The sequence below is a fragment of the Canis aureus genome, chromosome 6 (genome assembly GCF_053574225.1).
Source record: "Canis aureus isolate CA01 chromosome 6, VMU_Caureus_v.1.0, whole genome shotgun sequence".
Lineage (NCBI taxonomy): Eukaryota > Metazoa > Chordata > Mammalia > Carnivora > Canidae > Canis > Canis aureus.
In genome coordinates, this window is record NC_135616.1 from 22,809,610 (window position 1) to 22,946,020 (window position 136,411).

At 35.4% G+C, this 136,411-nt stretch overlaps 1 protein-coding gene, 1 long non-coding RNA gene and 1 other non-coding gene across 3 annotated transcripts; 2 read left to right on the forward strand and 1 right to left on the reverse strand.

Moving 5' to 3' along the window:
* Positions 1-17,426: 17,426 nt before the first annotated feature.
* TRNAK-UUU (transfer RNA lysine (anticodon UUU)) lies at positions 17,427-17,499 on the reverse strand. The gene has a single exon. It is a non-coding gene; the product is annotated as a tRNA-Lys (tRNA).
* Positions 17,500-33,924: 16,425 nt separating this feature from the next.
* Positions 33,925-57,491, forward strand: LOC144315599 (uncharacterized). Its single transcript, XR_013381325.1, has 2 exons — positions 33,925-34,331; positions 57,350-57,491. It is a non-coding gene; the product is annotated as an uncharacterized LOC144315599 (long non-coding RNA).
* Positions 57,492-78,366: 20,875 nt separating this feature from the next.
* Positions 78,367-113,761, forward strand: DSG1 (desmoglein 1). The gene is made up of 16 exons (XM_077900349.1): positions 78,367-78,636; positions 79,167-79,360; positions 87,929-87,964; positions 88,231-88,362; positions 89,556-89,711; positions 91,529-91,673; positions 94,001-94,167; positions 95,915-96,049; positions 96,356-96,541; positions 98,648-98,907; positions 99,965-100,104; positions 101,756-102,091; positions 103,516-103,649; positions 103,981-104,053; positions 106,288-106,496; positions 109,017-113,761. Exons 2-16 carry the CDS (start codon positions 79,313-79,315, stop codon positions 110,049-110,051), a joined length of 3,192 nt encoding a protein of 1,063 aa, XP_077756475.1. The 5' UTR covers positions 78,367-78,636; positions 79,167-79,312; the 3' UTR covers positions 110,052-113,761.
* Positions 113,762-136,411: the final 22,650 nt, after the last annotated feature.

Consider the following 136,411-nt stretch of genomic DNA (forward strand, 5'->3'; position numbering starts at 1 on the left):
CACTTTTGTAGTTTTCTAGTTGTTTTGGGAAGACAGGATTTGTCAAATCCCTTCAATCCTGTATAGCTGGAAGCCCTGCCTCATTTCCCTTTATCATGTGATCAATTCAACTTTCTACAACACTAAGATGCAAATATATATAACCAAAGTCTTCAGGATACACAGCAGAATACAAGGTTCTTTATGTAATAGGATCAAACCTTCATAAAAGGCATTTGGGGAATTATAATGAATACTATTTTTTTTATTTTCTTTTCTTTTTTTTTTTTTTTTTTTTTTTGATTTTCTAACAATACCCTAGAAGTATTTCTGGCATGCACCTAGCTATGTGAGTCATATTTTTTCTTTTTTCTTCTTACAAATAATAAAAGAGCAACAGGCATACAGCCACCCAGATAAACAATAGCACTTAATAAGTCTCTCCTATCATTCCAAAAATTCTTTCTTTACTTAACTTCTAGAATACTTCCTCTTTGTTACTTCACTAGTTTTTCTCTCCCTACTCCTGGCCTCTGAATTTTGTGTGCCCCTGTATCAAGTTTTCAACTTTCTTCTGTCAACACACTGACGTACTTGGTGATCTCATTCAATCTTGCAGGCAGATGTACAGATACTTATTCAGATATTGAGTAGATAGTTAAAATCGAACATACCTAAAGCAAAACTTGGTTTCTGACTACATCCCAAACCTACTTCTCCACAATTTTTTCAACCGTCTAATTTTTCTGGCCCTAAAATTGGGACTCTCTCTCTCTCTCTAAAATAATAAATAAATAAATATTTTTAAAAAGCCAAAAAATATATATACTGCTATACAGAGTTTTTTGTCAATGTGGTATCATACTGTGCACATACTATATCATGTTTTTTGTCATATAATACATCTTGAACAAGCATTTAATATAAATATATTAAATCAGTATGTTAAATAGCTGGATTACATTCCATAATATATATATATAATCTTTTCTTTTTTCATACTAGCAAAATGTTTTTATTAGTTTTTAATGATAAAAGAAGGAAAATAAGATTTCTTTTTGTTGTATACCAGAGTTAAGGGATAGAAGAATAAGGAGATTAATAGGATTTTTATATACTTTGATGACAATAAAAAGTTAACAATATCAACTGTTTGCCATAAAATTTATCATACTTCCATCAAAACATACATATAAAAGATTATATATAAAAGTAAAAAATATGCAATCAGAAACTCTAACGTTTATTTCCTCTTTAATATAAAATTATTATTATTATTTATTATTATTTTTTTTAATCTACGATGGTCATACAGAGAGAGAGAGGCAGAGACACAGGCAGAGGGAGAAGCAGGCTCCACGCACCGGGAGCCCGACGTGGGATTCGATTCCGGGTCTCCAGGATCGTGCCCCGGGCCAAAGGCAGGCGCCAAACTGCTGCGCCACCCAGGGATCCCTAATATAAAATTATAAACATTTATTTAGACAAAGCAAATGTGTATAGCAAGGTCCAAGCACTCTCTTCTTTAGGGTCATAGCTCTCAGAAGAGGGGTTTTGCACTGAAGTGGAGACCTCCCCTCCCCTGACTACCCAAAAACTAGATTAATAAATAAAGCTCCCTGCGAGGACCCCAAACATCACATTTTAGTGCTCCAACACTACAGCGAGTGAGACACCTGCTGTTTGGTGGTTGCTCTAGGACTAAGGCAGGAGCAGCCTCCCCAGTAGGAGACAGGTAAGCAGCCAGAGGGAGACCAGGAGAGGAACAAGGACCCATCACTAACCTTTACCCTGATATTTTTGGTGGAAAACCTGCTGAAGAGACCTTCTTCCTTTTCAGATTGGGAAACTCACCTAGAGGATGGAGTCTTCACTGGCTTTATAAAATCATTTATTTTTCAACGCATATTCAGATTGTTACTGTTTTTTTTGTGATTAAAAACAACATTGTGATACTTCATTGTACTTACATCCTTATATATTGGCACCTTTTCTTTCTATAGAATAGGTTTCTACAGTATTATCATAAATGTTCTCTTCTTCTAGGCACATAGTAGCATTGACCATTCTGAATCTTTTATGGGTAGGGATAGCCATGTGGAATGCTTTGGCTGATGAAATGTGAGTGGAAGTCATGGGGTCACTTCTTAGAGCTTTTTAAAGGTCTGACGCAGGACTTGCCACATCCTGTTCCCCCTTTATCGTGATTGTAGGAGCTACTGTGGATATAAGTCCTCTTTCAGCCTGACTCCTTAAATGATTACAATGAGCTGTCTCCCCAGTGAGCCTGTGTTGTTATGTTCCACAAATATTGCCGTAAGCTATTGAAATTTCAGATTGCTTGTATACGCAATGTAACTTACTCTTTCCTAACAAATACACCTTTGAGAAGTTAGACTCCTGTGTCAAATGATGATGCGTTTCAGAAATTTTCATAGGTATTGCCAAGATACTTTCCAAGAGAAGGCAGCATTCCATAAATCTACCAGTTTTCTAAAAAGCTGCCAAGACACGAAATTACTATTCTTTAAAATTTTTGCCCATCTGAAAGATTGTTGCTTTAATATTTTTTTCTCCTTGCTTTTAAAAAAATTTTTTAACTTAAATTTTTAATTTTTAGTTTCCTTAACTACTATGAATGTTGAGATATTGCCCACATATTTATTGGTAATTTGTATTTCTTCTTTGATGACTTGTTTATTCATATCATTTAATTTAAATTAATTGTGGATGAGCTTTCTTTATTCTATTAATAATTCATATCTTATATACATTGCAAATATCTCACTAGGTTTACTATTGTCCTTTTTGTTGTATCTTTGCTAACTTTGTTTTTTTTTTTTTTTTTTTTTTTTTTTTTTTAGTTTATGATAGTCACAGAGAGAGAGAGAGAGAGAGAGGCAGAGACACAGGCAAAGGGAGAAGCAGGCTCCATGCACCGGGAGCCCGATGTGGGATTCGATCCCGGGTCTCCAGGATCGCGCCCTGGGCCAAAGGCAGGCGCCAAACCGCTGCGCCACCCAGGGATCCCTCTTTGCTAACTTTGTAAATTCTGTTTTGATTTTGTTTTTGATTCAGGGGGATTTTTAAAGAGAATGTCTTAAGAGATGTAATTAAGTGTTATGAGTTTTTAAATCTCAGTTACATTATTTTCAGTTATTGGATTGTGATTATATAATTTGGGAGAGAACTTTTAAAAGATTTTATTCATAGCCAAGTAAGTGACTGGTTTTTCTAAATGTTCCAGGGACATGAGAATTGAATGCACATTCTCTGTTTGTAAGTTACTGGACTGTTGGACTATTGACCTATTTGACTATTAAAACATGTTTGTTGTTCAACTGCAGACCGTCTTCCACTTATGATGGGGTTACATCTTAATAAACCCATCATAAATTGAAAATAACATTAATTCAAAAATGAATTTAATACACTAGCCTACTCAACACATATCTTAGTCTAGCCTACCTTAAATGTGCTCAGAACTGAAGGTTAGCCTACAGTTGGGCAAAATCATCTAACACAAGACTTATTTTATGATAAAGTTTTGCATTATCTTGTATAATTTAGTAAGTACTGTCCTTTAAGTGAAAAATAGAATGGCTGTCTGGGTACAGAATAGTTGTGAGTGTATGGATTATTTATTCTCTTGATCATGTGACTGCCTAGGGTCTGTAGCTTGGTGTCACTGCCCACAATCCTACTACTTACCTTGGGAAGAATCAAAAGATTGAAGTAGAGTTTCTACTAAATGTGTATTGCTTTCACACCATTATATAGCTGAAAAATCATAAGTTGAACCATTGTTAAGTCAGGACTATCTGTAGTCATAGCTTCTATTTTTCCTTATTTTTTGTTTATTAATTCTGACAATTTTGAAGAATATGGAAATTTTATTTAGTATGCTAAACCCCTTCCCTAATTCTGGTTTTATCATAATCTCCTAATGTCCATAAATTTTAGCTTATTATGCTATATATGTTGCTGTATTTTTTCATGAGTTGTCTTTTTCCATTACATTTACTACCTTGAATCTTGAATTCTCCTTCGTCTAGTATTAATACTGCCATTCGTCCTCTTCAATTGTATTTGCCTGTATTGTTGGCTATCCTTCATGTTTCCGCCCTTCTTTGTCCCCTTTTTAATACATGCTATTTTTGAGCAAGAAATAATTAGATTTTGTTGGTTTTTGTTACTGTTTTAGATTTTCTTGTTTAATTAATATCTGGCTACTGCTTTTTTCCAGTTGAATCCAATACTTTCACATTTAGTGAAATAATTAATATCTTTGATTCTGTCCAAGAAATGTGATGTTATTACTTATTATGTTTTTTGTTATTACTGCTTCCTTCTTGTCCTTTAATTTACCTTTGCTACTTTGCCTTGAATATCCACTTATATTAGTTAGAGTAAAGGTTAAGCTGCCATCACAAAGAGACCTGAAAAATACAGTAGCTTAGAGATGGAAGTTTCTCTCTGTATTACCTAATAGTACTGGGAAGAGAGGTCCAGACTCATGTGGGTATCTCTGCTCTTTGTGGTCTTTGAGATAGCCAAATTTCTTCTTCGACCCTCTAGTGCAATGTTTTCTCCTACACAGTTGAAACTGGGTCATGAGCACATCTGTTTTCCAGCTCATGGGAGTGGAGAAAAAAGACAGGAAATCAGTGTAATCACTTATCTTTAGGCAGTGAGAAATTGTCCTTACTAATTTTACTCACATGGCATTGGAAAGAATACAGTCGCATCACATTATTATCTGTGAAGACTCTGAAAAGCGGAATCTTGGCCAAAGAAACCATATGCTCAATTTTTAGTGCATTACTATAGGAAGGGAGAGTGGAATTTGGTGGACAATTAATAGCCACTGACATAATACATATCTCTAGCCACTTATTTAGATACAAATTTCTTTCCACAAATACTGGTCCCCTTTCCAAGGGAGATAACCCAAAATTCAATTTAATCTTTTCATCCAGCTCAAAGTTCAGGATCTCTGGTTGAAGCATAGTCTTCTTCATCAAATCAATATGCTATCTCCTTCCCACATTACCTTTTCTAAATAAATAACAGTGGGAGCTATGTAATATTGTGATTTATATCATACAACGACAATAGTTTATGTATTTGGTATTTGCCCATGGTTCCTGGCTCATAGCTCCCAAAGCCCTTGGAATTTCCTGAGCAATAAGAGCAATGGGAACATCCTTTGTCATAGCATTAAATCTCTTGTACTCAGTTCCTGGAATCATTTCAGAGCCATAAAGGTGAGATGAATATGTTGTTAATCATAACCAGCCCCTTTCCTGAGGAAGGTGGGTGGGGGATGGGCTAAGTGGGTGAGGGGTATTAAGGTGGGCACTTGTGATGAGCACTGAGTGTTGTATGTAAGTGATGAATCACTGAATTCTACTCCAGAAACAAATATTGCACTGTATGTTAACTAATAAAATTCAAGTAAAACAAACAACAGCCCCTTCCACAACTGGGTTTATGTTAATAAGGTTAGTTTTGGAAAGCATCTAAGGACCTGGCTTATTGTCAGGGGAACCTGACAATTCCACCAATTCCAATTCAGTTCCACCCCTGAACTTTGAGGAGCAAGGAGGGGCTGGAGGTTAAATTCATTGTCAGTGGTTAATGATTTAATCAATCTGCCTCTGGAAGATTGCCTAAGGAAGCCTCCGTAAAAACTCAAAAGGACAAGATCCAGAAAGCTTCTGGGTTAGTGAACACATGGAGATTTGGGGAGAGTGGCATGCTTGAATAGAATATGGTAGCTCAGTGTCTCTTTCCACATTGCTTGCCCTATGCATTTCTTCCATCTGGCTCTTCCTGACTTACATCCTTTTATAATAAATGGACGATTTAATAAGTAAAATATTTCTCTGAGTCCTGGGAGCCACCCTAGCAAATTAATCAAACCCAAGGAATTGGATCATTGGAAAATCTGATCTCCAGCTGCTTGGTCAGAAGCATGCTTGGCATGAGACTGGCATCTGAAGGGAGAGGAAGCATTCCTATAGGACTAAGACCTTAACCTGTGGAATCTGATGGTATCAGAGGATTCCATGAGGATGTAGTCTCAGAATTGGGTTGAATTGTAGGACATCCAGCTAGTGTCCTGAACATTGCTTGGTGGTGTGGAGAAAATCCCCATGCCCATGCACTGAAATTGGTCCCAGATCCTTTTAAGTAGGACCATTGTAACTGCAATAGAAACTCCAATTTAGGAAAGGAAAGCATGAGAAACATATTGAAGAGAATGATCTAGAGCAATTTCATTCTGCTAGGCAGGAGTTCTTATCAGTTTGTGCTAGTAGTAGAGTAGGTGCTTGGTTGGTCCATTTGGCTGTCTCTGGTTCAGTTCTTTGAGAGGAACTCCATTGTCCATGATCCTTGTTGCCTTCCAGGAACTCTTTCTTGTTTTTTATACTCCATGACAACTCTTAAGTTTATATTAGTATGCATTCCTTGAGGACTGCTTTAGGTCACACAATTTTGCTATTGTAGACTATGCTGATGGCTAATTTGGTAACATGATCCCTTAAAAACATTAATCTACAGGTTTATTTGCTTACAGTCTGTTGACTATTTCAATAACTACACCCAAATATATATGCATACATATATATATTAGTGTTGAGCATATCTCTCTTAAGACTTCTAACCATTCTTCTCACTTTATCTGTCTGAAAATTCCCAACTACCTCAGCTAAAGGCACAAGCTCAGTGGGAAAATTGTGTCTTGCAAATCATCACAACTAGTATTTTTACCAAATGTTTCCAACACATGAACAAGGGTAACCTTCTTTTGGTCTACTATATCTTCATCTTCACTGTATATTACTTGATCTTCAAGCCAACATCACATCTTTTCTGGTTTTGTGATGGCTGCATCCCACTTCCCGTACTAATTTATCTAATGTTATGGCAAAATGTAAGCTATTCGTAACAGAGATCCAAAAATACAGCAGTTTAATTAAAATATACATTTATTTCATGCATACATAGTGGCCCCAAAATGAGCAATTCACGTTTCCAAGGTAACTCTGCTCCACATAACTCCCCAGGACTCAGGTTCCTTCCATTTTGTTTTGCCAAAGCTGATTTTATTCACTTTATAGCCAAAGCTGGTAGGTTGAACATGTTTCTATTCAGCTTATAGGAATAGGAAAATCAAGGCAGGCATTTTTTCTTTAAATTATGGCAGAAATTTTGCACATTACTTCTATTCACAGTCTATTAGTCACATGACCACAACCAGGCAGTTTCTAACTTTATGTGTGCTGCCCATCTTAGGTTTCAGAAAAAGCTAAGAATGTTTATTCCTTTTTCCCCCTGATTTTAAATTGCAAAGTCTATGATATTTTTCTAATATCCTCTCTGGTTATCTTTCTATTTTTAAAAGGCATACATAATAGGTCTCTATTATCACTTTAAATTAAATAATTCTTATACCTGCCTTAAAAATTAGTACATTTATCAATTACACCAAAAAGCAAACCTTTAAAATGTTTTTATTTCCCCCACTTTCTTTCCTAACCCACTCTGCACACAACTCCTAAATTAGCTCATAAAAAATTAGTTTGAAATTATTATTTTTTCCCTTGCATCATGTTTCTTCTGATTAAAAAACTTAATCTGAGGACAAGAATTGTGTTGGTCCTAGAACATTTCTTGGCATCCTTTATACATTCAATATATTTTTGTAGGTTAAGTGAAAAATTCCTTATTTTCCCCCTGATTTATTATGTCATATAAATTATGTATATATGTGTATATATATATGTGTGTACATATGTATTTAATTCTAATATATTACTAGGAGTGAGGCACAACACAGTGAAATCATATGGTATTTTATTGATATCAAAAAAATTAAAAATAATATATGTTATATCAAGTAATTACTAATACTTTACTAGTATATGGCCAGGTGTTTCTTTCTTGCATTAATTCCGAGTAACACTTTGTATGCTATTGAAAAAAGTTCCATAAATTGACTTCTTCTATGGTCTTTGATTATTGCTTTATTGTGATGATTTATTTTATTTTTTATTGTTGACCACAATACATTTGAAGCTTAAACAATGAGAAGGTTAGGGGCACCAATGCAGTTGAAAAATCAGCATAATGGGATGCCTGGGTGCTCAGCAGTTGAGCATCTGTCTTTGGCTCAGGTCATGATCCCAAAGTTCTGGGATGGAGTCCTACATTGGACTCCCTGCATGGAGCTTGGTTCTCCATCTGCCTATGTCTCTGCCTTTCTCTCTGTGTCTCTCATGAATAAATACATACAATATTTAAAAAAAAAAAAAAGAAAAATCTGCATATGGCTTTTAAGTCCCCAAAACTTGACTATAACAGCCAATTGTTGACTAAAAGCCTAACCAATACTATAAAGGTCATTAACACACAGTTCAGATGTTATATGTATCATATGCTGTGTTCTCACAATAAAGTAAGCTAGAGAAAAGAAATTATTATTAATAAAATTATAAGGAAAAGAAAATATGTTTACAGCACTGTACTGTATTTATCAAAACAAAATCCACATAAAAATGGGCCTGTGGAATTTAAACCCATGTGATCTGTTCAACTGCAATACCGCAAGGCAGATCATGTTGCAGTTATAGAAATAAATATATCTTATACATCAAATAACTAGACAAGTCAGTGGTAACTCTGCTATGACTTATCAGTTTCTTTGTTTTGTTTACAATAGAGTCTACCTATTGGTTTGTTTGGCCAGTCCCCACATGTGAGGAATTTATGGTCCTCTTTCTAAGAATTTCCTGGAACAAGACAAACAAATATTACAGTATCTGCATCTGTTCAAAGAGAAAAGTAAAACATGGAGATGTATTAAAGCATAATGATAACAAAGATATTCTAAATTAAAATACCTTGGGCAGCCCGGGTGGCTCAGCAGTTTAGTGCCGCCTCTGGCCCAGGGTGTGATCCTGGAGACCCAGGATTGAGTCCCATATCGGGCTCCCTGCATGGAGCCTGCTTCTCCTTCTGTTCGTGTCTCTGCCTCTCTTTCTCTCTATGTCTCTCATGAATACATAAATAAAAATCTTAAAAAATAAATAAATAAATAAAAATAAATTCAAATACCTCAATGAAAATCTACAGTTTGATTATGAAACAAAACTACCTCCAAGACTCACTTAACTCACTTGCTGAACATTACAAAACACTGTACTGTTCATTTCATAAGCTTATGAGAATTAAAATACCCTTGCAGTACATCCCATAATGAATAATAATGGATTGCTTAAAATATTATATATTTTAACATTATAAATTATTTCCCACTTCTATTTATTTATTTATACATTATTGATTGTATAAGCATGAAAGCATAGCAAAAACAAACAAAAAAAGCAAAACAAAATAAAAAATAAGGATAAGAGTCATCCAGGTAGTCTCCTGTTTCAACCAAATATGATTAACAGTGCTCTGTTTAAACAAGTTTTCTTTTCTTTCTTTTTTTTTTTTTTTTTTAGTAGTGAATGATGGCCTTTTCTGTTTGTGAGTTAAATCCAACCAAAGACATGCCAGAACAACATGCAGGAATAATACAGGCTTTGTCTTCTCTGAGAAAGGAAAAGACAACCTATATTTATTAGTTAAATGGGTTTTGGATTAAGTGAGACATTTAATTGCCAAATGATGGAAAGTTCTTCAAAATACATTTAGTAGGTTATTTTCTAACTACATAAATGGTCTCATTCTGGTGAGGCCAATTTAATACAATGTCAAATTTACAGTGATTCACAGATTTATAGTTCTTATCTAATGTCAGTCTATAAGTAAAATAGTTTTGAAAATCAGGGAAAAACTTTTTTTAAAGAATTGGGCACTATCTTTCAAAGAGATTCACTTCATTATATTACCATTTAATATTTTTTTTCGTATCAGAATCCTTACTTAACAAGAATTGGTGAGAAGAAATAAGGAGGGTATTGAATGGATATCATAAAATCAATGAACTTACTGTTCATGCATTATATGCAGTGAAGATTCCCTTGAATCCTGTCAGAAATTGTTTATTTTTACTTTACACACTTATAAGTAAGCTTTATTAATTTGATTTTCAAATCTAGTGATGATTAGAAACAGCCAAGTAGAAGAGTCAAGTATATATAAATAGAACAATGGTTGTTCATAATATTGATTTTGAATCACTAACAAAAGGAGAAATAATGTTATGAAGAGAGGGAGAGTGCAATGTACCTTACCCAAGATTTTCATATAAATTCATTTAAGTTTGAATCTCTGATTTCTATAGGGAAATTGAATCTGACTAAAACATGTTTTTTTTTTCATATATATCCTTGTTAAATAATTCTCGCTTGCAAATAATCAAATTGTCAAAATTATACAAAGAAAATATAAAATGCTTTCCCACTATATTCACACAATGAATTAAAAAGCTGAAACCTAAAATGTCAGCTGTGGATCTAAAGTTCTACAATTAAGCTGTCACCATAGAGAATAGAAATAGATGTACAAGTAAAGTATTTAACAATGAATGTTAGGAGTATATAACTGAAACCAATCAGGTCATTCAATTTTCATTGCTGTTTTCACAAGATGTTGTTAGCTGATTTATCCTCATTCTTCTGTTTTTTTTTTTTTTTAATATATTTATTTATTTTAGAGAGAGAGTGCACAAGTTGGGGGGAGTGAGCAGTAGGAAGAAAGAATCCCAAGCAGGCTCCATGCTCAGCTTGGAGCCTGAGATCATGACTTGAACTAAAATCAAGAGTTGGACACTCAACCAATTGTGCCATCCAGGAGCCCTTAACTTATCCCCATCCTAGCTAGAAAAAGAAAATCACTGGAGGTTAAAAGATAGAACAACTGTCCTATACAAACTCCCTGCTTCCCAAGTCCCCTAATCCCTTAGGTTGAATTATAAAAGTAAAGGAAGTAGAGGAGACTCTTAATTACAGGAAACAGACTGAGGGTTCTTAGAGAGGAAGGGGTAGGGGGGTAACTGGGTGATGAACATTAAAGAAGGTACATGATGTAGTAAGTACTGGGTATTATATAAAACTGATGATCACTGACCCCTACCACTGAAACTAATAATATATTATATCTTAATTAATTGAATTTAAATGAAAAAATATGTAAAAAAAAGAAGAAAATAAAAGCACTAGGATTTGTTTTAAAAAGAGAGTAACTGTCCATAATGATATGAAATTAGAAGTCAAGATTGAGTCAGGGAGAAATAAATCTAAACAGATCAACAATGAGTAAGGAAATTGAATCAGTAATTAAAAACTTTTTTAAAAAAGATTTTATTTATTTATTCATGAGAAACACACACACACACACACACACAGAGGGAGAGACATAAGCAGAGGGAGAAGCAGGCTCTTCATGGGGAGGTCAAGGTGAGACTCCATCCCAGGACCATGGGATTACGACCTGAGGTGAAGACAGACACTCAACCGCTGAGCCACCCAGGCATCCCTCAAACTTTTTAACACAGAAAACCCCAGGACCAGATGACTTCACTGGCAAATCTTATTAAACATTTAAAGAAGAATTAACAGCAAACCTTCTCAAACTCTTTCAAAAAATTGAAGAGGGAATTCTAAATTCATTTTATGAGGCCAGGATTACCTTGAACCCAATGCCAGATATATATACTATGAGAAAAGAAAACCACCATAAGCTAAATCTCCTAGGCCCGTTTTCCTACCAGCCTGCTATCCCCTCTGCCCTTTCTGTAGAGACCTTTTGTCATTGTCCTTGTGAAAATGGATTGGCCCAGGGTTCCGACAAGAAGCACTGTTTCCATGGAAATCAGTGTGCACAGACTGTGCTAGAAAACACACAAACCACCCCATGTACCCTAAGACACTTCAAAGTTCTTCTCTCCATGCACACATCACCAAGGGAGAAGAGTGAGCATAAGCAGAGAGGTTTCATCTTTAATATTATGGAGTTTTAGTCCTGATTTAATTGAAAAATTGTGGAATTTGAATACTTTTATCTTAAAATGTCTAGATCAATTTTTTTTTCCTACTCTCAGGTGGTACTGGCTTCAGACCACAATTATTAGAACATACAGTTACATTTTTATAGATCTGTCTCTGTCTATTATATTTACTGTTTAGTCTGGATATGGTAGAAAAATAACCTGATGAACAGACTGTCTTGGCACAAGGCTGACAATATTTCCCAGAGGGGACTGAATTGGAGAGAAACTGGGGTAATAAGTAATGTGTGATACAGCAGGGAAGCATGTTGAATTGTGGTGGTGGGAATAAAGAGGAAGAGCTTGACATTAAGAAAACACTTGATAAGGCTTGGAAATGAAGAAAAGATAAAAAGGGATAAAAAAATTCTGTAGTTTCATGCAATCAAAGGTTAGAAGAGCAGTGAGGTACTCTCTTTAACAGAGGCTAGCATGGTGTCTCAGGCCATCCCACCTGAATGTAATGCTGCTGTCTGTCAGCCACCAAAGGAGTGGGAGTACAAATGTGGCTTTTTCTTCTGAGTATGGTTGACCTTGGACTGGAACAAAGTGTGTTGGGGTGACAATGTCCCATTCAGTAGAAAGATGGAAACAAGAATAGCAGCAAGATAAGAGGATTGCAAAGGATGTCTTTGTGAACCTTTGGCATAGAAGTGACAGTTGACACCACAAGTTTGAACGATTGTTCCAGGAGAAGTGAAGGGAGAGGTGAGCGCAAGGTCAGGGAAGGAGCCCAAGCAGTTGCCTATCAACATGACACATCTCATTTGGCTTTATTTTTCATTTGCTCTCTATTTCCATATGGGTTTTTAAAAAGAAGGATAAACTGTTGATCAGAGGTGAATTAGTACAATTTGTAAATACAGGCTTATTGATGGAAAGAAAACTTGGTCTAGAACTGGCATTTTGTTTTTCAAATTTTTCGTTTTATGCATTCACAAATATTATTCAATGTCATTAAACTTTTAAAAAATGATTTTATTTATTTATTCATGAGAGACACACAGAGAGAGGCAGAGACATAGACCGGGGGAGAAGCAGGCTCCCTGCGGGGAGACCCATGAAAGACTTGATCTTGGCACTTGATCCCAGGACTCAATCTGGGAACCTTGGGATCACACCCTGAGCTGAAGGCAGATGCACAACCACTGAGCCACCCAGATATCCCATCATTAAACTTTCTAAAAATAAATCTTTGGACAAATGTTCAGGCATTAAATTCCTTAAGTAATACAGTCTAAGGGCTCTTTTCTGAAAATAACAACTATTTCTCCAGGTTTTATTTAATTAAATTAAATGTAGTTTTGATCATTGAAATTTATAACATTTATATGTAATGTCATGGTTGACTCCAACTATCCCATGAATACAATACCCTTTATTGGTAAATATTTGTATTTATTTCATCTATCACTAAAACAAACAGGAAAATATTCTTCTCCAGTTAACAAACCAGATATTTAGGAAAAAGAAGAAAAGGTCTTTTCTAAACTCTAGGAGTATGGTTACTGAAAAATGACATACTTTTGTAAATAAGGATGTGTGAAGATCTTATCTTAATTTGGGGAAAATGTTGAATTCATATTTTGAAAATAATTAAATAGTTTAAATTACACACATGTAATATAATACTTTAAATAATGAGCCTCATCTGGTTTACAGAAATATTCACAAAACGATTTTGGTCATCTGTCTTGACTGAGTATCTGTTGATTTAAAATATCCAAAATAAAAATTTCTGTCTAAGTGTATTTCCAAGCAAGTATTATTAAAATAGGAATGATTACTAGGAGACGAGAAATGTTCTCAATAGCAATATAGGAAAAATATGAACTGTGCTAAAATCTCTGCTTGATTTCAATACTGTTTCTAGATGAAGTAAATCATGGTCAATAATAAAATAAAAATGAAATATACAACACTTGTAATTCTAGTTTACTGTTAATTTTTTCATTGCTTCCGAAAACTGAGCTGTCTTTACTTGTGTAATTGGTAGCTCATTGATTTACATATTCATTCAACAAATATTATTAAAGGGTGAAACATATGCCAGGCACTTATCAGGCAGTGCTTCTGGGAGCCTCCCTGGTTAGGGAGTACTTATGAGCAGACTTGTTAAGTAAACTCAGATTTATTTTTAAGTGTAGATTGATCAAATTATGTAAATGTCTATATTACTGAATAAAGTGAAGTATTTATTGTTGTTGTTTTCTTAAATCTTTCCCCACACTAATAAAGTACTCTAGAATTTAAATTAGATACTTCTCTATATCCTTCATTAATGACAGCATCACAGGCTATGTGGATGGTGGATGTGTTAGAGCACTGTCCTGAAGTTCTTACATCTACTAAAATTCTGAAATTATTGTGAATATGCACTGCATCTCATTGTTACCAAAATAAGGTAAATCATCGCTTCCCAAAGAAGCTTGATGACCTTCAAATGTTTATGGTTATACTTTCATCATAAGATCTTATCATGATTATGTCTTTTTAGTAACTACAAAGTCCATTATTCATTGGGTTCCTTTTTTTATCATTTTGAATGGTCAGTCTTTTCTTTTTTATCATTTTGAATGGTCAGTCTTTCCTTCCTTTCAAACTATTTTACCTCAAACCACTTTGTACTTACAATGCCTTAACTACTTTTGGCAATAAGAATGCTGAGGAAAGGAGGTTGATTAAAAACGTAAAAATATATAAATAATTTTTTTTATTTTATCATTTTTTTTCAAAACTTTAGTTTTTAGTAATTATTTTATATCAAATTGACTTCTATTTTCATTTTACTTTTTAAAAAATAATACTTTGAGTTTGGTATTTTTTACATTTTTTGTTTTCTTTTTTTAAGATTTATTTATTTATTTTAGAGAGAGAGAGAGAGCTGGGGGAGGCAGAGGGAGAGAGCATCTCAAACAGACTCCCCACTGAGCATGAAGCCCGACACAGGGCTTGATCCCAGGATCCTGAGATCATGACCTGAGCCAAAATCAAGAGATAGACATTTAATTGACTGAACCAACCAGGTGCACCTCTTTTTGCTTTTTAATAATTTGAGTTTATATATTTTTATTTCATTATTTCCCAAGGCTTGTGCAGTGAGCCAATTACTTTTCATTCCCAAATAGTAATTTAATTTCCATTTTTGAAAAAAATTGTTATGAAAACCTGGAAAGAAAAAGTAAAACTTGATAGATTTTAATTTTTCTAGAGTTTTTCGTATCAATTTCTAATTTTACAAGACTTTCTCTATTTTCCTAAGAAGAGTACTCAATGGCTATTGAATACTAAAAATTACCTGGAATCTACTTTCTTAGTTTGTGAGAAAAAATAGGAAGTGGTGATATTTGATAATGGTATAACTCAGAATAGTCACATTATATTTAATGTGCATAAAATACTTACCATGGTGTCATTTTTCAACAAAATAGCACCATAAGGATTATTCTCAGTATTCAGACACACCGCCCCCAACCCCACCCCCCCACACAGACTCATATATACCTTTTACTCCTCTGCCAAACTCTTTATCTCTCTTTTTCTATTATTTTACCAAAGCCTGGTAGAAGACTATATAATAATTTAATATTGGCAGAAATAAGCTTTATTTAGAAAATAAAATCTACCATAATATTGTGATCCAATTTTATTTAGTAAAGACCTTGGGATTTGCCATCTTCTTACTTATTTCCAATAGTGCACATAGTGATGTGCTGGCGTAAATGGCAGGAAGATCACCATGGCTTGGGGGTGTAAGCAAAGAAGCATGCATGAATAATATACATGACGATTAAAGAGAGGCAGCAAAAATAAATAAAACATTAAATTCCAATCTACCAACGGCACTTGAAATAATATACTTGGCATCATATGACAAAATTATTCTATTAGAAAAATAATAGTTGGCTAACACCTGTAAATACTCCACTTAAATGGCACAAGCAGTGGAGCATCAGGCCCATTTAGAGTTTGCCAGGACCATGAATGACACCTACGGATTTGACTGGAGATTATAAAATCTTCAGCTGAGCACATAGATGTGTCTATGGTTCCCCTCCTTTTGGGGGGAGGCCTTCTCATGCAAGGGGCACATGTACAGAAGGCTCCAGCCAACGAACTTCCTGACATATTTTAGAAGAGTAACTATGGGAGGGAGATTTTCATGTTTCCTGTGTATTCAAAAATTCATACACATTTTATTTAAGTCAACTATACTGTGATCAACTGCAATATCTCTGGAGAATATTTTCCCCTCTTTATTAGAATTTTCCAATCTTCAATCATTTGGGATGAAATAAATTTAAGCCTAACTCCATAAACAAAATTTGTCCTATTCTCTCTCTGTTCCTAAAGATCTATAGAGCAAGCAAGCACATTTCCAGAAGCATATAAGATTGGAAAGTAATTTCAATTTGCTAGACTTATTTATTTCCAAACTTAACTTTTCATGTTTTGTTGTCAGATTGTCCTAGTTTATATCGGTTTTGGGTTAAACTCTGGATTATAGAAACAAATAGAAATACAAAGGACCTCTTACCTAGGAGAATTAACTCAAGTATAAGCTGAAGAGCAGTTGGAAGCTCAAAATTCATTTCCAGGGCAGAGCGGGATATTAATATTTACTGAGAGCTTACTACATATTAAGCACGGCACTGAGTGCATGTACACAGACCATCCTCTTTAATCTTCACCACAATCTCATGAGTTTGGTAAAATCATTACCCCATATTATAGGTGAGGTACTAGAAGCTTGGATGTACGGAGTAACCAACTCAAAGTCAAACAACCAGGAAATGTTAGAGCCTTATTTGAAGGTGAGCTCTTCTTCCAGGGTTTCTCAACCACTGATATTCTTAAACATTGATGCTTATAACTATTGATGGGCTGTTTTCAAATAGTTCAATCTTTGGGGACATTGACACTTCAGCTTCTCAAGTAAAGGTTATAGGAAAAGAGCCTAATTTCTAATTCTTCTCTAATTTCCTGGTTGACCCTTTCATCTTTTAGCAGGATAGTCCTTAACCCTCCACGTGTTTGAAATCCTTCCTCTTGTGATTTAGTTCTAATTTCAAAGCATTATGGTCTGAAAATATGCAGGGGACGATCCCAATCTTTTGGTAAGAGCCTAATTTCTTATCATTTGGTATATACCTTTAGTTATTTTATTATGATTTGTTCTACAGAAGCAGAACAGAGCTTACTGAGTAAAGAGAGACACATGAACAGATGTGCACAAAAGAGATCTAGGCATTAAACCCCCGGGAGCCTATGGAACGAGTGAATGAAATTGCCTTTCCTGAGTCCAAAACTCAGGTTCTAGGCTGAAGAGAGAGGGCTATAGTTTCCCCTTGGTCTCAGGCAGAGAAAATTCGAATTCTCTGTTGCAACTCTAATCCTCTGTTCTTTTTTAAGTTTATTTCTTTATTTGTTTAAGTAATCTATATACCCAACATGGGGCTCAAACTCATAACCCTGAGATCAAAAGTCACATGCTCTTCCAACTGAGCCAGCTAGGCATCCCACCACTTATAATATTCTTAATCATTATTTATTTAGGTAAGCCATACCTAAAGAAAAGACAGATGAAGTGAATTTTAAAGAAGAAACACTTCTCTAACCTATCAAAATTAGAATTTCCTAAATAAGGATGAATACAACCATCACTTCACCATTTAAAGATATGCTGCTTCTTTCCTATCATTAAAACTAAATATGTTGGGACGCCTGGGTGGCTCAGTGGTTTGGCGCCTGCCTTCGGCCCAGGGTGTGACCCTGGAGACCCAGGATCGAGTCCCACATCGGGCTCCCTGCATAGACCCTGCTTCTCTCTCTCTCTGCCTCTCTCTGCCTATGTCTCTGCCTCTCTCTCTGTATCTCTCATTAATAAATAAATAAAATCTTAAAAAAACCCTAAATGTGTCAAAATTCAAAGAGAAAGCTTTGCCATCCTTTGTTTCCCTTAATGTTTCCTTTATTTCCCACAAGATGCCCTCCTCAACCTCCTCTCTCCTCAACAGAGTATACATCTTTGAACCTCATGCTCTGTTTATACAGCCTCACAGAACTACCCCAGATTCCTACTCTAATTTCCTTCTTTAAAATAGTCGATGCCTCTTCCTTTTCCTTAAACACCACCCCTTTCTTGGGAATACTATATGTTATATTCAGCAGAAAATAAATCAGAATAAATATAATTCATACTAAGATATGAATAACTGCAAATCCTAATAGGTACGTATAAAGGGCACTGTGGGACAGATCTAAGCTTGAACCTGGTCTTTTCTCCCATTTACTCACTAGGGAGTTTCTCTGAATCTCAGTTTCTTCTCTCTATAAAATGGGCAGAATAACACCTGATAGGCTTGTCGTGATGATTAAATGTGATAATATTTATGCAAAGTGATGACCGGATACCCTGGATTACTAGTAAATATTATTTACCCTCTTATTTGAGTCTATGACAATATTTAAACAGGTTAAAGAAGAAATTTTTTACATTCCTAAATCACAGGTTGGCAGTGTTTTAAAATGAAGTATGGAAGTCCTTATTAGATCAGTCAAATCATTCTACTTCTAGCAATAGTCAGTGGAATGGGTTTTCATAAAACACATGTTATAAATAGAAACATATAGAGATAGTCATGCACTAAATCCCACTCAAGACGTACTTCATTAAAATAGAGAATAGCTTTAGATGTAGTTAGCAATATATTCAACAAACCATTTACTAGATGCATGGTTTAGGCAAGAGGCTGCATTGTGTTCATACAGATAAAGAAGACAGGAGCTGTGGAAACATACAGAGAAAATACCCAATCCTGTTGAACAGGGGCTAAGCTCAAAGTCTTTAACTCATATCAAATTATTAACTTAGCTGCACTTTTTAAAAAATACATTATCTCTTCCCTTAAGATTTGAGGAAGACTTGGGAGCACAGAATTTCTGCCAAAAGTTTCCAGAAAGCCATATGAAAATAGTGGTTGTGAAAGAAAGAAAGAAAGAAAGAAAGAAAGAAAGAAAGAAAGAAAGAAAGAAAGAAAATAGTGGTTGTAAAAAGATTTATTTCTTCTTTTTTACTTAAGGAAATTTCATTCAAAAGTTAATAATAATTAAGAAACCAAGGATGCATATTCTTTGTTTTTTACAGTATAAGAAAGATTGTCTTTGGTGTGTGCACGTTGTGGAGAGTCTCTAAACCGATCTTATTGAGAAATATTTTATCATGATTTTCCCATAGAAAGATATGGCATATTTCCAACTCATCTCCATTCATTTGTAGCCTACAAATGCTTCCTATAAATAAACTTTAAATCTGCCGTCTGAGTAGGATGTTTTATGAACAGCTGTCATGCTCTTCAGTTTTCTTTTAAATATGATGATTTTAAGGACAGAAGTTAAGAAAAGTCCCATTTACTTTGTCATCAGTACTTGGTTTTTCACTGTTCTATGTGGGATCTTTATGTAAAACAGAATTCTCTATTGAAATGTGGCAATGTCTCTTTAAAAGTCTCCACCAAACAGCCAACAAACCAGTTTAGCAACTTTCTTGGGTGGATTCTCATATGAATAATTAGCCCTGAGCAATGAAACTGTCCAGCAACATGTCCTCTTGAAATCTGTGATCTGCCTGAGACCGCAGGGATCACAACAGACAAGTTTGTTTCATGGTGCTTCTGAATATCATCCAGGAAAAAAAAATTCTTCCTTTGCATTAGAGCACCAGATGTAGGCATCCTGGTGGTGGTGGACTCAGCACCTGCACTGTGTTTGTAGCCACTAGGCTGCTGCCACCTGACAGGCCCTGTCAGTCGGGAAAGCCTCTTTTCTGGTTTCTCAAACCCCACCTTCAAAAGCTGAAATTACATGACTCATTTATTTTGATACCATCAGAGTTTTGCTGACAACATGGGATTTTTGCCTGCCTTATGTTAACAAGTAAACTCCTCAGGTCATTAGGCAGATAAATCCAAGCCTTGCTTAAAGCCTAAAAATGAAAACTTAACTCATTCCAAGTCCCCCTCTTACCCTTTCCTTACACCATTAAAGGATCAGTAAACTGTGTGACAAAAGATGCTATGTTGTCGAGACCCAGAAAAAGTCACATCCAATGATTCCATCCAAAGATCCAGACTCACTAACCATATATCCATAGTGACTGAAACAATATCCTAAATCACAGAAACACAGGTAGATGAATTTGGCAAAGGATATTTATATGCTGTCCAATATACATGACTTCTTACCAAAAGGGGTTGTGCCAAATTGCTGTGTCATTGATGAATAAGCCAAAGATTCAATGGTTTTATTCACATCCGAGGAGTAATCATTTGGGGAAGTAGTTTCAATGGATGTGTTTTATTGTTCTTTCTAGATAATGAATTCCTTTTGTCAAGAACAGTATTATTATACTTTCTGTATTCATCACAACACCTGTTGAGGTGCCTGACACATTGGCAATTGATAAATATGATTTGGATGAATGTACTTGAGCAGGTGACCACTTGGAAGTAACCAACACACAGAGAAGAAGAGGTGCTAGGAGATCTGGATTCTTTCCTCATTTGTTCATTGCTGGTTTTGAAAATTTTTAAAGCACTTAAATATACTGAGTTTTAATGTTTTAATGTACAATGAGTAGAGTAGATAAAGGTACTCTCAGGAGTTGTTTGTATTCATTCAACAATCTTTATTTAGTTCACAGTAAAACGGAACGTTTTTGCTCTCATGGAGTCTATAGGATGGATAAATGGGTAGGAATAAACAAGTAACTAATCAGTAATAGCTGCTATGCAGACAGTACCACAGGGAAAGAAGAGTTTTCCTTTTTGCTTTTAATTTCTCCTTTTTCCTCCAAATAAAATCAACAGGTCTTCTCAAAAGGACACCTTGATTATCAGAATCAAGTGCAAAGTGTTTTACAAGTGCAGGTTATAAATGTTTCACAGGAGATTGTGGCAGATGCCAGGAATATGCAATAAGAGCTGGGGGCAGCAGACAATAATTTAAACACATACTTTATATTTTAGTTGTCTCTAAGTGTTGAAAACTACTCAAATTTTTCCTGATAGTCTTAGCATCCTTAGCCAGTAAGCCAATGAACTGACTTGACTTCTAAAATATCTGGTTACCCTAACTTGAATTGTTGATAAGCCCAAATTATTAAAACTCATTGATTCAGATAATAAATTTCCAAGAGAATCCAGCAAATTGGGAGCTGGACCTGGTCTGTGATCTCAGAGAGGTATGAATACTATACACTGGGCATTGTGGTTACCCAGATAAATCTTCCTTATTTAAACTTGGCACAGAAAGCATGGTCATGAATAGCCCATGGGATCATTTGTTATCTTTAAGACTGTACACCCGTCCAAGTAAGGCAGGGACAGGGGAAATCCCACAAAACACAGGCAGCTTTCAGGGCTAGGAACAGTTCTGAAATCACCTAACCACAGGGAAGAAATAGTTGAGATCATACTGTTCCCTGAATGGTGAACTATAGCATGTTTCTTGAGCATACCCTCTCCCCACATCAGAGGTTGGCCATGAAAAGCAGGCATTTTCAGGTGCTGGAAAGCCTTCCAAGAACACTTCCAAAAGGTATGATGAATGTATTTTTAGTTCAAATGTATTTTTACACTATTACTGCTCTAAACTTGCCATTTATCAGAAAACCCCTTTTTTCTCTCTTCCTTCCATTTTTTCTTGACCTTTGAGGAATGCAGCAAGGTAAGTTTACCCCAGAAAATAGAAAAAAAGCAAAGCCCATTTGTACTGGGACAAAATCTGAAAATAGAAATTGAGACTGCCATTTATCAGTCCTGAATCTGGCTAAGTCTCTGGGACGTGGGGATGCTATCCAACTCAGAAGTTTTTGTGAGAGTTAAACAAGACATCTTTTGGATATGAAAATGCTCCATAAGGGTCAAAGAGCTGTACAATTTGAAGTCTTGAACACTTACTGGCATTTTCTAGCATATTGCACTTAGGACACTTATCAGAGTCTGAACATAGGACTGGCCTAAAAATAGCTTGTTGGAAGTCAGCACTCTGGCTTCCACGATACCAGCTCTAGAAAAGAACTGGAAACAGAAGTAATCAAGCTAACCTTCCCAAGAAAGCTATTGCAGTAAACAAAGGCAGGGATATCCTGAGCTTCATGAGCCTCATGCTCTCACTAACTTTTGGCCAGTCTTGTGACTGAAGAAATATGACAGAACTGAGAGCAGAAGTGAAGAGCAAGCAGACCCAGGAGCCACACAAGAGCACAGGCAATGTGGTGGGTACAAGCAGCAGTATAATCTGTAAAGGCCTGGGATGCAGTAATATCTGACGAGAAACAAACACAGAAAAACACTGCATCTTGAGTAATGGTCTATCTCATAATAGACTTTTCAACAAATGACAAAAAGAGAGCTACTTTGTCATGTCTCTAACGTACATTTAATTTCTTACACAAATCTCTCTTTGCTCTTCTAGTCATGCTTTGACTTGTCTTTTACAATGCAGCTTTTTAAACTGGAAAGAAAACTGCTGAGTCTCTTATGGCCCAGGAGCTTGCAAACAATGACAGTCTTTACTGCCAACATCTCCAACACTCCCTTCCTTAATCGATTCTGCTTAATGAAGCATAGCATTTTCTGCAGACCTCTGTGTTGTTAAAAGGAATGTTGAAACCGTAAACACAAAAAAGAAATGTTAATGGGGTGTCTGGCAGGCTCAGTTGGTGGAGCTGAGACTCTTGATCTCCGGGTTGTGGGTTTGAGCCCCATGTTGGATGTAAAGATTACTTAAAAACAAAAGGAAGGAGGGAAGGAAGGAAGGAAGGAAGGAAGGAAGGAAGGAAGGAAGGAAGGAAGGAAGGAAGGAAGAAGGAAAAATTTTGGAGTGAAATGAGTTCAGAGCTAATTGGTAAGGGATTGGATGAAAACCAAAAACAGGAACTCACCTAAATCAACTTTTTAAAAAGAAATCTATGTTGAGAGTAAAAACAAAAACCAAAGCAAACAAAACATGGCTTTAGTCTTTATCTTTACTGATAAAAGTTCCTAATGTTGCCAGAAAGCACTTTAAAAAACAAACACTATTTTATTTTACACTCAAGAGAAACTGTATACGCTGTGATAGAAATTTTGAAAAAAAAATTTTTTTTAAAATACAGAGAAACAAAAACCAAAATCAAATAATTCATAGTTGACTAATATTCAGTTATAAAGCAAGTTTACATTTTGTCCTCTTGGTCTAGAAAAGATTTTAATGGCTATAAATCAACTGTACTTTGCTCAGCAGTCTGAAAAATGCGTATTTGCATAAAGTAAGAAGGATTTTTTTTAATTATTAAAAGTAAATATTGGTTAGCCTAGAATATAAGAATTAGGGCTTAAAAAAAAAGAATTAGGGCTTAACATTTTAAAATCCAATACAGCAATTTTCCTCAGCAAACTAATGTCTCTGTTTTTCTAGGACTCAATCTGAAACAGCAATGCATTATTTTTTAAATTAAAAAAAAATTTTTAGTTAAAAAACATTTTTTAAACTTCTTAAAATAGTACCAGAAGACAGGGAAAATCAGATTTGGGGACCTCACTCCTCCCTGAAGAGCCAGTGGGAAGCTCCTTCTCTGAATTCACACATGCCCACACAGCCTGTGTGACGATATTTTCATTTTCTTCTTGTACACTTTGGCTGTGACACAACAGTATATCCTACTAATCAAAAAAAGAGGGTGCATGCTTCCTTTGGCCTTAGGGAACCATTAGCTTATGATTATTTTATTTATAAGTCTACTTAGTGTTTGTCCAATGCACCAAATACTAGTCAAGTTTACCAGGAAGTGGTAAAGCTAGGACCAAGACTCAGAACTGATAACTACCACTTAAGCATTAAAACCACCTCCTTCTGTGAAGGGTTAATGGACTCAGTCCAGCTCCTTGCAGACATCTGTCTACATCACACATAAAATAAATTTAAATTGGCAGTGTCAGCAGAGAAAATGAGATTTCATGGGTGTGAAGACAAACCAACCCTTCAGGTGAGAAACGACTTCACATACTAGAGATAGTGTCTTCATAATGAGCTCTGGGAAGCCAAACATTTTAAACACCTTGCTCACTGTTTCTTGCCCCATAAAGAGCAGGTGCAACAAATGATGCCATCAGACCTCCTTTAATGACAAACACATCGAATTCTATGAGCATTTGTATATATAGCCGGTGGTCATATACATTTCTAAGCTTACTTCCACTTCTGTTTTATTCAGTTAAACATTCATCTACTCTCATAACGGCATGTGATAAGGCGGAGTATAAATGTGTCAGCTATTATTGTTTTCCCACTTTTAAGACAGATATATTTGATACTCATTCTTGCTGAAGAAAACATGCAAAATCAAAATGTTAACCTGGTTAGCACTTCAATAACTCTAAACATTCTGTAGCAATATGGATAATGCATTAAAAAAGAGCACCAGCTCTTTCAAAATGTTAACTGATGCAGGTTGCAAAATTAATATACAGAAACCTGTTATGTTTCTAAACACTAATAGCAAAGTAGCAGAAAGAGAAAGTAAGAAAACAATTCCATTTACAATTCCAAAAAGAGTAAAGTACCTAGGAGTAAACTTAACCAAGAAGGTGAAAGACCTATACTTTTAAAACTCAAAATACTGATGAAAGAAATTGAAGACAGAATAAACATATAGAAAGATATTCTATAAGCATGGACTGTAAGAATTAATATTGTTAAAATGTTCAAACTACACAAAGCAATGTGCAAATTTAATGAAACTCCATCAAAATACCAGCAGTATTTTTCACAGAACTAGAACAAAGAATCCTAAAATTTGTATGGAACTACAAAAGACCCTGAATAGCCAATGCAATCTTGATGAAGAACAAACCTGGAGGTTTCACAATCCCAGATTTCCAGGTATACTACAAAGCTGTAGTAATCAAAACAGTATGGAACTGACACAAAAATAGACACAGAGATCAATGGAACAGAATACAGAACCCAGAAATATCCCATACTTGTATTACCAATTAATCCATGACAAGGGAGGAAAGAATATGCAATGGAGAAAAACAATCTCTTTCACAAATGGTACTGGGAAAACCAGAAAGCAAAATGCAAAAGAATGAAACTGGACCACTTTCTTGCATGATAAATAAAAATAAATTCAAATGAATTTAAGACCTAATGTGAGACCTGAATCCATAAAATCCTAGGAGAAAATACAAGCCATAATCTCTTTGACACTGGACTTAGCAATATTTTTCTAGATACATCCTCTCAGGCAAGGGAAATAAAAGCAAAAATAAACTATTGCAACTACATCAAAACAAAAACCTTTTTCACAGCAGAGGAAGCCATCAACAAAATGAAACGGCAACCTACAGAATGGGCGAAAACATTTGCAAATGATACATCTGCTAAAATGTTAATATCCAAAATATATAAAGAACTTATATAATTCAACACCAGAAAGACAATAATCCAGTTTAAAAATGAGCAGAAGACCTGAATAGACATTTTTTCGAAGAAGACATCCAGATGGCCAACAGTCACATGAAAAGATGTTCAATATCACTAATCATAAGGGAAATGGAAATCAAAACAACAATGAGATATCACCATACACCTGTCAGAACGGCTAGTATCAAAAAGAAAGGAAAGAACAAGTGTTGGCAAGGAAATGGAGAAGAAACCCTGAGCACTGTTGGTAGGAAAGTAAATTGGTATAGTCACTGTGGGAAACAATGTAAATTTTCCTCAAAAAATTATAAATAAAAATATCATATGATCCAGTAATTCCACTACTGGATATTAGCCCAGGGAAAAGGAAAATACTAATTCAAAAATATATATGCACCGCTATGTTTATTGCAGCATTACTTACAATAGATAAGAGATGTGACAACAATGTATAATAATTGATTCATCTGGTTTTCCAACATGAACACATTGAAGAAGCATCACCAGTTTTCCAGGTATAATAGTGTGTAAAACAAATAAATGGTATGAGCGATATCAAGGAAGGGAAGAATATTGAGTAGTGAGAATTTTTCTCCTGAATATTTCCTCTAGGAATGTCACACTGTTAACATGAATCTTACAATAAATCTTTTTATTTTAGAGATCACTTCACTTTTTCATTTGAAATATATACGTATGACAATCTGGAAGTTAGATCAATAGAAATGTGACAGTATCTCATTCTCTGCAACAACAGTACTGCAGTTAAAGAGTTACAGAGTGATTAAGATGGCCATATAAGTACACGCTTTGAACACTGCCATCCATCACTGTCATGTTCCTATCGCATATGTATAAAGTTTATTTTTTAAAACAAGATAAAAACACATGAATGCGCCAGAAAAATTGATAAATAGAACTGTGGCCAGAAATGGGGACATTATTTAATGGATAGCTAGAGAGTATGTCAGACAGGGAAAGACAAATATGATATAATTTCACTTATAGGTGGAATCTAAAAAAAACAAAACAAACAAAAAAAGCTAACTACTAATCTAAAAAAACCTAACAACAACAACAAAAAAGGCAGAAGCAGTTCCATAAATACAGAGAACAAACTGATGGTTGTCAGAGAAGAAGGCTAGGAAGAGAGGCAAAAATGGGTGAAGGGGAATGAGCTTCCAGTTATGGAATGAATAAATCACAGGGATGAACAGTACAGCAAAAGGAATATAGTCAGTGGTATTATAACAGCATTGTATGGTGACAAATGGTAGCTACACTTGTGGTAAGCATTAGAGTTGTCGAATTACTATGCGGTACACCTGACACTAATGCAACATGGTGTGTCTATTACACTTCAGTTAAAATGAAACTGTTTTAAGGGGAAAAAGTGTTTAATAATCTAATTGTTTTCATATATTCCTTCAACAAATATTTCTGAAACACGATGTGGCAGGCATTCTTCTGGACACTGGAGTTTACAATCTAACTGGAGAGACAATTAATTGGTATATTTGTTTTCTCTTGCTGTGTAAAAACTTACCATTAACTTAGCAACTCAAATTAGCAGACATTTATTATCTCATAGCTTCTGTGAATCTAGAAATCCAAACAATGGGTCCTCTGATTAGGGTCTCCCAAGGCTACCATCAAAATATAAACCAAACCTGAGTTCTCGTCTTAGGCTCAGGGTTTTTCCAAGCTCAGTTGGCAGCATTTAGCTCTTGTAGATATAGAACTATGAGCCTCAAAGTTTTGTTCCGCCTCTAAAAGCTGCCTGCAATTCCTTGTCATAACACCTTCTCCTTGAGGGTCCCTCAAAACCTAACAGCTTGCATCTCCAAAGCCAGCAAAGGGAAAAGTCTCTAGAGCAAGTCTGCTAATGAAATGGAGTCTTTTGTAATGTTCCCTGTCACAGAGGTAACATCCCGTCACCTCTACAAAAAAATGTAACCTAATTCTAGGAATGGCATCATATCACTTTTGCCATATTCCCTTGGCAAGTCAGAGGTCCTGCCCAAACCCAAGGCAAGGAGATTATACAAAGGTACAAATACCAGGAAATGGGGATGATGTGTGCTACCTTGAAGTCTGTCTGTCACACCTGTAAATAAATATACAGGGCTAATACCAGACAGAAATGAGTATTCTACAGAGAATCAGTAAGATTGAGTGTGACTCGGTGTCTCCTAAATGAATGGCCAGAGAAGGCCTGTTTGAGGAGGTGGCTTCTGAATTGAGATCTATCTCAGTGACGAGAGGAAGGCAGATAGTCTGACTGTCAACAGTGAGAGGAGCTGGAGAGCAGTGGATGACAGGGAGAGTGATACGAATGAAGTCAGACGGGTAAGCAGAGGCGGGATCACATAAGGATTTACAAATGTACATAATTCTTCTCCATGCTATTATTAGAAGTTTTTAAATAGTATGGGGGTGTGATCTGACTATATATTTTATTTTGAGAGGCCACTCCAATTGCTGCAATGAAAATAAATCATTGAATTTTCACAGTAGAAGCAAGATGACCAACAGAAGGGTCCCATGGTAGTTCAGGGGTTAAGCAATGGGAGCTTGGCCTGGGGTGATAGTGGTAGAGATGGAGAGCGGTAGACAGGCCTGGGAAATGGTTAACACTAATCAGACTTAATGACATATTAGGTGTGTGATGAGGAATAGAGAAATCCAAGGACACTTCCTTGTTCTTTGTTCTCGCTGCCCTGTTAAAGACAATTTTCTGCAACCCAACTTTTCTTCAAGAATATATTTTACCATCTTCTTGTGTTAATGGTTGCAGCCCATAGTTCTTTTGTCTGTTTCTTGGGGCATTGCTTTATCAAGAAACACCCTCAGATTCCACTGGCCCACATCAAGCCCAACTGTGTTAGATAGCTCTTACCCTCTGTCATGTCTAGGGACATTTTCTTATACACATTGCTTACAAATTTAGACACTGTGTAAAATACAAATTTCAAACAATTTTATCCAGTGTGGGAGACTGAATAACTTTTCTTAATGATGATTTCTTATTACACTAATTATTTTAGTTTACTGTAGTAAGGTGAGCCAAAGGACCATGTAAGGGAAAATAAATTAACGGTACAAAGAGTTTTATTTGTTTTGTGGTATAATCAAAATATACCTTTAATTTTTGGTCTCTCACTATCCTTTCAAAATGTATTTATTGGCTATAATCTTGCCCTGGCTCTAGATGAAACTGGGGTAGTTCTCATGAACATTTTACTTATTCTTAGATGAGTGGAACCTTAATTCGCAGTCACAAAATGCACAGTTCCAATTTAGAAATCAAAATATCAAGAAGAAAGGATATATACAGCAAATAGTAGAATCAACTCCTCAATATCCATTCAGAGGTCAGTTTTCTCCCCTTTCCCAGGTAAGGCCTTTATAGTTGGCCTCTGTGTACAGGGGATGCTGTTGGCTTTGCTCTGATATCCTGCATCCATCTCATTTTCTAAGTGATATTTTCACTTCCTTCAGGGATGAAGCAGAGGAAAAGAAGAGAGATGAGAATTTGGACTTGGTTGGGTAACTTCACTTTTTTGTCCTAGGAAGTGCTTCTCTTATATGTGATTCCAAGGGCTGTCCTAGGGGGTCCCTGCATGCCCCTTTCACTATGATACCCAGGACACTGGAAAAAGGCTGGCTTCATGAGGTGCCCACCCCCAACCCAAGCACACATTGCTGGTGTCCTCCTCTCACTTAAGGGCTTCAGCCCAGCTTTCACAACATGTGGACCACATGTTGTCCACAGGAAGCATGCAGCCAATCTCTGACAGGACACACCTGAGCTGCTGCAGCTCCGCTGACCTGGCAGTTCAACCAAGCAGTTTGTTATTCTCTGCCCTCCAGTGTCCTGGGCTAAAGTCAGACCCCAAGAATGGCATTGAATAGCAAAACAAAGACATCACTTAAGAAGTATAAGTTGCCCTTAATTATCAATTTGTCCAAAAACTTTCTCCCTGCTGTTAGTAATCCAGAATGATAAATGTCTCAATATAAATAAGGATATATGCACCTAAATTAATTTAGAATTCTCTCCCTTTCTCTCTCACGGACGTCTCCACTTTATCAGAATCAGAGTTAGACTACATAGTTAAGGCTCACAGAAACAACAGGTAGGAACTTGTCTTTAGCCTAAGAGCAACCACATTCCTTGTTTTGTCAGCACTGCTCATTGAAAGTGGAACCCCCAAATGAAAGTCAGAACACACTCTCAGCTCTTAAAAACATCAAAATGAGCAATGAAGTGCTCTTTAAATCATTTCTTTCTTAAATTTAAATGAGTTTGGGTTTTTTCTCTTCATGATTTCTAAAGAAAAAATATACATAAATATTTTTTATCAAGAAGGACAATGGAAATATGTAGCCAATAGAAATATAAAGCTAGGGATCCCTGGGTGGCGCAGCGGTTTGGCGCCTGCCTTTGGCCCAGGGCGCGATCCTGGAGACCCGGGATCGAATCCCACGTCGGGCTCCCGGTTCATGGAGCCTGCTTCTCCCTCTGCCTGTGTCTCTGCCTCTCTCTCTCTCTCTCTCTCTCTATGTGACTATCATAAATAAATAAAATTTAAAAAAAAAAAAAAAAAAAAAAGAAATATAAAGCTAACTTACCGTGGGCCATTTATAGGCAGAGAAGTGAGAATGCCACCACCCACCCGCCACCCCCATCCCTTGCTCAGTATTTCACAACTATCTACTCTCCAGAACTTATCTATATTGTTGATTACATTCTCAGGGGATGGTCCATTTCTTACAATATTCACTTTTTGTCATATTTCTTTAAGAAGTCAACAAAATTCTAGTTATAGTATTCACAGATAATGTACAAAACTATTTCCCTTCTTTACCCAGAGTTGTATAAATCATGAATATCTCCAAATACAGAGAGGAGGGGCACACAAGGCAGATTACCTGCCATGGATAGAAATCCTAAGAGACTGTGAACTGACATTGACCCTAGAGTATACTTTTCACCTTTTAATGGAGTTAGTAATCATGCTTATTTGGATTTGCTCACTCAGGTGTGAGGGAACATCTTCAGAGCTTGCAGTTCAGATTCTGAGATTCCTCCAGGAGAAGAAAATAATTTATTTCATTAGTCATCCTGAGTTCTACTACACAAAAGACCATTCTTTTAAAAAATATTTTATTTGTTCATTTGAGATAGAGAACAAGAGAGAGCAAGTATGAGCTGAGGGTGAAGAGCAGAGGAAAAGGGAGAGGCAGACTCCCTGTTGAGCAGAGAGCCCAATGTGGGCCTTGATCTCAGGACCCTGGGATCAAGACCTCAGCTGAAGGCAGCTGCTTAACCAACTGAGCCACCCAAGTGCCCCCAAATGACTATTCTTTATTTGTGTGAAGCCCCCAAAGGTTTCAAAACAATTATTTTTATCAAAGATTTTAAGAGAAATCTCATCATTGATTTCATTTATTCATTCACTTATTCACCCACAAGTTTCTGGAATATATTTACCAATAGACATTTGGTGAGAAGTTGAAGATACAATGGTCGACAAGATATTCTCTGCTTCCATGAAGCTTACCAGGCATGGACTTACTCATTCCACAGTTTTGGTTTTTGTTGTTGTTTTTGAGCACCTCCCACATGCCAGACAATGTTCTAACTTCTGGGAAACAGCAGAGAACCAGATAGAAAATAAACAATTTTTAAAATAGCATAAAATAAAATTAAAAGCATAATTTCAGGAATTGGTATTTCTGATGAAGAAAATAAACCAGAGGAAGTTAATTCACAGTGATGGTAGGTGCTATTTTTTGTAGACTAGTCAGAGACTGATGTTTCAGCAAAGACCTGCATGATTAGAACAATCAGCCAATCAAACATCTTAAGGATGACCAACTCAAGCAGAAAAAACTCAGAACATAAGGCCCAAGTAAAGGAAAACCATGGACTGTTTCCTTTAAAGCTTGACTACACTTTTATGCACATCTGAACAATTTCCAACTATCCTATGTTCAAATTTAAACCAACTTACCATTAGGTACATTATACACAATGAACACTAATACATGTTTTGTACTCTAAGTTTGAAGTTTCTGCCACTTGACACCTCATGTTTTGCTCTGCTTCTTATTTGCCTGCCTAGATTTCTATGCACATATCATGCCCGAAGTCTCTAGGAAAAATGCAAATCATTCAAATATATCAGCAGTCTATGATTCTTAGAGAAGAGTCTCCTAGAGTCTTTGTCCTCCTTCTGATCTGTATGGTTGCTCTCCAGGCTGGACTCAGTTATCATACTGGGTCTTCCTTTCCCTAGCATCCTGAGCATTTTCTTCTTTACTGTGTTGGATTTCCTGATTTCTGATCCATGTCATCCTCTTTCTTAGATTAGTTTTCATTTTCACAAATAATACCCTCTACTAGCTTACTATGAAAGGACATATTAGAGAAAAAGCTGGAGGTCGGATATGTGAATATTTCCATATTCTACACTTATACTTAATAGACAATTTGGCTAGGAATAGGACTCCAAGTTTATATTTATTTTCCCTAAGAATTGAAAGGCTATTCTCTTCTGTTTTCTAGCTTTCGGGCTGGCTAAGTTTGATGCCATTCATATTTAAGAGCAAGGCAATGAAAATCTGAATAGAAGGTTGGTGTACATGGATAGATAGTACTTATCAATTTACAGACATTGTTACAGAGTAATCTATTTAGGAAATGAAGTTTGAATTCTGACTCTCAATGTCTGTAAGTCTTTAGAAAGGGGATAAGGCTGGTAAATTTTTTTTTCCAGAAGGAATCTTCTTCCATTTTCCTACCTTGAAGAAATAATCCTGCCAGTCAACATCTCTGAGCTAAAGGAGGAAGGGGATTAGGGTTTTACCATTCAGAATGTAGAAGTTATTTAAACCCCATTTAGGCATGGGTGTGGCTGTAAGTCCAGAGTCTCTCTACTTGACCTCTCCAGAGAGTAATCTTCTGGTCTTCTCAAGTAAAGGAGCGACATCCATCAGCTGTGCAGGATTTGGAAGAAGGCGTGTCAATTACTTCAAATATTGACTCATAATCTTGTTTTCCTCTCCATCTGCATCTATCTCCAAACCTTGAGGCTTTTGGCATTGAAGCATCAATCCATCTAATTCTAGTTTCAACTCTCAAAGAACTACTGATTCAAATTCCACGTATCCATCTGCTGTCTGTTTTAAAAGCATAGTTGCAATTATCTACTTACTCTCTATCCTTATCCCCCCTATACATTAATAGTTATTTTAATTCCACTAGATTGATAAAACAGTTGTTTTAATCATTTGGGTTTGATTTTTGGTGTATTTAACCTATAGTATCTAACTAGAAACTCTCCTGAATCATTTTTCCCCACAATCCAATTACTTTTCACAAAGGATGTGTTAAAAATAGAATTTTCTTCATCTCATATCATTGTGCAAAGGTAAGTGAAAGTTATGAAAGGAAAAATGCTAATACTAGAGATAAGAAGGCTAGGTTGCATAAACTTAATACATTAAAGATGGAAATCACTAGGCCTACTAGAAGCTGTATCTCTTTAAGTTCAATCTGATACTTATTGGCTTAGAGCCAGTTGAACACATGACTAGGTATAAAGTATAAAGATAAATTTAAAAGATATGTCTTAAATGCCAAAAAGGTGTTTCTGAAAATGGTGTTTCATGGATAAAATGTAATTCAGGAATTTACAATGGAAATCTTTCTATAGTAATAAGTCTATCCCTAGGCTTTAGGGAATTTGAATTCCAGAAAAATCCAGTAACATAGGCACAAACCTATAGAAGTCTCCAAGCAATTTTTGGGCCACCCTTTGAAATTTAAGAGCCATAAAGAAATAGCTATTTGATTAGAAAGGCTATAAAGTCTTTAGTAACCTCAGAGTTCTCTGATATTTTCTGGAACTCTTTTGGCCTATTCACTTTCTTTTTCAACTGTACTATGACTCCTTTTTATCAAAGCTTGTTTTTACTTAAAAAAAATTATTATTCATGTCATACGACACTGAAAGCATGAATCAATGCTCTATCTCCTGCCCTTTCTGAAAAACAATCAGGTGTGCTTGAACAGAGAAAATATTTGAGGAAACAAGAAATCAATGTGGCATAAGAGAAAGAGTTAAATATCAGAGGTTGAAAATAATAATTCTCCTTGCCAAAATCCCACTAAATAACAAAACACAAATCACAGTGATCTTGGAAGCCAGAAGATGATGGAGCAATATATTTAAAATTCTAAGGGAAATAAATTTCTAACTTAGAATTCTATACCTAGTCTTATAATCAATTAAGTGTGAGAGTTAAATAGAGGTATTTTCACATATATCAAGTCTCAGAATAGTTACTTCCAATGCACCCTTTCTCAGAAGTTGCTCTCTGAAAGCAAGGGAATAAATCAGGAAAGCAGAAATCATGGAACATGAAAAAAAAAAATCCAAAAACAGAGAAAAGGAGCAGAAATTTCTAAGAATGAGAGGAGAGGGAAGTCCTAAAACTAATCTAACAAGGAGACAGGCAGATCAAATCAGAGCTAAGAGAGAGAACACTCCAGGAGGGAAGCTAAAAGACAAAGTCAAACAAACTAACAAATGAGCACGTTAAAAATCTGAGTGAATGATTATCGAAGTTTTCAAAGTTCAGTGAAAGTGTTTGGAATGACTACATGAAAGGTGCATAGAAACCTAAGCAACAAAATAATTGTCGACTATCTCCAAGGGAAATGGAAAATTACGTTTTCATGTAATTTGAAGTATACATGAACTTTGAAAATATCATTTCAAATGTAATTTGAAAAAGAAAAAATGAAATATGATCAGAGAGTACTATGCAGTTCAGCTGTGAATGATACATCCATCGTCAGGACAAGGTAAGTGCTGAATTTTCATCCTATCAAAAATTGTGCGAGAGCTGAATTGGGAGGAGGAGTTGAGAGAGAAATGTGTGAAAATGTGCGAGACAGGGTTTTTCCATTTGATGTTTTAAAGAGAAGTAAAAGATAGTCTCATCTTCCACAAAAGAAACTTAATAGATTACTCTTCAATGTTTAAACTGAAGAGTACTTTATAAAATTTGGAAGACATCTCAGAAGAAACAGAATTGAAAGTGAGTTGCCCTGGTAGATAGGAACCAGGGACGAGGTAGCATTGGGCATGAGATTGCTAACTTGTCTCATATATGCTTTGTCATTTTATTTTACATTTTAAAGCACATTGCTGATATTTTTTCGATGAATAGGGACCAGGAGTTGAGACACCTAGATGTAAATCTTTGCCCTGGTCTGGTTATTCAGTAGCACAGGTTCCCTGGATCTCCTGAACTACACTCCTAAAATTCCAGGGCAGTTTTTAGAACAAAATAATCTCCAAGTATTCCCTCCAATATACACTTTGTCACTGTGGCAGGTCTTGAGCATATTTTCTGAACCCAGAAAACCCCCAAATTCTTGACAAGTCACAGCATGACTGCATCTTCTCCACATTCCAAGGACTCTAAAGATTTGTGCTCAGCTGGACTCCCACCCCGTAGGCCTTTAAATGGATTCTGCAGAGGCTGAGTAGTGCCTAAAGTATCCTATAACCTTTAGGAGATTTCCCAGATAAGAAGGGGGAATTTCCAAGGGAGCTATAGATTTCCTAGGATTTTAGAGACTCAAGTCTCAAGTTTCAGTATAAATGTCCTTGTGACAATTCTGAGTGACCAAGAGAAGAGATGGCTGTACATGCCCAAACCCAGGAGGATGAGAGGTCACACTCCCTCCTGGCATGGTGTATCTATCGTAATAAGGACAGAAGAGCGTGATTTTCTTCTTAACTGGGGTTTATATCTATGTATCTAACGATTGTTTTTACAAAAAAATTAAAACCTTTTTACACACTTTAAAAGACTGAATATATTTGTCTAATTATTTTTAAAGCTAGCACTTTTGGAAATTTATATATAAATTAAATAGAAACAGAAGATTGTTTAAAGCAAATGGTGTCTGGCATTGTGTTTTAGCACATCTCTGTTTTTCTGTGTCTCATCACAGTTGCTATTTACAAAGCAAACTGCACCTCCTTAACATTTCTCACTCTGAAAGCCAGATCCACATTCTTTTCTTATCAGAGGCTAGTCCCCTGCACTCAACTTAATGTTCAACTAAAGTAACTCACTCATTTTACTTATTTAAAATGCTTTCCTTCTCTGAGAAAAGACTTTGTACATTGAGCTGTGCTGAAAACACATTTTATTTAGCTGTGTATAGATGTTTTATGTTTATAAACACACATAATTACAATCGCCAGCCTATTTGAGCTACTTACAAATGGATACAGCAACTACCTGCAAACTACCTTCCAGTTTGAAAGTAAGTAATCTCCTGTTAACTCAAATTACCAAAAAAAGATGTGATCATATATATGTCAATTTATATCCATATATAATGAATCCTAGAATTTAAAAATATTAGTTGAATCTTTGGGCGAGATTTCAAATTAAGAGTTCATTCCTAGTTATTCCAATGGAGGTGATCATTTTCCCTCTTCAGCTATTTACTGGGTTTTTAATTATTTAGAATCTTAGTATAACCTTTTAAAAAAAAAAAAAAAAAAAAAAACCTTTAACCATAGCAGCCTACACGGAGTTTCGTGGTTTAGATTTTGGGCTGGTATTCCTGGTCCATCAAGGATAGAATCCTAAGCCAAAATGGAACTATGTGGAGGCTTCTGATGTCATCTTTAGACATTAACTCCATTATTTCCCCACACCAAAATAAAATAAGATAAAATAAAATAAAAATAAGTAAAATAAAATAAAAATAAGTAATATAAAATAAAAATAAATATTTTTGTTTTGAGGCAGAATTTACATTGAAAACAATGTACAAATCTTAGTTGTATAGTCCAACGAATTTTGACATATGTATATACCCCTGTAACCAGTATCTGTGTCAAGGTATAGAACATATCTATCCCACTAGAAAATTTCTCCATGCCCTTTTCCAATCAATAGCCCTCTTTTACCCCAGAGTCAACTTTCCTGATTTCTATCACCATATATTAGTTTTGCATACTCTGTACATGAACTCCATACAAATAAAATTATAAAGTCCATACTCTTTGATGTCTGGCTTGTTTTGATCAATATAACATTTCTGAGAGAAACATAAGAAAGACCTGACACTTGGCAAAAGCGAAATAAAAATGGCCTTTCTTTAAAGATGGTATAATTCTGTGTGTAAAAATCTTGAGGCATCAGGTAAAAATGCCTATAACTACTATGAGGCTTAGCAAGTTCAAGGGATTCCAGGCCACTTTGTAAAAATCATTGTATCTTAAAAAAACAAACAAACAAACAAACAAAAAACCCCAGCATTTCATTTTATTTTATTTTTAAAAGTAATCTCTCTTCCCCATATGGGGTTAGAACTCATGACTCTAAGATCCAGTGTCACATGCTTACTGAGCCAGCCAGGCGCCCCCTAAAAATCATTGTATCTTAAATGCCTTTTGAATAACTTTATAGTTGATTAATTAAGAAATCATTTCTAGAATAGAAGTATCCTTGAGCAAATATAGGTCCAGAGATACCTCACTCCAAAATGGACATAATTAATGAGGTGAAGAAAAAGACCTAAAATATCCCTAAAACCTATCAACCAATCAAAACGTTTTTAAAAAAGAAACTACTAGGTAATACATAGGAGAAAACTGTTAACTCTGATATTTATCATTTGTCCTCCTCTTGAGAAATTTCTCACTTATATAAATCCTTATTTCTCTGTGAATATAATTTTTTGGGAAGATTTTATTTATTTAGTAAGTTAGACTGCAAGTGGGGGGAGGGGCAGAGAGAGGAGAGAAAATCCCTAGCAGACTTCACTCTCAGAACAGAGGCCTACACAGGGCTTGATCTCATGACCTGAGTTGAAATCAAGAGTCAATCGGAGAAGGACAAACATATGGTTTCATTCATTCGGGGAATATAAAAAATAGTGAAAGGGATTAAAGGGGAAAGGAGAGAAAATGAGTTGGAAAAATCAGAGAGGGAGACAGAACATGAGAGACTCCTAACTCTGGAAAACAACCAAGAGGTAGTGGAAGGGGAGGTGGGCGGGGGGGATGGGGTGACTGGGTGACAGGCACTGAGAGGGGCACTTGACCACTTGACGGGATGAGCACTGGGTGTTATACTATATGTTGGCAAACCGATCTTCAATAAAAAAATACACATAAAAAAAAGAGTCAGACATTTAAATGACTGAGCTACCTGGGTGCCCCTGTAAATATAAACTTAAAAATTTTGTTGCAAAGTATTTTATAAAGTATGAGCAATTGTAAATGGGACTTTGTGTTTCTATTCTGTGGTTATATATATAAGGAAAGATTATTTATGAGTAAAGAATTAAATAAAAACATTTAAGGGCACCTGACTAGCTCTGTCAGAAAAGCATGACTTTTGATCTTTGGGTCATGAGTTGAAGCCCCAAGTTGGTTGTAGAAATTGCATAAATAAATAAAAAGCTTTAAAGAAAATTTAAAAAAAATAAATGAAAACATTTAAATTATCTTAAAAACTGAACTACCTCTGCATACTCAGCATGCGTGTGTGCATGCATATATGCAAATGTTCCACATCTTTAGAAAGCAGTAATACAGAGAATAACTGGCCAAATAAAACAAAGACAAGCTTTAAACAGATGTAATCAATTAAGTAAAGTTGAAAGGCTGATTGTGAACTATGCACTAAACAAGATTACCAGACAATTTGCTCATCTACACCTAATTGAATGAATGTAGAAGATGATTGTAGATATGTTTGAGATTTCCATATTCTAGACACTATGCTAAAGACTTCACATTCCTTATCTCATTAAACTCCACAAAAACTGAAGTAGGTAATATTGTCCCCTTTTTATAGATGAGAAATCAAGGCTTACAGAGTTTAGGTAACATCCCCAAAGTTACACAATAAGTAAAAAAAAAAAAAAAACAAGATTTAAGCCAAGAGCTCAGGCTCATGCCCTGACACACCGACACCCCCGTGCTTCTTCCTACATATAAGCCAATATTTTCTACTTCCTTTTTGATCATCCCTTAAGTGCAGAGAAAAATTGTTATATATAAGAAAATTCCTTAAGTGTCTTAATAGCAATGAAATAAGTACTCAAACTATGTAAGAGCAATGTGATGTACAGATTAAATTCTCTCAAACAATGTATATGTGCATGTGTACATAGCGTGTGTGTGCATGAATGCACATGTGTGTAGCTGTGTATATTCTGTTTCTATAGGTACCATTGTCCAGAAAAATACTTTAAAGAGAGGTGCTTAGCGGTAGAGTGGAAAACAATGATTAACTCTATGTAACTATTGCATAATTTCAGTGAGTGCTGTAAACATTTGTTCTTCTTGTTTAAAAAAATCTAATACGTTAATACCTCTTAACATAGGCATATATGTTTTGGAAGAATGTTATTTCTGTAGAAATACATAAATATTTAATTCTTTCTACACACAGAAAGATGTTTAAAGAAACGCCTTTTAATTATTATTCATCTGTGATTTTAGTCTTCAGGACATGATGGCAATTGAGGAAATTTGAGGAGTTTAATTGCAGAGTTCTATAAATCCTTAGCTTTAGGTAGATTCACATTTGTCATGAAATATGACCTGAGGTGAACTTCAAAATAATTAGTAATATTTCAACCCAATATTGAGTAAAAGATGATTTTTTAAATAAAAGCATAATTTTCTTCAGCATATCTTATAGAATCAATGAAGCATAATTACATTAAAAGTCACACAATTAAAAGGCCTAAGAAACTGTAAGTAAATTGCTTTATCACTTAATCCCTTTTAAGTAGGAATGATATTTAGTTATTTATCCAATCATAGTGATGTATGTATTTTGTTAAGTCAGGGATAATATTTTAAAGTACATAAAATTCACATATCTTTATTAATAAAAATAATTTTTTTTTCTGAATGGAACAACATAGCCCATTTTAAATGCTTTCCAAAACAGAACTTTAAAAATATCAACAGTACCAACTGTTATCAGGCAAGAGAAAATAATAATTTGAGTACAGGGAATTTTAATGCCCCCCTAAACAGAAATGAATTCTCCAATACAACAGATACAAATTATCATAAGTTAAAATTTCCTGAAGGTGGCAGCATGCTAAGCAAATCTCTCCTCAACATTTGCAGCTAGTTGTACTTATTCGTGAATGATTACATTTGCTAGTTAAAATGGCTAGTAAAACTATAAACCATTATTAATTATGAAAACAACATAGTTATCATCGTCATCATCATAATGACTTGATCTCTGAAGGATTCCTACTTAAAGTATAGCCTTTGCTTTCAAATATATTTTATCTCAATATAAAAATCTTCATGAAGACTTTTTATATCTATGAAGATTTCTGTTTCCTGATTCATTATATTAAGTTTATTACTAATACATATCAGCAAAGTGATGAAGTGACAGAGATACATTTCAAAATTCTGATTTCCAACTTTGAGTCATTTTCTTATCAGAAAGTTTTTAATTATTTCTAATGCCAATTCTTTCTTCACATTTCTTGAAATTGGAGCAAAATAATCATGATGAATATTAAGACTGATTCTTGAAACAAACATTGGACCCATAAATCAAGAGGGAAATTCTAATAAACATTGAATTTTAAAGTACTTGTTCTATTCAATTCATTTTAAAATAAGAACCCATAAAGGTTTTTTACCTGCCAAAAAATACTATTCGTTGACATACTTTTGAAGCTATAATGCTCTCTCTATACAGATGGTTATGGCTGTTATCATTATTTTTAAAAGGCAAGTTTCCTGACCTATACTTTGTGAGTAGGGACTCTTATAGGAAGAAAGAGTTCATTATCATGCCAATCATGCCATCGCTGATTAAATACTCCATCAAAGATCAAAGTCCCCTCAAGGGAAATGTTAGTCTGTAGGAATAACTGAAACATAGAGTTCATTAATAAGAATCACATAATCTCCAGATCTTTCCATTTATCCCCAGTCAGGTGTACCTAAATTCTTCCACACTCCTACAATTCCTGAGGAGGGAACAAACATATTCTCAGTAATAACAGTCATTAATCTTATACCATCTCATTCATCAACAGAGCCCCTCTAGGTGTAGGTATTTTTCTTTTAAAATGAGATGTGTTTCTCCATCCTTCAACATTTATTGGTTGATTTCCAGTCACTTGTTCGTTATTCCATATCTAAACACGTGGATAAATTCTTTTTTTGTAAGATTTTATTTATTCATGAGACAGACAGAGAGAGAGAGAGAATGGCAGAGACAGGCAGAGGGAGAAGCAGGCCCTACGCAGGGAGCCCTACACGGGGCTGGATACCAGGACTCTAGGATCACGCCTCAGGCGAACGCAGGCGCTAAAACCGCTGAGCCTCCCAGGGAACCCCTAAATGTCTAAATTCTAAAGTGTTTGTCAGTAATCTCCTATCTAAAATTCAATATCAGCTTATTATGTTTACTAAATTAGATTGCCATGTAATCAAATGTTATTTTAGAAAACCAATGACGCCTTTTGTGTCAAAGGCACAAAGTCCTGGTGTTTCTTTGCAGATGGTAATGTGCAAGCCAACTAATCCATATACAACCATGTGATTTAGCAAAGCGGAAGCCCCTGGAAGTCCCATCCAATGTCTGCAACTTTCTTTCTTTAGACTTTCCCCAACCAGAGTCTCCCCATTCCCCATCTCTATTGCATTTTTATGTCTTCCTTCATTCTGTTTCTTTCCTTTACTCTTCTGCATATCATTTTTCTTTCTTCCACTTATTTATTTTTTCTTTCTTCAGCTTTGTTCCTTCCCTTTTCAGTCTCTGAGTATTTGAGCCTACTGTATATTAGGGATTTTCCTGGGGTGTTTTCCAAAGGCTGAGGAAAAGTACCAGGACTCGACTTGAAGTCACAGAAGCAACAACAGCAAGACCCTGGGTGGTGATGGGCAATGGCTGGAGTGATGATTTATCTAGATGTTATTGAGTATGGGCAAAATAGAACACAGGGACAAGGAAAGGTCTATGTAATCTACTGATAAATTGAAAACCAAAAATTTCCAACATATTCATCCCATACACCTGGGGTTTTTTTGTATATTTGGGACCAGCAAGTTAAAAATTCCTGGAAGATTTGGTCTAAATTCTTCAGCTAGTATTGCAGACTAGCTATTACACCCAGCAAGCACATTACAGATATAGATGAAGAAGTATGTCTGTATACTGTATATCTGGGCTCCTTTATTTTACACTTTGCTAAATAGGGCTTGAAAAGAGAAAATTTATGAAAAAGAATGGGAAAGCTATTTTAACTGAAACTGGATCACTTAAGGATGAGTGATATAATAGAAAGAAGTATAAAAAAGAAAAAAAGTGTGATTGTAGCATGGGGAACTTGAAAGAAATAAGATAGAAACAGAAGTTGAAATATAAGAAACAATGGAAATGTTCACATAAGCAATTAACAACTGCCTTGGAAAAGAGAGGGCATAGGCAAGAAAAAATAATAATTGGGATTACAATGTTTGGGAATGACAAGAAGAAGGAGAAATGTGTAGAGGCCAAAAAAAAAAAATCTTGGTGATCAAAGTCTTAAGGGGAAAATAAATTTGGAAAGTAACATGGAGGAAGAAGCAGTAAGATTTTGCCACCAATTGAAAAAAAAAAAGGTCTGGTCACATCATCTGCCAAATGAATCCACATTTGGACATTTGAGGAGAAAAGAAATTCAGTAACTGTCGAGCAAGGAGTCAGTTTTGCCATAAACCAAGTAGAGTGAAAAACACTGATTCTAATCAACAAGCTGATTTCACACCAAGCATAAAAGGGCAACAGATACACAATTTAATGATCACTAAAAGCAGAGATGACACTAATTGTATTTTAAACTCTCCCTAATCTCATGGAATGTGACAGTAAGTGAATTGTGGACAGCATCAAGCTCATTTCTGGTGCTCAACTGAAGTCACACAATATAAAAACAAAGTTAGCAGGAAAGAATGTGTGTTATTATTCCATACTAGCTACCTAGAAATTTTAGGTGCTCTGCATTTGAGACATATTTGCTTCCTGATCCCTCCTGCAAAATAAAGTTATATATGCAATTCTTTGCCAAAGTGAACAGGGAAAGAGAGACAGGGCATAGTCACCCTCAGTGCGCCTCCCTCCTCCTTTGCCCCTGGCACAACATGGCTAGTCACACCAAAGACGCAGTGCCCAGAGTCTCCACCCACTATCAAATTTCCTATTAGAAACTGACTCTCCTCTATGGACTTCCAGTACAAGGAAATGAGGACACAAGAATGTAATGTAAACTCTTAGTTTCTGCAATTGGTGAATAATAGTTGATGTTAATTATTACTTGTGCAGCCCATGATGCTTGACCTCTTCAGGTATAGCTGTGGCGTCAAAGGAATTCCATTCACATAAAGGCCTCCAGGTTTTTAGATAGGGTGGGTAAACACTGGAGCTTATTGCCAGGTTTTCCTGTGGCTGAGTCAGAAGACCAGAGATAGGGCTGGTTTTGTTTTTTTGTTTTGTTTTTCTTTTCCTTCAAATCTTATGAAAAGAGCCTTAAAATGATCTTTCTAGACAGAGAAGAGTAAGTATAGATGCCTTTGGACAACACAAAAACAGAAACTTGAGTGTAGGAGAAGGACTTCACAGTGTATTTTGCTCACCTGCTTCCTTTAGGCAGTTCTAAGGGGATTTAAATAGTTCTTTATAAAAGCAAAACTGTAAGAATCTCTGTTCAGACTCATAGGGAAAGTTTAATTACTTTTTAAATGAACATATAATATAAATATGGTGTAGCTATGATGCCTATGAAAAGTACACCTATCACAGGCATATGGCTTAATGAATTTTTATCAGGTAACTACATCTTGTGTAACTAGCTCTCTGATCATGATCTAGAACATCAGGGCCCTCCATCACTGACTTCAACTGTGACTACTAGGGACACCTGGAGAGCTCAGTGGTTGAGCACCTGCCTTTGGCTCAGGGCATGATCCGCCATCCAGAATCGAGTCCCGCATCAGGCTCCTTGCAGGGAGCTTCTCCTCCTGCCTATGTCTCCTCCTCTCTCTCTGTGCCCCTCATGAATAAATAAAAATCTTTAAAAAAAACACCTGACTACTAGCTTGAATTCTAACAGCATAGTTTTGTCTCCTTTTTGTTTTTAAGCTTTTGTCTATTTACTTTAAATAAATGAAATAATGCTGTATGTTCTTTCTGTATCTGGCTCCTTCCACCCAATATTATGTTTCTATGATTCATTCATGTGTTTGGGGGTATTATTGATTAATTATTCTCTTTGCTGTATAGTATTTCACTATATGAATACACTGTAATATATTATCCATTCTGTTATTGATGGACATTTGAGCCATTTCTAATTTGGGGATATTATGCATAGTAGTTCCTCCACAAACATTCCCATATTTCTTTCAGTGCATATATTCATTCATTTATGACAGATATATATCAAAGAGGTGGAATTCATAAACTATAGGGTAGGTACATGTTCATTTGTTTTAGTAGATAGCACCCAACAATTTTCCAAAGTGTTTCTACCAATTTACTTTCCAACTGTAATGTGTGAGAGTTCCAATTGCTCTACATTTTTGACAACTCTCAATATTTCCTGTCTTTTTATTTTATCCTTTCTGATGGATGACCATGGGGTTTAGAGCTGTACTCTAATGCTTGTTGAGGAGTCTTGGACACAGTTCTCACTAATTGTAGCTATAAATGATGTATTTGGGTCCCATATCCCACCTTGGTATATAGCATCTTTTTTGGTAATTAAAAATAAATAGATTTTTAAAGGAATCTACCCAACAAACCAACTTTATCAATCAACGAAGTCTCTGAGAAATAATTGAGGGGTCGATTCTTCAATCACACTGAATAAATCTGCACTTTCAAGGACATATTTTTTTCAAGTGATTTCATTTTTCTACCTAATCATTTTACTTTTAATCAGTCTAATTCTCTGTTCTTTTAGAGATTTATCCAGGATGCTTTGATGATTTCCAAAGCTGAAAAAGGACTCGTTAAGAAACTTGTTCTAATTAAAATACTATTCATTATTACTACCTGATATTTACTGTGATAATTATCAATGGCGCAAAATTAATAAAATAGAGTCCTTTTTTCAGCAATTCACTAGTTAAAGAGAAAGATAGTGAAGATAGTAATAGCTAACATTCTTTGAGTGTATGCATTTCCCACATATTGTCATTTAATCCTTACAGCAAACATTGGAGTAGATTCTCTTACTGTTGTAGATGAGGAACATGTAGCCAGCAATGTGGAGAAATTTTCTGAGTAGCAGTGACATAGAAATGGAGTCAAACCCAGGAAATCTGCTTCAAGAGTACGCTTTTAATCATTATACCATCTTGTAACTGTAACAAAAGACAGAATAGGATATGTGCTTAAAAATAGGGCTAACAAAAGTTACAGGAGAGGTACAAGTGGGAGAGATCAATTCTGACTATGGAAGTAGGGAGTTTCATGAAAATGGCATCAAATGAGCTGGGTTTTTAAGATTAGGTAGTACTTTTAAGGGAAAAAAAATGTGAAAAAATAGGACTTTATGCAGTGAGAACAACACAGACTCTAAATTCCTTGGGGGAAGGCAATGTGTTTTGTTACTGTAAACCTAAGAGACTAGATAAAGGTCTGTAAGTTAGCTGATATTGAATGAGTGCTGAAATTTAGGGCATTCTGGGTCCTGGATACATCCCATAGACCCATTTAAGTGGTCAGTGGTCAGTGAATGAATAAATAAAGGGGTGAAGAGCATATTCAGGAAAGCAGTATTTGGGGTCAGTGTAACCAAAGTAGAGCAACTCAGCCTAAGATTTAAAATTTATCATTCCAGGGGCATCTAGGTAGCTTAGTAGATTAAGCATTGAACTCTTGGTTTTGGTTCAGGTCTTGATCTCAGCTGGTGGGATAGAGCCCCACATCAATGCTCATCCTCAGTGTGGAGTCTGCTATAGATTCTCTCTCGCTCTCTTTACCCCTCTCCCCACTCACACTTGCTGTCTTTCTCTCTCTCTCTCAATAAATAAATAAAATCTTTAAAAAATATGTATCATTCCTTATAATTTATTTTCTACTATAAGGTCAGATCTTTAATTGAAGCAACTTGTTTCAAAATTCTGGGAGTAGCTTTGTTAAAGGATCATTAAACCAGATCAAATTTTAAATTCCTTTCAGTAGTGTAATTGTCACTATTTAGGAAAAGTTATTTTCCTAAAACTGATTAAGAAATCACTGACCTAAAATATTACTTTAGGTTTAAGGAAAGAAACAAATGTAACATATGCTTCAAAAATAAATATTGAATGGGTGTTAAATAAGATGAATAATTAAGCAAATAGTGGCTAAGTAAAGATATTTTAAAATTAGTATTCCATAACTATTTGAAAAATATTTATCTTTGCTCATAAAGAATCATAACTTGTAACAAGCTTGAGATGACATGTTACATCCATAGGAATGCCAAAAATATTTTCAGTTATGGTGACAGCTATGTCATGGTGAAATGGGCTCAAGAAAACAGTTAGTAGCTTTTTATAAATCATGCAATGCTTTGGGGAACAATATATTTTAAGAATCATAAAGAAATTCGTATCACAGTTACTCCATTTCTGGAAAGTTATTCATTTATTCATTCAGCAGATTTTTATTGGATATCCATGCTAGGAGCCTAAAACATGGATATTATCAATATATATTCCCTTCCTTCAAAAAGCTAATATATCAACTAAGGGCAGACTTGTTAAAAACAATAAAGTATTACCTTTTAGTTTAATAATGGCTTCTATAAGGTGTATTACAGGGGGAAAGAGAAAACTAAGAACAGATTATCCTAAGGAAGCCATTTGAAACAGCAAAGAGAAATTCAAGGAGCTGTTAATGAGATACTTGTAATAACAAAAAATTAAAGGGGGAAAAAACGTCAAAAACCCGAAATATATTTGGTTTAATGAGATAGTTTAAAGAATTCTGATAAGGATAAACTATGACAATACCTTTAAAAATAAAATAAATAAATATCATATTTACTAAAAATATCACGTAAAAGATTTATACAATATGATTACGATATGTAAAAATACATAGATAGGGATCCCTGGGTGGCGCAGCGGGTTGGCGCCTGCCTTTGGCCCAGGGCACGATCCTGGAGACCTGGGATCGAATCCCACGTCGGGCTCCCGGTGCATGGAGCCTGCTTCTCCCTCTGCCTATGTCTCTGTCTCTCTCTCTCTCTGTGTGACGATCATAAATAATAAATAAAAATTTATAAAAAAAAAATACATAGATAAAGATAATGGATGAAAATTGAGAAGTTCAACTAAGGAGCATTTTAATTAAGAAATAGCATTTGATATCACTGCTTTTCTCTCCAATAAAAGGAATACTACTTATTCGATAGTTTCTGGAAAATTGAAAAGAAAACCTAATCAGATTATAGAATTAAAGAGTCTGTCTAAATATTAAGGTAAAACTGATGTGTTAAATTGCAGAATGTCAAGGCAACTTAAAGTTGTCTTTGTACCGTATCTTCCAAGTTCAAAATTCTTCTCAGTTATTACCATTATAAACAAAGTACTCCTGTTAAATAAGTGAGTGTTGATCCGTAGCTATCTCCAAATTTTTCAGGTGAGAAAAATGAAACCAATTACTTCAGTGATATATCATTTGCAGAATACAGGAGCAAAGGCCTCTTTATCTCAAGTCAATAATGATTTCCAGTGGGCTCACTCATCTCAATCAAAACTGTTAAATGTAACTTTTTATTTATCTGCTCAACTTTAAATATGAAGCACTGTGTTTTTTCTGCCAGTGGTTATAGCACTGTAAGTCACTCTGGAAGCCTAACTATGATTCTGCTTTGTATAAAGTGGAGAGACACAAAATTCCGAAAATAAATTTGAGCTAGTAAAACTTCTCAAGAAGATAATATTCCATGAGGTTTTATTTTCAATCTATAGTCACACAACCCATTTTCACGATCAAAGCAAGGTAACTCTCAGAATTACAGTATAATCAGATCAACTTTTCACCAATGACCTCTGCTGTTATTAGCTGGAATAATACTGTAAGACTTCACAAAATTATAGCTGAAAATGCTTGTAACTAATTGCACTTGTGAATTAAATAATGTTTGGGTGGTGCCTTTTTTCCTCCAAAGGTATTTGTAGCTGTACCAATAAACCCAATGGGTAGAATTTGACCTCTTACTCATAACTTTGAAAACAAATGTCCCATGTACTTGTTAGGCAACTATAACAATTATTTTGGCCTCTGCTTTTAAGCAAATATTGTATAAAAGAAAGTTGTTACATATTTTAATGTTTCCATTAAAAAAAAAACTCTTTAACTCTGTAAAAGTTAGAAAAGAAAGTTATATTTTCAAATAAAATTGATTTTTAATTTCTCAAAGAAAACTACCTTACATGGTTAATAATTTGACTTTGCATAGTCTAATCAGGAAACTGAAACAAACTTCTTTATTTAGAAAGAATTACTAATTCTAAGTTTTGAGACTATCCAATTTTCAAGTATTATGTGTATCTATGCTATTATAAAGCCAAACTTGTGAGACAGAAATCATAACATTAATACTTTTCTTATTCTTTAAAAATAATGACTACTAAGAAAAGTAATAATGATACTAATGTTATATTTCATATTAATGTTCATCCTTATGATCTCAGAATGTTTATATATTCAGTATCTCATGATTGTCTTTTTCTCTGTTAACTTGTGTACCCACTCCCAAGTCTATATTTTAATTAGTTTTAATTAGGGCAGATTAATAAATCCCATCTTGTTCATGGGAACCAACTGATTCAGAATGAATCTTTCCTAATTGTTTTGTGTTCACATGGGTGTTCACCTTGGCTCCTCTCCAAGCTTCCAGCCAAGGGAAAAAATTACCTTTCCACGCCCAACTAAAAACAGAGTCAAAGAATAATTCCTTTGGTGAGCAGCGTCACTGAATAAGCAGTTTTAGCGTGGTGTGTGTGTATTTTTTTAAATGAAGATCTGTGTGTAGATTAATTCGACAAAGTAATTTTCACCTAGAATACCAGATCCTGCTGTTGCTTTTTTTTTCTCACATTCTGAAATATATAATGTTTATTACCAAGTTCTTTAATATCCCAAAGGACATGTTTTTTTTCCTGGATGAAACAGTTTTCTTAAAAAGCAAACTGGAATCTTTTCCCAGCCTGTGTTCTGTGTCTTTCACCTCTAACCCTCCAAAATAACATCTTTTGATACCATCATCTTTGTTGCTGTTCTAAATGAGAGTGGTTTTGCGTCCTTTTTTTTTTTTTCCAGAAGATAAATATTAGTGCTCCACTTAAAAAAAAAAAAAAAAAAAAATCTTGGGAAGCGTGGGTGGCTCAGCGGTTGAGCATCTGCCTTTGGCTCAGGGCGTGATCCAGGTCCCGGGATTGAGTCTCACATAGGACTTTCCTGCTGGGAGCCTGCTTCTCCCTCTGCCTCTGTCTCTGCTTCTCTCTCTCTGTTTCTTATGAGTAAATAATATATTTTTAAAAAAATCTTGACTGCATTATGACACAGAACTTACATAATTTCTTGCCTTTCTGATAATAAAAGTCCAGAATCTGTACTTGTTTGGTTTGACCTGGAGAAGTATCCAAGCCCTCCAGAGGGGATGGGTCCAAGCTTCCTATGCCCAAGATTGCTTTGCTTTAGGAAAGCAACATATATTGAGTGGCCATAGAAAAGAGAAAAATCTCTATGAGCTGAGTTGGTATGTTAGAGGGTGATGAAGCAGATTTCATAGAATAATGAGGACTCATTGGTGAGGTATTAGAGCCTCCTGTTTTTCTCGAAACCCACCTCCAGAAGTAACAACCCCTCCTTCTCTCCAATGTGATGAATCAGACAATACTCTCGTCTCAGGAGTAGTTTCCAGAGTAGTGGCTGCCAAAGCACTCCACTTGAGGGCTGATAAACACTTCTTGAAAATGGTGATGATGACAGACTGGGTGGGTTTTTGTGATACAGCTTTTGAGAGAAGGATTCTAGATGCAGGATTTGTGAGAAGAGCTGAAGAAAATAATATGCGTGGATACAGGAACACAAACAGAAATTTTAAAAGAGTTCTGTCTTCCACAAAGCCGTAAAATTTAGTTTTGACCCGGAAAATAAATTATTTCCTCTCATGTTAAGGTATTCTGACTTAAGAGAAACATATAAATAGCAAGTAACTATGCCATTTGTATTCTTTCAGAGTTTGGTGGAGCTGCATAATCTTGCAACAAAAATGTGGTGGTTTTTATCAACTAGTCTCCAGTTTCTGAGAATTTCCCCATTTTATAATGTCAGCCAGCTAAGAAAACTAGGTCTCTTTAACTTTCTTTAGGCTACACCAAGATCTCAATCAAACTGGGTAGGCTTCTGTTTTATTTTTCACAGATACAGTAAGTGCAAGCTTGCATATGTAAGGTCACAAAATTCACACCCTATTATGAATGAATCTCAGGGAACATTTTAAACAGCAGAGTACATCTATCCATTTTCCTTAACCACATTTTTCTTCCCTTATTTAATGTCTTTTTACAGTAAATTCTTTATTAAAAAGAGAGACACATAAATCTTCTAATACCCCACTTTAAGGGTATATAAATGATGCTTTCTAACTGCATCTCTTAATATAAAGTAAACTTTGTACCCAAACACCTCTTTCTTCCTTCCTTCCTTCTTTTCTTCCTTCCATGCTTTCTTTCTTTTACACACTGTTTTCCTTTATTTAGGAAAACAATCCACAAGTATTAATTAAGCACTTTCCATGCATTATTCTCTGATAATAATTTCTTCCTTCTTTGAAAACATATTAAGTTACAACATGAAAAACTCTGTGAAAGACAAGTAAGCCCAATCTTTTTCTTCTAGGAGCTTTACATTTGAGTATGTGTATCTGTGTGCACACTGAACACGCATGTTTAAGAGCTTGTGTAAGAGAGAGGTGAATACTTAGGGGGAAACATGTAAACAATCAACTGCAATTCAAGTCAGCATGAAAATAGCCATTGAGGTATCTCAGATGTGTTCCTTCTGATTGTAAGACATACCCAAAAGATCAATGAAGGGAGGCAGTCTCTGGGCCTGAAGATGGAAGCCAGATGCTAAAGTGATGGGCAGACAATGAGGTGGAGGCAGCAGCTCTAGGGAATGCTGGGGGATGGTGATGACCCTGGGGGAGGATGCGGAGTTGCCTCACAGTAATTTAGCACATTTCCATTTGCTTTTATCTATGGGAATTGAATGTCTCCAAGAGATGACCTTGATGACCACACATCATATCAAGTTAATCCAAGTGCGCATTAGGCTTGAATGAGTTGGATTTCATTTCTCTCAGAAAGTAGCCTCTCATCTATGACTGGCTCCTTCTGTAGCTTAGAGTTTTGCATTTAGTTTAGACTTTGGGAAGATAATATTTTGGACGTGGTTTGAGCATTTAATTTTATGTACTTTTAAATCTTCATTAAGGGAAGCCTAGGTGGCTTAGTTGGTTAAGCGCTTGCTTTTGGCTCAGGTCATGATCTCAGGGTCCTGGGATCAAGCCCTACATTGGGCTCCTTGCTCAGTGGGGAGTCTGCTTCTCCCTCTCCCTTAGCTTCTACTCTCTCTCTCAAATAAATAAAATCTTAAAAAAAAAATCAAAGCTAAAAATATTTAATCCAGAAATGTTTTTAAAGATGTTTATTTATTTTAGAAGGAGAGAGAATGTGCATGAGCTGGGGGAGGGCAGAAGGAGAAGGAGAGTCAGAGGGAGAAGCAGACTCATGGCTCAATGAGGAGCCAGACTTGGGACTGGATGCTAAGATCATCACTGGAGCTTAAAGCAAGAGTCAGAGGTTCAACCAACTAAACTACCCAGATGCTCCTCCAGAAATCTTCAAGTGGATTTCCCAGGATTGTTTTTTTGGGGCAGAATGTAAAAGAGATTTCCTTGAACTCTGTGGATTCTCAACATCACTTTCTCCATATCATCTTCCTTATTTTTTGATAACATTTTTTCTGAAAGGACTAAAAATCATTTATTTCACTGATTTACTCACTTATACAGTACATATGATTGCATACTGTATTCTGAACACTGTGTGAGAACTCAAGGAGTTTAAAGAGTTTTGGTGTTTTGGTTTTTTACTGTTGTTTTGTCTTGTCTTGCTTTTTAGGGAAAATTAATGCCTAAAACCTAAAAGGGACAAATGCTCTGTCAGAAGTCCAGAGCATTTCAGGGGCCTATAGAAAGAGTATTTACTGTCTGTCTAGAGAATCTGAAAGGATTCCAGAGTTCAGTCCAAGATGACTCTTTGAAGATACGAAGTAGTCAAGCAGAGGGAGGAAAATGTAAAAAGCATATGAACTTAAAAGATAATATTAAAATCTGTGAGAAACTGAGTATGACAGAAAAATGTAACCATTTTAAGATAATGTTTGCTGACTGAATAGATATGAAAATAACTATTCTTCCCAAGTTTCAACTTTCTAGATTGAATAAAGATTCATAGATTTCATTATATTAAGCCTTCTTTCCCATATAAATAATTTTTATGATTCTATTCTCTTTTTTCTCAACATTCTTAGAATATTTGTACATGTTATGTATTCAACAGAACTCAACACTGCAATAAAGCCCATACATAGTTTAAGAGTAGAATATTCACAATGAAATTCTCCAAATATTCTTCCATATTTATCATGGAGTTACTAATTGATTTCTGATGTTATTCTAAAAATTAGAAACAAATTTATCCTAGAAGAAACAATAAACCTGAGGTTCATTCATGACTAATAAGCCTAATCTCTGATAACCATATGATTTGAATGGCAGATTATTTGCTCACTAGTATAACATCGTCCTGACCTGTCTATAGACTCTTTCCGCTATACTATGAAACCCTATGGTTTTATGTACTATAAAACCTGAAGTAATTATCTACTGGCTTCATGTACCATTCCATATTAGTCGAATCTGTGGTTCAAAGAGGACAAGTGACTCTTTCCTTTGATCTTTTCTTGTAGCCAGCAATGGCTGGACTACTCGGGAAGATTCACAAGAATCTTATTTGTTATTTAAAGTAACTATAATCCAATGGTGTTAAGGAACTGAATGTGACCAAAGTTTAAGTTAATATGAACTAACAAAATAGAGTCTTGAATCTAGCATGACTTTTACCTTGATGTCATATTAATACCATTATCTATCAAAGTTTTTTAAAATATGTTTTTTTTTATTTGGTGGACAGATGGGTGGAGTTGATGACAAGGTTTGTTTCTTATTTTGTTTTGGTGTTTATATATTATAGATCTTGGTGACTTGGCAACAGAAATTTGATGATAAATTCCTGTTTACCTGGTTTAAGGTACATAGTAGTCTTCCCTGTCAAGATTTTACAAAAGATCTTTTCAGAGACAGCAGCTACAATACAACTTCTTTTACTCCATAGTCAGTTAGTTCTGTTCACACCCAAGCCTAGGACTCAATAGGTCATCCTGGAATCTACACGGGCTTTATAGTCATTTGGAATTTTATTTGAATACCATCTGTCTCATTTCATTCATTCAGCAAATATCTTGAGTATCCATTTTATGCCAATTCTCACTTGGATTCTGGGTATAAATGGTTCAAAAAGAATACAAGTTTGTTGTTCTTATAGAGCTTAAGCCCTGCAATTTTAACCTCTTTGATTAAACTTCCTATAACTGTTATTAGGAGTTTAAGATATGTTATGTAAAGTACTGAAACAACTTATGTCAAGTGTTCAGAAAGTACTTCAGTTTCTAGGGAGAATGGTATCCTCCTACCAAACATGGTGATGCCTAACCATGGTTACACAAAGCATTTCCAATCTGGTGTTCCACTCCTTGAGTCTCATCAAAGGCTAAGTTGATAAAATAAAGTATTGATCTTTATGACATCAGCCTCAAAGATTAGGGGCTTACACACTGAGCTGGTTTGCCTATAAGATCCCTCGTTATTAATTTGTCATTAATGAATTCATTTATTTATTTTTTTTAACAAGCTAGATGTCTAGCCACACATCAGAGGTAATTTCCTTTTGAAGTGTTCTATTGTATAATGGATCACTCAAAAAAAGTAAGTCTGGCACTATCTCAAATTTGGGGGGAGAAAATGGGCTATTTTTGTCAATTGTCTGGGTCTGCTTCACAGAGAGGATGAGAGAGTAAGACTCTGATCTAATGACATTGAAGTTCCCTTATACTTTTTTGGTTCTATTTCCTTTAACTGCCTAACACATACTCTTTAAGTTGCAAAGAATACCCCTCATTTGGAATGCTGTGTTCATTCACATATTTGATAATTTTATAATATATTTTTTAAATTGACTGCTTCTAAATAAATGAACAAAAATGTAGAAGGTTCTTTACTTTGGTTTCCCCTTGTCATAATTTCTCCCTTTTATCTGTGCACATACACGTCAGTGTGTGTATAAATGTGTGGCAGTAAGTAACGGGCCAGTTGAAACATTTTAAAGAAAATTTATGTGGGAAAGGCACAAGTGATAAGAGCAAACTACCACTGTTCTTCTTTCTTGCTCTGTGTGTTGAGGAAAATTTCCATCTCTTCCTATAATGGCTATCAGGCTACAGACTAAGATTTATGGCTCTAATCTCAACCTTGAACACTTAAAACTAATAGGCAGGAAAATTTTGGTTATGATATTAGCTCAAATACAACTCAAATTACTTAGGGCAAATTTATTGGCTCATATAATACCAAAAAAATATAGAGGTTGATTTGTCTTGGATCCAGGGAATCCAGTGACCTGATCAGTAAGTACTCTGTCAACTTTTCTCTTTTCCTTTCCCTTCCGCTTCTTACCCTTCTTATCTCCTGCTCCCTACATACACCCCACCTTCTCCCACCACTCATTTTCTGTGCTGTCTTTGCTGTTGGCATTATTGTCTGAGCAGACACTCCCCATGTAGGCCTACACTGAACCAGGAAGAGTAGCCCCATCTGAACAACATGTTCAACAACCCAGGACTAGCAGATGTCTAGAAGAAAAAAAAAAAAACAAAAAACAAAGCTATTCATTATTCTAATTCCCTAAACCATTCACTCATAATCCATTTTTAGATGCATTTGATAAGACGAAGCAAAAAGTTAACTGAAGAGTCATGTCCTACTCTCTTAAGTGATAAATGTACCATTTCAGAAAAAAAAAAAAAATTTAAGCATTTGGCCAAGAATCTATTTTCAAGAGGCTGTTTCTCAAAGGTTCGGAATTACAAAGCAGAGAAGAAATCTCCTTTTTCTTTAAAAAACAAAAATTACCATTTGAAATGAAAATGCCTAATCAGATTTTCCTGTCAAATCATCTCAGTCTTAAAATGAAATGTTATGAAAACAAAACAACAACAACAAACAGGCAGGATTTGAAGAATACAGAGCTTTAAATTATTTGTTATATTTCCTATTTCAGTTGGTCAATCAGTCATTGAATATTCATGAGCCCTATTAACCTTTTCTCTGCTAGGCATTTAGGAAATGTATGTGATAGAACACAGACTTTACCTTTATGACTTCACAGTTTAACTTGGAAACAGGTTAAGAGGTAATCATGTAACAGAATGTGTTAGGTATTATAATAGATATGAATATTGGAACACTAGCTCTTCCTAGGAAGTTAGGAAAGCCTGCAAAGAGAAGCCATTTGAGACACATTTTATTTTATGTTTAATTAATTTATTTAATTCAATTTAATTAATATATTGTGTATTATTGGTTTCAGAGGTAGAAGTTAGTGATTCATCACTTGCATATAACATCCAGTGCCCATTCCATCAAGTGCCCTCCTTAATGCCCATCCTCACTTATGTCCCCCTGCCCCTAGCAACCTTCAGTTTGTTTCCCAGAGTTAAGAGTCTCGTTCAGTTTGCCTCCCTCTCTGTTTTCATCTTATTTTTCCTTCCCTTCCCCTATGTTCAACTGTTTTGTTTCTTAAATTCCACCTATGAGTGAAATCATATAATTGTTTTTCTCTGACTGACTTATTTCACTTAGAATAATACCTTCTACTTCCATGCATATCATCACAAATGGCAAAATTTCATTCTTTTTTGATGGCTGAGAAATATTCCAGTAATATATATATAACGTCTTTATCCATTCATCTGTTGATAGGCATCTGGGCTCTTTTCATACTTTGGCTATTGTAGACATTGCAGTTATAAACATTGGGGTGCATGTGCCCCTTCAATCACTATGTTTGTATCCTTTGGATAAATCCCAGTAGTACAATTGCTGGGTCATAGGGTAGCTCTATTTTTAACTTTTTGAGGAACCTCCATACTATCTTCCAGAATGGCTGCACCAGTTTGCATTCCTACCAACAGTGTAAAAGGGTTCCCCATTCTCCACATCCTCACCAACATTTGTGGTTTCCTGAGTTGTTAATTTTAGTCATTCTGACAGGTATGAGGTGGTATCTCATTGTGGTTTTGACTTGTATTTCCCTGATGCCGAGTGATGTTGAGCATTTCTTCATGTCTTTGCTGGCCATTTGTATGTCTTTGAGATGCATTTTAAAGAATAAGAAAGAATTTGTCAGGCTAAGAAAGGAGACAGAGGCTAAGGGAAGACATCCCAAGAAGATAATACCATGAGAGCAAATTAACATGAGTGAAAGGGTTTTCTGGAGCATTTGGAGACAGGATAAGTAGTTCAGAGGAGTACATGCTGGATATTGGGCTAAAAGGAAAGTTTCAGTCAGATCTACAGACTTTTATTTTGAATTTTTAGTTTAATTCCAGTTAGTTAACATACAGCGTTATATTAGTTTCAGGTGTACAATATAGCAATTCAACACTTCCAGACAATACCCGGTGCTCATCACAACTGTCCTCCTTAATCTCTATTCCTGATTTCACCTCTGGTAACTAGCAGCTTGTTCTCTTTCAATAACAGTCTGATTCTTGCAGATCTGAACACTTTAGGCAGCAAGTGAAGAACAATATTCTTCTAGCTAGCAATCTTTCTCTGGTCACTAGTTTATAGAAATACAATCTCACTTAAGTATGCATATGGGCAGCACACTGGGCCACTATACATATGATTAAGATCCACAGTTGTCACTTTCAACTCATTTTTCTCAGGGTATAAGAGCAGGACAACATAGAAGGGGTTTGGTGCAGCTTCAGTCACTAGCTCTGTTACATAGGGACCCTGTCTGTTTTCATAAAAGCCACACTTCTCAGCCATCCTATATATTCTCTCTAAAAGATGTACATGTGGTTTTAATTGACCGAGAAAACATTCAAACTCCGTTTCAGCTAATCAACACCTTGAAATGACTATCTAGTAGGGTAAATGGCCTGAGCATCCCTCAATATGAATCTTTGTTATATTTGTTTTGTTGGTTCTTGTTTCCCAGCTGTTATGAGAGAACCTCTTGTCCCTACAAAATTTATCCTGTATGCCAGCTGTCTAGAACAATTATGTTCTAGTTAGAAACTACAGAATGCCTCTTGCATGCTCATGAACATGTTCACTCAAACATTCCATGACATCTACCATTTTCTTCCTCTCCACCCTTCTGGTGATATTTGTTCCAATGGGCACGGTGCTCAGAGATGAATGCTCATACAGAGTTATCATCATCTGCCACATACTACCATCTCCTCCTGGAATCCTCAAACTGTAGATGTTCTAATCGGTTCCACAAGAAGGGTAATCAGACCTTTTATTTCCAACTGGGAACCATGTATTGGTACTGCTGGTAGTCAGTGTTTGTAGGCTTTCATGAAAATATCATTTCTGTTTTACAGGAGCACTTCCTTTTCCAGTGGAACCAGGCACACACTGAAGTCAAGAGACAAATCGATATGATGAACAACATAGTGTATTTATGATCATGCCTTCCCCTCTGACAACCAATGTTTTGTTTCCTGGATAAAGTTATCTTCCTGATTCTCAGTGACATTCTCTCCTAAGTCGTTCACCAATCCCTCATGCATACCTGAGTTTCTAGTGGGCTCATCTCATACATACCAAACTCAGAGGCACACAGGTGAGGAAGAGATGGAAGACTTTCCTGACCTAAAAAAAAAAAAAAAAAAAAAAAGACTTTCCTGACCTTCAAGTCATGCTTTCTGCATGTTGTCAGCTGTTACCTTTAGGGAAAACCCACAGAAACAGAGGACACATTTTTAAAGACCTTATTTATTTATTTGTTTGTTTATTTATTTGAGAGAGAGAGAGCGCAAGCGAGAGAGAAAAAAGAGACAGCAGGAGCAGGGGGGAGGGGGAGAGGGAGAGGGAAAAGCATTGATTGATGTAGGGCTCAATCCTAGGACCCTGGGATCATGACTTGAGCCAAAGGCACACATTTAACCAACTGAGTCACCCAGGTGCTCATGAGGACACATTTTATGTAGCTATGTATTTATTCGCTGCAATTACCAAATGCTATATGAAAAAAAAAAAAACAATGCTCTAGAAGCTCTAAAATATTTCCCTTTATTATCCTGTGAAACTTAGAAAAATAATGGAGCAAAGTTACTTATAAAAGGTTACAATGATAATCATTATGTGGTGAGGAGGAGAGAGGTACAAACTTCATGTACAGGAGAGACAAGCAGAAAGAAAGAAAAAAGAAAAAGAAAGAAAAGAAGAAAGAAAAGAAAAGAAAAGAAAAGAAAAGAAAAGAAAAGAAAAGAAAAGAAAAGAAAAGAAAAGAAAAGAAAAGAAATAAGAATAGTTTGGCCCAGGAACAAAGCCTTGGTTCTGGGAGAGTGAAACATGCACAACTGAGAACAGTATGGTGTGTGTCACTCAGAATTTGTCCTGGTTGCCTGTGCCTGAGATTTAGGAAGACAGTGATACAAAAATCTTCACCTTTGAAAGATACAATGTATAGTTAGTTTGATACCCCTCCAAAGTAAAAGAGAATGACATTCTCTTTTCTTCTCCCTAGATAGCCATTTTGTGGGATCCAACTCTTTCCAGTGGGAGAGTGGGGGTTTTCTGTGGAAGGGCAGTGGCACACATGGCATCATCCAAACTGTTTATGGACACTTTGATGAAATCCTCCAAGAAATCTCAGAAACACTTGGAAGGGTGGTCTTTTTTGTGACCTAGGGGATTGAATTATGCAGTAGATTAATCACCATTAAAAAAAAAAAACAACTATTTATCCACCCTCTATTCCCCTAGACTGTCCTTCATTGCTTCTCTATAATTTGTTTACCAATTTGGGTGCATAACTATAACCTCTGGCTCATTTCTTGGGTGGTTCACTACTTCCTTAGAAAAGCTTCTAAGTAGATCACACTGAGAACTACACCCATTACTCTTTGTGCATGTTCAATTCATTATGAACTCAACAATTAGACAAAAGCTCCTCATTGGCTGCAGAAACCAAACTTTGGACTTCACTAATGCAGCAACAGCTTTTTATTCTCACACACTGCATCCCTACAAACTTCGATTTCCCACTGTTGGATTTAGCTCTTAATTGGCCTAAGAGCACTAAGCCGCCACCTTGAGTCATAAGAAGTCAAGCATGTCGAGATTCTCACTGGACTGACTCCATCCTTACCTTACCCCTTCCCCTCAACTTCTTTCACCACCTTACCCCTCGCCCCATCTATTCCTCTATCTTTCTCCCGCCCAGTTTCCAACCATGTTGTTCTCAGAACAGCATCTCATGCCATGCAGCTGCGAGCATATTTAAACATTTTCTCTCTCTTCTCCCAACCTGCATTCTGTCCTTTCTAGGACCAACATGTCTCATCTCAGCGGAGCTCTCCACCCCTCTCAGCCCAACCCAGAGTCTGAGCACAGGTTGCTGCATGATCTGGGGCTTCTCCACCTCCACCCTGTTTTACCTCTCCACCCACCACCCCTGTTCCCCCCTCCCAGTCTACACCTGGAGGCAATAGCCAGCTCTCCCAAACTACTTAGACCTTTATCTTCACTCTGCATCCAGAGAGCCAGTTTTACTGCTTATTGTTCACTGGAGGGGAAACAAAACAAAACAAAACTGAGGCAGCACTCATATAGCTTTTCGGAGGCAGTGACAGAGGAATTCAGATGCTCCAGAAGAGTGACTTTCAATTTCCCCCCTTTTTAAACCATAACCCATCATGAGAAATGCATTTTACACTCTGATCCAGTGCATACACATATCAACTGAAGAAAAAGCATTCAATTCATACAACACACTAGAGGAAAGAACAGGATGTACCCAACTGTGTAACACAGAGAATTAACTCAAGTGAACAAGTACATATTCACAAAAACTGTAAACTTTATGGCATGCATCAACTTTATTATGCACATTTCTATGTTGTAGTGATACTGTTATACTGACACTGATGCAGCACGTGCTCTGTACTTAGCACATATATTAAATCACTTAATTCCCCTAACACTGTAAGTAGGTCCTGTATCCTTATTTTATCAATAGTGAAACTGAGGCCTGGAGAGGTAAACTAACTTTCCCAAGGTCACATGGATAGGAAATGACTGGACCGGAATTTAAATCCAGGCTGCCACACTCTGGGACAACTACTCTCCCCTGCTACATTTAGACATGTAACTTACATCACCCCATAGGGTTCACAAATTAAAGTATATTGTGACTTAAGGGTCTTTATAGGTTATCATCATCAATGTGATTCTGCTTCCATTCACTTACTTTATAATCTTACTCCCTGTAAAATGAAATTGACAGACACATTTTTTTTCAAGTTTTGAAGATGGCTATTTTAATGCAATAAATTAATGTCAAGAATTAATATAATATGTCTAGTTAAATATAAAACACTTTTAATAAGTTACATTTCTAGATTTAAGGACAGTCTGATATCATGAGCAGAATACAAAACATTCTCAGTAGTAATTTACTCATACATCTTTTCATTTTTCTTTTAAACAAAAAGGGGAAGATGTATACATTAATGCTATTATTAAGAATTAAATAAAAACTAGAAAATCTGCTCCTACAAGACCATAACCATGTGCTAGTGACCAAGCAATCTTAAAATCACAAACACTGGAAAACTTAACACAAACTTATTTCTTTTACTTAAAAGAAAAAAATACCAAAATTTGGGACCTATATTTTAATTATTGATCCTATTTTTCAATTATTGGCTTAAGTTTCCATTCTTTTTATAATTGTGAAGACTATACAACTCATTTTGGTCCATTTAATTCTAGAAATGCTTGAATAATGTATATATCTACTATCCCGATTGTCATGTTAGTGTAGAGTAATTTCAATCTTATATATGAATGCTTTTTTTTTGTCAATTAAAATGGCTGTGTTTATGAAATCTCACATTGAGAAGCTAAGCCAATGTGGAAGAAAGCTCTACAGGAGGCAGAAGACCTGAGCTAACCTTAGACAAGTCTTTTTTTTTGCCAGATTTGATTATTCTAAAACATATTGAGTACATACTCTATGGTAAATTCTGGGATATAAAAAGTAGTAATCTGCAATCATATTGCATAGAAAGGTTTACTACACAAAAGTCATCTGGGAATGAACTGACAAAAACTAATTCTGCAGCTTTATTTAATGCAATTCTAAAGTTTTCTTTCTTTTAAGTTTATAACAAAATGTATTTATTACAAAATATTTATTTCCCAGAATCACAAACTAGTAGAAGTAGGAGCATTATCTACCTACCAGAACATTTCTACTTTGTGGAGAAAAGCTTTGAGACCCAAAGATATGGCAACTTAAGCTCAATGTAAAATTTATTTCAAAAGGTTTGGTAGGAAGGCTTTAAAAACATTAACTGCAACTTTCCTTGAACATTGCCAAGAAAAACCCATTTTTCATGTTACAAATTTTAAAATGGCACTTAAGAAAATCAGTTGATCTTCTAAATGTTTCCATGTCTTTGAAGTATTCAAAGTGCTTTGTCTTCAAACTAAGTTCTGTGTTAGACAGTACAGAGAAATAACAGGGCCACTGTAAAGTTACACTAATGGGTCACGCCTACTTTCTCTCTCTCTCTCTCTCTCTCCTCACACACACACACACACACACACACACAAAACAAGTTTAACCAGTTCTTGCTGAGAACATACATTTACTAGACCTGTTAATTTAGGAAAATAATAGTAATATTGTTATAAAGCAACTGTAGTAGGTGGTAAGATAATGAAATAGCAATGGACATGGGACAATGGTCAAATCTCTCCTGAATTTCACAAGTTATATTCCAACACAACATGTCCATGAGTGTGAGGTAGCATTTATGGTTTTGTTTCTATCTGGGAGGTATCTCTAAAAGAACAGATATGCCATTAGGCAGTAAAAGTCCATTGAGCTTCTAGGAGTGACTCGAATTTCAAATCCTTCTGAAATTAAGGGTTTACCATTTAAATCAAATATTCACGTCATCTTAGAGAATGTGGCAACCATATATCACTACTGATCCCACTACTGCTTTCAGGTGGGGATCTGGGAAACTGCGGCATATATCAACCTCACAATTTATCAACTGTCAGAGTTCAGAAAGGTCATTACCTGGCTAGACTCTGCAAATTCCATCTTGATGTGTTAATGGCCCCTAGTAAGCGATAGTCCCTTAATTAAGTCTATGTGAAGTTACTTTGAGAAGATGGATAAACCGTCACAATCTACTCATCTGTTCGTTGCTGGCAAATATTGGCTGGTTCAAGACATAACCCCAGACCACAGAAGCATCCACTTATCTTTTAGCAAGTTTTGATAATCTTTAGTTTTAAGTGCTAAAATTTCCTGAAATTCAAGGACAATAAACTATATACAAGATTCTTAAATACAAAAATGTTTCAAAAGATGGTGAATGATGCATTTTATAATGTTTGCAAAATGAATGTTTCATTTAAAATACACTAAATTTAGGAGTGAGGGAGGTTTTCAAGTACTTTCATTAACTTTGACATTCTCTGGTCTTCTACCTCTGCATATAGGGCAGATAACCACACTAGCAGAATTTCTGATTTTATATTTGTTTTTATTTTTCAGTATTTGCTCTGTTACTAATCCTGAATATAAAACAATACTATTAGGTATTATTTCAATACATTTATCAATTTTTGAACTTTGGGAAGTTTAAAAGTATTTAACAATTTCACATCAACCATCTGAAGTAAAAGGGTAATTTAAGCATCAAGTCGAAGAGTCAATTAAAGGAAAGATCTTTCCAATTTTTGTAGTAAAAACATTTTTGCTACACCCATTTTTTTTCCTGCATTCATACTTGAAGACCATATTATCTGTTGGAGCCAATAACATTTTATTTGAAGCATTAACAACTTTATGTAAAAGTTAATGAGAAAGTAGTTTAATTGCACAGAAATATATTATCCATGTATTTTATTAAATGATTGCTCTCACAAATATTTATCAGGTTGTAGTGCAATATTCTGTGGAATACACAGCATCTAGTTGTAGGTACTCAACATATACTAGTGGAATAAATGAAAAAATAATTTTAAATCTCAAAACTCTTGGAAAATTCCTTGTGGTTAAAAAAAACCTAATATTAATGAATTACTCATTATGTGTTTCAAGATAAATATGTCAGGCTCATTCATGTTAATAGTTTAAATGGTCAGTGGTTCTCAGGTGATTTCTATTTTTAAAGCATTGGCTGTTCCTTTTAAATATTTAGGTGGCTTGTATTTATATAAAAACTTTTTATTAGATTATACTACTAGCTTATACTATTAATATCTGTCAAGAAAATACTCAAAAAAAAAGAAAATACTCAATGATTAAAGTAACAATTTAATTTATATTTTATTACTTTTATTTTACAAATAGAATCATTTTTATAAATATCTGATAATTTGAATAAATATTTAGAAATATTACTAATTATTTAGTAAATAGATAATATATAAATTTGGATCTACCAATTAGTTTACAGACTATGATGGATAATATAAGATATCAGAGGCTCCTTGCAATAATTTCAATTTGCCAAGTTCCTGGCTTACAGGTTGGGCTGCGCTGATCAGAGGAAAATAAATAATATAAATACAAATACAAAATAGTACTGTAATTTTCTCTACAAGGGCATCATGCTCTCTGAACTGTGACTTCCGTACAAATATCTTGGATCTCCAACCCCTAACATGGCACTTGACACATAATAAAAATTCAATCTGCATTTATTGCATGAACAAAGAAGTTACTGAATTTCACTCTCAGGTTTCTATAAATTCATTATCCATCACTCTCTCAAAGTACACCACTGACAGGATGTTTTTGTTTTAATAAATGATGGGTATTTTTAAACCAAATGAGGGTTTGCTAGGGTCTGAGTGTGGGTGGAGGAGGGGGCATTTTGAGGAGCAAGTGGGATCCCTGCTGCAGCATGAATCATACCATGGGCCATACTGTGGATCATACTATGCTGGTACTGTACATCCTGCCTCAGAACAAAGCAGGTTTCTGGAAAATGTTTTCTTTAAAGAGTCATGAACTGCTAAAGGTGAAAATGCTTTTCACAAAGAACTAGGCTTGGAGGAACCCTGGCCCAAGCAGGGTTTTACATATAATGTCTTACTCAAAACCAAAGAGCCCTTATTTCTAGAATTAGTGAGAAAGGCTCCTAGACATTTTACACTGGGATATCTAGCTCCAGTTCCAAAAGTCTTCATGGCAAGCAAAAGGCAATGAGAGGACAATCTTTAGTATACTGTGAAGGGTCTGCAGAAAAGACATACACCCCAATACATACACATGAACCAACATGTGCACACACACACACACACACACACAGAGGGAATGAGGTCATCCTCTGGAAAGAAGATAGGCAACAAGAATAAATTGTTAGACAAACGTTTGGAGAGGAATACCTAGCATTTAAGACAGTTGTTTTGGATTCCATTACATACATAAAATGAACACGAAACTTTCCCATCAGAAGCCTCATTTTCAACTTGTGCTGAGGAGGAACAGCTTATTATGGGGCATCCTACAATGCTTTGCACATGAGTAACGTAAACTGACTGTTAAACAAATAGCAGGGAAGTAGCACTTGGCCTTCAAAAAATACTTCTGATGAGGGCTCATCTAAACAAGCAAGTGATGGCTGCAAAGGCACCTGCTAGGGTGTGTCTTGAGGAGGAAATGGTGGAGAAAAGAGAGAATGATAACCCTGCGGCATGACATCCTTGTAAGGCCCTTTGCAACCTACTCAACAGCAGGAAAAGGAAGTTCACCTGAATTTGCCCTTGGATTTAAATAAAACATGGTTGGTCACAGTAGAGCTATCTCCAAGAACAATCCTGTCAGATCCTACCTCTTTCACCTCTACAGGTTTAGGCTTATTGTGACTTTGGTACAAATTCCCTCTAGAACAATGGACTTCCCTTGCCCATATCTTTCTGCATCTCCAGATATCCTCCATATCCCATTAAGATTCATCTCTATGAAGATTTTTCTCACTCTTTTTTTTTAAGACGTATTTATCTTAGAGAGAGAGAGAGAGAGAGAGTAAGATCATGGAGGGGGAGGAGCAGAAGGAGAACAGAGAGTCTCAAGCAGACTCCACACTGAGCACAGGGCCCGATCCAGGGCTCGATCCCAACACCCTAAGATCCCGAAAACCAAGAGTTGGACGTTCAACCAACTGTAACACCCAGGAGCCCCAAGACTCCTCTCACTCTTTAAAGCAGATTAGTGTTTTCTCTCTAGAATTTTTTCTTTTTTTTAAACTTAAATTCAGTTAATTAACATATAGTGTATTATTACTTTCAGAGGTAGAGTTCAGTGATTCATTAGTCTCATATAATACCCAGTGCTCATTATACAAACTGTAATCACAGAAGTTGTGGTGCAAAATTTTAATTTATTTTTTTACCTGCATATAAAAAAAAACACTGTTAGTTAACAGCACACATATCTCACTTATATTCTTATCCTCAAATCCTAGCCCAATGTGAGCTCAATAATTCTTGTTAATGCTTCACTGCCCATGAGTGTAACTCTCCCTGAATTCCTGGAAGACTCCTCTGAGGGTGCCCAAGTTGTGACTGATCACCCTTCTTGCTGGTCAGGAGGTTACCACTATCTCTTTCTCCTCCATGTTCTCAAGGAATCTTGAAACAACATCCTTATCATCTTCTTCAGAATTCTTAGATAGTGAGGCTTGGGTTGAATGAGGCAGAAATTGTTCAGGGAGAGAGAAGAAGAGTTACTTAGGTATTTCTAATAAAATAAAGCCCATGAGACTATATGCTAGGATTTGCAAAACTGTTATCACAGGCTCAAATGACTCCCTGAAGCTCAAAGGGACTCAGATGAGACCATTCATAACGTGGCTCCTGCTGATCCCCTTGGTTTTGTCTCTCAGACTTCCCTCCTTATACTTCATTGCTATCAAACTACTTGAAGACCCACCAATACATCATGATTTCTCATACCCTATTTTAATTCCCACAAACCCTTGCCTATTAAACAGACTTCGTTATCTTCATTTTTCAAATGAGGAAACTGAAACTCATAGGCATTGACTAATCTAGCCAAGGTCACACAATGGAAGGTCAGAATTTGATCTAAGTTTGTCCTTTAAGTCAAGCAATTTCTCTTATTTAACAGAAGCATTCGGGTTGTTCTTCATTGTGGATAATGTCAGAAACTGGCACTAACAGTTTAAGTAATAGGATACTCCCTAGATCTTTGTGTCTCTGTAATTTGTGATTCACACATCAAGACAACCTAGGAATAACATCTTTCTTAGTAAGTTTCTATGTCTAAGGTTCTCAAACTTTAAGAGACATCCAATCTACTTTGGGTACTAACTAATATATAATTTTCTGGGCCACATAAAAAATATGGATTTAGTAAATGTAAGATAAGACTTAAGAATTAACTTTAAGATCCTTTTGAAAAACAATTTTTCCACCTATTTCTTTTTATTGTGCAGGGCACTTATTACCATGAAATTTAATACCTCTGAATGCAAGTAAATATGTTTGATTGCAAAAACTTACATTAAGAATCTAGTTACTCGATATTAGTCTGAGAGGAGTTGATGATATAATATTGACACAAGAATCCTGATAGAATTGGGTGTTTCTCTTATCTTTACTTCTTTATCAATATCTCTGAATATATGCAGAGTTTTCTGCTCCCTGACTCTAAATCCACAATTCCGTGACTCACGATATACAAGTCTGACTGCTTGGATGTGCATTTCCAGAGGTTAGTCATCAGCATTTCATAGTACTTACTAGATTATATCACAGAATTCTGATGATGTTTGCAGTTGCTCGAGCTGAAAAACCCTCCCAAGAACCAGAAACATGTTTTAAAAACCTGTTCCTAAGTTTCTTGCTGTAACTCTGGCATAATTGCCAAAAAATATGCATTGCTCATGGACTGTAACTGAAAACTTATTCTTGAAATGCCCAACAGTAGAACATTTTTTTTTAAATCACTGCTTGATTTTAAGTGATGAGGAAGTAGATACAACAAATACTGATTATTTTTCAAGAAGTTGCCACGAAGTCAAATTTACATAGAAGTAACTGTAAGACATCAAGTCTAAAAAATGCTGTAAAAATTAAGGTGGCAGGGCAGCCCGGGTGGCTCAGCGCTGGGTTTAGCGCCATCTTCTTCCCAGGGCGTGATCCTGGAGACCCGGAATCTAGTCCCACGTTGGGCTCCCTGCATGGAGCCTGCTTCTCCCTCTGCTTGTGTCTCTGCCTCTCTCTCTCTCTCTCTTTCTTCTTCTTCTTCTTCTTCTTCTTCTTCTTCTTCTTCTTCTTCTTTTCTTCTTTTCTTCTTCTCTCTCTCTCTCATGAATAAATAAAATCTTTAAAAAAATTAAGGTGGCAGAATTTCTAAAAAATGGGGCTTTAATTCAATTTAACTTAAAACATATATTAGGCATATATGGATTCTCAGGAATCTCTAGGAGAGCAGAGGGCAGGCATGACCCCTAATTTTAAAGAGCTTTTTCTCAGGAAGCATGTACGTAATATCTGGAGTACAATTCATACCATCCTAAGCATCAGTTTCTATGGTGACACCTAAGTTGCTATAGCCTCACTCTTTTGCTTCTAATACATATATCTTTGACCTTAATAAGATCCCTAGACTCCTATACCCTGCCTTTCTTCAGAACTAATCACTCAGGGGATCTGTTCCTCATTTCCCAGGACATACTCCATAGTCTATCTCTTTGGATAGTCTTGACAATATTCACCTTCATGTTATTCACAAATTCACCAGTAATCATCTGTTTCATCAAACCATCAAATTTGTCTACTTCTTACTATTTACCATCATCCTTTTAAATCTCTTAACAAAGTTTAAGACACACACTCTTTCTTTTTTTTTTTTCAAGATTTTATCTATTCATGAGAATACACAGTGAGGAGAAAGAGAGAAAAAGAGAGAGAGAGAGAGAGAGAGGCAGAGACACAGGCAGAGGGAGAAGCAGTCTCCATGTAGGGAGCCTGATGTGGGACTCGATCTCGGGTCTCCAGGATCATGCCCTGGACAGAAGGCAGCGCTTAACCCGCTGAGCCACCCGGCCGCCCTTGAAACTCCTTTCTGTTTTCATTCATTTATTAACTAAAAATATTTATTGATCACTATCATGTATTAGATTCCAGTAATATAAATTTTTTTTTAATTTATTTATGATAGTCATACAGAGAGAGAGAGAGAGAGGCAGAGACACAACAGGCAGAGGGAGAAGCAGGCTCCATGCACCGGGAGCCCGATGTGGGATTCGATCCCGGGTCTCCAGGATCGCGCCCTGGGCCAAAGGCAGGCGCCAAACCGCTGCGCCACCCAGGGATCCCCCAGTAATATAATTTTGATGAAAAAACAGCATGGTTCCTACTCTCATGAACCTAACAGTAGAGTGGTGAGGACAGAGAGTAACAATCACACAAACACATAAACTTGTAACTATGATAGCTGCAAAGGAGATATACAAGGTCCTCACTTTTGTTCCCCTTTACCCTAAAAGCCATTAAAAGCTTCTATAAGAGATTGATTTGTTTAGGTTTGCTCATGGAAATATCTTTTTTTCCAGCAATAGTGTAGTAGACATATTAGAGGCTAGCCAGAATGGGATACAGAGCTGTTAGGAAGTTACAACAGCCATCTCAGGTAAAAGGCACCATAATTTCTTGGCTAAGACGGTAGTAGAGTCAAGATGGAGAGAAAGGAAATAATTTGAGAGATACTTTAGATGTAAAATCAGTAAAACTTGGTGGTAAATTAGAAATGGAAGAATAAGAAGAAAAAGTTATTGATAATATCTCTTAGGCTTCTGTTTTGCACAACTAGATAGATGCTGGTCTTATTGCCTGGTCAAAGGGAAGGAACCCTGCAAACTGCTATAGCCACCGTGGAAAACACTTAGATCCCTCAAAAAAAAATTTAAAATAGAACTACTGTATGATGCAGTAATTGCACTACTGGTATTTCAACCCTGCCCCTCCAAAATAGAAAAATACTAATTCAAAAGGATATATGCACCCTTATGTTTATTCAGCATTATTTATAATAGCCAAATATGGAAGCAAACCCAAGTGTCCATCGATAGGTGAATGGATAAAGAGGTGGTATATATATATATGTATATATATGTGTGTATATATATATACATACACACAATGGAATGTTATTCAGCCATAAAAAGTCATGAAATCTTGCTATTTACAACAACATGGATGGATCTAGAGTATAAAGCTAAGTGAAATAAGACAGTCAGAGAAAGATAAATGCTAGATGATTTCACTCACATGTGAAATTTTGGAAATAAAACAAAAGAACAAAGGGGATAAAAAAGAGACAAACCAAAAGTCAAACTCTTAACTACAGAAAACAGAGGGTTACCAGAGGGGAAGTAGGTGGTGGGATCAGTGAAATAGGTGAAGGGGATTAAGACTACACTTAATGAGCTGAGTAATATATCAAATTGTTGAATCACTATATTGTACATCTGAAACTAATATAATAATTATGTTAATAATTGGAATGAAAATAAGTCAAAACAAAAGCAAAGTGAAAGGACCATTTCTAAGAAGGAGAACATGAGTTTTCAACACTTTGATCTATATTTGAAATTTCTAAGAGGAAATGTCAAGTAGGCATTTGGATAAATGGCCTGAATAAATCCACCTGCAGAGTGTTATTTCATGAAACCAATCTAGGGGACGAGGATACAAAACCAAGCTTCAAAACAATGCATCAAATGGACGGTTGAAGAATATGCCTGCAAACAGGAAAGTAAGAGCCAGAGAGTTGGGAAATCAATCAAGAGACTGTTTGTGCTGTATTTTTCTCTTATCTTCAGGACGGTTCTGGAAATTACTCACTTTGAAATTCTTCCTGTGATTTAGATTACATGGGATTGAACCGGTTTGGCCACATCTTTAAAGCACCTTTTTGTATCTCTTTTGCAAACTCTTCTTCTTCCCCTTTACCAAGCAAACATAAACATGTAAGTTTTCTCTTCAGATATTTTCATGTCTTTCTCCTCACGTTCTAAGTGATTCTACCACTTACACAGTTTCATTGTTATCTTGAAACTGACAACTTTCACTTATATATCTCTAATCCTTGTTTCTCCATCTGTTTTTAAATGGACATTTAAGATTACTTCTCCTATTTCTAAAAGGTCAATTACAAAGCTTCAAATACCTTCACCTTTTATTATAAAATTAAAGGCTGCTAACAATAAAATATGGAAATGGATTTCCAATTTCTTTTCCAATAAGCAGTTTTTTGTGAACAATCCCAGAAAATTTCCATGCAGGTATAAAAATGTGTATATACAACATATATTTTTGCATAGTGTTCTACATCTTGGTTTTTCAATTTACTGTAATTTAGATCTCTTTTCATATTAGAATATTTAGATTTGTCTCATTTTTTAAAACTTCCACTTATAAATGTACCCTAATTCACTAAACAAATCATGCTCTGAGATATTTGAATTGTTACCAATTTTTCACTATTACAATAATGCAATGAATGTCCTTGTATGTGTATGTTTTATCAGTGTATCTGGGGCTAAATTCTGAGAATAACAATTGCTGCATAAAAGTGTATGTATAACTTTTTGTCAGTTATTGTCAAATTACTTTCCCAAAACATTCTACCAACTTGCCCTTTCACTTTCAGTCAAAAAGATGATTTCCTATTTTTCTGCTTCCCTCTCAACAATGGACATTAGATAATATTTTAGAGAATATGTTTTGTTCATCCGATTGGTGAAAGATCTTTACTTCTTGGTGTTGTTTTCTCATGTATATGTTCAATTCTGACTAAAGTTAAGTATCTTTTTTTGTTCCTGCCTATTAACTATTTTATGTTCTTTTAAGTGAAAGGCCTTTTTTTATCCTCTGCCTATTTTTCTTTTGGATTGCCAACTTTTTCTTGTTCAAAAGCTCATTATTATTATATATTTTATATACTGGAAACTGGACTTTGTTACACATGTAAAAAAATCTTTTTTTCTAGCTTTCTCTTTTTTTCTTTGCTTATGTATATTTGCTGTGTACATGTTTTCATTTTTATGTTACTAAAATTTATCATCCTTCAACTCTAAGGGTTCTGGATATAAATAGACATTCCCTGTTTCAAAGTATTTAAATTTTCTTCTCTGAATGCCTTCCTTTCAATTTAAATCTTTTCACCATCTAAATTTCTTGTATAAGGAATAGGTTAGTTTCATTCTAATAGTTACTTGCCTCAACCTGCCTCAACACTGTCAAATCTCAGTGATTTGAAAAGAATAACTGTTTCAGACTAGAGATCTTTTCATAATCCATACACTAAATCTAGTTTTGGAATCATTAGTCTATTTCATTGACATTTTTATTCATTTTCTGATTCCAGATTATGTTAATCATTGTAGCATTATGGTTAATACCTTAGCCTGGTTTGAGTTCACTCATTACTGTGCTTTTCATATACTAGAGTTTTAATTTCTATTTTCAGTTATTTTTTATCCCACATGAATATGAAGCCATTTTGTCAAATTCTACAAAAAAAGAATTTTGAGGTCTCCTTATCATATGCTGTCTTTCTGTAAAAAAACAAAATATGTTTTTCTATTGATTCATGTCTTCCTCATGTTCCTTAGGAAACCCTTAAAATTTTTATCACGCAGGTTCTATATATTTGTGCTCTGCTTCACGATGAGAGATAGTTTATGTTTACAGTTACTATTATAAACTATTATATTTCTCTTACTATATTCCCTGATAATTAGATTATTTATATTTCTTTCATTATAATCCCTGATATTTATTTAGATTACTGAATTTTATTAATTAGGTGTTCAGCCAACTTAATAAATTTTCAAGTTGTTTGCAGTAATTTTTTAACTGATTTTCTTGGAATTCTCATATAGGAAAATTTATTATCTGTGAGTAACCATAATTTTAAGTCATTTCCAATATTTTTACTTGACTATTCATTCCAGAAAATATTAAGTTATAACAGTGGGATCTTTTTCCTCAATTTAATAAAAATGTGTTTGTCATTTTGTCACTGAGTAGCATGATAGATTTTTGTATGATACACAACTTGTATCAAGCTACAGCCTGTTCTATTTCTTCATATTCATTCTTTCATTTAAAAAGAGATGATGAGAGACGTCTAGGTGGCTCAGCGGTTGAGCATCTGCCTTTGGCTCAGGGCGTGATCCCGGAGTCCCGGGATGGAGTCCCACATCAGGCTTCATGTGTGGAGCCTGCTTCTCCCTCTGCCTATGTCTCTGCCTCTCTCTCTCTGACTTTCATAAATAAATAAAATCTTTTAAAAAATTAGAAATAAAACATTTAAAAAGATGAATTAAATAAAGCTTTGTAAAGCATCTGTGGAAGTTATTTTTTTAATTTGAGCTACTACAATGGTAAGACATTGATCTACCTAACATTCCTAGACTGACTTCAACGAGTCATAATGATTTTAATGTTCTCCCTAAATCCATATGTCAACACACTATTTCAAATTTTAGCAATTATATTAATTAATGAGATTGTTCCCTTTGGTTGTGTAATTGTTCCTTTTGTTTCTGTTGTCTTTGTCTAGTTTATTTTCAGAATCATATTTTTATAATCTGTCAATGAATAAACTTATAAATGAAAATCTCTTATTCCTATTTCCCTTGAACTTTTTGACTTGGAGCATGCTATGTTTTTTTTGTTTTGTTTTTTTGTTTTTTGTTTTTACTTCATGAAAAAACATATGCATGACAATTATTGAATATTCATGACAAATATTCTCTGTGACATTTATTATTATTTTTTAAAATATTGCTTCAATTAAACTATATTTTGCCAACAATTTATAATGCTATTCCTACTTTTGTTTTGTATACACTGGTGGTAAAAATATTTAGAAAAAATAGATATTAAAAACATGATATTTCCTAGAGCTAAAATGCCCCAAATCAAAAAAATTTAATTGTTTTATAGAAAGTTCTTTATTTCTGATTTTCACTGCCATTGAATGTTCGTTCTGTGATTTAGAACAAAGACTCAAACATGATATCTAGTTTTAATGTCTCCTTAGTCTCCTTTAATCTGGTACAAACTGCCATTTTATTTTCTATATCATAACTGATATTTTTGAAGGATGCAGGACATTTTATTATAGGACATTCCCAAATTGATATTTTTCTAATTGTTTTCTCATTTAATGATTCAGGTTAAACATTCTGGGCAGGAACACTATATGGTTGACAACATATAGTTTTATAGCATCATCCAAGGAGGTATACATTGTCAGTTTGTCCCAATGCTTAGTTTGATCAGTTGGTGGGATGATATATTTTGAGATCATGTAAACACCTGCTATTACAACAAATCTTCGTTCAATAGTATTAAGACCCTTTGATGATCTTTACCTGAACCAGTTATTATTTTGCGGAGTTCACTATAAAAATTATCTAACTCTATTTTTTTTCCTTATATTTATTAGCTGGCAATCTTTCCTAAAGAAGAGCTTACTCTTCATCCCATTGCCATTATGAGGAATGCTATGGGCTCATGTATTCTTTTTTAATCAGTGTGTCAGAGCTCATTTGCATCATTATTCTTTTTGATGACTTATGCATCAAAGACACAAATTATGCTTATATAGCAGAAGTCTTGGTTATTAGGAGATATACACTATCATGATATATGCAACTTCTAAATTATTCAATATATATGAATACACAAATTATACATGTATTTGTAACATGAAGAGAGAGCTAATGTGGAAAAACATTAGCAAATTGTAAATTTGAATGAAGGTTTGAATTTTATTAGCAGAAGAGGAACAAAACAATACAAACAGATAAAATGTAAAAAACTTCTTAGTTCTTACACCAAAACTTCAGATTTCTTTTTATTCCATTGCACCTAATGTGAGAAGGAAGGAAGCATTTCCCTTTAGTCCCCAGCACCTTATTCGTCCAGCCTCCATCCAATTGGCCAGCTGGTACTGTTTATTTTACTTTTGTCACACTTCTATCTCCTTTTTCCTTTCCCACTGAAACTACATTATTTCAAGGTCATCACTTAAACTATTATAGAGGCCTCCAAATTCATCTTTCTCCTTCTGGTGTCTCTTCTCTATCCATTCTAAAGGTTTCAGGACAAATTCCCAAAGCACATTGACTAGGTTCATACCTTGCTCAAAGCCCACAGTGGTTCTTTGTCTGTCATAGCATATCATCCAGATTCCTCAGCAGGGCACTTAAGGTCCTCTACATTCTGTTAACGCATCAACTCTGCTACCTCTCACAAATGGTAACATGTAGGTCCAGTTTGATTTTCCTTTCTATCCTGATAAATTCAAATTCATTTCTGCCTTCTTTCTCATCTACATCTCCATTTGTTGAGACTGTAGTCAACCTGAAAATTTCAAATTCTACCTCTTCCATGAAGAGTTCTCCAATTTCCTTAATATAGAAATTATTTCTCTCTTGTGGGGCTCATAAAACTCTATTAAGGCCTTCCTTACAGCACATACATCAATATAGCTTATCATAGAGACAAGCCTTATAATTCTTTTAGATCCAGTCAAGGTTACAGCCTTCTTAAAAACGGAAACTTTTATTACCTGTTTTTCTCTCTCCTGACAACTAGTACAGTCCCTATGAGGCCTCAAGAAACATTAGTGGAATTGAATTTTTAAAACTGTAGTCACCAATACTTTCTGAAAAAGACAAACTGCTCATAGACTATACCCACACCCCTAAATGGAAAATATCCTAGACAAATATCAATCAATATATTATTCTGAAACCTATTAGTATCATCATCATCAAAAGCAGGATCTTCAAAAATGAAAAGCAATGGCAGAAAATCTTAAGAAGGTGGAGAGTGACTGCATTGTGTTTTCACCAGAGACAATAAATAATCTGAAGACATAAATTTGCTGCTGACATTCCAATATAAAGACATTTTGATCTGGGAGGAAATATGAAGTTACTGTATTTTTTTTTAAAGTATGACATAAGGAGAGCAATGTTTCAGAAACATTATCCTGGAAAATGAATCCAAAATGGATTAAAAGGGCAAGTGCTGAGGTACATTTAGAAGTGTGGCATAGCAATGCTGGGTGAAGAGAGCCTGGAAGGATCTATAGCAGAAGGAATGAAGACAGGCAATATTGAGATAAAAGAAGATAAAAATTTGAAAGCATAGATGAGTTGATTTAGGTAAACTACAAAGAAAAGAAGAAGCAATTCAGCATTTTAGAAATCAATTTTATTATATCATATAGGTGTAGTCTTTAATAATATAAGATTTCTCCAACATCACCTCCAACAAAACAGAGCTAAGGGTTCCCAACATACTGCATGATTACTTCTATTTAGCATGTTGATGGAAAATCTGTTGTCTTTCCCATCCAGCTAGCCTGGAGCTACATGAAGGCAAGGACCATGGTAAGTTCATCTTTACTACCTCAGTGCCTAGTATAGTCAAGGCATATAGTAGGCAAAAAAATAAAAATAAAAAATGTTCTGGAACTGAACTGATGGCAATTTACTATAAGTAAAAGGAAGGACTAAATTTGCACATGAAATCCAAACAGTACATAGAGGTGGGAGCTAATATACATAGGTGTGTGAGTAAAAAACGTCTTCCAGAAGGGAGTAGTAATTCTTCTATTATAGTATGTTTGCAGCTACAGAATAACCTCTGTAAGGGCAAAGTTTGAAATTATTCTGAATGTTCCACAACACCTAGCACAGCAATGAAAATGCAGTGGATGCTCATTTAGAATTATTTTTAATTTTTTTAAAGAAATAACAATAATAGATTAGTTTCTTTGACCACTCTTATTTAATCACAAAATATTTAAGCATTAAGATAGAGCCTGAGGTTCACAAAATAATTTGATATTTTTCCCTGTTCATGAATATTCTTTCTATAGAGAGGAAAGTACATTAAGATTTTGTGCTATTGGGCAGCCCGGGTGGCTTTGCAGTTTAGCGCTGCCTTCAGCCCAGGGCGTGATCCTGGAGACCTGGGATCGAGTCCCGTCCGGCTTCTTGCATGGAGCCTGCTTCTCCCTCTGCCTGTGTCTCTGCCTCTCTCTCTCTCTCTCTCTGTGTCTCTCATGAATAAATAAATAAAAATTAAAAAAAAAAGATTTTGTGCTATCAAATTCTTATTTTAGAATTGACTAGAGAAAAATAAAATTAAGGTTTTCCTTAATCTGGTTTAAAAGGAAGGCAGAAGAGTTGGACCATAGATTATTCTAGTCAATTAAACAGTCTTTCTGAAAATATAAAACTAAAAATATATTTTGATTATAAAGTTGTACCTTTTCCTCAGTGGTTAATTGCTTTAATTTAAGTGGTTACTTTAAGTCATCATGACTTCTGTTCATACACTTTCAATTTTGTGGATTCTCCTAAGGTCAACTAATTTCCTAATGAATCATATTTTGTATTATGAATTATAATCTATTCACCTAGTGCAGAGGTCAGCAAACTTCTATGACCTTCTAGAGTTTGCAAGTGCCTTATAAGAGAGAGGAAAATCCCTTCCCAGGAGAGTTTTGATTCCTGTGAGAAAATGTTAGCTTATCAAGGGAATTCCAAAAAGAAAAAGATCACCCCAAATTCCATAAAATCTCTATGAAATGAGAACTGTTGGTATGTAGGTGGAGATATGCACGCCAACCAATGTTCAGATAGAAATGGGGTCCAGGGAGACCAGAAGCCAACTTGTGTAGCACAATTCTGTGACAGTGTGATATGAAATTACAAGTAAGATGGCTGGAGGAAATAATTGAGAAAATGTGAATACGCAAATGAGAGGGGTTTGTGCTGCCTGTGTTTAAAAGTATCTTAACTCGTTGGCATTGGGAAATAGGATCAGTAAGGAGTCAGGAAAAAGGAGCAGGCCAACTCACATAACAAGCGTACACAAAGAAAAGGGAATCAAAAGGCATTGACTGGAAACTCTGAAAGATAGAGTTCCCTCATTTGAGAAAAGGAATAGAGTAGATTTAACTAAAGGGAGTTGAATTTACAAGGAACAAAAGGAGTTACAGCTTAGAACAAGATAGAAGATAATAAAAATAATGATGCTCTCACCTCTCTGTACTATGCGATACGTTAACCACTGGCCACATGTGGTTGTTAAATTTAAATGAACTAAAATTAAATGAAGCTAAAAATTCAGTTCCTTGGTCATATAAAGCCACAGTTCATTTGCTCAGTAGCCATAGATGGTTAGTGGCTACTGGATAACACAGATAGAGAACATTTCCATGTCTCAAGAAGTTCTCCTGGACAATGCTATTCTGAAGAAATTAAAATAGTAGGAAAGAGGAAAAGGCAGGGAAAGAAGTGAAAGAAAAGGAATGATGATCCGTAAACTCCCTTTCCCACTTATGCTCCATGTCACTAGTCCTCATGTGACAGTTAAGATAGTCGCCGCTCTACTACAGCAAGGTTCTGACACACCTCCTCTCCGGAGAGCTGCCTGACAAATGCAAGAGTCTAGGTGTTGGGACTCTTGGAGCAGGGCATTGAGTTAAGGGTGGAGCCAGGGTTGGGCTTGAGGAAAGACTATCCAATGCATGAAGAGGGCCTGTGCACAACCTAGTACCATGCCCAGAATTCCAGGTGGATAGAACATTCATGCCATGCAAAGCTGCAAGAGTAGATTCTTTCATCTCTAGTGCTCAGTGAGTCTTCAGCCATTCACGGTCATACAATCCTACTACTAATATATTGCTCAGACTAAGTCATAGGTCGATACTCACATTCTATCTTACTCTACTAAGAGAATTTTAGCCTGACCCTCTCCTTTCATTTCATTTACTCATATCAACCAATTCTTATAAGCATTCTTATTCACCAATACTACAAATGGACATCATAGCACCTTCTCTCTAAGCCCCATGAGGAAGAGCATAATATTTCAAATCACTGTTGAGTAACCTTTTTTGCCACACATCTGTTGTGAAATGACAGCAATTTGTAGAGGTTCTGACCCTCAGAGACACCCTCCCTTTCTGGGACATGGTTAGCATCTTTTTGACCATAATCTACATCTTATCAGATGGGTCTCTTGTTCCACACTGCCATCTCGAGACTTCCTGCCACTCACAATATTTATACCCGACATAGCTGGGTAAAGAGAGGGTAACCCAAGAACATTTGCAAATGCTGCCTTGTGAGAGTCACTCTTCGGAAAGCTCAGGGCTGCATTCAATCTCCCATTTGTGTGTGTGGGCAGCCATTTCTTCAGTGCATTACCCATGTTCTAATTGGCTCACTATCCAGATTCTTGGCTCTGTGCTTGGGACTCGTCATTGCCTTTTCACCCACCTCACCTGCACAGCAGCTTTCCGTGCTTCCATTAGCATTTCAGGCACTGATCTTCATTCGTAAAATGGCCAACAAGATTTTAATTGGTGGCTCTGACTTTTACTATTAATCTGGCTTAGATACTTTAAATTTTGTTTTACTACATTTGAAAAGGGTGAAGTCTTAAAGAGAGAAAAATAATAATTGGGGAGAGAAGATACTCAGAGAAAAAACAGAGGCTTCTCTGGATTCTGGCTGTCCACTTAAAGAGAACTGAGACTTATGCAGGGGACCTTATCATTGTAAGTAGCATAGTTTTGCTTGTTTGGATTAATTCTTTTTTGAAAAAAAAGAACCCTCACTCTTAACATCAGCAAATTTTCTGGTTCTTTGATAATATCTTTAAAAAGTGACTGAATATTTTCTAACATCCACTGAAATGGAAAGCTTTTGATTTTTGATTAAGACCTGAGCGTCTGGTTATGAGTATGAACCGGATAATCTGTTTTGAATATCAGCCTCCAGACTATACTTGGGTTTTTAAGAATGAAGGAGCTTAAACTACCTGTAAATAGAGCATAGGGGGCAAAGTCCCTATCAATTGTATCACTCTCCATCCCTCTGATCATTTTAAATGCCTGACACTGAAAACCTTCATCAAAGGAGTGAATCTTCCAACCCCACAGAGAGCTGCCTTTCAGCTGGAAGAAGGGTGTGTCCTGAGCTTTTACCGGGAGCAATGATGATCTTGTCAAGCATTTCACGGAGACCAGCCCAAGTTTTTAGGGTGGGGATCTAGACTGGTTATACGTACCTTGTGCTCTTCTCCCAGAGAAGGCAGAAACACCTCAAAGCCTGCATGTAAGAACATCTACTGAGAAATTATTTTAATCAGACACCAGTTGATTGGGGGAAAGAAAAAAGAACAGAGAACAAACAAAACTCTCTTGGTCTTGGATGTAAGAGAACCCAGCTGCAATGGACTGGCACTTTTTAAGAACAGCCACAGTGCTGCTCATTTTTCTGGTAAGTGGATTCTGTTAGAAACCCTCATAATCATGCTCATTGTAAACAAGGGAGAACTTTTTAGAAAGTGTTATTTAGTATTATTTCTAACCTAAACCCATTAAAAGTTTATGTTAATGACATGGTGATTTTACGAACTAGATTTTTAAGTAGTGTTTCTCTCTTTAATTGAAGACTCGAGCATATTAACGCATCAGTGTTAACTCATCATATCACATCTCTGACACTGAAGTCAGTGCTAAGTCATGCTGGGAAAATACTAAATTTGGAAAAGTCTTATCACCACTTGATAGCATTTTGTTGTTCAAATTATTTTTTGCAGGTGGGCTCGTAAACTAACATCGCTGCTGTGTCCTGATCTTTACCCTAAACATTTTCTCATTCTCTGGGTATCTTTACTGGAAGATTCACTATAATTTTAAAGCATAAATATAGGATACATATAAATTTAAATCATAGCAGTTTGTGACTGGCCTCACAATCCAAATAATCTCATCAGTTCTATATGTGGTTGGTATCCATATCACTGATAGCAAAAGCCCCACAATGCTAAACTATGATTTTATTTAAAACAACATTTTTTAACCTCAAAAAACATGGCAGTATGGGAGATTTATAAATGATAAAATGATATAATAAGTGAAGGAATAGCTGTAATTAAGGAGTAAGTATAATTATTATGATACTGGTTCTTACTACTGGAAAGTAATGATCGTGATATAAAAGTTGTATATTTGATGTTTAGACAAATATAATGTGATGCTTTATCACTGTCTCCCTTATACGTTATTAATTTTCTCTTTTTAGAGATAACTAAGATAACAGTAGGTGTCATATCAAATTTCATACAGGTTGGAGAATTTTAAATCATAGTCTTTCTCACAGGAAAGTTAATGTAATCCAAAGAGGCAAGTGCCAGATAAATCACCCTCCAATTTGGCAGGATGTAGTGCTGTGGTTCATATTTGTTTCTACTTGCTTAATTTTTGAACTGGATTGTTGGGTTTCTATAATAACAAGTTAGACCTTTGAATCAAAGTATGCTGGTTAGTTTGAATTCAGTTTATTAAGTAAGAGAGGTAATACCAGTGGATTTGTTACAGATAAGCATCAATAAGCTGGTAGTTTTTCTTCCAAACTGGCTTCAAAGACCAGCCCTGTATCATGAACTTTTTAAATGGATCTTTAGGATCAGTTAATATCATAATTTGGGATGTGGTAGGGATTAACAAGCACTGTACCCTATGTTATTTGAGCATAGGGACAGCTGTATATCGCAAGGTAATTAAATACTTTTATTTTTAATTTCATATAAAGCTGATCCATTAAGGCCTATTCTAGTTTCAGTTGATTAGAGTTTATTCATATGCTTCGTGCTTTCATTAAATGTATAAAATATCTCATTTCTTTATTTTTATATTGTTTCTAATTAATTACATCCTATGAAATTCCTTTAAACACTGTCAAATTAGTCATTCTTCATAAAATGTATCATTTTATCAAAATCATGTATTCTCATTGACCTTTCTTTGTAGAAAAGCTTTCTGGACATTTACACTTTATTTTCTAAGTTTGGATAGTTTTGGTTTTTTGGTTTGTGGATTGTTTCCTTATTGCCATATTTTACTTTGGAATCAATCATAAGTTTCTCCTCCATCTTATGAAAATTATCTCTCTCAAATAAATAAATAAAATCTTTTAAAAAATAAAATAAAATATTTTCCCCTGAAAATTAACTACCACTATAGTGGTAAACTCTTCCACTTACCTTTCTGCTAGCCTCACCATGAAGATTTGCTTTTACAAAAAAAAAAAAAAAAAAAAGTCTTTATTCTTCTCTGCTGAAAGTCTATAATAAGTGAAAATCTACATTAGGGAGCATACTTGGACATACTTGGACAATTTTTAAAACCTTTAAGACATTTAAACTGGTCATATCTTTAATGCAAATCCATTTGAGAGCTGAGCAGCCATCTATTTACATGTACGTCGTGTAATCGGTTTAATATACCTGAAAGTTTAGGCTTTGTTCAGATTAGTGAGTTAGATCAAGGAGAATAAAGCTGAAAGATCTGTTCTTAAAACAAGCAAGCTGGCCACAGGACTACTCCGTTATTTAGACAAGCCTCCTAGAAAGACAAGAGCTTACACCTGTTATAACACTGCAAGCCAAAGAAATGTTACTGGACCCTCATTTATTTTTCTTTCTTTTTCTGTAGCTGCTAAATTAGCGTATTGAAAAGGGAGGATGTGGAATGCATTCGAGACCACAGAACAATGTCACTGAGGTAGCATACCCAAGAAATCTCTGTGAACAGTTGTAACAATGAGATAATGTATGGCAGGGCCCCACTGTAGGAAAGCAAAATAGATGCAGTATAATTTTTTTTATGCAGTAGAATTTCTATAGTTCTAATGATTTCTGAAAATTATTCGCAACTTTGCCAGATTCAATTAGTCACCACACATCAGTACAAACTCAAGGTGTCTTTTTATAGAAAGGCAAACTTCTGCAGCTTATACCCCAAGAACAAATAAATCTATCTTTACTGATTTCCAAGAATATCATGCTCTTGCATGGTTAATACTTGCCTTCAAAAGAAAACCTCTAAACAAAAAGAAAGAAAGAACACCTCTGGCCAGCTGATAAACCAGCTCCACAATTTCACTTAACTGAAATAAATTAGGATAGAAGCAGGAGTTTCCAAAGTATTTCTCAGCATGCAGGTTAAAATACACAGAAAAAATACATACTTCATTACATAGTTCATCAACTTACTTGAACCAGACATTTTAAATTTCCATAATTGTGTTCATTGATGCTTAAAGCAAGAGAAGGGCTAACAAACTAGTACAGACCAAACAGAAAAAGGGAGGATTCTTTATGTTTTCTTTTGCACATAGTATAGTGATGCTAATTATAGACAACAGTATGTCAGTAAAATATTTTATAGAAAATGAAGATATTTTTGCTCACCTGTTCGATAAAATTTACAACTTGTGTTTTTTTAGCTTTATTTATTTATTCATGAGAGACACAGAGAGAGAGAGGCAGAGACATAGGCAGAGAGAGAAGCAGTCTCCTTGCAGGGAGCCTGAGGTGAGACATGATCCCAGATCCCGGGATCACGACCTGAGTCTAAGGCAGGCACCCAACCACTGAGCCATCCAGGCATCCCAAAATTTATAATTTGTATTTCAGGAAAACCATTTCCATTTCATAGTGTTCTTAAAAGCTTTATTATTTCACTGCAGATATAGGATCAGCATCTTCTTGCACCTTTGTAAAAACAGGAACTACAAATTTCCCATCATTTAATTGGTTGCCACAGAGTAAAACATTTTGCCACGCCCAACTTAGGTAACAGAAAAACCAGAAGCATTGAGAGATGCTGTCTCAATAAATTTGAAGGCCTGGCCCCTAAGGGACAAGGTTCACCTTTTTAACAAGGCTGATGAATGTAGAAAAGAAAACACTCTTGTCTATACCCAGAGCACATAATTTCTGGTAACTCTTTCTCCACTATACATTCACCAAGGACATCGGTGCCGAGTATCCCATTTCCTAACAGGTATTGCCTAAGGAATAAGCAGAACGCATGCTCAGCATTGCAGTTACTTATTATGCTTCTGTCAATGAGGGAACGCCCTACAGAGTGCTGGGACATGCCACTCTTGGTGGTTTGCTTGCCCTGCGAATTCCTTTAAAGGACTTAGGCAGGTCGAAGTAGTTTAAATGCCATTGGCTACTGATCTATATTTTCAATTGGTCCATGAGAATAGGGTGCAGCCTTTTACACTTGGCTAATGAAAAACTGCATCTCTACAAATTAATGGCTGCCGGTGGCTCATAAAACTACTTGACTGTAAGTTATTTGAGGGCAGATTCTGTGTCTGATTCATTTTTGTATCCTTTGTAGTGCCTCGCACCAGGGCAAGACTGCTCACTAGATGTTTAATCACACAAAGTAGGGGCATCAGAAGGCAATTTGGGGATAGTTTATATTTCTCTCCCCCTACACATTCCAAAAAGTGATCAAGAAATTAAACATAGAAATAATAAGGTTGAATTTCCCTAACACTTATTTTTATGGTGTTTTATTACATTTACTTTACATTTCATCTAAGGTTTGCCACAGTATTTTTTAGGGCTTAAGCCCTTTCATCCAGCCTTGAAGCCACTTAATATACATTCAATACATATTTTTGTCAAATAAATAAATAAACCAATAGCAAATAAGAAAACTCAACTTATCAAGGTATATCAACTCCAAACTGATAGTAATACAAAGACAAAACAGGAGTTTTTTAAAAAGAAGCAAATTATTATATTTTGGCTCTGTCTCAAGTTCATCCTTATGATGTAAAATACAGTTATCAAATATGTCAGCATTTGATGCTTAACAACTGGCAAGTGGCTATGGAAGACCATCTCCCAATTATTATATACAAGAGGTTTGCCTCATAGAAATTACTTATTACTTTCAAGACCATTTTATTGTTTGCAAAGAAATGTAAACCTCAGTATCAAAAGAGAAAAAATGACCTAAAAATGAGTTTAATTAGAGAACCATTGAAATTAGCATGCAATTTAGTGTCCTGTGGATTTTTTTTTTAATATATGTGGATTGGCTCTTTAAATAGAAATGAAGGAAGGACATTGAGGATGCACTTCAAGTGAATTATATTCACTACTTTCTTAGAATGTTTGAATTAGAAAGGGCTTTAGTCTCATAAGTAGCCAATGAAACAGAGGCACAGAGGGACACACCCAGTAGACAAGAGAGATGAGATATGCTCAGCTTAATAATGCCTGTATTCATTTTTAAGTGAATCTCCATCATAAGCCTCCATAGTACCTATTTCCAACTCATTTAGGAATCCAAACTGCTCCCCTGATTATACTTACTCTACAGATAAGGTCTAGATCAATCAGATGATGTCCTTCAACTACCTCTTACAGTCTACTGATTTTAACCTCCATCCTTCTTCTCTTCCTTACCCTCTCTCCTTTCTTTCTGCCAATTCTCTCCTGCTCTGTTACACTCCTACCAAGTACTTTCTTTTTGAACCTCTCTTTCAAATAAAAATCTCCTACTTTTTTCTTTCTTCACCTTCAAAAATCCACATGTCCCTCTCCCAGAGTATTTCCTTGGATGCCATATCTCATTTTACCATCCCGTCTCTGTTTCCTTTTGTAGTCCAATTTCCTGGAAAAGAAGCCATCTTTATATCCCCTTCCCCTCCCGTTTATTCCTCAATCCCTTTCAGTCAAGAAGGACCCATTCCATCAAACTGAAAGGATACTTCTGGAGGTCACACAAAACCTCGGGATTCATTCCACTCCAGGATTTTAAGTCATCTGACACATGTTCACATCCCATATCTCTTTCAGTTCTCCCTTCCTTTGACATCTGGAACATTGCATTATATTTTCTTCCCACTTTGGCCACTTCTTTTCTCTTTTTCTTTTTGCTTGTTTCTGTTGCTGTTCCCTATTCTATAAATGTAGGAATTCCCCTTGTTTCATGCTCGGCCAGAGGCTGTTTCTTTGTTGTATTCCCTACTTTAGGGTCTTCAAATTCTCCCATGATTTAAACTGTCCAACCTGAGCAGATCATATGAGATCTGAACATTGTTCATGGTGCTGATACATATTTCAAATTGCTAAGCACCTTCACCTGGCCATTTCTCTAGCATCTCAAAGTCCATGTGTTCTAATCTGCTACATTCTGCTACTGCCTTGCGCCTCACCTCTTAGTTTGAAACTGCCATCACTTGAGATTCTTCTTTCTCCTGACTCCCATGTCCTATTTGTTCTCAAGTCCCATCCATTTCAATTGTGTGGAATTTCTGCCTTGATCTTCCCTGTCTGTTACCACTGTCACAGCTTCTGTTCCTCCCTGCCTCATCTCTGGTCTGTTTTGATGTGGAACACTCAACTACTTGTGGCCTATAATCCTGCCTCTTTCTACCACCTGTGGACAGAATAATCTTTTAAACCCACAAGTTTACCATGCCTTTTCCATGATCAAATAACTGATATTTTCCTACTGCACACAGGGATTATGTGTTAGAATTGGAAAGTAACTTTATATAATGTATTCTCCCTCTCATTTTACAAATGAGAAAACTAAGGCTTAGAGAACTTAAGAAGTACATTGAAAGCTTTCTGACTCTACAAAGCACTATTTTTATCTCATTATTTTGCCTTTGAAAGTCCAAGAGTGACTTTGTTTCATCGCTTATTCTAGACTCTGAGCAAAACAATAAGTCTATGTCAACACAACATATTTTTAAGCAGACTTGGCAGTTTCTTAATTACTAATTCAATTGGGAGCCTGACACTATGGTGAAACTTACTTGGTCTTCTGCCTAAATTGCCTCTCATGGGAAAAAGAATGACCCAGCTTCATAAAGTTGGAAGGTTTATTAGTCACCAGGCATAGTTCTCCAAAACAAACAGTAGGCTCTGACACTTCAGTGTGGAAGGGAAGTGCAAGACAGAGAACACATGCCTACATAACTCTGTAGCTATGAAGAAATGGCTTCCAAATAGACAAATAAGGTATCCCTACACCCCCGTTCCATATCCACAAATGGGAGAGAGATAGAGTTCTCATGAGTCCACAGGTAGCATGAAGTAACATCATCTTAATTCTGTACCTGAGAGGGACTCAACAATAACATTTGAGTTACTTATCTAAACCATTTGAACCATCTACTTCTTTTCCCCCTGGAATCACTATTGTTGTTGTTGTTGTTATATATGGACATTCCTGTTAGGCTAACATGAGATGAGATTAAAATCAGAATGTTTTGAATTCTCAAAGTTGTATTGTCAATTTTCCATAGTATAGCTTATTTAATAATTTAGTTGGAATAGGCTATCTTGCATTTTATTGTAAAACCCATATCACAAGCACAAATTTAGGCTGAATTGTATTGGATGATATTTAGCCATAAATTTGTATCCCAAACTCAATTTCCTCATCTGTAAAATGGAGATAATGAAATTATAGTATTGACCACCTGTATTTGTGAAGATTGAAGGCATGGATTTCTCTAAACACACTATCTAGTAATTAGTCACTATTCAGTGAATTGTAACAGTGATAATAATAATCAACATTAAATATATGCCATAAGAATATAATTCCTATAAAAAAATCTCTTCACACTACTCTCATTAACCAAAAAATAGGTATTTTTCCTGAATTATCAATTATAACAATTTTTGAAAAATATGCACTTGGAAACCAAAATTTTATTTTTATCTAATGGTGAGATTGAAATTATAAAAAGTAACTTACTCTATCTTGAAGTTTCTACTATTAGTATTTTTAAAATGCAAGCTTCAATTTCTTTTATCAATGATGCAGATGAAGTCTAATTGTGATAATAAATTCATACGTTGCAGTTCTGAAAAAATTCAACTAGAAGTTGAAAATTTCTTAATTAGAGAGAAATAAAAACCAAGGATTTACATTATCTTTAATGACTTGAAGTGCAAGTTAAAACTTAATAAATGCAAATTAACCTTTACATCTACACCTAATTTTTAGATAGGTATTTTACTCTGTCTTAAATATACTGACATTTTAAACTTAATATATAAAATCCATCTTTTTAGAAATGCTTTTGGGTTTTAGAGAAAAGTAATTTAAATTATCCTGATCTTTCACTACAAATCATATGTAAAGATCAAGATCAAGCTGAAATAAGGCAGAGCTCTACTTGAGTAGTAGCTCATTTGTTGAACAGGGAAAGTGTTTAATGCTGGAGAAGAGATTGCTAGAAGTTGCTTACCCACTAATTTGTCCCTACATGCCTACAATTTCTTCTCCTTGCTATGGAAGGATGCATTTATATCTTTTTTTTTTTTTTTTTTTTTTTTTTTTAGGGCTAGCATAAAACATCAAACAGGAACTCATTTTTATAAAAGAAATCATTTGCGTGTTAGAACTTTTTATTCTCATATTTCAAAGCAAATCTATCATCTTAAGATTTTCAAAATACTAGAAAATCTCCCATTTAGAATTAGAATATGAAGGAGCAAATACTCTGAAACCTGTCAGATACTTTCAGTTCTATATGCTTTCTTTACTCTACTTTTTTTTTTCTATTTCCATCTATGGCTATTCAGATCCTGAAACTATAGTCAAAAGCTTAAGTATCTTAACTTACTGTTGAATATTACAGAATAGCATCAGAATAGCTCCTTAAGTGCAAGATTTATGAAGAAAGCCTAAATTTCCAACCCTCACTCCTCTTGCGTTCAATGTCTTAGGTCATATGATAATACATATCTGTGTAGGCGAAGAATGAAAGAGGTTAAAAAATAAAAGTAATTAAAAAGACAGGCATAACTGAAAAGTAAAGACAAAAAGAAAAGGAATCTATAACATCATCATTATACCTGGGAGATAAGCTAGATCCATCTCTATCTGGACTGATAAAATAATTCTAATGACTCACAAGATTTATTTGATTTTTAAATGATTGGATAACATGAATTGTAAAGCACTTAATGAAAATTAACTGTTGCGATTATTTTGTATTTTATAGGTGGTGGTGGAAATTAACAGTGAATTTCGAATCCAGGTAATACACAGCAAATCTATTTTTTTCCAAATTAGAAATAAGGAAAATAGTTTGGAAGTAACAACACATTTTCAAAGAAAATTCATCCTAATAAGTAAAAAATGAAGGTTATGCTAAAATTAATAGATTATCAAAGTTACCAATTTTCCTAATTGAACATCCTCTCTTTCTAATATTACAATTACCCTCTTCTCCAAAAACTTCAGTAGCATGTGAATTATGAATAAAAGTTAATAGATACTACTACTTTATCATGCCTATTCAAGGTAAGAGATTACAACACTAAAAATGGCACCATCAAGTGGCATTCAATCAGGAGGCAAAAACGTGAATGGATCAAGTTCGCTGCAGCCTGTCGTGAAGGTGAAGACAATTCAAAGAGGAACCCAATCGCCAAAGTAAGTATCAACACCAAAGCATAAAATCAAAAATCAGAATGGATGGGGTTAAGTTTCAAAAGAGCCTATCTTTTAAATATTTTATAAATATAACTCACTGAGAATTTATCATACAAAACAGAAGTATAGTCACTCATAGTATGAAAACTGAAGCCATTAAAAAGATAAATTAAGAAATTTAGGCACTAGGTTAAACAGTTAAACATTGACGTGCCTCATTGGTAAAATAAGTATACATGATCATAATTTATCCCCAATTCTAGGTAGAAAAATACAGTGATTTAAATCATGAATTTAACACTTAGCACACTCAGAGGGAGTATTTAAATGTGTATTCTTTCTGCCTTGATCTATTAGAATTGAATTTCTACTTTTGGCTTTTTTTAAGTAAGAATTCACAATGTACCCTGTTTCATACTCCCTTTCATTTCCCTTTGTTTTCCTTTGTATAAATACACACACACACACTCACAAATATATCCCCACACACAGATTCACACACAGATACATATACATACATAGACACATATACAATATACGCAAACATTCAGACAGATATACACTCTCCAGTTAGATATGCTTAGAGTCATACAACATTGCATTTCAAAGAATGCAATGAATCCAGCTCCAATAAGCCATTTATTTGGGCGAAATTTCCTTATTTTCTGATAATACATCTTCCCCATTTTCAGAATTAAGGGCTTCTACACAGAGTCAGATAAGTCTTGTCACCTACATAAAACTACTTAAAATTTTCTTCTAAAACTACATTTTTAAAATTGTTTGGATCAAGAGATCAAAGTTATATAAAGACAACACTGGTAAACTGGAATTACCTACTCTAGTGCCAGTGCTAGCACAGAGCCTGAAAATAATATGATTAATTATAAATGTGGAAAGAAAGAATGAATAAATGAATGAATGGATGGATGATGACTACCTCGTCCTGGGTTTATTAAAGTGGTATGTTATTTTTTTCTTATTTGGTATAAATAGAAATTGAGTTTCTTTTATTAGATTGCTTGCTATTATGGAAAATACTAGAGTTGAAACTAGAAAAATAACTATTTCCAGCATTTCCCAAAAGATAACAGGTACTGACATTCTACAGTTCTCGAGAAAGATAGCTGTTTATCAAACCTAGCACTTTTTATTTGTTCTCTGTAATATTTTCACCTGTGCTTTCTCTGCAGATTCATTCAGATTGTGCTGCAAACCAGCAAGTTACATACCGCATCTCTGGAGTAGGAATTGATCAGCCACCTTATGGAATCTTCATCATCAATCAAAAAACTGGTGAAATTAATATTACATCCATAGTTGATCGAGAGGTCACCCCCTTTTTCATTGTGAGTTGGCTCCACACCAATATATGTGTTAAGCCTTAAATTATTTTTAGAATATTTTAAGCTCAGATCATATTTGATTTTACTTCAGGAATCCCAATATAATTTTTGGTTGTCTCAATTCATGAGCATCTTATGACCCAACAGAAACAAATAGATTAAGAGAAATGTCTTGCTGAAATGCCTTAGCAAAAAATGTTAGCTTCTGGTCTATCCCCAGTGGCAAACTAGAATATTTTTTTTGGAAGGGCAGGGACCTAACTCTTACTTCTTTTTCTTTAATTCAGCTGAGAATATTGTTTCTCTTTAACTCCGTTGTCAAGTGATGATTTTTGAGCTACTATGGGAGGCTCTTCTGAGTAAACATACTTTATTATAAATTCACATTGCTCCAGCTCACCTGAGCTAGAAGGTGCTTTGGAAAAACTCCCATTCATCCTTAATTTAATCACACATCCATTCTGGACAGTGGCTGTGACATAGCTGCAAACCCACAACCTCATTAGCACTTAAAGCAGCTGACCTGATGATCAACTTCGTTAAAAGTCTGAGGCCTTCCATTACACACTCCCACAATTTTCTCTCCCCCGGTTCAGAAATATTCTGCATTAAATCCAAAAACAGGATTCATTTCCTACTTCTTCCCACAGTTTATCCTCAAGAAATTTCCATTGTTCCATAATTACCTGTTTCTTCAAGCACCTTATTCTACCAATTTTATTTTTCGTCTCTCTTATGCTTGTTCCTTGGCTGCTTCCATTTCCATTTATCATCATGGTCGACACTTGTTAATATTTAGAAAAAAAGGAAATACAGAAAACCCTTCTTGATCTTGTAGGCTCTTCAATGAAAACCTCACCCACCCATCTCCCCCAGACACCTTCAAATAGTAAGGGATGCTTGTGCTTTGTGTCATTACTGCTTACTGTGTATTCCTTAGGCTGCTTTAATTCCTTAGTCTTCTATTCCAAACCTATATTCCTGTCTTATTTCTGACAATGTTTGCCCACAAACTCTCTAGGTCAGCATGTCAACCTATTAGCTTTTCTCGAAGCACAAGGCATTTCTATAGTACAAGTAAAACAGCATACATTATACTTACATACCCTTCATATAGAAGTAATAATAACAACAGCAATAATAATACAAACACCCACAAAGTTACCACCTAGCTAATGAATACTACCTTTCTTTGAGCCCCCCCATGTGACTCTCCTTTACCCCATCCTCAAAGCCAATAGCCGCTACTCCTAATTTCAACAATGCATTTTCACTACTCTGCTTCTTTCCTCACATAAATCCCTTTTCTTGGAACATCTTGTCAAATCCCAGCTCCACTTTTTGGAATTCTCTCTCAAGATCTTTCTCATTCATTACATCCTCCTATTCTTTAAGTAACTTATCATGTTACCTTTTCTCAAATGGTATTTTGAGTTTGTATTTGCCTCCCCTTATTGATCATAGGTACTGCTTGTACCTACAGTCTAGTAGGAAATAATATGTCTTACTTTTTTTGGTTACCCTCAGTGCCTAGTATAGTATCCAAACAAAGTAAGAACTTAATAAATATCTGTTGCAGGATGCCTGGGCGACTCAGTGGTTGAGTGCCTGCCTTTGGCTCAGGGTATGATCCTGGGGTCCTGAGATCGAATCCCACATCAGGCTCCCCACAGGGAGCCTGTTTCTCCCTCTGCCTGTCATCTCTGCCTCTCTCTCTCTGTTTCTCATGAATAAATAAAATCTTTAAAAAATAAAAAATAATAAAAATAAATAAATAAACATCTGTTGCACCAAATAATTATTCTTATCTTCTCTCCTAGATCTATTGCCGGGCTCTGAATTCACTGGGTCAAGATTTAGAGAGGCCTCTTGAGCTCAGAGTCAGGGTTCTGGATATAAATGACAATCCTCCAGTATTTTCTATGTCTACTTTCGTAGGACAAATAGAAGAAAATTCTAATGCAAGTAAGTAATCCATTTTATTAAGTAAACAGAATACATTGACTTCCAGATCACTCTTCACAGCCAGGCAATGAGATACCAAACTAAGAAGGTACTACTTCATCATGAATGTAAGAGACTAAGTACAGAAAACCATCCAGAACAGAAAGTCATTCTCAGTCTCCATAACAGCTTTCCCTTCAACTGTGGCAGCAGCTCCAGTTTGGCATACCCAAGGAGCAACTACAAAGAAATAAGAAGGGTTTTTTCATGTAACTCATACATCAGCTTTTTTTTAGATTCCTAAGGAGAAATCCCAAAATACTTTGTACAGTGGTGGCAGGGGCACTGGGAGGAGATTTAGCCTCCTAATCTGGCTGCTCTGAAGGGCAATTTCAACGATTTCTGTTCATACCGCCTTTTTTATTATTATTATTCATTTGAGAGAGAGAGAAAGAGCCCGAGAGCACAAGTGACAGTGAGAAGAGAGGCAAAGGCAGAGAATTTTCAAGCAGACTCCCACTGAGTGTAGAACCCTATATGTGGCTCGATCCCAGAACCCAAGAGATCATGACCTGGCAAAAATCAAGAGCCAGACCAGATGCCCAACTGACTGAGCCACCCAGGCACCCCCCCCAACCTTTTTTTTTTTAACCTATTTTAAAGTCATTAGTAGAAATCATTTCCAGATGATCTAGCTTTTGACCAAAATCTTCAAGATAAACACTAAACAAGCATCATTTTCCCTTTTTATATAAGATGAAATAAATACAGGTCTTGCTTACTTTTTACTCAAGTTACTGATTTTATGTATTTGAAATAGACTAGAAACTTAATCCTGTTCGGCCCACCATGCATATTGAAAACTATTGTTTGAAGTGGGGTTAATTGAGGGGTACCAGAAAACCTATAAACTAGATAGAGCATTTACCTGAACGAGCTTTGGTGATCTAAAGGTACAATGTCCTCCTTATGGATTACTGTAAATGGCAACATCTTAACTGTAAATATTCAGCCACTTGAGAAAATCAATTGCCTAGCATACCAGTAAAGAATGTCCTAAATATATTAAAAATAGCAGAGATGATTCTCATATGAATTCAAAACTTCAAGTTATCATAGTTACTTTTAACCTGAGTGGTATATTTCTTATAAATTCCCAAAATCCTGACATTTTACTTTTATTCATTAAAATACTATACCTATTTTTGAATAGGTATCCATTCTAAAATACCATCCTAAAAGTGTTGTAAAAATTTACAGAATATGGTAAGTAAAAAATTGAATAGAAATCAATTCATTGTTTTCCATGGTACCATTCTTGAGGCAAGCACTATCATTAGTTACTTAGATATATATGTTTTATGCTTATATAAACATGCTTTTGGAAACAACTGGGAACATATTTTACATATTAATACATAATGTAAATTTTTGTTTAAAAATATTTTTAACATTTTTCCATATTAGGAAATGAAGATGTCTTCATTACTTTTAATAGCTGCATTGGATTTTTTGTATGCATGTATCATAATTAATTGCTTACTGAAAATATTTTAAAAGAATGCTGAAATGAATTACATAAACACACGCAGAGATTGAGAGAGAGAATGAGAGGGAGAAAGTTCAACTCTTTCATGAATTCAGTGAGGACAGTACTATTATCATCCCCATTTATAGAGTGGAAACTGAAGCCAAAATCATAGAGAGTTGAGAGTCTTTAGTTGAGAGAGTTGGTCTGACTTTAATATCACCATTAGATTGTAGAGAAATAAAATGATATTATACTCGATAAATCACTGAACGCTGATAAATCATTGAACACTACATCTGTAACTAACTGTGTACTTTATGTCGACTAATTGAATTTAAATTAAAAAGAAAAGGATTACACTAAAATGAGAGAAGGAAAATCAGAGTAAAACATTTCTTTATTTTCTAACTATCAGTAATGTGTAAATTCCTGGTAAAATGTGATCTTTTTGTCAAGGCAAAGGTATAGAAAGGAGTTAAATTAATGATATGTTGGAGAAGTAGAAAGGAAAATGGTAGTGCGGGACACCTGGGTGGCTCCACAGTTAAGCATCTGCCTTCAGCTCAGGTCATGATCCCGGAGTCCTGGAATCGAGTGCCACATCGGGCTCCCTGCATAGAGCCTACTTCTCCCCCTGCCTGTGTTACTGCCTCTCTCTGTGTGTCTCTCATGAATAAATAAATAAAATCTTTAAAAAAATGGTAGTGCATACATTGTACAGACCAACCAACCCTAACACCTTGTTAAAAAAGCAATGTACTATATTATAATGAAAATGCAAACTGTCCATTTGCAACCAATTTTTCTTGATTTCTAGATACTCTGGTGATGAGACTCAATGCTACTGATGCAGATGAACCAAATAACTTGAACTCAAAAATAGCCTTCAAGATCATAAGACAAGAACCTTCTGATTCACCGATGTTTATTATCAACAGAAACACTGGAGAAATTCGTACAATGAATAATTTTCTAGACAGAGAGGTAATATTGTTTTTCTTTGAATGGTTAGTTTCAAAGGAAGTAATTCTAAAAGCAAGAGTACCTAAGAAAGAAAAAGAAGACAATATGTTTAATTTTTAAATTATATAACCTTTTCATATAATGGTAATGATATAAGAAATATCTTCCAAATGAAATACATTAATATATTTCATAGTGAAATACTTAAATACATTTTAAACTGTTATTTCTCATTCAATCCTACTTGATATTTCTCTCAATTTAAGAAAACTATATTCTGAAAGTACACAAGAATATACATAAGGCGGAGGCACAGCTGTACTCTTCTTTTAAAAGTGTGATCTATAATGAAATAAATTTAAGAAACAATTGCTATTATGTCCCCCATCTTGGTAGGTCGCAATGCATGAACATGGTAGAAGCTCCAAGCATTCTTACAGGCTAAGAAATTTATTTATCTTTCTTTAACCCAGAATATCCTAAGCTCATCTGAATATGAGCCAACAGAACTCTTCTTTTTCCTTCCTATATCTCACCTACTGACAGCCCAGATTATTTTTGGAAATTAATCAAAATGATGGATAGCAATTGAGTAACATTCAGACAAATCTTTTCACTTACAAATAATATAATTAGTGATAGTTAGCAAGTTAGAATCAGCATGGTTTCTATTAATACCATATGGTCCCATTATTTAATACAAAAGTATCAATTTTTTTATCATTTTTAAAATACTGATAGGATTTACCTGATCTGTATTTTAGAGATATAAATGAAGTTTTATTTTTGAATTGATAATTAAAATTTATTTTAATTATTATAGTTATTTTGAATGAGATCTGTTCAATCTCATGAACAGAGACTGTTAATGACTGTGAACACTGTTAATGACCCCTAGGTTTATAATAAATCAGATGATTTTCACACTTCTTAATGATCCAAATCCTATCAGTTTCTAAGTTACCTCTATCTTCTTTTTCACTTGTTCAAAAATAACCACTAGAAGAAATTTACTATTTACTTTTTCTCTCTCAAACTTCCTTAAAGGGGCCAGTGGGATTCCTTTCATACAAGAGTTTTAGTAGTGAAGAGATCTAAAAATGAAAGGAACTCTGTAGTCACTAGCAAGCCACCAAAGCAGACATTTTGAACCTAGAGTCCATGGAGAGACCTCAAGATGTCCCTAACAAAGAATCTTCTAAAATTATATCCACAATTTTAAATAAGGATGTGTGTATACACGTGTGTGTGAAAGGCTTCTCTGCTTTTGCTGACTTCTAAAAACTTAAGCACCATTGAGTAGAATCAAGAAGATAGAATTATCAATGACTCCACTGCTTCAGCCCACCATCCTGCCTCCCAGAAATGCAAACCATTTGTTATCTCTTTATTTTCTTGTACATTTCAGGGCTGATTATTTACAGCATGGAATTTTCATGTCATAAATTCTTGATAAACCTAATCTCTCTCCTCCTAAGCATTTTGGTCCACTTTACCCTTTATAAACTTTTTTCAACCTCTGGACATGAGGCCTTTAAATGTGTTTTCTTTTAAATGATGCTGGATAAGCATTGCTGGAAATAGAAGTGGCAACTGTTTGTGAGATTTGATTCATGTGAGATATGTGGATTTTCAACATTCTGTGTTACCCCTATCTCAATCATAAATTTATGTAAATGTTGAGCCAACATTTTAAAAGAATTTTGCATGAGACAAAATACGGACTGTCTGGATCAACTATGACATTTTTTGTAATGTGTGCTTTTAGCAATATAGCCAGTATTCCCTTGCTGTGAGAGGCTCAGACCGAGATGGTGGGGCAGATGGTATGTCAGCAGAGTGTGAGTGCAACATTAAAATCCTCGACGTTAATGATAACATCCCATACATGGAACCGTCTTCTGTAAGTATTTGTCCTTGAAATTAATAACTTTAATTCATTACATTCTAAAATTTGTTCAAACAATTCTATTTACAGAGGTGCATGTTATTTTTAGTGACATACAACCCAAATGCAGACAGGTGTTTTGTCTTATGCTTGTTTATATATTACATAGGAAAAATATATGTATTTGGACAATGAAGCATGAGCCTATAAACACAGATCTCATTTCTAAGTAATGAATGACTGTAAACTTTCTTTGTAAGTCCAGAATAGTTCTTCTCTCACTCACACAGTTGTTAAGATTTTTTTTACTTCTTGTTTCAGCATATGGTTAGAATTGAAGAAAATGCTCTATCTCAAAATTTGGTCGAGATTAGAGTAATCGATTTGGATGAGGAGTTCTCAGCTAATTGGATGGCAGTAATTTTCTTTATCTCCGGAAATGAGGGAGGTTGGTTTGACATAGAAATGAATGAAAGGACAAATGTGGGAATTTTAAAGGTTATTAAGGTATGGTATAATTATCCTAAATATTTTGTTTTCTTGATCTTTTTCAAAATGCTAGTCTTAAAATAAAATGTTAACATGTCACAAAATTGAGTGGGTGAAAGAATAAAAATTACAGTTTTAAAATGATATATGATTATAGAGCTTTTTTAGCAGTTTTTCCGTTTATATCACTTTATAAAAACTGGCATTAAATTTGAACTTGAAACTCTCTTCTATTAGTATACTACTCTTTCAAAGATCATATAAACAGAGCATTTCTAAAAATGAATCTTATTTTATGCTTACAACAAAGTATAATCAATCCTTAAGATTTTGTTTTAGATGTTTAAATAATACTTTTTAAGCAGATTTCACATGACCTTAAAAAATATGTCTTTGTCAGCATTGTACATTAGTTATCATGCACTGAGAATATTCGTCATGTAAATTAAAAGTTGTTTAGTTCTCTAAATGTTAAATGAGGTGTTTATATAAAATTAAAATTAAATTACTGTAATAGTAGGATTATCACATTCCATTCTTCCTGTAGCTCCTAATCAGGGCTTATTATGTATATAAATATACTAGAGATTTGGTCTAAGTGACAAAGATTTGGTCCAAGTCAACAGAATTCTCCTACGTTCCCTACATTAAGGATCCACCTCATGAGTGGATCATTGAATTTCCTCTAAGAGTTGGGGGGTAAAATGTGACTTCTACAGAGCTAATAGTGAAAGTTTCAGCCTGTGCTACAAGACTTGTGGAGTCTATTTTTTAAATCTGCAATAGCTATGCATGGATTGTGTATGATACAGGCAATATGTATTCTTTATGGTAAAATGTATTCCTTTCTAAACTATTTCCTTCCTTCATAATAGTCCTGGGAAATAGACTTCAAAGGGATTTTGTTCCCAGAAGAATGTGTGATCATTTATCTTATGTCTTCATAAAGTGTCATCATGCCTATAGCTTCCATTTACTGAGGCAGGGTGCGGATACCTTAGTTTTTTCCTCACAGCATCCCTGCAAATTAGGATATGCCCATATTGCAGATAAATACACTGAAGTTGAGAGAGAGTATGTAACCCACTCAAGTTCTGATAGCTAGTAAGTGGTACAGTTGACATTCAAACATAGATTTCTCTAGCTATTAAGTTCATATTTTCTCTACTACTCTATGATACCATGCTGGAGAAACAGTCCTAATCTATTTCACCCTGAACTACTATATTACTTTAAAAAATTAGTCTAGTTATCCTCAATATCTCTATCTGTAAAATGGGAATAATGTTGATTTTTCTCCCAGGCATGACATTATATATTAATTCCTTTGTTATATGTATGTATGTATGTAACGTATATGTGAACATGATTTTATAGACAACGTTAAAGATTGAAAATTTTACTAAGTACAGAGTTTGTGAATTGACAGTCATCTAAATTACTCTCAAGTGAAATTTAGAAAAAATATATTTGGGGCTTACAGGCATAATGCATAGTTGTCTGTGAATTTCATAAGTAGTGGATATTGACACCGACTTTCATAATGAAAATGGCTACTTGAAATATTTTTTTCCAGAATATATTGAAGAAAATAAGTATTTTTATTATATTTATACTTTGTTCTATTTATTACTGGGCTTATTGAGAGAAGTCACACTTACAAAAGTAAAATTTCTTCTAAATAGTTCTTTATGGAGAAAACCAGTCACGTGATTGAACCTACTAGATATTTGGCCCATACTTTGTAATAAATGGAGCTACTTTGTGAGAAAAAATGAAATGACAGAAGCTAACTTAAACTGTCTTTGTGCTACAAAATGCATGGATTTGACCATCTATATTATTTTGAGTTTTTAAATTTGTTTGATGGATAATTATAACTCATGTCATGTACTTTCAACTTTTTTGACAAAAGATCTAGGGCAGTTGGATTTTTTTCTTCCTATATTTTCATGTGTTTATATTGCATTAAAGATAAAGACAGAATAGAGTGTATATTTGTATGTATTTATATTTAATTAAACAAAGGGATGTAAAAGTTTTCTGGCCTATTATCAAAGGATCTGTCTTTCTTCCAGAATGTTTTTTTCTTATAGTGAAACTATCTCACTCTGTATTTTCTAGCCCCTAGATTATGAAGCTGTGCAGAATCTGCAACTTAGTCTCGGTGTCAGAAATAAAGCTGACTTTCACCATTCAATTATGTCTCAATATAAAGTCACAGCAACTGCAATCTCTGTGGCTGTGTTAAATGTAATTGAAGGTTCAGTGTTTCGTCCAGGTTCAAAGACATATGTAGTAAGGAGTGACATGGGACAGAATTATAAAGTGGGAGACTTTGTAGCTACTGACCTGGACACAGGTCTAGCTTCAACAACTGTTAGGTAAGACCAACATTTTCCAAATAATTTTTAACATATATTGAACTTAAGTATGTATGTTCTTTTTAGAAATTTTAAGTATCTGAATTAAAATATTTTTCATTATTTTTGAAACCATCATTCAATCATAAAAAGTACTAACTAGTGAACTATTATTTAATTCACAGCTTTTACCTTAGGAAAATATAAAAATTGTGCAAAAAGTAAAATGCAAAAAATGTAAAGATGCAAAATGTGGAAAATATTGGATCTTGAAAGTTTGACATTTCTGTATTTATGTATTTTATTGGTCATTTAGCTGATTACCATATATCATGGTTATTCCCCTAGAAGATTTTATGGACTGATTTTCCTATTGCAAATGGGTCCAGATTGAAATCAATTAGATTTAGTTAGCTCATTTCAGTTACTCTCTTCACTTTAGTGGCATTTAATATTGATAAACTATCTTGTATTCCACAGATGTGAGTTCACTGAGGGTAGATCATCCTACCTTCCCCACCCCACTCTGATCCTCCCAAAGTTCTATCTAGTCTTTGAGTTTAGCACAGTGCTTAAGACAGAGTTATTTAACCAATGTTTAACAAATATGCAAATGAGGAAATTCAAAAGAAGTCCTATAAAGTCATCATATATATGGGAAGGTGTGAGTGAAAATAGGGAGATAATGAAGCACAAGCTGATGGAGAAGTAACTTTTTTGGTAAGAGAGTTAGAAGGAGCCCAAGAGGTCCCAGGATCTGGGTCTTCCAGGATAGTTCTAATGCTACCAAAACCAAATGAAAATAAGACTGTAAGAAGCAAAGATTATTCTGACATCCAAATGGGCGTGAGGTAGTTCCATCAGAAATGACTGCTAACAATTCATTTTTCTTAAATTTAAACCTTTTCTATTTCTGAATGTCTTCAAACAGAAGGCACTACCCTGAAAAAAAAAAGTCTCTAATAATTGCAAATGTTATGCAGAGGTTATAACCACTGACTTGAAACATGCCATTTATAATCAAAATCTGCCTCTTTTAGAAAGCTGACATTAATTCGTACTGTTTCGTCAAATACAGATATGTAATGGGAAATAATCCAGCTAACCTACTAAATGTTGACTCAAAAACAGGCGTAATTACTTTGAGAAATAAAGTTACCATGGAACAATATGAAATGCTTAATGGAAAATACCAAGGAACAATTCTATCTATAGATGGTAAGAAATCAATTTAACTTTTTTCCTGTCTAGAGGAAATTATATATACATTCAGAAATTAAAGTTTTAATTGTTGTATTTTGAAATAACCCTTTCCCAAAAACAACAACAACAACACAACAAATCATACTGGGTATTATATAATCAAATTTTTAATGATATGAGAGACAACATAACTCAGTGGCCAAGTTCATGAGCTCTAGAGTGAGACTGGATTGGTATCTTGTACCATCACTTAGTAGCTATGGGATTTTGGAGAAGTCATTTAACCCATTTATTCTTCAGTCTTTTCTTCTGTAAAATGGGACACTAACATGGATTTAGAGATCCCAAATAAGCTATTACATGTAAAGCACTTAGAAGAATGCTAGTATTCAATGTTAGTTCTTACTAATGTCAATAAATGATTTTTTAAAATTGTATTCTTAAATTACTTGCAAATAATTAGTCCAGAAGCAAAGTTAACTTTACATTATTTTTGGAAAGTTGATGTAAAACTTCATGCAAAGTAGCATGTTTGTATTATGTTTCCAAACCAACAAAATTAAAATTAAGCTGGTCACCAAAGGGATGGGAAAGGGGAGAGATGTTGGTCAAAAAGTACAAACTTCCAGTTACAAGACGAATAAGTTCTATGGATCTAATGCAGAGCTTTGCCTTGTGATCATTAATGACAATGCAATTGCTATATACTTAAAAGTTCCTAAAATAATAGATCTTAAATGTTCTCACCACAAAAAAGAAATAGTAGTCATGTGAGGTGATGGAGATGTTAGCTAATACTATGGTGGAAATCATACTGCAATGTATAAGTATATATCAGAATGACACACTGTATACCTTAAGTTTATACAATGTTATATCCTATTTATAAAGTTAAAAGAAGATAGCAGGAAAAAAGGCTTATCATGGAATTTTAAAAAATTGCTTAAGACATAACTACATATAAATAATTGTAAGTGGGTTATAGAAAAGGATAATGTTCCATCAGCATCATTCCTACACTGTAGTAAGAATTATTATAATCACCAATGTACAGCCAGAATCTCAGAGTTATGAAAGATTTCTAACCTAATAGGACGTGTTGGGGAAGAAGCTTTCCTATACAGTGGATGCTAGATTTTGGAAATCTTATCACTGAAGGAGAAAAAAAAAAAAATCACACCTTGAACTTTCAGTATTGTGGGTTTTCTGCACTGAGCAATTCCTAATCAGAGATTATCACATATTCAAATCCTATGGAAAGCAGATAGTGCCAATGTGATGAATAAATCTCTGTCAAGGTAATTTAGGAGAGAATAAAGCAATTAACTACTGCACGTAAAATACAAATACAAGTAGCTTCCATTCATTTAAGTAGTATGTGGACTATGACTGATTTATTTATCTAAGGTGAATGACAGCACATACATGACATGGCATTTACTGTTTATATTTCTCAACATATGGGACAATCTTTCAGGAGCACGAATATTCATCATGGTTTGATTTAAAAACTGAGTCACAAGTAAGGGATGATTTGTGAAGTTACTGAATTCATGAGAATAAAGATGTTGATATAAGTTATTAACTCAAAAAATGGTTTTATCTTATTCAATGATTATTATACTAAATGTATTAAATATATCTTCCATTTTGAATCTTGTTGCAGATGCTCTTCAAAGAACTTGTACTGGAACAATTAATATTGACCTTCAAGGTTCTGGGTGGGAAAAAGATTCTGAAAAAGTTACCAGTTCCCAAAACAGTGGAAGTTCTACTGGAGATAGCAGTGGAGGTACAGGTGGAGGTGGCAGAGAAAATCCTAGCGAAGGTGATACCACTACAAACACAGGTGGCAAAACTTCCACTGACTATGAAGACGGTGAAACCCAGACAGAGAGCAACAACAACCATCAGGGATTAGGTAGAAATAATCTGTCAGATAATGTCCATTTTGGTCCTGCTGGCATCGGACTACTCATCATGGGATTCTTAGTCCTAGGATGTAAGTACTTTTAACAATCCTATTCATATGTGTCCCTCTCCCTGAAATTATGGGGAGGAGATAAGCTTTCTGATCCTATGATAAAGAATACTTTATAAATTCTTATTTTGTGCACTTATTAAGAAATGCCTATTTGCTGGTGGGTCTGTAAGATGAAAAAATCAAACTGCTTGACCCCTTATAGTGCAGTGGAGGATAAAAACTTCTTTGCATTCAATCTCAGTGCAATGGGAAAGTGCTATCACAGGCAGGGTTCAGATTGCTATTTAGGTAAAGAAGACAATCATAAATGATCCAAACAATCAGAAAAGGCTACATAGAGAAAGCAAACTTGCAGAATGTAACATAAAATACACGAGAAGAGATAATTCCCCAATTTCAATTTTTTAGCCCTATTAACTATTAAGCAGCATTTTAAAATTTTAAAATTAAGTACTTTATAAAAGTAATTTAATTACCCAGGTGTTGATTATCTCTACTGCAAGTAATATATGACTTTCACTTTGAGTTTATTGTTGATTGCCTTTGGGTAGCATAGTTTAAAAAATATTTAAAAATTATATATTTAGGGTCAAATACCTCTAGATTCAAAGCTTTCTCTAGCCCTAGCAAATTTTCAAGAAAGCAAAATACATAGGATTCTCTTCCTCCTTTCTTTCCTTTTCCCCTGTCTTACAATCCGTTCCTTATTGCTATCTTTTCTATGTTCTTTCCCCTCTACCTCACTTCCTTCTTGTTTCTTTCCTTCCTTTGTTGTATTTTCTATGTACACATCCTTTCCTTCATCTGTCCATTCATTCCAAATCATTTATCAAGATTCTATCATATAAAAGGCTCTCTGCTAGACATATATTTAGATGAACAAGAAAATCCAACTAGGTTAACAGAAAGACATCATTTGGCAGTGTAATATTCTCTATTTGTGCAAGCATGCTTTCAAGAAAAAAAAAAGCCATGTACAGGAAAATAATAGAGGGAATAATTACTTGAAGCATGAGTAAGATTTTACTGCTGAAATTACAAAGGCAGGCATGGATGAAAGAAAAAAAAAGTGAAGACATGGAAGAGGAACCGTAAAGACTCAAACATACTGCCTGTTTTGTGCAGCTCTCTTTTTTGACTCTAACATTTTCCTGAGTAATGACAGCAAAAAGTCTCATCTGTTTTAATAGTATAATACTATTTGTGAGTTGAATACTATATAACAAATGAAAATTGATTGTAGTCTAATATACTGAAGCTTACAATGATTCTGATATCTGACCATGACTCAGTTTGCTTATCGAAACTTTCATAATAATTTTAAAGTCAAATGCAGTTATATTAGGGTTTCAAATTTAATCATACAAAAGCAAGTTATTTTTTTAATGTGAAGTTTTTAACAGAAGTTCCTAATTCCAATATTCATTTCCTTTCACCAACAGTGGTCCCATTTTTGTTGATGTGCTGTGACTGTGGAGGTGCTCCTGGTGCAGGAGCTGGCTTTGAGCCTGTCCCTGAATGTTCAGATGGAGCAATTCACTCATGGGCAGTAGAAGGACCACAGCCACTTCCCACAGTAAGTGGCTAATTTGTAAGAAATGGCTTTGGTGGTCCCCAAAACTCAGCTTCATGTACATGAACCAAGATGTTGGCGATTGCTCACAGCCTATCTTATTCTTCATTCTGGGATAGCCAATGTGAAAAATGAAGAGAAGTCAAAGGTCCATCTGAATTAGATGGAAGTAACCAGGAAAGACTTTCTAAATGAGGTGCAGGTTTTAAATGGATTTCAGAAGTTTTATAAATAATGTTATTTTAGAATCTGGGGTATTTTGAGAACAAACCCAATATATAAGGATAGAAAGAAAAGAATGACTACAAGTGGGGATATGTTTCTTGTCTTTTAGGATGCGACCACGGTCTGTGTACCACCAATACCATCTGATAATGCAAATCTAATTGAATGCATTGACACATCCGGTAAGAAGTTTGCTTTTTGTTTGTTTTTTGTTTAATTTTAACAGCTCAAATGATGAAGGAATTCCATTCTGTCTTTACCTTACTATTTCTCAATTATCTTATTTGTCTTTAAAATTGTTTCTATCATTCATTTTTAGATGACTAATTTACAAATTAAATGGTAAGGGAGGGATCCCTGGGTGGCACAGCGGTTTGGCGCCTGCCTTTGACCCAGGGCGCGATCCTGGAGACCCGGGATCGAATCCCACATCGGGCTCCCAGTGCATGGAGCCTGCTTCTCCCTCTGCCTGTGTCTCTGCCTCTCTCTCTCTCACTGTGTGCCTATCATAAATAAATTAAAAAAATAAAAAAAAATGTTAAAAATGGTAAGGGAAAACCTACAGTAATTATTATTCTTATATGTTGAATTTTTAAAGTCTTCCTCAATCATCAGAGAGTACTCAGGAAATGACTCTAGTAGGACCTATATAAGTAGGAGAGAAGAATTAATTACAAGTCAATTTTGGTCCAGGTTTTCTGTCTAATAGAGCAAACATTATTTACCAAAAAAAATACAGTTGACCCTTGAACAGCATAGGTGTTAGGGATGCCGATCCCTGTGCAGTCAAAAACACAAGTATTAACTTTTGATTTCCCCAAAACTTAACTATTACTTAACTACCAGAAGTCTTACTGTTAACATAAACAGTTGATTAACACACATTTTCTATGTTTTATATGTATTATATACTGTATTCTTACAATAAAGTAAACCAGAAAAAATAAATTGTTATTAAGAAAATCATAAGGAAGAGAAAAACATTTACATTACTAAATTGTATTCATTTAAAAAAAATCTGCATTCAAACACACTCTGACCTCAGCTGCTATCATGACAAAGAAAAAAACTGCATCCATTCTCAGCATGTGCATAAAGTTGACATAAAACGATTTGTCTGGTTTCTTAAATTGAAAGTAAGTGTATGAAACACTATCAGAATCTTTCCAAGTTCTCAGTTGAGGCTGTGTGCAGGTGCTGGAGTCTCTCCTTGCACATAGTTAACCAAGACTTTTAAATACAAAAGGCCTTAAAACAGGGGTCTAGACCAGTTTGCAGGCAGAAGTGAGGGAATGATTAGAATGTCATAGCAAGAGGACAGCTACCATGCTAATAAAAAAATTCTTTTAAACTTTTTATTATCTTTGAAAACTGTTGTACCATCTTGCCTTTTCTCAGAGTAAACAAAAATAGATATTCTCTTCCTTTTCTCTGGGTCTTTTTAAAACTTGTCATCATTACTTTCCTACTTGCAACTCTTTAAAATAGAAGAGGTGTAGGAATGCCCAGAACTTGTAGAATTGCACTTTATTCAAAGACTAGACACAGTGGCCTCTAAACCTATTTCTCCTCCTGATGTCTCCATTTTTGGTAATGACATCAGCTCCTTTTACCTCAGAAGCAGCAGCCACTTGACTTTTCTATCTCCCTATTCTTTAACATCCAATCCATTCTCAAGACTTGTCAAATCATCGTATCCATCAGGATTTATTTATGCATTTATCCCTTCATTACATCTAAAAGCCTTTACACAAATCTGGAACAAAGCACAGTTAGAGGCACCAGAGTCATTAAAGGATGAAAAATACACTGTCCCTAAAAATCAAGATTTTTAACATATTAAAGCCATGGGGCACATACCCCAGTCTCAACACTTTCCCTATCTATGGCTCTTCCATAGTCTGAGCCATCATTTTGACTAACTTAGCTTGAACATGGTAACAGGTTTCTATTCACCCATCACATCTAAGTGAAAACCCAAGATTCTCCATGCAAACCTTCCCCTCACCACAGCCATGACTACTCCTCTGAAAGCCAGTGGTTCTTGGGTCTTCTTCTGGATGCCCTGTACTCCTAATGTGTTGGGGTATTCTTATACTATTCAGCTTTTAGAATTTGGGTATCCCCCCCAAACTCCCTCAATTTGAAATCAAACTCTCTAAAGCATAGGTTCTTATAACCTCTATGCAGCCCTCCCTCTTCCAGCATGACATATAATTAGCAACAAATAATTAACATCAAACAATTAACAAATTAACAAACTGATTAATAATATTATTTTGAACTCAATATTGCATTTATAGCCCTTTACTTATTGTCTAGATTTTACTTCAATGAGGAAACTTACATTATAGAAAGTTATTTTTGGTCTATAATATACCAGAAAAAGAAAACTTAATTTTATCAACACTTTTAGGGGTTTACACAAATGAGTATGGTGGCAGAGAAATGCAAGATCTGGGAGGAGGAGAAAGAACAACAGGATTTGAACTAACAGAAGGAGTTAAAACGTCAGGAGTACCTGAAATATGTCAAGAATATTCTGGAACATTAAGAAGAAATTCTATGAGAGAATGTAGAGAAGGAGGTCTGAATATGAACTTCATGGAAAGCTACTTCTGTCAGGTAAGGTTTCTTTTTTTTTTTTTTTTTTTTTCCAGGTAAGGTTTCTAGCACTGTGTCTTCCTCTCCATCCTGTGCCCCCGGCTCTACTCTAGGCTACCATTATTCCTCAACACGGCTTTCGCAGGTTCCCAGCCTCTAGTCTCTGCCTGACAGTCATACAGCTGCTGGATAAAATTTCTATAATTCTGAACTAACCACTTTAATCCTCTACTTGAAAATAGCCAATGGCACCTAGCTCTATTTACCCAAGGCATGAGGTCCAAACTCCTTAACATGACAAGATTATTCATAAAATGACCCCTTCTCTCACCTCCAATTCCTCCTCACCACCAACTCCACATACCAAGTGTCCTTGCCTTATTCACACTGGTCTATTCCCCTCCATGCCTTTGCCTATGCTGTGTCTCTCCTGCAATGCTTTTAACCATCACCTCTTTCATAAACTCCTACTCATCTTTTAAGGCTCAATCAAATATTACTGCCTCTGGAGTTTTGCTGTTAACCCTCACATTCAAAATAGAATAGATGTTTCTTTATCTGTATTTCTGTAGTGCTCTGTGTATAGTCTTTATAGAACTTTATCATTGCTAAAATATGTTTCTATGTCTATCATGGTTTTTAGCATCTTGTCCATATGTTCTCTACATGTTGCCAGTACCTAGCTCAGCTCCAGGCACATAGTAAACATTCAGTAAGCATGGGTTCAAGAGCCATAGCACACTTCCAGAATATTCTAAGAACTGGTAAGAATTAATTTTGCCACCCTCAGGAGACAGAATTGTCTGTGGATATGCACTATATGATACTTAAGCTTTCAGGAATTTTCTATCCCTGAAGCAGTCTCTGATAGATTTATATTCTTCTACATCCAAGTCTAAAATATCTTCTTTAACTCTCCCATTGGTTTAAAGGGAGGCTGATTATCTTGAAATAAAATACTAATGAAAGCCTTTCAAATAATGGGAGATAATAATAGGAGACTTGTTGAAATCCACAGGAATACTTCCTATCCATGTCCCTACAAGTGAATGTTATTTTCATGAAAAGTACAATTCTTCCTCAAAACTTTTGCACCTTGCAACTCCTTCTGCCCAGGACACTCTATCTGCTTTATTCCACCCACTGCTTTATTCCAACCGCTACTCAAACATCACTTTACGAAATGCTGCCCTTGGCCACTCTATCACCCTATCTCTTCACTCTGTGCATACCACCTCCTAACAAATATGTTTATGTATTGTCTGTCTCATCCTACTAAAATATAAGCCCTGTGAGAGAGAGACTTCAAATGTATTTCTTCACCCCTACATTGCCAATTTCCTAATAAAGTGTCTGGCATACAGTACAGATTCAAAAATATTTTTGAATGAAATAGTGAAATGACTTGGTTTGCTAATACAGATATTTCCGATACTTAACCTGAAAGTTTGCAATCCAATATTATGAAGGACAGAAATGAGATAAAAGTGCACATGTTTGGGACACCTCGGTGGCGCAGCTTGTTGAGCATCCAACTCTTGGTTTCAGGTCAGGTCGTGATCTCCAGGTTGTGAGATGGAGCCCCAAGTCAGGCTCTGTGCTCAGTGGAGAATCTGCTTGAGATTCTATCTCTATCTCTATCTCTATCTATCTCTATCTCTATCTCTATCTCTATCTCTATCTCTATCTCTCTCTCTCTCTCTATCTCTATCTCTATCTATCTCCATCTCTATCTCTATCTCTCTCTATCTCTATCTCTCAAATTCATAAATAAATCTTACAGAAAAAAGTGCACGTCTCTGGGCTTTAGCTTTGAATTGAAGAAGATCCTATTTTAAAAAATCTTCAGTTTTGAATCCCAAAATGGCAAAGACATGTTCTGTTGTTTTGCTGGAAAAGCCATCTTGAAGTAAATCTTCACAGAACCATCAAATTCACTCCGCTGGAGAAAGGAGAGTGCAATACTGAATGAGCCCGAATCAACTATGAGCTACCTTTTATATACAAACAAAAAAAGAAAGAGAAAGAAAGAAAGAAAGAAAGAAAGAAAGAAAGAAAGAAAGAAAGGAAGGAAGGAAGGAAGGAAGGAAGGAAGGAAGGAAGGAAGGAAGGAAGGAAGAAAGAGGGGAAGAAAGAAAGAGAAAAAGAAAGAAAAGAATAGAACCTCCCATACACACACACAATTGAGTGTACTTAATGTTCAGTGCTTCTAGGTCTCTCCTTCCAATTTGGTTACAAAATAATTCATGTGATTTTTTTTGCATGTACTTTTGTATCCAAAGTGCACTATGATGAGGGAAGTCCATTTAAATAAATTTTAAAAATCAAAATGTATTAACAGGATTACAGTTAAAATAATATCCAACCAAATTCTTTCAAGAAATTATATGATGATTTTAATACATCTCTAGTAGAGGTTAGAATTTTGTCCTATATATTCTTCTTTGATAATGCCCCAGAAGCAAAAAGAATGATAAAGACTTCTATTATTGTTAAATATGTATCCATAATTTCATTTTTCTCTTTCCTCTACAAATCTAGAAAGCATATGCTTATGCAGATGAAGATGAAGGACGTCCATCCAATGACTGTTTGCTCATTTATGATATTGAAGGTGTAGGTTCTCCTGCTGGCTCCGTGGGTTGTTGTAGCTTCATTGGAGAAGATTTGGATGACAGCTTTTTGGACACACTGGGGCCTAAATTTAAGAAGTTGGCAGATATCAGCCTGGGAAAAGAAGTTGAACCTGATCCCTCTTGGCCACCTGAGAGCACTGAACCGATTTGCCCTCAGCAGGGAACAGAGCCCATCATTGGTGGACACCCACCCATCTCCCCACATTTCGGTACTACCACAGTCATTTCTGAGAATACCTACCCCTCAGGACCTGGTGTACAACATCCTATGCCTATTCCTGATCCTCTGGGCTATGGTAATGTCACTGTGACCGAGTCTTACACCACCTCTGGCACTCTGAAGCCCACTGTCCATGTTCATGATAATCGACATGCATCAAACGTAGTGGTGACAGAGAGGGTTGTTGGCCCAATCTCTGGCACTGATTTGCATGGAATGTTAGAGATGCCTGACTTGAGAGATGGGTCAAATGTTATAGTGACAGAAAGGGTAATAGCACCAAGCTCAAGTCTACCCACCTCTTTGACTATGCCTGATCCCAGAGAATCATCAAATGTGGTAGTGACAGAAAGAGTAATCCGACCAGCTTCTGGCATGATGGGCAATCTAAGTATACACCCTGAGTTATCAAATGCCCAAAATGTGATTGTGACAGAGAGGGTTGTTTCTGGCTCTGGCATAAGTGGTATTAGTGGCCCAGCTGGGATAAGTGGAGGCAGTGGCCTAGTTGGCAGTGCAATGGGAGTAAGTGGTGGTGGCATTGGGCTGAACAGCCTGGGAGGAGGTGGTGGCCTGAGTAGCAGCATGGGGGGCACAGCCACCATCGGTCATGTGAGGAGCTCCTCTGACCATCACTTTAGCCAGACCCTTGGATCTGCCTCCCCTAGTACTGCCCGAAGCCGAATCACAAAGTACAGTACAGTACAATATACTAAGTAGCCAGGATCCCAGTACATTTGTTCTCAGTAATGGTGATTTAGATTCCATTCCCACCACCAAAAAACTAATGATGTGTTTGATGATGTGCAGGTAGGTGCTAAAAACCTGTGGAACAAGGTCAGAAACCACAATGAGAAAGACAGATGGAAACAGTGCTATTGGGCAAGAGCTCTCCCTAGCATTTGTAAACTTTTTTCTTATATTAATACTTATGGAATCATGACAGTGAAGTAAAACTTGAGACCGGGTCTTCTTTGCTTCTGTGTGGCCTGTCATATATCTCCAGCACAGGGAAAAAATTAAACTCAGTCATGCAAAACCACTGGCCTTAAGATGGCTATCTGCACAACTCTCCTTACTCTGTTTTGATTTGCCATGTAGCTCAGGCAATATTAAAAAAAGACTAAACATGTAACATGAGCTCACATATGTAGGAAGAATTTGAAATATGTGCTAAGCACCTGGTCAGTTTCACAGATAATAGGAATAAAAATCCAACCATGTATTCAGACCATGATGAACCATTAAAGAAAACAAAATCTGGCTACACAATCCAGTTCACAAGCCATCAAGCACTCCTACCTTAATAATTGCACTAGATAAAATAAACCTCAAATGAGGAACAATTTCCTGGGAGGAAATTTCCACAAGGGAATGGCAATAGGGGAGATTCATTTGGGGAAAACTGGAAATGTCTGAACCTGAATCTTGAGATGGGCCCTCAGCTAAAATTCACATGGAGTCCAGGAGTTTTCTGATTCTAGTTTGTGTTTTGTGGTAGATGTGAAGTTGCAGAATATCACACTCATTCTTCTTATCACTGTGGCTCTTACCTAAAGGCAGAAAGCTTGCCAAGTATACTTCTCTGACTGAAGCAAGTAACACCTGACATGGTTGTCATCCCTAATGGTAAATTACCTTCCAAGGAAGCAGATGGATACCACTTTGTATTTTCAGATGTGTGTTTAGTAAGTGTTATTCACCTACATCCAGCTCTCTATTATACATCTCTTAAGTTAAAATAATTTACTTAAGCTGAGCTGTGAAAAAACTCTGCAGTATGGTTAAGCTTTGGGGGGATTTTTTTAAGGGGATCTAAAAAAAGTTTTTAGAACATGTAAAATGTTTAATGGGAAAAGTTAGTTCTGTAAAGTAATGCTGTACTATTAGTTTTAATTGAGTTTAGTGCTTTTAAAAACAACACTCTGCTGCTATTTTAAAGAAGTCAACCAAAACCTTTTAACAGAGTTGATGATATTGTGTTAACTTATGTGAAATTGTACTAGACAATCCCATATCCTTACTCTATCTCACTCCCTAACTAAATTTTCTCACTAGAATAAATCTTATATTCCTTATTTAATTTGTTGATAAAACTCTTGGCTTATATAATATTCCAATTTATAGATAGTTCCCAAATTATATAGTATGATATATTTTTCTAGCTTCAAAATTTAGCAATATACTATTTATGATAAGTCATTTCTGTGTGTTTGCTATATAGTAATACCTGGTTTAAAAAACCTCTAAATAGAACCAAAGCATTCTTAGACAGGGATAAACTTGCTATGGCAAGATAGAGAATTTTTTTTCTCATTTCTAAATTCAGTGTTGATATGAGCTCACTAAAGTGAAACTAGATATGACAAAATTGTTCAAGGACTATTCCCTGTTGATTACTCAAATTTCCCAAGGTATTACAAAATCCAAGAATAGTCAACTTCCAACACTTTTCAAAGGGAGCTAAGGAGTGAACTATTTTATCAGAGCTATTTTGCTCTATGTTATAGTAGATGATGTCAATATTTTCAAAGCCACAATATACATCTTATTTTACATCTGTAGTCTATGTGAAATTTTGATAATCTGTAGCATGTCAAAATGCAGAGGTGTAAATAAAGTCATTTACAGGGACTCTTTTATTTCTTTCTCCCATTTGGGGAGGGGGGAGCTTCCATTAATGATGGATAATCTTTCCAGAAATAAAGTCAAGATGTATTTATTGAAATATGCTTGATTATGCTGGATCCAGGAGTTTGAAGGAATAAAAATAATTACTAGTTAATTAATTCAAGGGAATGGTATCTGACCAAAAGTAGCTTCTGTGTCACTTTGATTTCTCATCAGAAGTGTTTTTTAAAGACTCTGGATATCTTCCAAAAAAGTTTTTTAGATTGTCTAACAAATGCCAGAGTGACCATCTTTAATAACTGTTGTTATGAAGATCCATTAGTAAAAAACCATGGAAGATATAAAAAATGACAGTATTAGTTGTCAATTTTTCTAGGAAGATACTTTCAAATAAATTTTTTGTCAGGATTACACACTGATGTTCTAACTCTTTATTCTTAAATTTTAAAATTATTTTTTTAAGATACAGTTCTAACAATCCTTTAAAGGCATGTCATTTTTTCAATAAACAACCTGTGGGCATAAATCAATTCTCCTCTGTAGATCCTTTACTCCAACTCACAGACCTTAGGTCATTCTACAGACCTAAGATATGGAAATTATTTTACAAGTAAATGTTATAATTCAAATCTATATTGGAGGCTGAATCTCAGATCAACATGCTCTTAATAAAAGGGAGAGGAAAAAATAGTAGTTTAAATGTTCTGTGTATAGAGTTTGAAATAAAGTGATGGTCCTTAGGGTCTGACTTCCTAAAGATATGGTCCTTAGGGTCAAAAATTAGTGTGTCATAAATATTGCATAATTTGATATCAACCAAATTACCATCCTGAGCTAATTTTAACATTTAGTTCCAGATTTGTCTGCTACATATTATTAGTCTGTATGTATATTGCCAAATGTAACTATATGCACTACAAATTTACAGAAAAGTTATCGCCTGGGGATATATTTAGGGCTTCATCTGGACATCTGTTCTACACTGCCACATAGTTTTACCCTTATAATCTCCATTCAATGTAATTTCCTGACAATTTTAATCATATAGCTTCAAAAATTACATAGTTGCTCTAACTGGATGTTTTTAATTATATATACAATTCATTTCTGAATTTATACCAACATCTGAATGTTGGTATAAATTGGTATAAATCAACCAAGGTGTAACACATATGATACCCTCTGGCTAGAATAGGAATTTAAAGGTTTTATCATCATTGGCTAGAAGAGCCAGTTTAGGAAAGACATTCAAAACCCAAAATGAACTTTTAAAAGTATTTGCCACATTCTCCCATGCCTATTTAATAAATTCCAACCTTTTGTAGGATTTCTGGTATTTTTAAGACTTACTTCACTTTGCACTGCAATACACCAGTCTACACAGATTACTAGTCCCCGTGAAATAGAATCTGCATTCTGGTTCTAGATTGTTCAATTTATATTAGGACAACAGCACGAATGGATCAACCTATTAGCCATCAAAGAATTTTAAAACAAGGAATAATCTATTGTTTAACTGTCTGTATTCCTTCCATTTAGTTATATTTGAATTACTAAACACTATCATCAAGCAGTACCTAGTCTTATTTTTTTCTTTTGCTATTTTACAAGTATTTTTAAACTCTAATATTCATCTTTGGTGATGTTTAAAACAGGTGCTTTCTTTTAGGTTTCAATATAAAAGTTCTTGGCTCATTTGGGCAATAGTTCCTTGCTTGGTCCTCCGTTGGCTATTTTAAGTCAGTTTGTAATTTCCAAAGACTTATGTTTATGGCAATAAAATGATTGGTATGCTTCCATTATCTTTTCTGAATTTTAAAGGTGGGGCGGTTTAGACTGTAAGGCATAATTAGAGGTGTTCAAATCAAATGATTATTTTCAGCCCATAGGAGGGAAGAAATACTTTATTTTCACATTGTTAAAACTTATTTACATTTCCCATTTTCTAGCTCTTTTTTTTCCCCCATTGTTTACTGAGGAGCCTCCTCTGCAGAGTACTTGTCAGCAGTGTCCAAGCACTAATAAATAAATGACAGGGATCCCTGGGTGGCGCAGCGGTTTGGCGCCTGCCTTTGGCCCAGGGCGCGATCCTGGAGACCCGGGATCGAATCCCACATCGGGCTTCCCGTGCATGGAGCCTACTTCTTCCTCTGCCTGTGTCTCTGCCTCTCTCTCTCTCTGTGACTATCATTAAAAAAAAAAAAAAAAAAAAAAAAGACAAAAAGCTGGGATTTTAAAATTCTGTTTGAAATTTTTAGCATCTTTATATTTTCATCTTTCTCTCTTTCATACTCTCATTTATATTTTTGTTTACACTAGCATTGTATTTCTTTTAAAATGGATTTTCTTATTAGTTGCTTTTAAAATCACCCCCTTTCATCTTTATCGGGAATGCATCTCTTTTTTGCTCTCCAATGCCACTTTCAGAACATGATCACGTTCACCTTACACAAAACCTTATCCTTTCCAGACTCATGTGATCTGCTTGTATTCCTCTCTCTCTCTCTCCTGCTTGTGTCATTCATTGACCTCCCAGCAATGTCCTCACTTTTACTAAAGACTCATATTCTGACACACAGTCCATTGCGATCTTTCCAACTCCTGAAAGCATTCACAGTAACTTAAGTGACTACAGGGGTGAGGCACCTGACCCCCATTTTTCTCCATCCCACCTCAGCAGGGCAGTACTTTGGGTGCCCATTTCAGTCTTCACATCCTCTGATCACTTCCTCCTTATCCTTTCAGTTCACTTGCTGAAGTATTCTGATTGCACAATTCCTCCACTTAATCAAAACGTCTTTGCTTTCACTCTCCCTGCTTTCTACTATCTGCCACCCCACTTCCCTCTGTGTCTAATCAAGCGTCATGAGCTTAAATATGCTGCCTCTTGGTGAATGCCTTCAAACTCCTTGCCCTGCTCTCCCCTTTCATATCCCAAATCTTTCATTCTTCATCTCTGTCCTCACACAAACAGCTCAGGTGTGACTGACTTTTTTTTTTTTCATTTTGAATACTTAATCTCAAATCTCAGTTTAATATAAAATGCTTCCCCACAATCCTACCTCCATCTCTGATAGACTTCCCATCTCATTATACTAGGTCACTATTCCATACCTTCTCTGTCCTCAAAACTCCTGCACCTCTTCTTTCCTCCTCATTCTTAGTTGATGACCCAATCTTATTGTTCACCTGACCTATACATCTTCCTGTACTTGTACTCTCTCCCCACCCCCCCTTATTACAATGGAGTTGGTGTTCTACTTTTATAAAAAGACAATCCCCAATTTGTGCTCAAGAACTTTGCTCTTTCCCTAATAGTCCTTTTTGGAAACCATCTCTCTCTCTCTCTCTCTCTCTCTCTCTCTCTTTCTTTCAGAGCATGTTCATCAGCACCCCTCCATAGAATTACTGCCTCATTTTTTGTTGGTTTCACAAACTTTTTAAGACTTATAAACACATGACTTTTCTTTCCCATGTCCTATCAAACTTCAACCCCATCCCATCAATCCACTAAAATGGCCCTTGTCAAGTTTAAGACCTACAGATTGCCAAACACAAGGTCCACTTTTCTATCCTCATCTTTATTAACCTGTGGAAAGAATCTGAAAAAATTAACTATTCTCTCTTCCTTGCAACAGTTTTCATTCTTGGCTTTCATACCATCCTTTCAAAATATAGCTTATATTTCACTGCATGAATGAATAAATTGAATGAATTCTCTCTTATTTTCCTGTTTCTTTGCCATCTACCCAATTATCAAATGATGGTGTTCCCCTTAAAGTTTGATCCTATGCTCTCCCCTTTCTACACTCTACACTGTCTCTATGAGACCTCATCAAAGCCTCTTTTAAAATGTTCAAAACTAAGCACACTTGTGCTCCCCAGTACTCCGTCCCAATAAATAGAACCCACTGCTCAAGACAGAGACTAAGTACTCGTCCTTGATTTCATCCCTTCCCTCACATCCCTTTCCTTCATCTGATCCATCAGTATGTGCTAATGACTTTGACTGAATCTATAACCAAAACATAGCTCAGGCCATCCAATAGCTTCCATCTCCATATGGTCACCCCCTCCTAGAACTGTATCTTATCTTGTCTATTTCCATAGTGGCCTTCTTCAAACAGTTTTCTGCAGATAAGCTTATGTGGCCTTCTTAAATGTAAATCAGATTAAGCCAATCCTCTATTTCAAGAATTTTAATAGATTTCCATTGCATAGAATCCTAGAATGGCCTATAGGGATCCATAGGTACTAGAATAGCCTATAGGGACCCATCTGATCTGGTATGAAAGATGATGGTGGAAAGATAATGGTGATTTGGACTAGAATAGTTGTAACGGAGAAGGCGGAAAGAAATGAACTGAGGAAATGTTTTGACCTCTGCCATGAGAATTCACTCTGTGTGGCACATTTTCCTCCTTGTTTTCATATGGTTACATTGTTTTCATCTTTTAGGTAGCAATCTAAGTATCATTCCCTCAGAAAGCCATTCACTCATTCATTCATTTGTTCATTCATCCTGCAGATACTTAGTGAATGCCTAACAGTGTTGATATGACAGCAACAAAACAGATAAAGTCCTTCTGAGTTTACATTCAGGATAAGGAGTAGGGAAGGGGGCAGGTCTGACAATAAACAGGAAAATAAAGTGTGCTAGATGGCAGTAACATGTCTATTGAGCAGACAACTGAAGAACATTAGGAAACAAATCATGTGGCTATCTGCGTACAAGACATTTCAGGTAAAGGAAACTACAAACCATAAACAGTAATGAGGTAGAGAGAGAGAAGGAAAGCAACAAGAAATGAAATCTGAGACATAACAGGGATGAGACTGAGTTTGAGCTTTCAGGTCATTGCAAGAATTCTGACTTATCCTAAGTGAAATAGAAAGCCACTGGAAAGCCTGGGCAGAGGAGTGCTCTGCTCAGATTTGGATTTTTGAAGATCACTTACAGCTAGCTCTCTTAATGAGGGACTCCTACTACCTGGTTTGACCATATAGTTTAATAGCAAAACAAGCAACAAAAATAAAAAGAAAAACCTTAAGCAGCTTAATAAAGAGAAGTTCAAAAGAAATTGGAAAAAGGGCCTTGAGAACTAGCTTAAATTCAAATTTCATTATAAAGTTTCTTGAAAAAACTCAAGCATAATAAACACAGATGGAACATATTAAATTGGTCCAAAAGACTGAAAAGGAGCCAATTTCTGGGCATGTACTTAGTGCCTGAGTTCATATAAGACAAACACTAGCTGACCTTTATTTTTCTTAATTTTACAAACAAAACTTTAGGAAAAACCTGGTATATCCCTGTTTGTTCTGTGCCTATGTGCTAGTCATCCCTTCTCAGATAAAACTCAGGTGGAAAAGCACACTACCTGAAGAAATCTATAAATTTAATGTAATCCCTATCAAAACACCAACAGTATTTTTCACAGAATTAGAACAAATAATCCTAAAATTTTGTATAGAATCACAAAAGACCCCAAATGCCCAAAGCAATCTTGAGAAAGACAAAACCAGAGGTATCACAATCCCAGATTTATTTTTCTTATCTTTTTTTTTAAAGATTTTATTTGAGAGAGATAGTGAGAAGAGCATGAGCAGGGGAGAGAAGGAGAAGCAGGCTCCCTGCTGAACAGGGAGCCCAATGTGGAGCTTGATCCCAGGACCCTGAGATCATGACCAGAGTCAAAGGCAGACAGACACTTAACCAACTGAGCCACCCAGGCACCTCACAATCAGAGGCAGACAGATACCACATATGGAATTTAAGAAACAAAACAATGAAAAAAAGAGACAAACAAGAAAACAGACTCTCAAATATAAAGAACAAGCTGGTGGTTGCCAGAGGGGAAGGAGGGAATGAGTGAAATAGGTGAAGAGGTTAAGAGTATGTTTATCATGATGAGCACCGAATAATGTATAAAATCGTTGAATCACTCTATGGGATGCCTGAAACTAACATAACACACTGTATGTTAGTTATACTGAGATTAAAATAATTAATTAATTAATTAATTAATTAAACAAACCTAGAGGGAAGAGCCTTGCCTCAAGAACTTTTCTACAACTGCTCAACATGTCAGGCTCTATTTCTCGTTGAAGGTCGTATCTCGGGGCACCTCGGTGACTCAGTCAGTTACGTATCCAACTCTTGATTTCTGCAGGTTATGATCTCAGGGTCATGAGATTGAGCCCCAGACTGGGTACCTGTGAGTGGAGAATCTGCTTCTCTCCTTGTCCCCCTATATTTCCCCTCACTTGTATACACATGCATGGGTCTCTCTCTCAAATAAATAAATACATAAATGTGGTTTTTAAAAAAGACTATATCTGGTTGGACCGAGAATGTTAATTTGTCACATTTTCACTGGAAAATAATTTGCTGTGTTCAAATTAATAGCTATCTTTTTCAAAATGTATGCCAGTTCCTCCTTGCTCAATTACTGACGTGGGCTCCTCAGTTTGTTTTGATCACATCTGAGACTGGATTTACCCAGAATTAGACCCTGAAAAATAGGATTTCTGGGCAGTCTGAGGAAGAAGGGGATGGATGTGAAGAAATCCTGGTAAGTGTGAAATGAAGTAGAGAAGGGAAAACAGCCAATAGAGGCCAATTATCCCCACGGATAACCAAAGCTCAGCTCTCCTGGGGAAAATGTTGGAAGTCAGTGTAGTGCATGCAGTGCAGAGTTAAACTAGCCCAGAAATGAGAGAGATCGCATACTTAGACAATGTCCATCAGTTCACAGTTGAGGGGCAAAGTGGCTATAGCATTAATGAAGTGAAGACACAGAATAGCTGGCAGTCAGAAATTGGATTTGTGGGTACTGAAATATAAGGGCAAAATATATGGAAAGGACACCAACAGGGTCTGTTACAACCACTGGTCTACTCGGCAGCACTCTGGCGAAACATGCTACAAGCAAGAAATAAAATTTTCAGATTTCACGGCCCTTACTTAAACATTCCATTGTAAATAAGAATGGACCATAAGTTAATATATAGATAAACTGGATAACAAAACCCAGTGGTATAAAATAGGAAAGTTTGCAAGTCCCCTTTATCATTAAATTGTACCTTTATGATATTATATGATTCATGTTAATTAGATGCCTGTCCCTGTAAAGTGTTTAGACATATAATCATTCTCCTATAAGAGATGACTTAGCTTTACTGTTACAAATTTAAGAGTGAGCTTGATAGATAATTGGTTTTGATATCTATTTACTGCTAGAAAGAAGGGTCATGAATCTATTAAAGTTATCATTTTTTGTATACACAGCCCAACATTTTAATAGCTTATTTCCAATAACATCATGTTAACTTACTCAGTATCTAAAACATGTCCTTGCATCTAGCTTATTTAAAAAGGTACACCAAAAATTGTATTGTCATTATTTGGATATAGAAGTAATTAAATAACACATTTTGAATTAATGTGTGATACAGAGGTCAGCACAGCAACAAACAGAAACTTAATAATTATGTATTGAATACATAATATTGATACAATCAATCCACTACTCAACTCATCTAAAACCCATCCTTGTACTGACCATCTACATGAGAACTGAGCCCCCAGATTATACTATATTGCTTGTCAAATTCCACCATTCCCAATAGAACTTCTCCTTCCTAATTATTATTTGGCCTGATGATTCCTCTTTAAAATGTGGAACAATATAATTTTAATTTTGTTAGATTGTAAAATATATTTTGACCAATTGTTTTAAATATGCTTTGGGGGAAAGATTAGATATATAAAAATTTAGATCTTGCTAGGATATAGTTAGAATTAAAGAATTATTTTTAGATTAAATAACCTAAAAAGTAGTTTATTTTCAAATATAACTACACATTTTTCAAGTGGAAAAATTTAGAAAATAGAGTACAAAAAAGTTGGGATGAAAATGTGGCTTTCTTCATATGACAAAGGTCATGGTGGCAGTAGAAAAGTGCTCCCAGGCTCTGTGAGGTTGATATATCAAAATGCAGAAACTCAATAATTATTTGTTGTACACATAAATAAATGCAATCCATTCACTACTCAATTTTTCTAAAATATGTCACCTGATAGATGAAATCAAACATATGTAAAAGCTCAGGCCTTTCTACATACTGGTTCTCTGGGAGAATAAATGAAGGTATTTCCTATCTCAGAGAAAGAACATTTTACCCCTGCAGCTTAGATGAAAGGCGTATCAAAATAACGACCCATCTCTGCTTTTCCTTTCTTAACCAATAAATAATTTTTGAGCTAGTATCTTGATTGCTAGGGTAAGTGGAGGGCATTTAGAGAATATGAACTTTATAGTTACCGTGCAATGGAAAAATCTCCCCATTATAAAATAATAAATTAATATTTTATTTCATAAATCATCTTCTATAAACATGATTATTGAACACCAATTACCGGGAAAACTAATTTACTTTCAAAATAAATATGAAAATAATTTGAGGCTATGGGTTGCCTGGGTGGCTCAGTTGGTTAAGCATCTGCCTTCAGCTCAGGTCATGATCTGAGGGTCCTAGGATGGAGCCCACGTCAGGCTCTCCACTCAGCAAGGAGTCTGCTTCTCCCTCTCCCTCTGCTGCTCCCTCAACTCTTACATTCATGCTCTTACTCCCTCTCTCAAATGAATAAATAAAATCTTTAAAAAAAAAAAAAAGAAAATCTGAAGCTAGAAAACTTAGATGTAAAGCTTGCAATGGGGAACTCAATCCAAGTTAAACAATGAATGGGCCAAATATGGGTGCCTATCTGACTGGATTTCTCTTTGCTCTTATCATTGACAACCTAAAAGCACTCCTTCTAAAACATTATTTATGGGCAGCCCAGGTGGCTCAGCGGTTTAGCTCCGCCTTTGGCCAAGAGCATGATCCTGGAGACCCACATCTGTTCCGTGCATGGGGCCTGCTTCTCCCTCTGCCTGTGTCTCTGCCTCTCTCTCTCTCTCTCTCTCTCTCTCTATCTGTGTGTGTGTCTCTCATGAATAAATATATAAAATCTTTAAAAAGAAATAAAATAAATAAAACATTATTTAACATTATTTATGAAGTAAGGATAATGAGCCAGATTTTTTAAAAGATACATATGTATTTTAAAAATCATTAAATCCAAAATGAAGATTAAAAACCAATTAAATAAAATAAAATTTCAAAAAAAAATAAAATAAATAAAATAAAATAAAATTTCAATCACAGGTACAAAACTGTCAAATTAATGTGCTATAAACTAGAGGAGCAAGCAATAAGAAAAACCTGTTTATTGACTGTCACTAAAAATCAAATATTAGCACATAGAAAAAATAGCATATATATACCTAATACCATAGGCTTTAATAAGTGGCAAGTCTATTATAGACATACACAATCTAGAAATTATGAAGAAAGAATACCAAAGAGAGTGTACTATGTGCTAGTTTCTCTAAATGTATTTAATTTAACTTCCAAAATCTGCCTAGGAAGGAGATAGATGAGATAATTGCAATTTACAGAGATAAATTAACTCACTCATAGAAACAAACCAAGCTAGTGAAATTTCTGGAATTTGAACCAGATCTACATCTTTAATGTTTTAATATGCAACACTAGCATTCCAAATTTACATTAACTATAAATAGCTAATTCTATAAGCATGACAAACTAGAAGCTATAATTAGGGATCAACTACATAAATAAAATAAACTACATAAATAAAATTAAATTCTACACAACAAAAGCTAACAAGTGACAAGGACACATTCTTTCGAGATCTAGTGATGTAAGCAAGCCATAGAATTATCAGAAAAAAATTCTTCTAGGAACCAGTTCTCCCTCACTGGTCACCAGGGGAGCTGAAGCTGAAAGGCAGACTCCTTAAAAGATGTCCCCTGTATTGTCTGTAACTAAGCTTCCTCCCCTATTGAGATCTTTGGATATGTGGCAGGATGGAGAGGCACAAAGACAGCATTTTCAGGGTAACTCGGGAACCAATCTCAACTAGATTTCATAAGTAAAACCCAGCAGAAACAAGGGAAAGCAGAAAAATACCTAAAAAGACTTCAGATACTAAAATCTTCAGGCACATCCTATCAAACAAATAGAAATCTGGGATGCCTGGGTAGCTCATTGGTTGAGCATCTGCCTTTGGCGCGGGGCATGATCCCAGGTCCAGGGATTGAGTCCCGCATCGGGCTCCCTGCGAGAAGCCTGCTTCTCTCTCTGCCTATGTCTCTGCCTCTCTCTCTCTCTTTTATAAATAAATAAAATCTTAAAAAAATAACAACAAATAGAAATCTAATGAAACTTATATACCTAGTAAGGCTGATAAGAACAAAAAGAGAACACACAAATAAAAAAAAAAATCAAGAGTTCTTTAAAATAGGACATGATTATAGATTCCACAGACACTAATGAAATGAAGAGATTATGAATACCTCGTTGCCAATCAATTAAAATATTTAAATTAAGTGGACAAATTCAGAGTGAAAAGTACAGTTTATCCAAACTTTCAAGAGTCAAACACTCAAAGAAGAAATAATTCCAATCTTAGACAACTTTTCTACATAAGAGAATAAGGCCTTCCAATTCTCAATTCATTTTATAAAACTAGCATAACTTTTTGACAAATTCATCAAGATCAGTATAAGAAAGGGAAATTATATGTTAATTTCATACATGAACATGGACAGAATATTCTGTTTAGGGGAGTGGGAGATACAGGCTTCCAGTTAAGGAATGAATAAGTTTCCGGGATGAAATGTACAACACAAGAGAATGTAGTCAATGGTATTGTTACTGCATTGTATGGTGACAGATAGTAGGTACACTTGCAGTGAGCGCAGCACAACATATAGAGTTGTTGAATCACTGTATTATATTTGAAACTAATGTAACATTGTGTGTCAACTATATACAAAGAAAGAAAGAAGAAAGAAGAAAAAAGAAAGAAAGAAAAGAAGAAAGAAAGAAAGAAAGAAAGAAAGAAAGAAAGAAAGAAAGAAAGAAAGAAGAAAGGAAGGAAGGAAGGAAGGAAGGAAGGAAGGAAGGAAGGAAGGAAGAAAGAAAGAAAGAAAGAAAGAAAGAAAGAAAGAAAGAAAGAAAGAAAGAAAGAAAGAAAGAAAAAGAAGAAGAAGAAAGAAAGAAAGAAAGAAAGAAAGAAAGAAAGAAAGAAAGAAAGAAAGAAAGAAAAAAGTTTAGCAAAATTGCTGGATACAAAAATCAAAAGGCCAAAATCCATTGTATTTCTTTTATTCTTGTAAAGATTTTTTTTATTTATTTGAGAGAGAGACAAAGAGAGCACAAGTGGGGAGAGGGGCAGAGGGAAAGGGACCAGCAAACTCCCGGCTGAGCAGAGAACCCTAGCAGGGCTTGCTAGGGCTCTATCCCAGGACTCTGAAATCATGACCTGAGCCAAAGTCAGACACTTAACTGACTGAGCCACCCAGGCACTCCAATTATATTTCTGTATATATGAAAATAAATGCTAGAAACTATAACTAAAGAAAATATGTCATTTATACTAGTAAGATAATGCATTTTTGTTGTTTTTAGTCACTAAGTTTGTGATAATTTATTACAACAGGAACAGGGATAGATAGTAGCACTGTTTATAACAGCCTACTCCAAGGAAAAACATAATCATTTTCAAATGCAAAAAGAAAAGAAAAGAAAAAAAGAAAAATCAAAACAAACTCAAAAGAGAAAAAAAAAAGCAAAAAACAGTGTTAATGTTTTTTACAAAAGTTGATTTCCCTTATATATGAAAAGTATTTACAAATCTGTAATAAAGGCATCAGTAACACAGTGGGAGAGAATAAAGAAGTAAAGTCTTCACATAAAAAGAAACACAAATAACCAATACCAACCCCTTCATGAAGAGATGCTAACCTTACCGTATTTTGAAAAATATGTTTACCTGCTGCCATTTCTGCTTATGTAGGCCTAGGTTAATTATCCTCACTCAATAGTTCTTAAAACTTCAGCCTGAACCCCCAGAATTACATGAAGAGCATGTTAAGAAAAAATAATTTTGGTCCCATCTCCAGACATTCTGATTCAGTAAGTCTGAGGCCAATAAATCTGCATTTCCTACATATTGGACCATATGATTTTTGGCCCATGTGGCCCAAGAAATACATTTCAAAAAGCACTGCTTAGCTTGTGACCTTCCTCCTCCTGAATTTCTTCCTAAACAGCCTAAGCCCACATCCCACTTCAGAGTCTGCCAGATGCATAACAGCATAAAGGCTAAACAATATACACAATACAACTTTGCCAAAGAGGGGGCACTGCCAGTGTCACTGAGGTAGCCAGCATGATATTTATGTAATTTTCATAGTGCAGAAGTGCTGTCATTGTCATCATGATCCAGAGTCAGGGAGCAGACCATGATGAAATTTTTGTGGGATAAGTATGCAGCAAATATGTAATAAGTATGTAAGTGTGCACTTTAATTAATACACAGTGAGAAGCCACACTATTCTTTCTGCACTTACTTAGAAGACATCCCACACCAAGGACATGACATCACAGAGAGAATTAACAAGGCACCTCTGTCAGGGTGTAAGTATGATTTTAGGGTATAAACTAACATCATCCTTATGGTATTAATATAACTCTTTAGGAAACTGACATTTAATCTCTATGATTTCCAACACCCACTAAATAACCTGGTTTGCAGGCACCATGGTTGCCATACATAAATTGGCTTTAACAAGGAGATAGGTTGTTTATCTCCAGTGCCATTAACTCAGGGTGGACAGTCAGAGGTGTATTCACAGCACAGCTTGAGGTCAAAACTAAGACAAGTGTTGTTTACATTTTGTTTATCTACCCAGGCCCATGCTAATGAAAACTCTTTTGCTTGGGGTCAACTCTAGAACCTACTTGCCTACTGCATTTGATAAACATAGTTTAGGACCATAAATATGTTTTAAATTTCCTTTCCTCTAACACCTGCTAACAAGAAATAGAATTGCCCATGGATACTTAATATTATCCACCAGTAATCCTACACTGATAAACTTATGGCAAACGCTGCCTTAACATCATGTTCACACAATTTGGCCTAAATAGATTATGTTTCTTTTTTTCAAAAAGAATCTGTACTGGCATGGATTTAATTACCTATCTTTGAGGGCTTACTTTTAAAAAATGTAAGTGTTAAAATAACTAACTTTTAGGTGGACATGATGTATGGAATGAAAATGTCTCACTACTTTAAAATGTCCCAGTATGAGACAATATTACTGAAGCACAGAACAATACTTAACTATGAAGAGCATCTCTGAAATTCTACATACACTTTCATCTGAGCAAATAAAATGCTACTGGTTTGATATCAAACATTAATAATAAAACAAATTTACTCTTAGAATTCTGCTTGCAGAGCCAGCTATTAAACTTAATAGTCTGGTAACCTCTAAACTATGTAAAGAGTTTTTGTAAAAGGTAATAGCATTCAGCCATCAACCCTTTTTTAGTTGGCTTTCACATATCCAGCCAACACTGAATAGTGGCATGGTATTTATATAAATTGACTATAGTCGAGTAGAATTCTTGTTCTACTTTGGCACTAATAAACTCTACAGACTCAAGGCTATACCTATAACAGGCATTGGGGAGAATGAAGAGTGAAGAGGTTGCATTAGATCATTCTAGGGTATTTTTAAACATTAATATTTTTGTACTCTGATTTTATGATGGCTAGTACCCCGCAAGAGAAACAAAAGTAGCTGTTCTTTATCAATCTAAGCTCAAAATCATGACCTAAGTTTTGCCCAGAAAACTAGTCACTAGTCACTAACTGAAATCCTTTCAGGATTCTACTTTGAGATAGCCTCCACAACTCTCCAAAGGAGAGTAAATACAAATGAGGTGTTGGGGCATCAAGTGTCCATTCCTCAGTTACTATAAAATATTTTTTAAATAATAAATTTATTTTTATTGGTGTTCAATTTGCCAACATACAGAATAACACCCAGTGTTCATCCCGTCAAGTGCCCCCCTCAGTGCCCGCCAACCAGTCACCCCCACCCCCCGCCCTCCTCCCCTTCCACCACCCCTAGTTCATTTCCCAGAGTTAGGAGTCTTCCATGTTCTGTCTCCCTTTCTGATATTTCCTACCTGTTTCTTCTCCCTTCCCCTCTATTCCCTTTCACTATTATTTATATTCCCCAAATGAATGAGACCATATAATGTTTGTCCTTCTCCAATTGACTTATTTCACTATAAAATATTTTAAATCTTTGTATAATCATAGTCACCAGATTCAATTCTTAATCACTGAGTACAGGAGTTACAAATGGGGAAATCTGGAGGAATTACCTAAAAAATCTACAAGCTATTTCTATTGTTTGCCATTTCTTTTGTTTCTTTTTCTTTTATTTCCTTTCCTTTTGTTTTCTTTGAAACAATGAACGTAATAGTGCATTACAATAATATGCATCATAGGGCAAGTTGACTGTTGTTTAGCTAACTAAAGAAATTCATTTTTGTTTTATTTCAGTTAATATTGAATTAGAATAATTTAATTTGTCTAAGAGAATTAGTGAAACAGATCTAGATCTGTCACTGTTTTTCACAAGAGGAAAATTATACTCTTTCCTGGCTCTGTTTGATGGAGGTATTTGCACAGGTTTCCACTTTTTGTTTTATCATGATTAGTTGAGATTTCTTCTGAAAAATAAAAGTTTTTGTTTACCTGACTTGCTATTCATTAAATTATTCTAATTCAATATTAACTGAAATAAAACAAAAATGAATTTCTTTAGTTAGCCAAACAACAGTCAACTTGCCCTATGATGCATATTATTGTAATGCACTATTACGTTGACTCAAAGCCTGTTTGGAAGTAGTGGTGAAAATAAAATCATCATGACAGCCACTGACTTCTTGAACTTTTAGTTCCTTCTTAAGCTCTGACTGACCTATTGTTTATAACCATAAGTCTGCTAACAAATCCTTACTGGCTTTCTCATTCTCTACTATTCTCTAGTGACTCCCATTGCAATAAAAGGTCTCCCAGATTCATTTCTGCTTGATGGCCCAGAGCATCGTACTGAAAGCACTGAAGCTATAGATCCTCTTCTATCACTCCTCCTTTGGATATAGACACCAAAAAAATTTATGTACATGGGCCATGGTAAATGGGGTGGCACACAGAAAGAGGATGTCAGCTATATATTCTTTAAATATTTGAGACACTTTACATTCTCCTCTCGTGTTTCTATACTTCAAATCTGAAGCAGCATGGCACACTGAATTTCCACAAGTCACAAACCATCTTCTTAGCTGTTTGTGGTGCATTTCTAGGGCTAAAAATGTACACAGTTAGCCAAAGACTATTCCTCACTGATATAGTGCAAATTCTCATTGTCCTTCCTTCTTTATTCCAAAATAATTCAAATGTTTTGTACAAAAATAAAAGCAAAGCCACAACACAGTTATTCACAATAAAAAAAGTCTTTGGTAGCTTGTATTGGAAAGAACCACTTCACACCAACTTATCCCTTGGAAATCATTTCAAGCAACGGTGTCCTTTATACTTCTGACATATAGAGAAACACAGGGAAAATACCAATGTGTCTCCAAAGCCCAAAGCTCACTAGCACTATTGATAGAGGATATATTTTGAGAGTAAAAGTATTTAATTTAATGCTGTTCTATTAGGATAGAAGAAAATATAAAAGAAAATTTTTCCAAGGTAGATATAATTGTCCCATTTCAAACCCTCTGAACAATTCATGAAAACAAAAGATGAAAGCTCTGTTGTGTGTAAAACAGTGACAAAATAATTTTTTACAGCTTATTTACCCAAGCATAGTTTTCCATAACTCTTGGCTTAAAGACGTATCTAACATACAATGAAATAGTAAATTAATATCCGGAGGACAATCTGATATACTTTAAACCTGATACACATACTTAATCAGGTCAGCCTATATATTTTTGAATGAGCCAGATATCCTCAAATATTAGATTTGGCTTGGGCAGGTGTATCCAAATACTGCCTTTTTGTAACAATTCACTTTTTCCATTGCTTAACTATAATTTCCTGCTCTTTCTTATAAATATTTTCAACATATAATTCATTCATTTTCATTTTAGGATACTATGCCACCCCTCTAATGCTCTCTCCTATGCTCCTCAAAATGTCAAACTAAGATTCTCAAAAACTAAGTGTTATTTAGAATACTTTCCATTAACAGCAATAGAGCCCGTCTTGTTTCTGAATTATAGCAGTGAGGTAGTAAAGACAAGATGCAATCTCCAATCAATATGTATTAGCAGTAGAGAACTCTATCAAATTCTCCAACAAACTTGTATCAGCAGTTAGAGGACATTCAACTACATTTTCTTTTTATGTTTGTTGATGATGCTTGCCAACCTGCAATTTTTTCACGGGAAACTATACCTACTCCAAATCCACACTAACAAAGGGTAAGAGAGAAATGAAAACAAGTAATGATTTTCAGAGACATCCCTGTTGCTCTGGTCTTTTCCTCTTAAATTCTCAGGCTTATAATTCCAGTTTTTTCTTAATCAATATTTATCAGGGTTTAGACGTGTTCCTTACCCATGTTATGTGCTTTTTTTAAATCAGGGGAAATGCTATGAAGAATGAGGAAACTCTATCGTAGTTTCTTTAAGACATTAGTGTTATACCGTATCTAACAGGTTCAACTGTATATTGAGGAAAGAAGGTGCTAAAATGTGGGAACAAACATCCTAGTGAAATTAGAGTCTCTTTATTCTAGCCTTATTTTTTCAGAACATCTTTAGGGTTGAGTAATGCAGTTTGACCATGGTACTTCTTAAGGAGGGAAGCAGGAATTAAGAGATGAGAGTCTCATTATTCTATCTTTCTCCCTACACCATCTTTTGGGCCTGATACCTTTGCACCAAATCCTCTGCTCAAAGTGTGAGTCCTTGAAGTTGGTTCTGTAGTGGACATGTGTATGTGTGTTGTCAGTATATATAATTTTGCTTTTATGATGTTGGCAGAAGAAGAAGCCTACTAATTTTATTCAGCATGATGATAGGCCCTAACATTTTAATTATTTTTCATGTTGTGAGTAATTTATTATTCATTGGGTATCTTCCCTGTAAATCTTGTCCTCACTCTGTAAGATTTTTCTTTGGTGTCCAACAAAGGGTTTCATTGCAATAAGAATCAAGGTGTGTCTGTGTTCTTACCCAGAGCTCAAACAATGCCAGCCTTCCAGACCAGCCCAAGAGTTTGGGGTGGGGAAACAGAGTCATTATAGAACATCTTCATTCCTCTGCTCAGAAAGCACCAGAGTTATCACCCATGCCCTCCTAAAAGGGCATCTTGAAGCACATCTTGCTGCAGAGCTGAATTCAGAACCTGGAGGACTAGGACTAAAATCACATCTCACTGGGGTTCGTGTGCAAGAGAGACTCGAAGGAATGGATTGGCTCCTTTTCAGGAACATTTGCCTTTTGATCATTTTAACGGTAAGTAGAATTTAAAGGCCTGGCAAAGAAATGCAGCCTTAAGGCCTATCTATTCTGTTGGTTGTCAGTTTTCTACATGGGATTTATTCCTTTTTAAACCTTTCCTGTGAGTTCAGCTGCTGGTGACTTGAAAGGACTCTCCATGCTTGAGGGACCTAATGCCATAGAAAAGCAGAGCGAGGATCTGAGTGAATTATACTTCAGTGGCATCATAGGCACAATCTAATTCAGATTAAATGTCTGGACAATTCTAAAATTTCTAATCAGAAACAAAATTATTTTTCTATTTTCTTTTATTTATACTTAAACCAAACAGATTACTGTCAAAATTCCCAGTATAAATGGATTCCACATATTTAGGGAAGTAAAGTTGGTCAAGCTCATTTATTTTAAACAGTTATGTTATGTTCCTGTGAGTTTGTTTTAAGGTGAAAGAATGGTGGCTATGTCAAAATTACATTGTGAATAACTGAAATATTTCAGCCATGTGAGAAAATTTTTCCTGTCAGAAATGGCTAAAGAAAATGAAGAAAACCAAGCCATCAAGACAGACCCTTTCTGGGATTATTAGGGCATTTCTACAGTCCAGGAAGGAATCATTTAGATGATATAGTTCTTTAAAATAAACATGGCATTCTGGATATTATACTACTTTCCTCCAACCCATGGGTGCTGAAGTGCTTTCCAGATAGGTATCATCCACAATGAGTGCCCTATTCTTGAAAAAGCTAAGGCAGCTCCTAATGCCAGATCCCTAGAGGAACAAAGATCAGGTTGGTCAATTCACTAATTCTCAATTAGAAAAATCTGTTTTAAAAAATCAATTAAGGGGCACCTGGGTGGCTCATTCCGTTGAGCATCTGACTCTTGATTTCAGCTCAGGTCATGATCTCAAGATCTTGGGATCAAACTCTGTGTGGTTCTGCACTCAGCAGGGAGTCTGCCTATGATTCTCTCTTTTTCCTCGTTCCCCTCCCCACCCCCACTCATACTCTCCCCGCCCCAATAAATAAATAAATAAATAAATAAATAAATAAATAAATAAATCTTGGGGGGAAAATCCATTAAATTGGGTTAGATTACATTAGACATAAATCTGTTGATGGTTAAATGACAGAACAATTCAGCCAAAACAGTTAAGAGAAATGAAAGGGATAGATAAGAGAAGGAGATTATTAGGAAATTGTACATATGTTTTTTTCAAAGCAAACAAAGGCTATTACTCTATTGTTGGCCTCACCTCAGTCTCCAAGGAATGTCCATAATCAGTGATGTCATGACATTTGCTTAGAAAATGATTTGTAAGTGTTATTCTCTGGGACTCATCTGAGCATCAATTCTAAAAGGCAGAGGGCAGCCAAGGGTAGGGAGATAAGGGAGCACATTGCCATCCAGTTGGCCCAGCAGGTGCCATTCTTCTGGACTTCACAGTTTCCATGAGCTTCAAAAGCAGTGCAGGAGTCCAACGCTGCCAAAAGGCACACAGCCCAACCTTGGAAGGGAACAGTGGAGGAACATTCCATTCTCTGAGTTTGGGAGACAGATTATTAAACAAGACCATTTGGGAGGCTTCTGAGTGGCTCAGTCAGTTAAGCGTCTGCCGTCGGCTTAGGTCATGATCTCAGAGTCCTGGGATCAAGCCCCACAATGGGCTCCCTGCTCAGGGGGCATCTGCTTCTCCTTCTCCCTCTCCCTCTCCCCCTTCTCCCCTGCTTGTGCTTATAAATCTTTTGTTTTTGTAAGGAAACTGATTGCCTGCATCCAGATTTTAAAGGCTACTTCTGAGCACAAAATTTTGCCTCCTACTCTCTGTACAGGCATGTTTTATGACAATATTACTTAATTGAAGAGTTAATGTTTCTTCTCCTTGATCTTGAGAAAGTATTATATTTCAGATTCTCAGTATCCTCTTTTGGTAGTATACATTTATTATCCTTATTAATTTTCATGTTTTTGATGCTTAATTTCTCCCTACTCCCCACTGATAACTAAAGTATCTGTGTTTTAAATTTCTTGGTAGTTGTGAGTAATTTAAGGTCTTTCCTAAAAGATTTCTAATAGATCTTTTAATATATCAATTAGTAACTTTTGTAATTAGGAAGTAGAAATTGCTGGCATATACCAAGATTGGAATAAGTTAAGGAAAATCAATATAATATTATGGATGTTGTGGAAAACAAGCACACCTACTTGTCTTTCATTACTTGAACTTGAACTCTGCCCTTTTTACATTAACTAAATCAAAGGCTATCTGGGCATCATTGCAGCTTATACTAATGAGGGTGTGGCAGCTTCTCAGAGATGGTACTTTGTGTCATCTATATCTCAACCACAGAGAGTACTTTAAACAAGATTGTGACGTGATCTATAAATGGTACCCAAAACTCAAAGCTACAAGAGGGTGTCTCATTTTATCACGTGAGCCCTTTGGCATCTTCCTAATGTTCATCATGTTCTACTCTGAAATGGGTTGGGGTGGTCAGATACAGTCAAACTGGACTAGGATTCAGAAGCTTCAGGGGTGAGTCACAGCTTCCCCTCAAAGGAACTGGGTAACTTTGGCCAAGGCACCCAATCTTTCAGGGCTGCATTTGTGCTCCATGTAAGGACACACTGTTAGACATGACGTCACTAAGCTTCTGCCAATGCAGAAACTCTGAGATTCTTTAATTACCTCTACCAAAGAGTCATGCAGTAGAAGTTCATATCTGGCTCCCAAGAATTATTTTCATAACTTTAGTTGAAGAATCTAAAGATTTAGGTCATGCTGTGGATCATATAAGTCTTATTAGTAAGGAATCAAGACAAACTAGTTATTAGCTGTGAGAGACATGTATTTTATGAAGTTGTTATCACTAAAAAAACAGCCACGTAGCTTTTATCGGATAAGAATTTTTGCACATATGGTGATCATTCATGATCATGTATACATATGAAATGTATACATTCCAACTAAGTCTTCTCCTTCTTGGAAAGTAAAGAAGGTAGATGGCCAAGCATATGAACATTATCTCACTGTAAGTTGAAAACGGGTATCAAAATTTAAAAACATATTTAGAACTAACCAAGCCACTTATCAATTTAGTTCTCACACAAAACAATGTGATTTTGCCATGTAGAACAGAAATTTGTGTTTTATTTTATTTTCAGACAAATCTCTAGGAGTATAGACTTATGGGAACACCATTAATAACAACAATAAAAATATTTATCTGATTTTGTTTTTGACTTGTGCTAAACAGAATACCCTAGATAACATTATATGACTGGTTTTAGTACTGCTTGTTACAGATACATGGATGTCCCAATTGGGCCAATGCTGTATCCTTTCTATGCTTCCTTTATATTGTCTATTATATTCCAATATCCTTTCACACTTACTGGCTTTCCTCCCTCTTTCAATACCTAACACCAAAAGTTACATGGAAATAAATCTCACCTCTATTATTTTTGCTGTTGTTGATATAAGCAGCTAAGAAATTATAATACATATTTTAACCTGAGAGTGTAAATTTAGATTTTTGCTTTCTGATTCCTGCAGACTTTATGTTGGATTTAAAATAATATATAATTTAATATATAATATAAATAATATAATAATATATATTATCATAACATGACCAATAATTTTAATACGGTATTCTCAAGAATATCTACCTGTAGATTTGTAAGATAAAAATCTTGCTCTAAAAAATATTTCATGGCTCTTGAGACTCTATGATATTTTCCTTTTTTCAAAGATATTTCTCTTTTTAAGAAAACATCACAATCCTGAGTACATAGCCTCTGACTCCTTGTTAGTCCCTAACTATCCAGGCAGGGATTCCTTACAAAGCAATGAAACTGTTGTTTGAGCTGCTGGGACATTTCCTTCCTTTTCCCAAGTGGCAGCGCTATTGGAATATTTCACCCACAAGGAGCACCTCTGATGAGAGGGTTTGTGGGAAGAGTGACTGGAGTGAAACCTTCAGATATTACCGCATGAGAACTCTTTGCCTTTCCTTTCTACATGGAAAATTACATGGCTTGCAAACTAAAATGCCACTACTTGATATACCTTCAATTATAAACAAAAGTAGTATAATTAGGCTTGAACTTGGCATCTCTAACATACCCCTATGAGGATACCAGTTGCTTTACTCAATTATTTTTATAAGTATTATTCAGGAGAGAACTGCTTATTAATAAGTTAGTCCTAGATGTGTAAATGGATTCAGAAACTGACTTCAGGGACGCCTGGGTGGCTCAGTGGTTGAGCATCTGCCTTTGGCTCAGGGTATGATCCCGGGGTCCTGGGATCCAGTGCTGCATCAGGCTTCCTGCAGGGAGACTGCTTCTCCTTTTGCCTGTGTCTCTGCCTCTCTCTCTCTCTCTCTCTCTCTCTCTCTCTATCTCTCTCTCTGTCTTTCATGAATAAATAAATAAAATATTTTTTTAGAAAAAGGTAAAGGGGGATCCCTGGGTGGCGCAGCGGTTTGGCGCCTGCCTTTGACCCAGGGCGCGATCCTGGAGACCCGGAATCGAATCCCACGTTGGGCTCCCGGTGCATGGAGCCTGCTTCTCCCTCTGCCTATGTCTCTGCCTCTCTCTCTCTCTCTGTGTGTGACTGTCATAAATAAATAAAAATTAAAAAAATTTTTTTAATAAAATAAATAAAAATAAAAAAAGGTAAAGGTAAGGCACAAAAATGAAAAATAGCCTTGTTCAGTAGCAATGACCTAAATCACTCAGTATGTAAAAGAACAATGTGTAGACTAATTTGCAGTAAGCACGCATAATGTGCTTCCAATATCTTTGCAAAATCATCATATTCTCTCTGGGAGAAAGCACTGACAAAGAAAAATAGGCCCAGAAAAACTTCAACAATTCACCAAAAGTTAGATGGCTATCGAATATTGTATATCCTATTATTCTCCCCAGACTGGGTACATCATTACAGGTTGGAACTCCAACACAAAGAACAGTACCTGTCACATAATATTTTATCAAAGAATAATGAATGGATATCATTTCTAATTTATCTTTCTCACCAAGTCACTTCACCATATTTTCCACCTATATGTTAATAGGTCACTTTAATGTGGCTAGTGAACTTCAGAGTAAGCTTGTGGGTTTAAAATTGAGACAACCATGGGAGTTGGATCTTGGGGATTTAGTCTGTCACTGCATTCTCATCGTACTGTCTCACACTAACAAAGCATTTTATAGTTAACGAAATCATTTCACACACATAACAGGAGTCCTAAGAGATAAATAGAAGTATCCTTGTTTTACAAATAAAGAAGGGTATAAATGTACCATAAGTGGCACAGTTATAAATTGAACTACATGTCCAAAATTTTATCCAGTTTCAGAATTGATTCTTTCCCTTAACTGGGCCAATGCTACATCCAACCCATGCTTCTTTTATGATGTCTATAATAGTCCAATATCTTTTTTTTAAAATTTTTTATTGGTGTTCAATTTACTAACATACAAAATAACCCCCAGTGCCTGTCACCCATTCACTCCCACCCCCCGCCCTCCTCCCCTTCTACCACCCCTAGTTCGTTTCCCAGAATTAGCAGTCTTTACGTTCTGTCTCCCTTTCTGATATTTCCCACACATTTAGTCCAATATCTTTTTACATTTATTTGCTTTCCTCCTTTGAATGTGGGAGCCCCTTTTGGGCAGATACTCCATCTCAGTCTTAAACACATACTTGGAGAGTAAGTAGCACAGGCGTATACGTTTTAGCTTCAGAGGCATTTTATACTGCCAGAAAAAGTCCAATTCATGTTACTTCAGTTAACGCAATTTATTGTAAAGACATCCAAAGGAAAAAAAGAAGATGGGAAACCCTCTCATCAGACTAGCCCACAGAGAGCACAGCACACTCAGGATACCAGACATCTCTCTGGGTTATTTCTGTTCCTTCGACTGCATGTGCCCTTAACTTCTCTACTCCATTATCATGCAACTGGTTCAACCCTCTCCATTTTGTGTGATGTCTTTTAGCCAGCCTTTCAGGCAAAACTATACCTTAGAATAATGCATGACCTACATAGGCTCCCAAAAGGTGACTTTTATAGGCAAGGAATTTCTTCAATTATCCAGGAACCCATAACTACTCTGCACAGTGTAATTGAGGTTTAGGCAGTTATGGTACTATGTGCAATTTAGAAAGATGTCATTCCATGTTTCTTCCAAAACACCCATTCACAGGTATTTCTTGGAAAGTGAGGAGCCTCCTGATTTTGTACAGCTTGAGAACAGAACCTACAGAGTTGATTCAGTAACACCTGCACATAAAGGGATGGGATTTGGAGAGCATGGCTATTGGGACCATCATCAGTAGAGCCAGCTGAGCAGAAAACAGAAATATCAGAAGTGCACCATCCCCATCAGGCACAATATAAGTTATCCTAGGAAGGGCCCTAGGATCTAATATTACAACTTCCTTAAACAAAAAAACAAAAAACAAAAACAAAACAAAAAACGGACATTTATACTTATACTCACAAATTCACAGGGCAACCATAGATTATTGCTATTCAATTGAGTTGGGTTCTGTAGAGAGGACAAGAGCAAATTAAATAAATTCAGAACACTCCCTTTATCAATTAAACTGAGAACTAATCAGGTTGATGTAGCTAAGTCTTTAAAAATGAATGACTAGTACTTTTAGATGACAGGGTATGCTCTGAACATATCCTTTAAAGCACAGAAGGAAACTCTTCTTTCACTGTTCTTCCTTTGTATAAATATACTGAGCATATAGGGTGCCTATTACTTTCACAAATTTTATTCTTTTTAGATGAGAACCTGAGTCAGAGAGAAGCTAGGAAATTTATCCAAGATCACACAGCTGGTAAACAAAATTAAGACCCATACCCAGTTCTTCTGCATTTAGAAGGATGCATTGCTAATCATTATTATCAATGTCTAAACCACATTGCTTTTTATGAAGTTAACTATAATTCAGGGCTACATATTCA

Bases quoted from the DNA above. Each gene is read 5' to 3' on its own strand.
- DSG1 (XM_077900349.1), top strand. From the start codon at position 79,313: ATGGACTGGCACTTTTTAAGAACAGCCACAGTGCTGCTCATTTTTCTG. The intron at 91,674-94,000 runs GTAAGTAATCCA...CTTGATTTCTAG, and splicing joins AGAAGAAAATTCTAATGCAA to ATACTCTGGTGATGAGACTC. The intron at 102,092-103,515 runs GTAAGTACTTTT...TTTCACCAACAG, and splicing joins GGGATTCTTAGTCCTAGGAT to TGGTCCCATTTTTGTTGATG.